Source organism: Molothrus aeneus, chromosome 1 (genome assembly GCF_037042795.1).
Source record: "Molothrus aeneus isolate 106 chromosome 1, BPBGC_Maene_1.0, whole genome shotgun sequence".
In the NCBI taxonomy this organism is placed as follows: domain Eukaryota; kingdom Metazoa; phylum Chordata; class Aves; order Passeriformes; family Icteridae; genus Molothrus; species Molothrus aeneus.
In genome coordinates, this window is record NC_089646.1 from 12,039,557 (window position 1) to 12,183,735 (window position 144,179).

The 144,179-nt window shown below is 38.4% G+C and overlaps 2 protein-coding genes across 5 annotated transcripts; one reads left to right on the plus strand and one right to left on the minus strand.

The window, feature by feature from the left end:
• The first annotated feature begins 40,888 nt into the window (after positions 1 to 40,888).
• PFKP (phosphofructokinase, platelet) lies at positions 40,889 to 83,679 on the plus strand. Of its 4 annotated transcripts, none has more exons than XM_066551361.1 (23): positions 40,889 to 41,250; positions 49,074 to 49,147; positions 55,988 to 56,065; positions 58,314 to 58,503; positions 60,991 to 61,156; positions 61,798 to 61,842; positions 61,937 to 62,045; positions 62,494 to 62,589; positions 63,317 to 63,409; positions 63,775 to 63,900; positions 64,475 to 64,539; positions 65,237 to 65,306; positions 67,594 to 67,740; positions 68,671 to 68,741; positions 69,193 to 69,280; positions 70,211 to 70,363; positions 75,492 to 75,644; positions 79,259 to 79,423; positions 80,431 to 80,492; positions 80,993 to 81,104; positions 81,870 to 81,969; positions 82,597 to 82,702; positions 83,146 to 83,679. In XM_066551361.1, exons 1-23 carry the CDS (start codon positions 41,166 to 41,168, stop codon positions 83,294 to 83,296), a joined length of 2,505 nt encoding a protein of 834 aa, XP_066407458.1. In that variant the 5' UTR covers positions 40,889 to 41,165; the 3' UTR covers positions 83,297 to 83,679. The 4 variants fall into 4 exon arrangements, with proteins under 4 accessions (XP_066407458.1, XP_066407476.1, XP_066407467.1 ...); XM_066551370.1 differs by lacking the exon at positions 75,492 to 75,644 and adding an exon at positions 82,292 to 82,297 and having other exon boundaries at positions 40,890 to 41,250; XM_066551379.1 differs by lacking the exon at positions 70,211 to 70,363.
• Positions 83,680 to 84,320: 641 nt separating this feature from the next.
• Positions 84,321 to 111,168, minus strand: PITRM1 (pitrilysin metallopeptidase 1). The gene is made up of 27 exons (XM_066551350.1): positions 111,078 to 111,168; positions 110,762 to 110,864; positions 109,811 to 109,917; positions 109,110 to 109,261; positions 108,560 to 108,674; positions 108,337 to 108,433; positions 107,795 to 107,955; positions 106,428 to 106,554; positions 105,660 to 105,748; positions 105,003 to 105,131; positions 103,658 to 103,771; positions 103,154 to 103,250; positions 99,115 to 99,249; positions 97,058 to 97,196; positions 95,529 to 95,645; positions 94,309 to 94,441; positions 93,475 to 93,595; positions 92,647 to 92,723; positions 92,195 to 92,360; positions 91,971 to 92,071; positions 90,904 to 91,024; positions 90,067 to 90,138; positions 88,898 to 89,010; positions 88,309 to 88,434; positions 86,915 to 87,060; positions 85,277 to 85,379; positions 84,321 to 84,780 (listed from the first exon to the last, which is right to left on the minus strand). Exons 1-27 carry the CDS (start codon positions 111,113 to 111,115, stop codon positions 84,687 to 84,689), a joined length of 3,093 nt encoding a protein of 1,030 aa, XP_066407447.1. The 5' UTR covers positions 111,116 to 111,168; the 3' UTR covers positions 84,321 to 84,686.
• Positions 111,169 to 144,179: the final 33,011 nt, after the last annotated feature.

The following is a 144,179-nucleotide window of genomic DNA, read 5'->3' on the forward strand; positions in this document are numbered from 1 at the left end:
GCAGCGGTGTAGAGGCAAGCAACAAAGACCTGTGAAAGACATTCTCTGCAGAAACTTACTCCTAAAGCTACTGTCGGTGTCCTCAGGCAGGAGGTTACCTGGGTCTCAGTCTCACACAACATATACTTGCAAAGAGAGTTGTGGTGCTTTTGGGGTCCCCAGGATGAAGGAGGAATTGATGAATCTGACTCCATGTTCTTAGAAGGCTAATTTATTATTATATTATATTATGCTATACTAAAACTATACTAAAGAATACAGAAAGGATACAGACAGAAGGCTACAAAGAATGATAATGAAAACTACTACTGCTTCCAGAGTCCCGACACAGCTGGACGGTAATTGGTCTTTAAGTTAAAACAATTCACATGTTGGATAAACAATCTCCAACCCACATTCCAAAGCAGCAAACACAGGAGAAGCAATCAGATAATTATTATTTTCATTTTTCTCTGAGGCTTCTCAGTTTCTCAGGAGAAGAATCCTGGGCAAGGAGATTTTTCTGAAAATATGACAGTGACAGAGAGCCACCATAGCCCAGTGTTCTCTTAGTAAGTGTCTGATTTTCTATGACCCCTTTTTGCTTCAGAAGTCCAAGTAGCCAAACTCCAGCTCTGCTGAGCTGTACTGCCACCTCCACAAAGCTTCTTTTTGTGTCCCACTGCTGGCTATGCAGCCAGAGGCTGGCTCAGAGCTGAGCACACAGAGTGCCTGGCAAGCTCCTGGGGCTGGGGTCACCTGGCAGGCTAAGGAGGATACAGATTTTGTGCCTCCCATACAACCTGTTTCTCACTGAATATCACTGATACTCTCTTGTCATGTTTCTGGATTTTTAACCTTCAAGCTGAAAGTCCCAAGGAAGTAAGGGAAGGTCCCTATAGCTCAGCAGCCCCAAAAACATATCACTGCCACTGCCATTAGCAGGCTACAGGCTTGAGCTGGATTTTCAAGGTCTTGGGATTGAGGCTTGGTAGGTTTGGTTTGAACTTGGCCTGCCTAGACTTTTCTACCAGCTTGTTTAGATATAACACCAATTACTCTATGTGGAAGGGTTGCTATGCCTAATTAGTTTTATCTTCACTTATCTTTCAATGGGAAACCATAGCTTTCCTACAGAGAGAGTGAAAAATTATTCCTCTGTGTAGAGGGAAATATTTCCCTTTTCAGCATGATGCTGTGGTGTTAGGACAGCACAGGGATGGTATGATACAGGATGCAAGAGAGAGAACAGGCATGGAGGTGGTTAAAAAGGGTAGCACTGAAGGTGTCAGGGACACAGGTAATTCTTCAGTAGTTAGTTAACAAATGGGGCTGGACAAAATTGGTTTTTAACAAAAAAAAAAAAAACAAAGAAAAAGCATCTAATATTTGTAAAGCAGTTTACATACAAAATTTAGATGCAGGATGATGTTGTAGACTTTAACTATGGCATCAATCTGTGTCAGAAAACAAAAACAGCTTAAAGTGAAGAAGAAACTATCAATGTGATACTTGCCTGACAAAGGGGAAGAAACACCATCATCACCATCATTCCTCCCAGGACAGAATGTGGGGGCAATGAACCTTTATGAAACACCCTGCTCCCTGCATTCTTTGTGGGAAAAAAATGGACCTTTTCCTTTTCTCTGTCCTCATTAATTAGACATAGCAACTCCTTTGATCATTCTGTTGAGATTGAAATTATTGTATCAACAATAAATTCTTGGCTTTATTCAAAAGGTGTGTTTCTTTTTTTGCATTATAAAATTTTGAATTTAGCAGACAGACAAACAAGTACAATGATGACATAAACTCTCTTTCTTTGGATGCCAGGCTTAGAATTGAGATCCAATTGCAACAACAGAGTAGAGTCCACTCTCTTCTCTCCTCCTTTTTTTTCTTTTTATTTTTTTTGGTCATGACACAACTCTGCTACAAAAGTCTTTTGTCAAAAACTACAAGAGCTAAGCCTTCCTTTCACAGCATCAGTGTGGATACTTTCACATCAATAATCTAAATAGCAGCACTAATTCAGCACCAGACTAAGAGACTGCTGGGTTATTCTAATTTATTTAAAACTGAATTAAGGGAGATTTACTTCAGAACATAAGAGAAACCTTTATACAAAAAGAATAGTTAAGATTGGAAGAGATTAGATGTGGAAGGCGAAGAAAAGCTTTGTAATTTGAGCTTTTTAATTACCACTTAGCCAGGCTACTATGAATGAATAGTTTAAATGTAGTCAGGCCTGAGCTGGGATGGAACAGATGGCCTCTTCAATCCACTTCCTGCTGTATTTCCTAAGATAATTCTATACTTCCTGCATTAATTTTTCCTAGTTCACTTCTTTTCCTTTGTTGTTGTGCCTTGGACTAAGGCTAGAAATTTGTTTTTTCCTTTTGTGGCACAGAATCCAGAAGAACATGCACACAGTGATGCACAGAGAAACCATCTCACCCAGAGAAAAGCAGCAGCTAATGTTAATGCCTAAATCAGCCAACTACTCCTGGATGTAAAATTTCTTCATTTCATTTCATAGGACCTGATGGACTGTAGAGTTTTTATTATTTCCTTGAGACTCTCAGCATCCTTGTAATGATGACACAGAGGAAGAATTTAGTTAGGAAATTTCTTCTGCAGTGCATGTATGGTTGACATTAGCAGGGCAAGGTTATCTGGATTGTAAGGACAGCTTACAAAATAGAAATGTGTTTATTTAATGAGTGTTCAATGCAGGAGACACAGTGAAGGGACAGAAAAGGTTATCAGTAAAAAAGAGGGCACAAACTGTGACCAGCAGCAGATAACTGAGACAACAGCAGGGGTCAGAATTCCCACTGCCATTCAGGACCCACCTGTTCAGCCTGTGAAAGGGTCAGCCAGCACTTAGCAATGCACGGGAGAGCAAACACCATGATCAGGGTCTCACAGGAAAGACCAAGTACCTTAGACAATATTAGAAGAGGCTTGTGGCACTGCATGAGACTTAGTAAGGGGTATTTTGAAGGAATTGTAGGAATGTGAAGGCCTTACTTGGGATACTTAGGCAAAAGGGCAAAGGCAGTGGCAGGGATCAAGGTGGATTGGGGAAGAGCAGGCATGGAAATTGAAGAGGACAGACTAAAAGAGGGCAAGTCACAGGTAAGCAGGTGGCAGGCCAGGGTACTTGCCCTGTGCATTGAGATCTCCATTCTACCTATTTTCTGTGCAAGCAGGCTCTCCTGCTCTCTCTGCTCTGCTCTCTGGACTGAGAGTTTGACAGCATGAATGGAAGAATTCTAGAGACAGATCAAGCACATTTAGGATTTAACTCTACTGGTGAAACTGCAAAAAACCATCACAAAATGTCTGCACATCCAATAGGCCTCACATTAGTCTTTTTCTGCTCTGAATATAAGCACCAATGTAGTCCAAATACAGAATACAAAGCAGGATTGAGGCAGCTAGGGCTAGTACACCTCCTAGTTTGTTTGGGATGGATCGGAGGATGGCGTGTGCAAATAGGGAGTATCACTCGGGTTTGATGGGAGGAGGAGTGACCAGTGGGTTGGCTGGGGTAAAGTCTTCTGGGTCACCTAGGAGGCTGGGGAAGAATAGGGTTAATGAGACGAGTAGGGAAAGTATTAGTGTGAACCCTAGGATGTCTTTGATGGTACAGTAAGGGTGGAAGGGGATCTCATCACAGTCTGAGGGAATGCCTAGTGGGTTGTTTGAGCCTGCTTCGTGGAGGAAGGACGAGATGTAGAATATTACTAAAATCACACATAAATCAATAGAAAAATGTGATATGGCTCAGGTTTATGGTAATAACTTCAGTGTCTCCAAAGACTCCACAGTGATCTGATTAAAAAAGATTTGAATTATATAAGAAAATACTTAAAATAAGCTCAGTAAAGGCAGCAGATTGTTACCTAGACAACTTGACTCATCTGTGGTGCTAAAACCAAACATTCAGTCTATCACAGCTGGGAGAGGTGTGACCAGCATAAATTCTTAGGTACTTCTTTTAAAATTGACAGTTAAAATGTAGGTTCTAGGTTTCAAAAATGAAAACATGCAAGATAAGACAGGTCTAGCCAGTGGATAAATAATGAAGTACTTTTAAAATTTTATTTATAGACTGTTGAATTCATATTTAAGATTTATTTTTAATTCTATAAACTGTATTTCCCTACTACAACACCCTTGATTCCTATTATTTACAATTTTTTCCTAGGATAAGGAGAAACCCTAAGCACCTTTTTTACAAGTTATATGCTATTTTGAAATCTACTGTGTTAAAGTTTCGTTTTCATGTAGATTAAAAAAGCCAAAAATTTGTGTGAGAACAAAATACTCATGCAGGAACAAAAGACTCTTGCAAACACAACATGTACATTATAAGGTATGAGGGGTCCCTCTGCTGGGTTTTTATATTATTCCAGTCCTGAGATACAATGCACACAATGCACACAGCATAGTTCAAATTAGTTTTGAAGGAAGTGGCAAAGAAATTAACACTCCTGATAATTCAATTGTAATAATGCTTCAACTGTGCACTGATAGGTAAGAAAATAAACAGTGTCACAGACATTTCTAAGGAAAATGTATCAACCAGAGTCATGTACATTTAAACTGTTGCAGAGGAAAAGTTGTACAAGCTGTAATACTCCTAAGATCCATTTTGAAGAAATACATGCTAGTTGAGCACTGAGGATACACCAGTCAGAGATTCAGCATATAGTTCTTCAGAATGTTATAAAAACCTACAGAGAAAAACAGGCAGGTTGCAAAGTCTCCTATCAAAATACTTAACATCTTAATTCCAGGTGTAATTTTCAGCATTACAATGTGAAAGAATATGCAATTTTGAAAATAAAAGAAATATAAGATAAGCAAAGTGCAATAACATGGGTGTAGCAGGCTGCTCTGCCTACATGGAGGTAAAATAGCTTCAAAAATACCCTATTTGCAAAGGTGATAGATGGAGAATGGGGATCACACTACTGTTGGTGTTGAAGAATGCTGAGCCCAGCCTAGGTCATTAATCCCAAAGTTAGACATTCTCAGAAGCTGCACTGAGCAGGATGTGGCAAAGTTCCTGATAAAGGAACCAACTTGTGAAAGCACTGATAAGTTATTTAAAGCCCCTGAGCTGACACAGCTGGCCCAGCAATGTATGACAGATAAATAAATAACTTTATCCTAGAAAAACCCAGCCCCACTTTTTCATGGCAGGGCCTTCTAACAAACCCTTTCTTGGAGTGGATGTGGAATTTACTTTCTTGAGTGAGGATGTCCCTCAAGGCTTGTCCTTGAATCTGAGTGACAGAGATTTGCCCACATTCATTGGTATGAGTTACATGGGTTTGGGTGACATCAATCTCTATTTGATAATTTTTTGTAGATTTAACATCACTGCTTCAATACTGCCTCAATACTTAGCAATTATAGTTATTTTTAGCTACCTATATTGTGTAGTAAATTATGCTGATTAAGATCTTTCAGTCTAATCATTATCACCATCCTTTAAAATCAATAATTTATGTTATTGATACAAATATATTTGGTTTGCCATTCTTAATCCTGCAAGATTAAACAGTATAAATGTTCAGTTCCACCTGTACAATACTTTAGACCTAAACCTTTGATTAAGAATGTGGCAAAGATTGAATTCAGCTGCACCTAGGAATTCACTCCTTTACCTGTTTGTGAAGGAATTCAGAAAGCAAGGAGGTCCTTTCTGCACCCTGAAAATCAATGGATGAATTTCTCTAACTATGTCTGAAGATCCTGTTCTGGCCATGACAATGGGTAAAGGCAATCCGCACCCAAATTATTTTCTAAGTAGATTTGTAAAGGATTCTCCCGGCATAGTGCTACTCACAGGCTTGAAAATAGAAACAGAGATAATAGTCCATAATGCTATCAAATAGCCCATAATGGTATCAAACAGAGCCATTCTTCTGGAATTGTGTCATAATGGGAGGCAAAGAAACATAACAGAAAGAATAAATAAAAGCAGTCAAGTACAAAGGATTATTTACAAACAATAATTCAAGGAATTAGCCAAACTAAGGAGTCCAGAGGCCTGAGGGTGGAGGTTTCTCATCTCAGTTAATGGTGATGCTGTGTGGTGTCTAAGAGACACAAGTGCAGCACAGAACCAACTGCCTCCCTGCACTGCTGGCATTGACAGCACCCAAAGCACACTTTGAAAAGGAAAAACAAAGGAACACAAAGAGTTCTTTTCTGTGTATATCTGAGCTCTTCCAGAGAGTGACAGCAGCTGAAGTGCTCCTCCACAAAACCTGCCTGACCTAGGGCAGGTCATGTATTCCCAGTGACCTTTCCCTGCAGTGGGAACAACAGATTTCATCTGCACTTTTCAACATACTAGGCTGAGGTTTTCCCTTTGTACATCAGCTTGAGTTTAATTTTCCTCATTTTATTGTGTCATTTCAGGGGTAATGTGTTCTCTTTTAGAAATAATTGCTGGGTTTTTTTGTGCTGCAACAAACATGATGAAATATCTCACAAGGTCTCATTTCCTGTTGGGTGTTGAATGCTTTATTAATCTCAGCTTGCAAAATTTTTTGCAAGAGGGAAAAAGTGGAAAGAAGAGATGAACAGAAAACCTGGTGGATGCAAATGAAAAGCCCTCACTTAAGATCTGGACTTCAGACTTTTAATGCCTTTTTATGGGGTTAATATGCCATGGTTCATGTGGGGAATAGGGTGATGAAGTCCTTGAGAAAACATCATTTAAGCATAGTCTGTTGTTTACAATTAACATCTTGCCTGGTTCATACTAGCGAGAAAATGTTCTCTATTCTGATTTTCCTTTTCAGTCTAGGGCAGCTAGATAGAAAAAATGTATTTAATTTAGATTCTTTGTAGCAAAAGCATAGCTTGGAGAATTCTTCAGGCCAGTACATATTACACACAGGGTGTGCAGTACAGGACTAGTTTAGAGACTATGACACCCTATTTCCAGGAGCATTTCACAAAAAATGCCAAAGGGAACATCCTGCAGAAACTGTCTTGGATGTTTTCTGGGCAGTTTCCCCTATTATCAGTGTACCTGCTGAGGTTTACTGTGAGTTACTTCTTCACCCACATATGTATAATCTGAGTTTTGCAATATTCAGAAAGAACATTCCATATCTGCTCAAATTTATGTCAGAATATATTCTTCATTATATCCATTTGTAAGTATTTCTTTCTTTATTTTAAAAAAGCCTCCAACAATTAAATCAACCCATATAAGAGAGAAAAATAAGTTTTAAATACTGCTTTAGGGAAAAATAGATTTGATCATTCTTGAAGGTTATTGGATACATATGGAATTTACAGCTATGTAGGACAGGGTGTTGGTATATCGTCCTGGACAGAGAAAGAAAATGTTCAGATCTTTCCCTTTTAGGGTTAAAGATGTCAAGTAAGAGCAGGAGACTCTCTTTGCCATAATAAACCATCCCCTGACATGGGGCTTGCTTATTGTTACTGCACCCCCATGGCAAACAAATGCAGCTTTGGGGCAGGCTGGGTCCTCAGCTGGCCTGTGACACCTTTCTGGCTCCTGTGAACACACTTTCTTCAAATAGGAACAAGAGTACAGAAACAGGAAGGGAAATGGTGTTGCCTCATCCCAACACAGATCCACTTCTTGTCCCAACATGGTCAGGGCATGCACTAAGAGATAATTAACAAATAATTACTCTGACATGTCTGAACACAGCCTAAGAGAAACAAGAGTACAAGTTCCATGGAAAATGTATTCACTTGAAGTATAAAATAGGCTTTGGAAATATTAAAGCATTAATTCATTTGTGTAAATTCAGTCTTGTAGTCCTAGTTAATCTGAGGACATTTATTGAAATACATGGGACATTATAAACTTTTTAATTCAATATAGGAATTATTCAGCATGGTGAGATTCAAACTGTAATTCACTAGATCCAAATATAAAAGAAAATTATTTCCCGACTGAAATTATTGTGGACTCACCTGGAATGCACATTCCACATTTACCATATTCAGAGAAGGGAAAACAGCTGTTACACAAAAGGACATAACACTCAGAGTAAATATTGGGAGTTGCAAGATGAAACAAGTGTGAAGATGAATCATCAGGAATGTTTTGCTGAGCCTTTGAAGTTGTATTCCCATTTATCTAGAGCACTCAAATGACAAAAAGCACAATGACCATGTGATAGTTTCAGACTGGCAAGTTGCATTCAAAGATAAATGTTTGATTTTATATTTTGTAGCTCTCTCTGGTTACACTGTTGGGCTTGTAGGTTTCCTTTTTTTTTTTTTTAACTAAAATCTCTTTCTCATTGTAACTCATTCAACTATCTTAGCAAGGCTTTTGACATGGTCTTCCAATGTAGCCTTTAATCAAACTGGTGAAATACAGTTTCAATTCATGGGCTATGAGCGGAAAATTGACTGGGCAGGGAACAGGCTGCAATCAACAGCATAGAGGGCAGTGAACTCCCAACACTGATCCTCAGGAGTCACGGGATCAAAGGATTGTGGAATCATTTAGTTTGGAAAAGACACACACAACCAGTCACTGATCCAGAGCATTCCTTGCTTCCTGAGCCCCAGCCTGGTGCCTGTGGGGCAGCAGCCTTTGCTGGGGTCAGTGCTTCCAGTGCCATTTTTAATGACCCAAACAATGCAAGTGAATATACTCACAGCAGGTCTGTAGAGAATATCAAAGTGGAGGGAAGGGCCCAGTACACTGGAAGGTGACAGAATTCCATTCAGAGGAATTCCAAAGGTATAGACTGATATCAAGCTTAACAAAGGGAAATGGAAAGTCTTTGTACTTGGGATGGAATAACCACACTCAACTGCCCATGCTGAGTGCTAGCAGCTAGAAAGGAGTTGTGCAAAAAGCACCTGTGGTCCTGTGGGGCATGAAAATGAGTCAAAACTTTCTCCTTCCAGTGGAAAACATCCTGGCCTCTATTAGCAAGGGCTGGCAAGCAGGGCCAATGAAATAATTATTCTCTTCCATTCGGCACTTGTGAGAACTCACCTGGAGTTCTGTGTCCAGCACAATAAAGGACATTGTCATATCAGATCAAGTTCAGCACAAGGGTCACCCAGAGGATTAGGGGGCTGGAGCACAAGATGAGTAGAGGCTGAGAAAGCTGGCTTGTAAACCTGAAAAAATGAAAATCTAAAGGGAGGTCTGCAGCTGCTTAAAGAGAGGGTACAGAGAAAAGAGATACAGACTCCTCCTGGAAGTGCAAGAGATGAAACAACGGCCAATGGACACATAGGGCAATAAAGGAAACTCTGACTAGTGTGGAAAAAACATTCACAATGAGGGTAAGCAAAATAATGTCCAGAGAGACTCAATCTCTTCATACTGGACATATTAAAATCTCAGTTGGACACACCCTTGTGAAACCTGCCCTTAGTCTGGCCCCACTTTGAGCAGGGAGTTGGGCCAGAAAAGACCTGCAGAGGTCTTTTCTCATCTATTTTATTAAGAAGACAGACTCCTCAATATGCAAATTTATTTCATCCATTCTAGAATGAAGTGACTTATCCTAAGTCCCTCTTTCTTCATGGCCTACCATTATAAAAAATATGTAATTATATAACTGCTATCTTGTAGATGGCTAGTATTACATGAAATAAATTCAAGCTTTACTATTTTTTATCCAGGAAATTTCTCATTTAAAAAAAGAATACCCTACACAATTAGTGTTTGATTATTTAACACCCAGAACAAAAATTAATTTAAACCAAAAATTTTAGAGAAAAACAAACTAAACCTTATATGAGAATATTGAGGATTAAAAAAATGAAGTAGAAATAATTCTATAGAAATATATTTTCTTGTATACAAATTCCATTTCAGATATTCAAATACATAGGCCAATAAAATCACAAAGCTACACTCCTTAGTTTATATACCAGAAATTACAAGTATACTACAGAACTACTCAATGATTTCTTTAAACACCTAAGCTTTTGAATAGATCCATTATGAGTTGGCTTTGGCTAAAAAAACTCAAAGATTTGTCAGCTGAGATAGATCAAAGAAAATGATGCTGATCTATTTGAGAATAATAGATTTATTTTGAGTGTTCAGGTGATTATTTTTTAGCAACTATATAAGATACTTTAAGCAGACTGATATAATTTATACATTACTGACGTTGGATCCTAGCCCAAAGCTACAATTTTAGTTGTTAGACATCTAAGCCTGAGCTATTCATTTTAGATTCCTTTTATATTGATAAACAACTAGAAATTTCTAGACAATTACTCTGAGAGAGTGTCTAAGTGCCAATAAATCACATTCTGGAGTTGCCTATTTACCTCCATTGATTGTTAAAAAATCCCAGATGGCTAACTCAGAGTAAGGGCATATGGATGTTTTGGGTCAGGAGTGTGTTTCCAAGGCAAATCTCAGATCGTGAGTGGGGGCAATGCTTTCATCTGCAACCAGAAGATGCATTCCAGGATCACAACTGAATACTTTGCTGAGACTAGAGTTAATTACAAATAACCATTACAAACTCAGATAGTTTATCAGAGTTAATCACGAATAACCACTACAAAACTCAGTTTATCAGAGTTAATCACAAATAACCACTACAAAACTCGGATAGTTTATCAGAACTCCACTCCTCAGAATCAACTGTTTGAATCTAGAGATTCATTCCTATTGCTTGCATCATTTTCTAGTGATTACACAGTGCATAACTGAAATTTAGACCTGCATGTTTAACAAAGACAAATTTCATTTTAGATACCGAGTCACTAACAACTCATTCATGTTAGAGACTACTCATTTATGCCACCATGAGGTTATAGCTTATGAGGTTACTTACCAGGAGGTTACAGTTTTCAGTATGAGGTGTCACTGAAGCTATCAATTGATATAGTGATTTAGATGTCTTCACTTATTGACTTCTTGTATTTATTTAAAAGAAGAACGATGACATTGGAAGTTTGATCTGTAAATATTTAAACCTTCACAGTGGCCTTCTACTGGCATTTGGAAGGTCCCCCTGAATGCCAGGTTAATGTGAGGTTTAAGAGATGGTTGCTTCCTTGAGGGCCCTTGGGATAGGAGCACTTTTTGGTTTTTTTCCTCTCAACAATTCTTAGTTGTCTTATCGCCTGCTTTACAATGAATTTGAAAAGTAACCCTCCTATGATAGTGCAGAAGCCTATGATCTTCTCTAGCTCCCCATGTTCTTCTGTGAGACTGTGTCTTGTAGGCATGATAATAAATTGAATGAACTATTTGACTGGTGATTAAGCTTCACTTCAGGAAGAACCAGTCACATCTACCAGACTTGAAACAGTTTCAAAAGTCACAGATTACAGCTATACAAGATTAAATTGAATGGTGAGTGAAATGATCAAATTAAAAAAATATATATATCCTCTGGAAATCTCATTGACAAATCACTAGGAACAGATGGGGCATAACTCACTGGTAATGGACTTAATAATTTGTTTTCAGATTATTTTGTTGTATTTTTATATTTAATTATTTCCTATATTTTTTTGCTGTTTTTTGCTTCATTATTTCCAAGGTTTGTTTAGTTTTTAGTGTTCCTTTTACCTTTACTGTATCAAATTTGTACAATAAAACAAAATAACTCCACTTAACAAAGACATATCAAGTTTTGCCAGGCAACATTATCATTTTAACATGGCATGACATAATTTAAAAATTTACTTTTTGCTACTTTTAGTATCTAGTGGCAAGTATAGGCAGCAATGGTACTAGACATTGCAAGAGCTTTTCTGTCAAGCTACACAGGCCAGTGAGACGGCTGTGGAAAATTCTTTGCCTTCCACTGAAGTAAAGCCCAAATTACTTACATTTTCAACTCAGTTATATACCAGGAATATGAAGAGTAGCCATCAATTCCAACTTGCCAGATCTCCCAATCCACAAGTGACAAACACATCAGTCCTACATGAAAGATAGCATTTTGGACGGCAGCCTTGAAATTAGGTTTGAGATGAGTACTTTGTAAAGTCACTCCTTGACACTATTCAAAATACAGTCTCTGGCATCTTGAATCTCTCAAAGACAAAATGAGGCAGCTGGCCTAAGGCTTACAAGGCTTTTTCTCAGGATATGAAGCCCAGTGCTACCTACTGAACTTAGCATATAGCAAGGAAATTGAAAATTAGTAGGAATTTTAGACATTAGAAGGAATTTCTTCATAGAAAAGGTAACTAGACATTGGAATGAGCTGCCCGGGGAAGTGGTGAAGTCACCATCACTGGAAGTATTTATTAAGGAAAGACTGGACATGGCAATCAGTGCCATGGTCTGATTGACATGGTGGTGTTGGGTCACAGGTTGGACTCAATGAGCTCAGAGGTCTTTTCCAGCCTGGTTGATTCTGTGAAATGGGCAAGGGAGCACTAGAAGGAAAGGAAAGTAAATGCATCAGAGTTTTTCCAAATGTAGAGTCATGAAGTGTGGAGAAGCATGAAATTCCCCAAGTCTCGCTGTTGCGTCATCATCAGAGATGCTCCATTTATTGCCAGGAAGCCCATTAATGAAATTCTGTGAATTCAAAAACAAAAAAACCCACAACTCAACCTGGAACTGGCAGGAATGTACTGTACAAACAAACAATTGTCCATTTCATCAAGTGGAACTATAAAACAAAACAAAAACTGACTTGGTCATTAAAAAGACCCTGCAAATTATTGTAAAGAGAGATGTTTAACTTATGGGAAGGGTGGAGACTATTTTCCAGCTGCTGGTCAGAGTAAAGTGAAACAATTCAGTGCTACTCTGACCAAGAAAAATGAAAGCTAGGAATTGAACATTCTGATTTTGCACAATAAAAAATTAGGTCTGTTAGGCAACTGGAAGAATCTAAACCATAAGAAATTTGATTTTTTTCTATATAAAATTTCTCAGTTACATACATATAGGAAGATTGTATATACATGTCCATGTCACACTACTGGCATTGCTTTCAAAGCCCATGGTAAAGAGAACTAAGTATTTATTACAGACATAAGTTTTTCTAGTCAGAAATAAGTGTTTAAAAAAGAATAACCTTTCAAGTTCATTTACTGGTTTTTTTTCATCAGCAATCAACTTAACAATCTTTATGGTCTCATTTACCTCTGCAGTTAAAAAAAAGCCAGTCACTATAAAAGTTAGGTTTAAAAAATTTCAACAACTGTTGTTTTCAGATCTTGTGGCAAATTACTTATTTTTTCTATATAGAAAATCAACATTGAAAATAATATTTTTATGTATGGATAAATATCCATATATATACACATTGGTTTAGAATATCTTGCAATTATATGTTCACCATTTAAAATATCTTCCTGAGTTCTGATAACAGCAAGAATGAAAATAAACTTATCATATTTTAGTTTGGATTATGAGATGGATAAATCTGTAAGTTTTTGCTGTGAAATATTCTAGGATTTGGGGAAAATTGTATCTTTTGATAACTATGAATCACAAAGTTTTAAAAATACTTAATAACTAAATGTTATTTCAAATAACTCCTCTAAAAAACATGAAAAAAAAAGTGCTAGAAATTTAAATTCATTGAAAGCACTATTCAGAAATACATGTTTCATACTTTTCAGGTTGCATGAAAATCCAGATATAGCTTTATAAGACCAGACTTTATAAAATGCCTATGGCATGATGATGCATTTTCCTATAATACCCTGCTTAAAAAAAAAAAGAAAATACTTTAATTGTTACTGCAAGTCAGGACAGATTTCCTTATGACTGACAAATCTAGAAGATTGAGTGGCTTGTACAAATCTTCTAAATGTCCATTTCTGGGAACTGAAAATAAACTGGCTTCATTCTCTCCACATGTATTACCTCCTCTTCCCATTCATTTTGCACTGAAGTTAAGTTTTCCTAAAGTAAATTGCAGACTGCTTACCACATGTAGCAATTAAAAAAATTACCTTCTATAATTTTGTCACCTAAAATGGTTAAAAACATTCATGTTTATAAAAATTCTCATTAATTTAATTCAGTCTTTTTATGCTATCAGTAGATGGAGTTAGTCCAAAACCCTGTTATCAACAATTCCAAAACTACCGTGATCCTCTTAGCACAGTGTCAAAAATCTGTTTTATTATAGAAATGTATGTACCTTGTGTACATCACTCCTCAATTTAAGCATACCTGCACAAGTGCCATAAGCCTAAAATATTTTATTACAAATGAGGCTGACAGCACCTGGTTTATGAGGTTGCTCTTTATTTAGCAGAGGAGAGTTTTGACATTAGGTCTCCTACATCAGGTTGCAGGTTTATTTGCCAGGCTTCACATAAATGTGGGTGACTTGCTATGAATTTTTAAAGAAATGAGTAATCCTAAGTTTTCCCAAATACCAAAATGAAGGTGCTTAGTCTCTGGAGACTTCCAATTACACTGTACAGCAGCATCTGTTTTTTACCACCCACTCAGCTACTTTATCAAAGCTGCAGATACGAATGGAAAATTGAAGCCAAAGTCACTGTAGCAGAAACCATCTCAGATGTTTCCATAGTCATCTTTTATATCTTTATAGATTTAAAAATCCTCATTTCTGGAGTAGTGCTTCATAAACAAGGACATTAAATTTTCACTGGAAAAAATCTTTTCATTTTGGATGGTATTATCCATTCTTCATTGTTCCCCCCCTCCTTTTTTTTTAATCCTGAAACTTTTCCATGCAGTAATTAATAATAAAAAACAGCTGTTGAAAGGCTGAAAGTGCCCTGTATATTTCTAATTTCATCGACTTTTTAAATGCCAGAAGTTTTTTAATGACATTTTCTTGCAAGTAGTTGGTGGAATCTGGTGAATTATTCAAGATAGAGGTTAATGCATACTGGCCAGCTATTACATTGCACATTACATATATATTTGAATGGAAAAGAGAAGTAGCTATAACATTAGGCAGTAATGTCTGCTCTATAATAAGGATTTCTTTGGAACAGTTCCAAAAGGGACTGAATTAATATTGGAGTACATCATACACTTTTGTTCAAGCCTTCAGTTCTGGAAGCCTTTGAGATGCTTGAATTTATCAGAACTTCAGCTCTTTGAATTCGTTTACTCAAGCCATGTAACATTCTTCCCCTGTACACTACTGAGCCTGACCAACATCCATCTCAAATTTAAGCACAGCACAGATCCTGTGTCTGAAACTCTCAAGGGAGACAGTCTGGTAGCTTAACACAAAATGACACAACTCTACTTTAGTGGGAAGACAAAATAGATCAGCTCGAGAGAGAAGTCAATGAAGTTTAGTTTTAAGGCATATCTGGGGAAGAGCAGCAGTGCCTCTTCATCTTTGTGTAACAAATGAAACACATATTGCACTGGAAGGCTGTGCAGCTCTCACACTGCCTGCACTGCCTCAGCAGGAAGTCTGGGCAGGCACAAGATTTAACTAAAATGTTAACACCAGTAGGATGGCTATAATATTCATCTCAAGTTGGTGCAGCCTTCCTTAAATCTCCAGGTTATAATCTTCCCAAAGTGAAGGATGCCACCTATGTTTCTGACTGGTTTTATCCTACACTGTAGCAAAGCAAAATAATTGGGTTTTTTTTTTCCAAAAATATCGCCCTTGTATTCGATCACAGACTGATAGTCCAGATTGGAAGGGAATCTCTGGATATCACCTGGTCCACTGCCCATGGCCAGAAGCACCACACATGGCAGCAGATACTACCCATGGCAAGGACAAGGAACAAATTCCCTTTTTAGCTCAGTCTCTCACTGTATCTGGTGCTCCAGATCTGTTTTATAGCAGCTGACTTTTCCAAGTACACTTTCCAGAACCTTTGTACCTAGCACAGGAGCTGAGTCCACATTAGGAAATATGTAAAGATAAAGAATATGATGAGGCTTAAGAATATTCTAGAGAGTTGAAATTTGGTAGAGTTTTGCTATAATTAGGTTTCCTTTTTGTTGAACTCTTGTTTCTGTTATTGGCTTTTCTACTTCTTCATTAATTCTTTCCCAAAACAGGAATTTCATCTGCCAATCAAAAAGTATACATTTTTCTGATAAGAATTTAATGAGTTTCCATCCTTTTATACTTATTACATCACTACAGGTTTTTGTGCATCTTTTCATAAATATACTTCTGTATTAAAAGCATAAATGACTGCTTTTAATTTATGCTTTTAACACAGAAATACATTTTTTTTTTAAATTGCAATGACCTTTAAATAAGTGAGAAATCCTATGGAATTAAATTAAACAGTGAATTTTGAGGTTTTCCATTTTAAATTTTGAATGAAAAACTGTCACACTTTAGGGAACAGCTGGACTATATAGCTAATTAACAGACTTTCCATAAACATTTTTGTATTTTTTTCTGATAGAATTAATTAATAAAAATTAAATGCTAGCAAGGCCTATATTCATTCACACAGAAACAAGGTAAATTCAGAGAAAGTTATCTAAACAAAGGATAACCTTTAAAAGGGCAATGCAAAGTTAAAAGATGTGTGGCAATGATTTTGAAAATATTGATGATTTTTTATGTCATAATTATTTAAAGTATTATTTTCAGGGACTGGATGATCAGTACTTCCAGGAAGCCAGGCCTTTTGACGGGTGCCTTGGTCTGGATGCCAGAAAAATGACATCTATAATGCTTCATATTACAATATTGGTGAAAGAGATTATATAAACCACAAAGCACTTCCAAACACGAGCTCAGGAATATCTGACACAGAGCTCAGTTGTTGCATGAAAAGTTGTACACAGAAAGAAATTAATGAGAATTTTAAAACAGATGTATAAAGCTCAGGAATAGAAAGCAGGGATTATTAAATCCTATGGAAGGAAATGATACCAAAAGTAGTAAGGATTAATAATTTTCAAATGAGTTCAGTCCTCACCACAATGTTTAAGCAATCTGATCATTTGTGCAATTATTTTAATTAGGCAGTGAAGCGGTTGTGAGAACTGAAAATGAGGCAGCTCCTGAAATTTTCTGGCTTTTAAATTAGAATTCAATCTGGTTGAGTTAAAACTTTCTGAAGAATGTTTACACAAGCTCACAAAAGTATGGAAAAAAATATGCAGGAACCTCTAAAATCACCAAATCCAGCTTCCAGCTCTGGCACACACTAGATTTCATTATACTTTTCATGAATTTATAAAGGTCATATGTTAATGCAAAATACAATTTTTCACTACTCCAATTAGAAAATTGTCCCAGAATCCAAGAGGCTGTAAAATTCCAATTAAATATTGTTATGTTTAAAATGGTCCCTGTAGAGTAGAGTGTTTCCCAAAACAGCTGTGCTAAGTACTCTGGAGGGCCTGGCCCAAATGAAATCAAGAAGCCACCAAATACAAAGGCACAAGATCTCTGGAGTGCTGTGTTGTCATGGCTGTCGCTCTCTACAACCTACTCCTGCCACTCAGTTATGCCACATACTCAGAGCTTCAGTACTCAAACAATACCTTCCTTTTGAAGCAAATTAAACATTGGTATGCAATCACAATTTAATCACATTTGCCTTTTCTTCGAAAATGTAGTGAAATGTGCTGAAACAAGACAATACTGACAGTAAAGTAAAATATTAGTAAAACATCATAATGATAAATTATTATGGTCGTTAAATCACCATTGGTCTTCTACATTCACCCTCTGGATTCTTGTGTGCCTCATGTCCTAATAGTCATAACTGATAACTTCATAATAATCAATAATATAATGTAATCAATAGTCATAACTGATAACTTCACTTTCACTGAATTTAAAAAATGACACAATTTTATAGAGTTGTTTGGGTTTTGTTTAAAGCAACCTGAATTTCTTATCCATCAATCTCAGGTACCTATAGCAGCGACAAAATACTAGTATTCTCTCCCCTTCCTGGTAAATACTTTAGTTTTAGGATTTGTCATTCTAAGTTATGATGAATTTGCAAGACAACTTCCTTGTGAAGACTGAAAACTGAAATGAATTATGTGTGAACATTGTTTAGATCATGCTGCAGCCTTCTCCACTAGGAATGGTAGGAATGATTACAGGCTGATATGACAGGAAAGATATGATTATAGTAGGAAAGATATGATTATCAGAGGAAAGAGTCTGTCCATGCTCGCATTGTTGAGTCTCTGGAGACTTTGCTGTTCCTGGCTCTTCTACTAACACAAGCTCTCACTTAGGCTTTTCTGTTTTACTCTGTAATAATATTTGGCTTGCTTTCTGCAGACAGAAAGCCTTCTGTTAAATTTCCCAATGGACACTCTTCTAGAGATAAGAATTAAAGTAATAAAGAAAAAGTGATTGCTCAAAGGTCACCAGAATACAAAGTCTGAAGGTCCAGATCTTCCAAGTTCCATTTTGGTGCCTTAAAGACAATTTATAACCTCTATCTTTACGAGGCCTAACAAAAGTTAATTATTTCCTCACTATCAATCTCGTTGAACTAGTGAAAGCAAATTTTTTTCTTGAGAGCTATGATGCTATCATTTCAGTTCAGGTCTTTACTTTGAAATTCCAAGTGGTAAAGTCAGATGCTTAATTACCAAACTTGGGTTCCTTTTTCTGAAGAGCAGGAAATTGCCTTCTTTCAGATCTCACTTTCACTTTCTGCAGTCACGTTTCACACAGCAAGGTGTGCCTTTTCAAAAAAAAGCTAAAAAAAAATAGGTGGGGCAGAGTAGGAACAGCCCTCCCACACACATTAATCCCAAACAGAATGGGATCTCCTAGCAGAAGGAATTTCTATAGTTCCATAGTGAAACTGACACTATTCCATTACCTCATTTTTAGAAAATGAGCCATGGTTTCCTCTGTCAAACCAGCTGTAAAAGGCCAAAACACAATAAAGACTGTGGTTCTTATGATCAATAAATTTACTGTGAAATATTTTTCATTATTTAATTATTTTAAAAGTCTTTTGTTTCTTTGCAAATTCTTTAAAGAGAAACATAGCAGAGCAAAATTTTACCACATCAGTGCTGAGAACCTTATAAGAGGAAAACCACAATACAGGAACAAAATATTCAAGTAAAAAAGCTAAAAGTAGTTCAGGTGCCAGCATCTGCCACTAATGGTGTTGCAGTGCAAAAAAGAAAATTATATTATCCTGAAATGTGAAGCCTAATGTTGAAAGTCAAGCTGGGTGGAAAAAATGACGTGGCAAATTTTCAAACACAGACATTTGTCAGTCATCTTTCAGGACAAGAAAAGAAGTCTATCATTTTAACAGCACACAAGTAGCATTTATGCTGTTAAGATAGTCTAATTTTAAAGGTAAATAAATTTTTAAAAAAATCTGTAACTGAAAGATTTGTAGATTCAAATAAGGTTATTTACATCACTACAAATTTTATTGTCTCCTCTTTTCATTTTTTCTGAGTTTTTCTTCAAGAGAACATATTTGAATCCTGACATTAACAGATGATTGCAGACCCTCACAAAGGTGAACTGGAGGCTCACAAGATGGTTATTTCATCAGTCATCTGGAAAAGGGCCTCTACTAGCACACACAACATAAAGATAAACCTTTTGAAAGCTGATATGCTTTAGCTGCAGCCCCACCACACTCCTTCCCTGAATACACTCACCAAAGCAGTCAAACCCAATTTTATTTGAGGTACAATAAAATTCTAAAAAGAACAGATATGACTTTGTCACAGAATACTACACAATAATCCTGGCTCTAAATGAATCCCTAAGATTTAGGTCCACATCTGCAGCACCAAGGTAGTCAGGGGTCTCACACTGAAAGGTGTGATCACATTGAAATGGCAATCAAGTCTGAAAATGTTCCAGGCTCCAGCACTGATGCCCACTTAGCCCTGCTCTCTATTCAATCCTGACGTGGCACTATGCTAAGACAGGACAATCCTCAATTTTACCCTTCCCCAGTGGCTGCAGGTATCTTATAGTAAATATTCAAGTCCCGTATCCAGAGTCTACTGCTGAAAAGATGCCCATGAGACAGCTCCAAGACAAGATAAAATGAGGCCTGTTTTACCACACACATATAGTTATTCTCAGACAAGTGGCAGAAGTTGCCCTTAATTCCAGCTGTTAGGTTCATTACAGTTCCATTGATGATTTATGAATAGCACATAATGAATCGACATCCACTAGAATTATTAAAGTAAAATTATTGAAGATGGGCAGATATTCTGTAAAGGGGCAAACTGACAAAATACTACAGATGAAAGTTACAAATATAATCTTTATGTAATTTCCAGAAGCTGGATGTTAGGTACCTAAGGACTTCTAAAATTACAAGCAAACCCACACAGAAAGAGCATCAAAAACCTGGTGCAATCCCCTTTCTTTCAGCAAGGGATGCAGTGCTTAACATTTGGCCAAACTATCACAGAGAAACTTCAGGCAGTAAGATAAAGGAGCTCAGATAGGTATAAAATAACAAGAACAATACAGTTGGATGTTCAGCAGGCCTGCTTTGAGTTTTAATGGGATTTAAAACTCCCAGAGAGAAAATGTAATGAAATTTTATTGTTCTTACTATTATTCTTATTACTACTACTACCACTACCACTGCATTTTCTGATTTTGTAGGGGTTAGTTCTCCTGGAAGTTAATTCTCTTCAATACCTCAAACCTTCAGTAAAATAAAAATTTCTGCAGATTACTTCATAGTACTTGGTGCAGCTTCTGGAATGAACATGTTTATATATGTGACATGTAATATGTGTGTGCATATGAGTTTGTGTTTTATATTCTGAAATAAATATAATAGTTATAGAATTATAAACTAAGAAGTTCACACAGGAAGAGTACAGTTAAGCTTTTTTAAGGTTCAATTACTAAAGTACATACAAACCACATGGAGTAAGTTATATGAAATTCTACATTCATACTGTAAATACAGAAGACAATACTATTCATATAAAAGAACAGTGTGCCCTGTATTTTAACACCTGCATGTGAATATTTACAAACTGTTAGTAATAAAGTTATTTTAAAATCAAGGAAGATAAAAATGAACATTTTGTTCTACAGACTTTAGGGGTTTTTTCTGTTTAAATAAAACCTTCAAAACATGACACCCATATACAGCCTCTCTGTTGCCTGGAAATCAACACACCTGAAGGGATGGAATACTGAAAGAAGATAGTTTCACTCTGCATCATCTACTGAGGCATGAGTGATGAGTAGGTGGTCAGAAATTAATAGAGGTGGAAGACTATTTAAAAGGGACTCAGCTGACAGAATGGTAGCCCAGGAGCCCTACAGAAGTGCACAACCAGGAGCTGAGTATTATCCACAAGGTAGGCTTCTTTGATTCTTTTACTGCTTTTTCTAGATGAAATTTATTTACTCATTTCATTTCTTCCTTTTTACTTCACTACTGTAACCCAAAATGAGTTTATGAAAAAAAGTCCAATTAAAATACAACCTAATATTTAGAAGAAACTGCTCTAAATCATGTTATGAATTAGAGGTAGCAAAGTTGCAGGTTAATATGAATTACAGCAAACCACTGGAAAACTGGAAAAACTCATTTTTAATTCATTAATTAGTACGAAATAATTTATATTTAGTCAAATTTACTACAGTAAATAATGCCAGTTTTCTAGATACACTATGTATTTATGAAAATAAGTATTTTAAAAAAACAGAAATTAATTAAAAAAAAACCTCCACATATGCAACCCTTAATATATTATATAAATATAATTATATATAATATATATAATTATATATATATATATATTCTTTAAAAAAGGGTTCCCTTATACAATTTTTTTCTATTTATACCTTTCAAATGTCCCACCATAAGAGCTGAACTTGTTAGGACTATCACAGAACATCTGTAAATACAGAGCACAGTGAACAAGCAACAGCTAACAATCACCTACACTTGTGTTACTCAAAACTGTAAAACCTTCCTGATTGTATTAAGCCTCCTGTCTTTTCCTGCTAGTTCCAGAACTTGACAATGTATTGCCCTGGGAGCTGCTTCTTCCTCTTAACTGCCTGCCTCATTGCTACATCCCTTGGTAACCCCCAACACAGCAGCCACCAGTGTTTCCAAAGTGTGCCGTGGAGTGAGGTTTTACAGAAGATTGAGCAACTGGTAAGTCAAAGAAGAAAACACTGCCACAATCTATAGATGTCATTTTCCATCTGTCTTCAGTTTAGGTGTAAAGAATTCTCAGTTGTGTAACTGCCAGATTATGATTTTTGCCCTCACATAATTAAGAAGTTATGAGTCAGATGTTCCTTCTCTCCAAAACCAAAAATAACCAAAAATCTTAAATTTAGATCTTAATTCACACTCATCCTGTTGAATATATGACATTTGTGTACCTTCCCAAGAAGAGTGCAGAGTCATCTGGCAGTCCTTCTAATTGGCCTCAGGGGAAACTGTAACTCCATAATGTACTTTACCACAACATAATCTCACTGAAAGAAAAAGACATCCACAGTCACAAAGTTTTTTGTACAAATACTCTATGCAGCTGGTTTTGAAATTAGCTCTATGGAAAGATTCCTTACCCACTTTTGTCGCCTGCCCTTTCCTCAACTCTGTACATATTGACATCCCTGGAAAATTTGAAAAAAGTTGAAACAAGCAGCTATTCTTCCCATTTCAGACAGCCTTGGGAAGCAAATTAATCCTCTTCAAACTCATGAGATATAATGTCAGTGTGGTCAGTTTTACACTTCATTGTAAAGAAACCAACTGAGAAGTGACTTCTATGAATTTTTTACATTATAAACCTGGTTTAGCACATGCTTATAGTTTCTTTATGTTTTCTTTAAGAACAAAAGAGGCTTTTCCTTGGAGTGTGAGGAAGTGAGCAATGAAGATTTGTGTTTCCCTGAGCAGATGCTGAAAGCAGTAAGTAGAAAAGCACATGTACTTGACATTATCTCATTGTAGTAGCTCTACCTCACACAGCCTATTCATCTTGTCATGAGATTTCTATACTAGAATTGTGCCACCTTGTATTACAGGCTTAAATGATAACTCTGACTGTTGACTTTTCAGCCTAAATTATTTCCTGAAGAGGCTATTTATGGAAATAACTGTTTTCTTACTTCTCCTACTATTTAAGTCACAATGCCACTTTTATAAGGAAAGGGTTAGATTTTTCTTGTTAGTCCTGCTGTTTAAGGGGGAAAAATTAGTTAGAATCAGTCTGGTAGAATAGAAACCACCAGAACAGCATGCTGGCATCAGTTTCAGTCAGAAGCAGATCCCATAAAGGCAGTGCAGGGGTAATTCTATGTACTACTCAGCACATACATCACTTTATGTGCCCAGCTCACTTTGCATCCAGATCTGCAATGCCACAAAATAAGATACTGGCTGAGAATGTGGCACTGCACCCCAGCAACTCATTTTGAATGTTTCCAGCTCATCTCTTCAATGGATCTGCTAAAATGCACCCAGGGAACAAAAGGACAAAGGATGAAATATTGGCCTCTCCTCTGTATTTCATCTTCTCCGAGGTAGAGGGAGCTGCCCTTCATCAGACAGGGACTGTGCCTGGGAGGAAAGCCCTGCACAGTCTGATGTCTTGGGCCTGAATTCAAAAGATCTGCTTCTTCCTCTTGGCTTTTTATTGACTATTGTGTATGCATTGTAAATATAAAAGTATATAAATGCAGCCCAAAAATGCGAGATAGATTAATTTTACAAAATAGGGGTCCTCCTTATGAAAGCAACTTGAATTGAAGCAACTCATGAACTGCAACTGCAAGTTTAACCTACAATTTCCAATTTTCAAATAAATGCCATCTTTGCAATGCATGTTACTTACTAGATTTTTTGTACTGAAAAATTTAGAAAAGCACAGGAAAGTGGTGAAAATTGTTTAACAAGTTATGATAATTGGACTCAGGTAGTTGCAAAATTAGCTGATGTTTAAGTGCAGACTTTGGAAACTGAATTTGTTTATACTCTTTTTTTGTCATCACAGGTTAAATATGATAATGCTGCCGTTGTTCATATATTGCATGAAATTGCAGAGTTTTTCAAGAGAGCAGACACTCCTTTTCAAAATAAGGACACTTTTCTAAGAGAAATGTATGAGACTCATGCTCAGCTCAAGACATGTGTAAGTACAATTTATTCATTTATATGGCATGATATTCAAGTCAGGTATTCATGGTGAAGAAAACTGACAATATGTATGTTGAAAATGCAATAGAAAACTTTAAATACTACATTTTAAAATAATGATACCTAAATTTTATGTCTGAAAGTAAAGAGAGGCATCTTTCAACTCTTTTACTGACCTGTATGATACAGGCAATTTTAAATTCACACATTTTATTTGTGGGTTTATTTAAAGATGTGATGCTAAAAACCAGTATTTCACTTTCTTCTCCTTAAAGACTGCACTAGTTCTAAAGAGAATTACTTACTATTTTAACAAAATATCAGTTTCATGCGTTTTTCTTCAAGTATGTATGACTTCTGACAAGACAAGCTAACATAAAAATTACATGCAAGTTGTAGGCAAATAAATCTTAGCTCTGCATTCAGCCTATTTCAGCTGAGTGAACTACTTAAACATATGTGCAAATAGTTAACTCAGTTGGGGTCAGCTTAAGAACTATTTACAGAGGACAAAGCCTCAGATTTACTGTAGCTTCCCTTGGAACCAATGCCTGTGCCAGGCACCAGATTTGCCAACAAACCTGCAGGAGACCACAACTGGGCATACAAAGAGTGGTGCAGGGGAGGGAACCCCTGGTCAGCTCTACAGGCAGGGAGCTTTCCATGGCTGGACAGTGGCCTGAGCAGGAGCACAGGGGCACTGACCTCCAAACCCACTCTGCTGCTCCTGCCAGGCCAGACCCCAGGACTTAGTGAGTACAGCCATGGACAATAACTACTGCTTAATATATATATATATACACATACACATCAGTAATTATTTTGTGTTACTAATTGAACATAATCACCTCTGTACATCTGGAACACTGAACGTCAGCGACCACCGGTTACTCTGAAATCTGTTTCCTTCAGACAGCACACACTGACAAAACCAGTATTGCTACAAAACAAAAAGATCCATAGACCCTTGCCTTGCCCTGAACATTGGTATATTTATTTCCTGATCTCTCTGCAGACAGTGTGTGCTGCACTACCTTTAGCATTAACCCATTCACCAGGCTTGCATATGGCAGCAGAATTACAGTGCTCCCAGTTGATAACCATGTCCATCAGAGGGCACTGTTTGAACTTTTATATACTAGTCATCGTGCAAAATAACAGTTTTCTCTTCTCTTCTCTTCTCTTCTCTTCTCTTCTCTTCTCTTCTCTTCTCTTCTCTTCTCTTCTCTTCTCTTCTCTTCTCTTCTCTTCTCTTCTCTTCTCTTCTCTTCTCTTCTCTTTTCTCTTCTCTTCTCTTCTCTTCTCTTCTCTTCTCTTCCCCTTCCCTTCCCTTCAGCTGAAACCCAGACGTAACATTAGCCATGAATCTCTGGTGAAAGACTGCTTCAAGAAAATGGAGGAATTTGTGGCCAAGGTAAGTTTCTTCGGCTGTTTCTTCCTGGACTGTTTTAATTTAAGGAAGTCTAAAGATAAAAAGCAGCTTCTTACACCAGAATTCCCACTGCTGATCAAAGCTGCACATATCTGTGAAATTGTGCCCCAATTCCATGCACTAGAGATTATCACTCACTGAAAATCTTCTGGTGCACACTCATGCCAAGGTCAATGTATCACCATGGGCTTTTAAAAAACATTTCATTTTAATTCAGCACCAAAACCTATGACAGTCTGTGCCTATTTAGAAAAACTTTGCATCACATTGGTCAGGATTAGGCATGTGTCTGTTGGTGGAAAAGAAATGATCATCATATATACTAAAGAACATTTCTACTTTAGATAGACTTCCTAAAATTAATATTATTTTTGTTCTTAAATTTCTTTTAAATAATTATATGCTTCTTCTCAACTCACATTTTGCTTGCCATAATATTGGATGTAATTTTTTACAAACCAGTTAATAGACACTTCTTAATAACCCTTTTTTTCCCAGTCAAATGACCACTGCGTTTGGCAAGAGATCCATGCATATTCCAGAGAGATACTCCAAAGAATTGAAAACTACTCTTTCAAGAGAAGAGCAAAGCATTAACAAAGTCAGTTTCCATCACATACTTCAAGGATCTTCTATCAAGTCAAGATGTAAAAATTAAAGAAAGAAGCAAATACACTGCTTGCCTTTAAGACTATAAACAGATTAACTTATTTTTGTCAAGATATTTTTCTACACTAATATAAAAACTTAAGCCTTAATAAAAAGGATGCAAAACCCCCTATGTGAATATATTTGTATTTATTTGTTTTACAAAAACAAAGGTGATATTTTTCATAAAATAGGTATCATAGATAAGGCCCTCAAAAACTGTTTTCGAGCTAAAAAGTCAGCATATCCGTTACACTATTTGATTTCACATCCATCAAGCTATGGAAATACAAACCTCTGACAGCCTAATGCTTTTCCAATGCACATCTCACATTTGCACTCTTGCACTTTTACCACTGCAGTCACAAGGCTCCCGAACCATTCATGTGTGAAAAGATCAGCCTCTTTCCACAACACTGTGCTGCCAGGCTTCCACAGCCATTCAGGAATTCTGAGATTGCAGTTTGATCATCCAGATACAAATTTTATATATTTACAGATATTAAAAAAAAAAAAAACCACAAAAAACCAAACAAACAAAAAAATCTCTACTATCTTTTTCAAAGACTAGGCCCCTCAACAGCCAAACACCTTTAAATGCTCACATGGTATCTAATAGGCACTGGCAGCACTGCATACTGGCACATTTTTCCAAGCAGCTCACTGATTATTTCAGAGCCTGTACAAGAAGATAACATCTATGAAGCTGACAGTTTTGAAGGAGAGAAGGGAGGGGTACAGTGAATGAACAGTGTTTCATAACATCTTTTAGCAGTGTGATACGCCTTATTCCTGTGGTTCCTGATTTCTAGGCACTGGTTTTCAAGCTGTCTCTTCAGACAAAGATGTTAAATCAGGAGACTGCAAAAGATTCTAATATTTACACTTAGATTGCACAAAGATGAAAAGAGTAAAAATATTTGTAATACCCTTTGTTTTAATACCCTATGTGTATAATTTTTCTTACCATTTTTGGACATTGGTTGGTTGGTTTTAAATCTGGTTTGAGTCTTTACAGGTAGCTTAGCCCCTCACTTCAGTGTGACTTTCCCAAAGTCACAAGATCCTTTCATCTCTCCTTTCAAAAATGGCATCAGAAAAAAACCCAAACTTTTATCTTTTACAAAGAAATATTAGAGTAACCAGTTAATCAATATTAACCCCTTTGGACCATCACTTTGTCACCAAGTTTAACACAAAACATAGTTGTATTCTTTCATGACATATTCATTATACTGTCCTGTTCATGCATCATCTGAATTGGAAAGTGTTCACTCAGCTGAGACCTGATCAGTGTGCAGACACTGTTTCAGCTGAAAAAAATAACCCCCTGAAGTCACACAGAAATCAGTACAAGAATCCATATTCTTCAATGAATAAATTCCACTAAGCAAAATACTACAATAAAATAATGAACAGACTTTCCACATCTTTGAACTGAGGGAGTGTTTTGTATTCATTACTTTCTATGGCAGATATTATTAGACATTAGTGTTATTTTTATTTAAATCTGACCTTTCCATCATAAATGGTAATGTGCCCGTGTAAGCATATTATATATACTTATAGCATTAAATACTTAAAAATATAGTAATAATAATAATAATAATAAAGTCTTATTGCCACTTTCTAATGTGTTCCCTTGATTATAATTCAATTCAAAACATACATATATTTATTCTGTAACATGTAGATATTCGTAAACTGAGTCTGAGTATGATTATTTTTCTAAAGCATATGTCTGAATATTTATTTTAATAGTGGTCATAACCTGTTTTAATCAGATTGGAAAGTACAAAAGGCATTTAATTTATTTAATGAAGAAAGTATAAGGAGACAAAAACAACTTTGGAAAAATAAAGGAGTGAAGAGATGCACTGGGCTTTCAAGTTTCAGATAATGATGAATGCATCATTTTTACAATATATATCCCAATCTTCTACCGTAGAGGAAGATTGACTAGTATTAGGAAATTTTTAGGCATCTAGCAGTGACACTGTGCATTTCAAGTAGCCAAGGACAGACACTTTAGTTTCTGATGGAATAGTTGGCAATTTCTAACTTTGTTTGGTCTTCAATGAATAAACCAACCTGTGCTCTCTTCATAAGAGCACACACATTTTTCTGTGTATTCACAGATTTGCAGACAAGTTAGAGCAATATATGAAACTAAGATATCTGTTATATTCTGCCTGGGCACATCAATCACAAGTCATGGCCACAATCCACTCTGTGTGCCAGACAGTGACAGAAAGTTTGGACCAGAAGGTATAAATATATTTTTTTAAAAATTATATATATATATATATATATACACATCTATCTATCTATCTATCTATACATACATAAATACATACATACACATATAAAAATTTATATATATTATTTTTTTTCCTCCATTCTCAGGAAAACTCTGTACAGCTCAGGGTAGTCCAAAAATACCTGAGCTAACTTTAAAACACTTGGCCATAGCATGATCAAAAAACAGCCTAGAGATCAATACTTCACTTGGGTCTGAAGAGCAGAATAACAGCAATCTTGGTTTTATACAACAAAAATTTAACATGACTCAAAAATACCAATGCATAACTCACTATTCATGAGTGGTTTATTCAAATTTTTATTTTTCCTGACAAACAGCATTAGAATTGCAAAAGTTCTTTATGCTTTGGGGAAAAAGAGAGAGAAGCTATTTAGCATCTTCTAAAACACTAATTTTGCAGTGAGAGAGAAAAGAAAAGGCTGGAGGAAAAAGATTTTTAAAAGGAAGAGAAATAAAAATATGAAAGAATTATCATGTTAAACAGCCTACACTTTTTCTTGGAAAGCTGTAGATACAGTATTAAATATATGTTATCTTATTTAGCATACGTTTATGAAGTATTTCAACATGAAAGTATTTCAGAATATAAATAAAGCAAGCAGACTGTACATACTATGAAACAACATCTTTGGAATAGACTAAATTTATTAATTTTTCTTCCATTTGAAGTCACTAGCATGCACAAATTCAAAACTGCTCTTTTCTAGTACTCTTTTCAACTACTTATGTCCAGCAAATATGATTTTATCTGCCTAGAAGAATTTTTAACATCAAAATATAAGCATAGTTTATTTTACCAGTTGAGTATTCACACTCAAAATTTCATCTTAAAAGTGTCTTTGTAAAACCTTATTCCTCAGTAGCAGCCTTGATAATTACAAGAAGCGTGTACATCCTCAGATGCAGCAAGCAAAATCTTTTAAGTAAAGAACACATTTTTAAGGTACAGTACTGGAAATTGACTGGCAATACTGTATTATATTAAACATCATTTTTACTGATACCAGATTAATGAGTCTCTAATTCCAACCTATGAAAGAGATGAGCGTGGTCACTCTTTCCAAAACATGTGTAGATCCATGATGACATTGAAGCTTTTCACACCTGCATGCTTATTTCCATAGGCTTTTCCCAATATCATGTGATGTAATTTGATTTTAAACTCTTCCCTAGTCTGTATTGGATAACCAGCATCATTAAAAGTCTAAAAGTACCCTTGTTATAGTCAGAACTGATAAATTTAACGAAGCACATAGCACAGTTTGGTTTGTCACTCAGATTCAGCATGAACATTTTAGTGTACCTGATATAGTAAGAGCTTGTAGCTGCCCTTGACCCAGCTATCTCTCAGCAGACATGCACCTGGTGGCATACAGGAATGGCAAGAATGGCAGGAGCAAGTTTAAATGGACATATTTATGCTAGTAGCATATGACAACCAAAATATACACTAGTTATTTGATGTTTGGAGTTTTAATCCACTCCATTTGCACAGAGGCATCTCAAGAGGGACAGGGAAAAGCAGCATGAGGCAAAGGCACAAATGGGAAAATTCTGCTTACCACTGATTTTACTCAGCTATAGCAATTGAGCTGTTTAGCTGACAACAGTTGTTGTTCAGCTTTTAACATGAACTCACAGCTGAAAACAAGAAGAAATGAGTGCCACAAACCAGCTTCTAGACCTTAATGAGAATACACGGCTTTCAGTTTAATCTGAGCTAACCACAGCATTGGAAGAAAGCAGCCCCACATTGCCTTTTTATGTGATCTTCACTCAGACATACCAGAGGAAAAAACCTTGCTACAGCATGGCCTGTTACAGGCTGGGGGAGCTATTTGTAGCTCATAAGAAAAAAATAGCTGCTCTGAATTATTCTCCAGAGAACTTTTCTTCGTTCCTGATCATAACAGAGAGCTTCCATTTAGCTTAAGCTCATATGAGTCAGTCCTCACTGCATATCAAAACACTAATAGTTTATGGTGCTTTGATGAAGGGATAATTTTATACTGTTTTGTTGGACTTTGTTAACAACACACTCTTCACGTGAAAGTCTTATTGCTATAATCATCCTAAGTCTAATTTGCTTTAGATAATTTCGAAATGCTTAGAGAAAAGTGGTAAGGATTTTATAACAACCATGTTGCTCTTTACAAGTTACTTTTAATACTTGATCCACTGTGATACAACATTATTGAATTCCACTTCTTGAAACCACTCAAGTCCAGTACAATTTAATAGTCTCATTGTCTTCAGGTAGCTTGGAATACCAAAATGTTTTTTCTAATGGGAACTGTTCACAGACAACGCTCTTTCTGACAAACAGAACAGCAGTTCTGCAATAAAGAAGCTTTATAGCTAAAGCTTTTTCCTTTCCATGTTTTTTTATTCTCACCCCATCCTTTTTCCTTCCTGACTTGCATTTTACCTGGATATACCACAACTGCATATCAGAAAAACCTAGCAAAGTCTAGCTGAGTTACCAAGTTGTTTTCCAAGTAAGACTTTTTTGCAGCATAGAGTCCTGAAAATAATTCCATCATCAACAATCTGAGTTCATAAGACAGTCTCACTAAAATACAGAATTTTTCTGGAACCACAGGTTCTCCTCTAGAAGGGCAGGTGTAGCACAGAGGAACATGCCTGGCCTGTGTCCAGCTCAGCAGATTCACGATTCTTTCTAGACTCAGCCTTGAAACTTCAATGGACACATGGCTCCAATGTCTCTACTGTTAAACTCGCATAGGGTAAATTTCAAAAACCATGTAGATGCAAAATCCTGTGCAACATTTTCTAGGGTGACCCTGCTTGAGCAGACAGTTTGGACCAGATAACCTTCCAGCCTTAGCCATTCTGTGATCTGTGACTTTCCTCTCTTTTGTCACAGAACTGTTAATGCTGCTGGTTAGAGTGAATTTTTGCTCCTGTTGATGAGAATGAACATTCTGCTCCTGCTATTTAAACACTGTCCATCTTTTTGTTTTGTGGATAACTTCTGCCTCTTAAGAAATATAGATAATATAGGTAAAATTGCTAGTGAATATTAAACATTACAGATGAAAATACTATTGCCATATGGTACTCTCTTATATCTGAATTCTTTATTTCTGGTCAAAGAAATTTTCTTATTAAACTCTTACATCCTGAAAGATATAACTAGATGCAATGTTCATTTTTAGTACAGTATCTAGATGGCAAAATTATTTAAAGCTAATTTGGAAGCTACTTCAAATTGTTATCTCATGTTATTTCATAAGGTTTAACTTTGAATGCCTAACCCAGAGCAGAGGTGAAACTGTGCTGCAAACCTGGTGATGTGAACTGATTACAAGGCTGAAAAGGCTGTAAAACTGAATTGTCGCAGACATCTTTTGTGAAAATCCTTTCCTTTAGGATTTTTTCCCTTCTGAGAAGCTGAGGCCTCAGAAACAAAATGTAAACAATGGTTGTCTGCTGCTGTGGAATGCAACAGGTGGATCCGTGATTGGTCTCCTGTGGATGTTTGGATTTAGTGACCACTCACGGCAGAGCTGGCCCTTGCTCTCTGTCTGAGACACAGATCTTTGTTATTGATTCCATTCTATTCTTGGCTAGCCTTCTGAGAGGAAACCTTTCCTTCTATTTCTTTTACTATAGTTTTAATATAATATATATATATATCATAAAATAATAAATCAAACCTTCTGAAATATGGAGTCAAATCCTCGTCTCTCCCTTCATCCTGAAAACCCCTGTGACCGCTGTCCCGCTGAATCAGCTCCACGATAAAGGAACAGAGTACAAATCTCCCATTTGCCCTCCCCGTGTGATCCATGTGCTGGATCCGTGCTCAGCAGCCTCTCCCTCCAACACCCACACTACACCTTTCCTCCTAAGGATAGTTATTGCCCTTTTCCACGTGTTTGCTGACTGACATTGCCTGAAGGTGCCATGGAAGCGATTGCTGCTCCATACTTGGCTGTGCGCTGCCAGACCTACTCCACAAGTCATATTCACTTTCTTTTTCAGGACTGGCCTAACTCTGCAGCAAAATCCCCTCCTTTAGTGACATCATCTACAGCAGCAGGCACTGTGACCTCTTCTCAGGGTGCGTGGCTTTTGGGAAATTGTGGCTCTAACACCTGCAAAGAAAATGCCTGTAATTTCAATAATTTTGGCCTCTTCATGCTTCTAACAATTCTCTTCCCTGGACAAGGAGGTACCCCTTGGGTCTGAAACTGTTAGCTATGAAATGTTTCCTCTTTTCTCATTAATCACAATCCTGCACTGACTCATGCTGTTCACCCACACAACTGCACAGTAAGAATTTCCTCACAGGAGCCCAAGTTTCTAAAACTACACTGGTTCTTTCTTAAACAAAATTATTTTCAGGCTGGCTGCAACTCGCTTGGCAGTGGAACCACGTGTGTAAGCCACACCTGATGATTTTAGCCTGCAACTGACATTCTTCCCTTCCATGGAAGATGCTATACCATACTCCAAAGTACATCCTACACTGGGACACAGGGGAGGAGATAAGTCACATGGACGCTCTGATTCCCTGGATGAAAAAGGTTGAAGAGAACTACACCAAAACACTTGTGAATGCAATGGGACACCTGTGCCAATCTTCCTCCAACACTGAGATTCTAAAGACAAGATGCTGTGTGAGGAATTTGGCCTCAGCAGCAAATGGAGGCACTCAAGGTCAAAGAAACATCGCCTTCCTGGAAAGGAAATGAGCAGCCTAAGAAAATTGACTGTAAACATTAAACATTAAACGTGCTCCATCTATGCCTGATCCAAACAATCACCATTCAATTTACTCACAATATGCCATCTATTTTCACATAATGATCCTAATGGTATTACTCAAATGTATTTTAAAAGGACTTTGGTCACTTGCAAAAATAGTCAGGTAAATCAATTTTTCTTCATTTGAATTCTAAGGGGATTCAAGGAACTATTATGCGAGTAAAGAAAAAAGAAAAACAAAAAGGCAAGAAACCAGATATTTAATATGTTTGAATATAGATATTTAATATATTTGAGCATTGGCTCAAACTCTTAAATTCTTCAATTCTATGCTACACAGAAGTTTACAACATTATTAATTCTGTAAATAAAAGCAAAACCAATCTGGTTTGGGCTTTTTACTCAGCTCTGTTCCATGGTTTAAATATGCCACTTAAATTCTCAGTTAAGCCTGTCAAACTATTCCCAAACTGTAGGTTCTGGCATAAGCAATATATTTGGGCTTTTTTTGGGGGGGGGGCTTTTTGTGCTTGACTTTTTTTTCGGGGGAAGGGTGGGGGTTGTGCTACAGAATCTGAGATTAGACTTCTTCTGGTGTTGTTCTGTGCGAGGGATGCATAGAAATGCATTTTCCAAGGAATTCAATATTAAATACATCTTTGCTAACTTATTAAATTTCAGAGACAAGGAGAAATGAGATGTTATTAATTCCCCTCACAGGAAGAAAACAGATCACATTGCATAAGGCGTCCAGACTGGCTTCTTGCAAATGAAAATGGCTCTGCCAGTTATTACAGGCTATATTTTTAATTCTGTAAAGGAAACATTACATATTTTTCATCCTCTGTAATGGTACTGAATCAATGCCATAAAAATATTTAGAAGAAAGAGCATGAAAATTTTAGAAGTTAACTACTATACTGAAATGATAGTATGGGAGTGAAAAAAAAAACTCCTGTTATTCTTATCTTCAATTTAAGAAGAAAGGAGGACAGAGGTGGGAAGAAAGTGGAAAGTGGTGAAAGCAAGGAGAAAAAGAAAATGGATAATAAGAAAATACATAAAAGGAAGTAAAGGAAGGCAAAGACTGCTCTTGAAATGCTAATTATTTGGATGGAATACCTTACTTCATTGCAATCTCTAGGTACTTGTAATCTCTCTCAGAACCTACAGGCTGCTAACACACGTGTAATGTTGATCTCACTCTCAGCTCTGGTACCAGAATTGTTTTTCTAGTCTCCTCAGTCGTGCAAACACAACCCTGTGGCACTGTACTCCCCAGAGAGTTTTCAAAAGAGACAAAAACGTCCTGTACACTCTGGAACACATTCCATTTAGAGCAGCTATGCTCTCCCTCCACCTCACTGCCCCCCAAATCAATGTCTCCGTTAGGCTTAGGCAATTTTTACTCCTCTTTAATTCAAAGACACCATGCTGAACAAGAGCCTTTGGAGGACTAGGGTCACAGCAAGTACAATAAAATCTGCAGTCATGTATCACTCTGTCCATCTGAGCAGTCTATCACTAATGGCTGCCTGAGGTCTCCACAGCCACCTAAGTTATTTTAAGCATTGCTGGAGCTGCCATTTTCAGGCAAGGCACAAAACTGCAAAGAAAACATGCACAATCTCTATTGCAAAGAGTGAAATCTATCCTCAAAGGTAAAGTAAACCAACAAGAAATATATATCAAATCCATCATTTAACAGCACAAATAAAAGCAATATAAATTCTTACACTTCAGCAAAAGCATTTGGTAAGCAGGAAGTTGGGATTTACACTGCAATGGACAACAATGTCATCTATTTAACTTTCATGTATTACAAAACATAAAGATTGCAAACTATAAACCACAATCAGTTTTTTTTTAAATAAACTAAAATTCTCCAGTATTACAAGAACTGTTGAATATTTGGGGGAACTGCTGCACAAACAAGTATTTGGGAGGACTGCGTTCTTAATTCATCATATCAGTAACCATGTAACTACATTTATAATACTTCAACTATACTGCCATGATAACTCTGTAAAATTCTATTCTTTGTGGAAGGGAACAACCCTTGTGATGCTTGTAAAACATCAGAGCTTACATTTAGGAATGAAGTTACACTAACCAATCAAATTATTGAGATCAGATCATTACTAATGGTAGCATTTTTTGAAATATAGTTATGAGCACATAATTTTAAGTAGAAAAACATTCCTGTGATTTTTTGGTTGTTTTTCTTTATACATAAAAATGATTCCCATTGTCATAAAAAAGGGGAAGAGACTACTGTCTCCTTGAGCAGCCCTAAGTTGCACAAATCATCTACATTCTTTATCTCTCCTAGTTCTTTCAGACTTTTCCCCTTGCAGGTATTTCCATCAATCCTGCTAAGGGAAGGAACAGAGAAAGCTTCAAGCCAAATTATCCATTTGGCCCCAATCCACACAAGCACTTAGTTGATGTGCTCTGTATTCATGTCTTTTCAGAAACAAGTGGCTAAACATTATTCTAACCAAACTCTGTCAAGGAATATGGTATAACAAATCTTCAGAGAACTCCTTAATATCATTCACTCTTTAACAGTAGTGACCTCCATGTAAAATTCCATAGTGCACACCTTTACATAGAGATATATATATATATATATATATATATATATATATATATATGTATGTATGTATGTATATATATGTAGCCTAACAATTCAGCACATGACTAGGAAGCAATACTCACTGAGATAAGTCTTGTCCAAATACATTGAAGCCTTCCTCCACAATCTGCCCACCAATCAGGAGGACATTTTCTGGATGGGGACACTCCAACACTCCTGGTGAAGCTTTTCCAAGGATTCAGTAATTTAGAAGTACTGTACAAAAGGATAATACCATGGATAATCAATTAGGGCATTCATCTAAAAGAAAGTTCTGCATTTTAGACAATGTTCTAAGTTGATTGTTCACATTTTTACACTGAGCATCAAACTAAACAAACATAATTTGAGAATTATCCCATGAATAGTAAGAATTCTCCTTTGTATCTCAAATCCTTTCGCACTACTTAAGAGAAAACTGCAGAACTCCCACATTCTGAGAACACATGAGTAGTCCATATCCTTTTAATGCAGACTATGAACAGGTATACATGGCCCTACCCATTTCCCAATGAGACATTTACCTTTTGTGGCTCATAGTACAGCCAGTTTGCAAATTATCCTGTGGTGCCAAATGATGGCTCACTGTGGAAGTTTTCTAGGTGAGAAAGGCTTTCATTTTCTTCACCCCTAAACCTGGAGAAATAGCTTGGTCAATTGTATGATTGATTAATTGACTAATTAGCACAATGTAGTGTTCAGCAGGGTTTTTTTCCTGTTTCTGAGGGTTTTTTAAACCTCTGAGCAATTATCATACATGTATGACTATCATGGCTCAATTTTTCCAAAAAGAGTGTATCTTACACTATGTATCTTTCACAGTAACACAGATCCTCTTTGGTCTGCAATAATTTTGGGTGGCATTTAGTTCAGTTGTGAATTTTCCTACCCAATAAAACACAAAGAAGAATTCGCTTTTCAATTAAGAAGTTAACTCCAGGTCACATCAAACCACAGAAAGAGGAGGTTTTAGGGATTTAGAACTTGGTTGGATTTTTTTAAATAATCAAAGTTTGAAAGTTAGATAACCCAGACATGTATAGCATGTTGTCTGAAGGTAACACTAAGTAGTAAATTTAGGAGCCGGCAGCAGGAGGAAGGAAAAACAATGACACATAATGAACCTGTTGGGCACAAATTAAAAATGTGTGTGTCATTTAAGAAATCATACATGAATTTACCAGAGAACAAATAATATCAAGCCTAAAGACCACACTGACATATTTTCCATATAACTACTTATAGAATATTTTCCATAAAACCCTGGAGGCTTCAAAACTACTATAAGCTGAACAATAGCTTTTGGTTTTAAAGCTATGTAACAACATTCCCATTCAAAATGTTTTGGCTAGGAATTAATTTGCTACTGATTTATCATGTTTTACATTTAGATTCCAAGATAAAAATGGAGTGGAAGGAACTACTTCTTCAAAATGCTGTTCAATCATTGTCTTTTTTATTTTAATTTAGAACAGTTATAATTAAGTAAACATAGGAATTAAATTTGTGCTTTTCATTTACAGAAGGCCAGATTAAAGTGCCATTAAAATCTCTTGTACTTTTATTTCAATGGTAATTTACTCAATGCCTTACATTTGTACCTAATCTTTCAACTGAAGAATCAGTTACAGCAAATTCAAAGCAACAGCCATTTGACATTCAAGGAAAGGTTGTAGCTCATATTCAATACGTGATTTTCCTTCATGTTGAATATATGGTGATGTTTTGTCATTCCTCACTGAAAACAATAAAAAATCCTCTATAGTTGACATGTAGGACCAGGAAATATTGTCATATGGGAAGTAGGGGAGTATTATGAAAAAAAGACAGTCAGTTCTCTTAAAGAAATCACTGTCTCCATCTGCTCAGAAATGATATCTAAATGACTTATTAGTTCTTTCTTTTCATGCTTATCTGCGCCTTCCATGACTAGCTGGCATAATTTTAAAATGCCAGAAATTCTTCCATCTCATTTTCTGTTCTCTGCCTGGTTTTTAATAATACTAAAAGGTTGAATATTCAGAATTTATTTGTCTTTATGATTCCAAAGTGTCATGAAAGAAAGACAGCTGAGCAGAAGAAACAACTCCTTCAAGCACCTCAGACAAACTTGGAAGTGTGGGCTCAGGTATCATAGATGCCAGAAAATCCACACCCAAGAAAGGTCTAGCTGTAGAAAACTGTTTCAGTTGGCTGGAAATCCATTCATTCAGTTCTGGAATCCATGCTGTAATCTCATTCTCTTTGGGCATAACTTGTTCTTCCCAGGTGAACCTGATTTCAATGGAAAATGCTGTGCTGAATGTGGTACTGGGTGCACCTGTGGTACCACACCCAAAAGATGAACTGCTGTTTAAAGCAGCACCTGTAATGATGCTGGTGTAGCAAGGGCAGGTGGGTAGCAAGCCAAAGTATGTTAAAGGGTCAATCAGGATTTTTTAGATCATGATAAGATTCAAAGATGGGCAGATATGATTGACCTATATGGCACAGGGAACAAACAGGCAATGTGAAAAGGATGCACTGGACCGCCTGCAATGGTCAGTATCAGAGAACAGTCAAACTCACCTGTCCTCTCCCTGTTCCAGCTAAACTGCTTCCATTTAGCATTACAGTAACAGGACAATTATAGCACCTAATGTAGTGTGCAAATGACCTGCTGAGGCTTTATTCAGATACACAGTTTATCTGACAAGAGCCTATTCTCTTAGTGTCAGTATGATTTATACATGTGTACCTAGCTGCATTAACAATATCTCACAAGGCTAACGCTGTTTTCCCCAACAATCTTCAACACTTAAGCCAGGCAGCCACTCACTCTTAAGATTATAGGCAATTGTATTGCTGGAAGATATATAAGTGTATCAAGACAGCCTCAGGAACAAACAGTTCCAAATCCTTTCCTCTCCTCCCACCTCTAAAAACCCGACACAGCCAAAACACAATTCTTCCCTGACAGCTCTCCTGAAGAACAAGGAGTAGCTATAATAAATGATGAAAATATTAGCAGATTCCTTGTTACACGAGGTGGAAAAAAATTAATCACAAGTTTATATGGACAACAGAGCAATTGAAGAAAAAAATAATTTCAGAAAATACAAGCTCCTTAGCATCGAGGTTATATTGGGAAGCAAGAGGGATATGTCTACTTCCAGACAAAGTGTGAATGCTTTAGCTACAGTGAATAGCCATTTTTTAGAAATAGCTGCACCAAGCAAACACAAGCAACAAGAAGTTGTTGTCTTTGTCAAAGTGGTCCTGAAATGATAATGCTCCTTGGTACATGGTGCTAAAAGTCATAATATTTTCTACCAGCAAAAGATCTTCTTGATTTTACAGGTTTTGGATCAAGCCCTGAATCACTCAAAGACCTTAATTCAGCTTTTGCAGAGCTATTCTCAAATAAAATAATGTGATTTCAATTCAAAATCTTTTGAACATGGCGTGACTTTGTGGATGTTTACATATTTCTGTAACAGGAGTTCACTTTCATTATAATCTGTGACTCAAGACTTCAGATTCAGGAAAGAATATAGTAAATTCCCTACAGAGATATTAATGTTCATGGTATGCAATCTATTTGTCAATAGATCGTTTCTGTTGTCAAATCACACTCATTATAGTCTCAGTGTAGATTTGCAAATCTGAGCTGCCCACACGCTAGGAATAAATATCCATTTTCAGGTATGGCTTCAAACACTTATCTATGAGTAATTTTGACTGAACTACTCAAATGACTGTACTTCCACATGTGCCTGTGTGAAAGCCGACAGGATGAGCACGTGTACTTTTACGATGTGAGTTGTCTGTGATGTGATGAAGACATTGAATAAAACCAGTAATTAACACAGCAATTAAAATATAAAACTCGAGTCAGCATTTTGATGCTGTTCCTGGCTCTCTCCCTGGCTTGCTTTATTATTTCGTGCAAATAAACTGGCCCGATTTCGCAAATACTTTTACTTATGCAAAGTACCACAAACAACTGTATAGAGGGTAATACAGCTTTATTTGCTTAAATTACCAAAACTCGGCGCTTTTAATGTTTCTGTGACTACACACGCTGCTATGATCAAGAGAATTACTCTGCTAGCGTGGTGTTACAATACAGGGAGTTTAAGAGCGTACTTAAGTAGTAGTACTTAGCACTAACCACTCCCCAGGCAAAAGCATCAGTGCATAACAGGAGAACGAAAAGAAAGGCAGGAAGATTGCGATTCCCACCCAGAGCAATTCCTCCCAATGGCTTTGCCTCTGTTGCTCCCTTTGACTCAAACTCTGTCTCAGCCGCCAATACTCACAGAACCTCCTGTTCCCACCGGCGCCTGAACGCCCACTGCGGGGCTGAGGAGCCTCAGCGGAACACACACCTGAGCATGAGAGCCAGAGGAGCAGAGCTCGGGGCCTCAGGGTGTCCCTGCCCACCCCCGTGACACGGACCCTGCCAGAGGCGGCCAGGAGCCGTCTGTCCGTCCGTCTGTCCCGCATTCCCAGCGGGAATGAGCCGCGCTCTCCGCTCCCTGCCGGAGCCTTCCGAGCAGCAGCCGGGCGGGCCAGCGAGCCCGAGCCGCCCCGGAGGCATCGGGCTGCGAGGAACCGACACGCTGGAGGCTCGAGCCTCCGGCAGAGCCGTGAGGGCGGCGGGAAGCCGCCGGAGAGCCTCCGCTGAAGGGGCTGCCCAGGGGAGCCGCAGGCGCGACGGAGACACGCGGCGCTCCTCAGCCGCTACAGCGGGGAGGATGAGCCAGCTCTAGCCAACACAACTCCCTCCCCCGCGCTGCCGCCGTGCCAAGGCGCCAGCCATGTTCCCGCATCGCCCCCACCCCGGGCGCTGGGAAGGAGAGGGGGAAGGGGAAAGAAGGCGGGGAGGCGGTGCCGGGACTCCCGCCCCGCTGGGGCCACCCCCGCCCACCTGCCCGCGCCCCGCCGGCGCCCCCGCCCCGCCTGCCGCGCTCGCGGCGCCAGCTCGGCCGCTGATTGGCCGCGTCGCCCGCCCGTCAGCGCCGCTCCCGCAGGGCTGAGGGGGCGGGGCCGCGCCGCGCTGTCAGCGGCGCGCGGGGAGGGCGCGGCGGCGGGGCAGAGCGGGGGGCGGCGGGTGAGAGGAGCTTAAAGAGCTGCTGCTCGGCTCGCTTTTTTTCCCGGGCTTTTGCACACAGTCTTGCTCCTTCCCTCAGGTTTTCTGCAAAGATTTACCTGTCGGTAACTACACGCCCACACCGGGCTGCTCGGGCTCTTTTCCCGCAGAGGCCGAACGCTCGGTCCAGCGGAGCGGGGGCAGACCCCGGCGGCCAGGGGCTCCCTCAGCGACCGCGCTCCGCCTCGCCCGCCGGTGCCGCTCCCTCAGCGCCATGGATCACCAGCCCAAGTTCTTCGAGAACCTCTCGGGCGCCGGGAAGGCCATCGCGGTGCTGACCAGCGGCGGCGATGCCCAAGGTAGCGGCTCACGCCGTTTGCTCCGGGAGCACAGGGAGGACGAGGGGAAGGAGGCGAGGGGGAAGGAGAACGCGGGGGAGTTGCGGGCACCATGGGGAGTGGGGCAGCAGCAGGAGAGGGCGAGGAGCCCCTCGAGGGCGGTGTGAGGGGCAGGAAGGAAGGGCCTCCGGCTGGCAGGACTCCATGCGGGAGGCCGGGGAAACAGCGTGGGCTGCTTTAGGGCTGATGTCGGCAAGCCACGGTGCGGCACATGGAGGGTGTGGAGAGAGGGCTCTGGGAGCGGTTCACATGGGATTGCAGTGGTGCTCGGGCTCCTCTTTCCGTGCTGGCCTTCGACCCGGCTTTCCTACTAAGCGCATTTAAAAGATAAATAATTTTGCACGGCTTGGGCTCTTAAGGCTCAAACATCCCTTCCCTTCTCACCCCTTCTTTCCCTCTCCCTTCCTCTCCACGTTTCTTCTGCCCCAGGCTGGGCAAGGGAGAGGGTAGAAACGCTGCTGCAGTAACTTTTACTACCGAGATGTCTCGTTCCCTGGAGAGATGGTGGGGTGAGGAGGGATGGCTGATGCGAGCGGGGGAGGAGGAGGTCGTGCTGCCCTGCACGGCGGGTGGGAAGCTTGGCTGCGCTGCTGGGGCTCTGCCAGCCCTCGCCTCATCTGCTTTTCACTTCGTTTTGGCACCAGCAACACGTTTATGCTCCTACCCGTGGTTTAGAACGCTCAGATGGTGGTTTACTCTCCCACCCCGTAGGAGTATGTTAGAAACGTGTCTCGCCTTCTTAAATCTCTTCAGTGTAGAGGAAGTCGTAGCTACTACAGGACAGGGCGAACAAAAGACCTGCAGACATTAAGAGGGATGGCAAAGAAAAGAGGCTCGATCACAATATACCTAGTCAAGAATCCATTCTCTTTTACACTTTAGTTTCCCCTTTCCTACCAGAATGGGTCCTTTCCAACTCGGCATATTCTGTGATTCTATGGTAATAGTTTGAAGTTTCAGTTAATTAAGATTTCAAACACGCAATGCTCCGTGCTGTTCGAGAGGACTCTTGCTTTGCTTATACGAGGAGAGTTGTTCAATCAAAGATAATTGCTTTTAGCACCTTCTCTTAATTTACGGTTGTTTTACTTTTTTTTTTTTTTTTCGCCGGGACTGCCTCGAGAGTACTTTCACTTAAAGAAGCAGCGGCACTCTTTCGCGTTCGTGAAGAGAATGAGGGGTGGGAGCCTCTCCTTTCGTTCTGCGTGAGCTCTCTGGTTTAGGGACCGGTCTCCCCCCGGATTTTACACGGGGAGGTGCCGGGACGAGCCCGCGGCCGGGGCAGCCTCCCCTCTCCCCTTGCCCGGGTTTCCCGGCGTGTCCATGGTGGTGCCTTGCATGGACCAGTGTCTCCCTCCCTCTCCGCTCCCTCCCTCCCTCCCTCCGCCGGTGTGTACGTGATCCGCTGCGAGTCGCTGCAGATTCCGCCTCTTTGCGTCATCTGGGCTGGGAGAAGCATCCTCCCTCCCCCTGCCCGCAGGAATAACGGGGAGCCCCCGGGTTTACCTAGGATTAGCCGAAACTCTAATCGGGATGAAAGGGATTTGTTGCCATCGAAGAGGAAAATGTTGCAGTTCTGGAGGAAAAAACAAATCGATGCGGTTAAATGGCTTCTCTTACCCCTCGGTGGGGCTGCACTTGTTCAAGTTTTATCCAGTTTGCCCTCCGTGACATCAGTTCCACTGCTAAATGATTCTCGGAGGAACTGAGAATCAGAGCATCCCTGTCTTAATGGTCTGGTGGCCAAATCGCCATTTTAATTTAAAAGTGTGGCAGGGCACTGCCTGAAGCAGCAGTAGCGTGCTCAGCAAGAGGCTGAGCCCTGCAACTTGCTTCCGCGTGGCTGGAGATTATATAATGCAGCAGCAGATGCATCTCCTTTTATAAAGTACTAATCTTCACTGGCCACTGTGTGAATTAAGGCATTTGAAGGACTTGCAGAATCCACGGGTAACATCTAGACTTTACATCTGGCAGATTGCCACAGAAGCACGGAGAGTTCCAAAGTAACAGCCTATGAAAGTTACTGTCTAAGGAGTGAGGCTGTCACAAAGACCAAAAAAAGTAAACTGGATGCCTTCCAAGCTGTTTCACTGGCAGCATTGTTGTCCTAACTTTGAAGAACAAGGAAATAACCTTACCAGCAATTTAGAACTTGATTATTTCACCTGAATCACACAACACAGTGTGTGACCATAACCCCTTAGTATCTTGGTGGCAGCAGAGATGTGTAAAATAAGCAGCCTCAAGTCAGTTTGAAGGTTAGGAGTTAAACAAGGGACAGAATGAGTCATGCCCTGTCAAGGTCGTTTGCCCTTTGGAGGACAGAGTGTAAATGTGTGAGAGAAGTGAAGTCCCAAAGTACACGAAGAAGGAAGTATGTTGCTGTTACTACTATTTGAAAATAATCTGTTCAAGCAAAGTGTAGGTGAGGCAAAGCTACTGACTCAGAAGTAGGCAAAAATGTTCCAGTATTAGGAATAAAGTTCCATTCTTCTGTTTTATTTTAGATTCGTCAGACACTAAAAGTTTTCAAAATATCTGTAATCCAAACTAAACTCACAAACAATTGAGTAGAAAAAACACCTGTTAAACACAAAATCTTTATATGTGCTAGTATTTAGATTGGACTGTAAGTCTGAGCACAGACTAAAATATACACGAAATTATTTTAAGGTGAAAGTAATCCCTTAGCTGTTCTTTGTACTTCTAATAATTTAAAAGTAGAGTTATGTAAATTACACAAGGCTTTCTATTTATAGGGCATGTAAAGTTTTCAGTTAGTTCCCCACATTAGTGCTACTTCCTTAAAAGTTTCATTTTTCTTTTTTGTTTTTCTACCTGTAGAATTTTAAAGACTAGAGAATATATATGTGTCATACTGGACTTTTTTTCTTTGTGGAGTTAGAGAATTTATCAGTGATCTGTTTCACAGGAAAAAAAGATCTCTATTTAGTACACTTGTAATATGTATAAGTACTAAACTTGATAGTCTATCACTTCAGCTAACCAGCTGTTAAATTGTGAGCTAAAAATATACTTTCCACTGTAATCACAAGTACCTTGAGAGGCAAAAGAAGTTCTGACAATCAATTCTCAATATTTGTGGGTTGGTTCAGTTTCTGGAGTATTTCTAAATTGTACTGGTTGCAGCTCAGGAAGGTGGTTAAATAAATGGGGTTTAATAAGTCACGCTTCTCACTTTGTTGGATTCTCTGGCCGTTGTGCTTCAGGTCATGAAGTGCATGGGTTGAATTTTCTGTGGGTTGAGTTTTCTGTGGGTTCCCAGTGGCTGCCACAGACAGTTTTGACCACCGTAGGTGACTGACGTTCACACAGAGCCTATTCCGGGACCGCGGTGGGTACAGGAAGCGTTGTGGGGAAGCTGCTGACAGAAGGTGATTGTGCACTCCTGGGGAAGGATGTGCTTGTGGCTCTGGAGCTGCTGCCCAGCCAACTGACTCAAGGTCATTGTCTGAATAGGACCATGTTGTTTTTCAGACAAACTCCCAAGATTCAGTGTTGAGGAGGACAGCATAAGTAAGGAGTGTAATGGTGTGGAATATCATAGCCCATCCTGCTGAAATAAAGAGCTTTGTATCTCTATGTTCAAAGCATTCCAGGCTTCCCAAAAACCAAACCAAAGCCAAACCAAGGTTCCAAGGTTTTGTTCGTAGTGTAGATATACAAGTCTTGTCCTGGTGACATAGATTGGAAGAAGAAATCTTGGCACTGAACAAATGAAAAAGCTCAGCTCCTTCAGCAAATACTGGGTTTAAAAGCAGCCTAAAAAGAACCCTAAAGAAGCCTTTTGGATTCCAGAACTTTGGAATACCACCGACCATGACTGTGGAAGTAGATTTACATATTTCTGCTCGTGAAGCATTACAGGCTGAGGATGTATTTAATATAGTAGTGTACATGTATTGATCTTGTCTGGGTGGCAAAATTTCTTTTTCCACCATAAGTTTCTCAACTAATACAGTAAAATAAAAAAATATATTTTTTAAGAAAGTCACAAACTAAAACAACCCATACTCTCCTTATGTCATCCAAATTAGAGTTTATTTGTTACCACTTAGGTGATTTGAACATAGTCACAAGGAATTTTTCAATTCTAGCTCCCCACAAAAGGCACCTTTTCCAGCTAAGAATAGTGCATGCAAATAGACATTTATATGAAATTCATATATATGTGTCTATAGATAAGATATTATAAGTACTATTTGTATGTAAAATTAGGGAATGTAGTTATTAATGGGTGAGTGTAACTATTTCAATGCATTTAGTATTTTTGAGAAGCTGCTTCTGTAATTAGTGGATTCAATGGTTGGAACTGGTCTCTTAAGATTTTTATTTTAATTTTAAGAAGGAGATATGTTTGCCATCTAGATGTTCTGCATTTGTATATATTTGTGCAATAGAATGTTCTGATCTAATACAGTTGGTGTTCAGGAAAACTGTGTAATGTTTTCTTCATGTATCTAGAATAATTGCTGTGATATTATGCAATAAAATCTGTATTGTAATTAAAAGTAAATGAAACAAATTCAAGTTGTGTTTTTATTGATTTGTTCAGTTCTTGACTCCTTCTCTTTTGATGATTATAGGCTCTTACTGACATAACCATTTACATATTTGAATAAAGTCTTCCTGTTTGGTAATGTTTAGATATTTTCCTTAGTGATTTTTGCTATATAGTCTTTTAAGTCTGAATCTTTATTCAGGGTAGCACTGAAACATATGTGCTAAGTCATTAAGCCTGCGTTAAAGCCAATGTTTATCTTTCAAATTGGTGATACTTAAGTATTCCTTGATGCTTGTCCAAGATGCATAGTTTTGATTTTGCTTTTGAATAGTTTATGTTACAGTTATTTAAAGGCATGTCTAGCTGACTAAAGTAAGGCAAACTTGGCTTAAACACAAACTCACGTAGAACCTCCTCTGTTGTAGTGGTGCATATGCACATGGACCAGGATGTAGGCACAAGAGAGGGATACTCTTTAAAAGCCTCTGAAATAATGTAAAGATTTCTGCAGTCTTGTTTGTAACCCTGTTATGAAAACCAAGTGCTCCTTTTAAGGACAATTGAATAAACAAGATCAAGGACAATAAATTATCAACTTTTAAATTAATTCAGATGTTATGTAAAGCCCTGAAAGTAGCTGCATTTCACTTAATCTTTGCTGAGTCCAAAAGAGCAAAATAAATATTTCCCTTTTTCCAAGGCTTTAATGCAAAAGCCAGTAGTAAGTCAGAAACATTTAAAGTAATTCTTATATTATTAAAAAAATACTGGTTTTACTCGTGGCTTTCTTTTGGAGCTGCTGTTTTAATCCTATATGTTTATCAAACTGCATTTATTATTCAGGACTAAATCCACAGTTAACCTGCTAAATCTCTTATAAAATAATAATAAGCATAAATATAAGCATCTCTTATAAAATTAATAAGCATAAATAATAACATTTCATGGTTATTTCAGTAATTCACAAATACTTTTGTAAGACTCCACAAATAATGAAATTTTATTAAACAGTTCTACAGAGGCTTCAGGAATTTTTTTTTGTTTTTTCTTGAATTACTGTAGTTAAGACAGCCAAATTGTAGAAGTCTAAAGCTGCAATGTGTTAACTGTATTTTATAGGTAACAAATGTAAGCCAGGAGCTTGTCAGTAGACAACCAAGTCCTTTTTCTCTATAAGGAGATAAAATATACAGCATGAAATAACAATAAAATGTAGGTTACCTAAACTTGTAAAACTGCAGTGGTAGTACTGGGAAGATTCTGTTTGTGATCTGTGGGATTACAGATTTTTTTTCCTGGGTTTTTTTCCTTTTCACAGAGCAGGCAAACTGTGATTTTTACCTATTTTTCGTGCAAGAAACATGGAAACTGAAAGGTATTCACTAAGAAATTATATAGCTGTATTAAGGATTTATATACAAACTTTCCACAAACAAACTAAACCACAACTATCCCCCTCCAAAAAAAAAACCCAAAAGCCAAAACACAACTGCCAAAAAACCTCAGTACCAAGCAGCAACAACAAAAAAGCCTCCCACACAAAATGTGCTTTAATAGAATCAAGCTGTGGGCTTTGGTGAAAGGAGTACCTTGTGCTGAGTGTTCCTGTTTGTGGAAAATGGCAGTGCTGTGATGAGCTGTCAGTTTGTTAAAATTAAAGGTCTTTGTCTCTCAGGGGTGTTAATTTTGTTATGAAAACTGTTTCACTGAGGAGATAACTTTGCTCTGTTTGATCTGAGATTTATCACGCTAACTTCCCTTTCATTACAGACTGTCAGATGAGATTCTCTGTTTTTCTTTGGCATCATCCAGTTCTTTGTCTAAAGCTGTGCTTTTAGCTGTCTTGGCATTTGAAAGCTTTTTCCAGCTATGCCACAAGGCCAACTCTGGCTGAAAGAGTTCTTGCTACAATTTCCTAAAACAGAACTTATGTGAAAACATTGTTACTTCTGATTTTTGTTAAGTGTAAGTGGCATCTACACAAACAGCAAAATCAACTTTTTGGTTGTGACCAACTTAATTTTTTTGTTTCACTTCGAGCAACTTCAGGGACTTTCTAGTGTGCTCATAAGTAATGCATCTTTGAGAAAAACTTGGTCTGATTCTTTAGACAGGTTGACTTGTACAGCTCAATATTTTTTGCAGTAAAGGTAGATACTGTAAGATTAGATCTTTGGGACTTGCTGTGTTGTTTATATATTCTAATTACAAGCTTTTTATATCTGCAGAGAGGTGAACACTTAACACCTGTATTGAGCAGCAGAGCTTACCTGCTACTTGGCTGTTTTGATATTAAATGCAGCAGATTGGGGAATTGGTGCCCAGTACTTTGGGCTGTCATCCTTCTTGCATCCATTTTTTACTGGTGTGCTAAGACACACAGTATAGTCTAACTATTTCTCTCTTCATGCTTTGTGTGATCTCTTATGTCTGTTTTAGTGGTATGGAAGCAATTTGTTGGTTAGTTCTGGAAAGTTCCTGAATAATGGGTAAGGTAATGCAGTATCTGAAGGAATGAATGATAAGAGAAATTCATTTGGCCTGTGTAGAGGGACCAGTGGAACTTCCACTGTTGCTCAGGAGGTTAAGTGTTTGACCATGGGACATAAATGGAAGATTTTCCAGGACTATCGTTTGTCAGATGTCTTGTGAGCAGGGAATTCCAATCAGAGCTTGCATTTTTGGGACCAAAGTGGTGTTCAGACACTTTTCTGTCAAATGAGTCAATGTAGTATTATTTATGTTAATTCACTGCTACTTTTGTCTTTTTAAATGAGCATCTGTCCAGGTCAACTTTGGCTCTGCTCCCCACAAAATGCTGTATATACACCTGTGTTGTTTTGGAAATCCCAGAAAAACTGTTCAAATGTAATTTCTCATCCAAAGAAGCTAAATTTTAGCTTGCTGAATGTTTTGCATTTAAGACTGGAAACTAACCATTATTGCAAAATTAATTTACTTCGTTGTTCAGTAGCTGTAACTTCTACAATGCTATTTTGCAGTCAGCAGCAATTTAATCTCTGATTAACACACACACTGGCATTCACATAATTATTGTAACAAAGAATAGTTCTGAACCCTTCATACTCATGGGCTGCTTGCACTGTCATTAAGCAAATTTCTGATTTAATGGACGCTGGTCATTGTCTTTTTTTAGGAATGAATTAATGCTCCCTTTCTTTTCAAGACACAATACTTTTGCTATACAGAAAGTGCTGGATGACTATAACAATGTGATTTTGCTTTTTCTTCCCAGGTATGAATGCTGCTGTGCGGGCAGTAGTGCGCATGGGAATCTATGTAAATGCCAAAGTCTATTTTATTTATGAGGTTAGTTTTGTTTCATTCATTCTGTATTTTGTCTTCTCACTAAACTTGAGTTTTTGTAAAAATACCATGGAGACTAAATAGGATAAATTAAAAAATGTTGTAGGTACCATTCCTTTTTACTGTGTGTTTTATTTTGTACTTTTTTTAAATGGAAATTTACATCTCACAAGGTATATTATTAAACTATTTAATTTAAAGTAATTTCTTAAATGTATGGAATTCTTTGTGTGCCACCAAAGACTTGAAAGCAGTTGTCACCCTGCAGTGAGCTACATACCTGTGCACTTGTTGGATGTTTGGCCCCACTTATAGTACTTCATAAATATTTTTCTAAACCTCTTTAAAGTAGTGATTGTTAATCCTTTGACTCCATTTTCCTAGGGTATGATAAGATGTATCCTCCCCCTCACTTCACAGCTTGGTTTTGATCAAGAGTACTATGGCACTGGTGCCATCTTGCCTGGCTTATAGGTTGCAACTGAAGAAACTCAACCAACAAACGAAAGAAAAGCCACATCAAAAACTTGACCCTCCTTGGTCTGTCCTGACATTAGAATTTTGTTGTTGAAATTTGTAACTCTATGTGCAGAAATATTGTAAATTGCTCTAGCAATCATGCAATAAGAAAAAAAGATGGGACAAGTTTAATGTCAGTACCAAGGTGATGCTCCACGTATTTGTCTTCCTAGTAAACTTTTGCAGTTAGACTTCCTTGTAAAGGACACTTCCAGTTTTTATACAACTTTTGTAGATTAAACAATACAGTAAATAGGTACAATAGATAAGTACAATAAATATAATGCAGTCAATAGATTCTGTTCCCACTGGAATTCCTGTACAGGTCATTAGTAGTCTGAGGTTATTACAAATCATAAGAAAAAATTTATATGAGACAAAGCTTGGTAAGTCCCCAGTAAAGTCTAACTTTAATATAAAAATATAAAGTACTAGAATTCATAAAAGTGCTTAGAAAATGCTTTCATTTTAGTTTTGTGCATGGTAAATACAGAATTTATCTTTAAAAAGTAGCTGTTAATCCATTTTTTCCCTGTCTGCTTATTCCTATAGCTCATTTACTAATGAGATGCAAAATATATTGAAATGCAAATAAGCAGAGGACTGTGCTCCAAAATTCTTTCCTACTACTGTGCTAGGGCAAGTTGCTCTGAATACTTAGTGTGTGCTAATTACATGGCCAATCTCTGGAATTCCTTCAGTGTTCAGCTCTTGTGCAGGCTCACTGAAATGGGTCAGATACTTCTCTGGAAGTAAGGAGGATGGTTTGGTCATCTTTAAGGCCAGAACTTAGATTTGAATTTATTTTTTAATTAATCTTAAGTCAAGAATTGCCATATTTTTTCCACCTTTTAAACATATTTGGTATCACAGAGTGATAAATGTCAAGAGAACTGTGAATATTTGTTTTTTCTGAACTGGACTTATCAAAATGGCACTATTTAATTTAGGATGTTCCTGTGTTTGGTAGAGTTGGCCAGTGTGAAGTCACAGATAATTCAGAATGAAAAGTGATTGTAAAAGAAGTAGTCAATGTTGGGAATTTTCAGTTTCCCGTATATATTATCCTACTGTCTTCAGTGTGACAGCAGGTTCTGTGAGGAAATGCACATTTCATTGCAAGTATGGGCTCTGAAAAAGATCTTGCTTCTACATTAGTCCATTCAGTTCTGTGTTTCATAAAGTACTGAACATTAAGCTTTGTTCTTCTCCCACTGGTGATAATTGAAATATGAAGTCAGTTTTCCTTCACAATGCTTGCAAGTACTTCAGAGAAACAGAGTTGCAAGCATTGAAATTAAACAGCTGTTTAATTTTACCCCTTTGAAATGGGAAACAGATGAAGGTGACAAGTGTAATAGAAGGTAAAAATCTTCTGATACTTGTCACTAATATTCCCTGTTCTAAGCCTTTGCGTGATGTATAAAGGGGGGATGTATTTTTGGGTATAGTTTGAGTTATTTAATGCTTTTAATAAGGTGTTCCCTCTGAGTTACAGTTAATTGAGTGTGACTTGAGTGTGTTAAGCAAAGAGAATAGTGTATCTTAAGCCTACGTTTTGAGCATTTTAACACCCTAGGTCAGGATAAAATGATGTTTGTATTGAAGCTGCTCTGAATTAATGAAGGAAAAACCTGAAGTGATCATATCCAAAAGAAGAAAAAAAGTATTCTTATTTGGATCCAAAACTAGAGTTAAAGGTCTCAGTCTTTTCAAGCTTACTTTGCTGTAGTCATCACATGCTTTATTTCTCCTGTAGCTGTGTCTGTCAAATGAACTTTTTTTGCACTGCAAAACCATCTGTCTTCTACAGCTGTGGCCAGCACTAGTTCCATATTCTAAGTAAAAAAGTAACTCTGTTTTCCTAAATCCATTTTTCTTCATCATGTTATGAGAGATTACTAAGGTAATTGAATTAAAATTGGTAATTAATAAGATCTAAGTAATTTTCTAGCCTTTTTAAAATTAGTTTTATGAAAGCCCAAAGAAAGAAACAGTTATATACTGGACTTCATGGCCTATTTGGACTTCAAGTCCCAAAAGAAAAAAAGAATCAACTCATGTGAAAATAAAAACTAGAAGATAAATAATATAAAAGCTATATTACCTGTTATATATATTTTTTATAGTTTATATAAAACCTGTGAATTTTTAGCTATAAAATTTAAAAACCCCTTGTGTTTCTTAATTCACTGAAATTAGCACATTTCAAATTTTTGGTATTAATTGCAAATCTATACAATTCTGCTAGCTTCACAGTTTTGTATTGTTTAATATTGTATTTTAGTCTGTAGTTATCCTTCTTGACTATCATCTCATTATTCCTCAAATCTACTCCAGTCTGAATTAAAATTTGAAAACCTATGGATTAATTTCACACTGATGGTGTGGAAATCTAGGAGCTGGAAGTATGTGTAGAGTATCAGGCTGTTCTAGGGAGCTAGTTGTTTAGTTTTTTTTTCACTAATCAGAAACTATTAAACTCAGATTAATTTTTGTTTTGTCTTGTTTTTCCTTTTTAATTGAGAATGGGAAGAAAAAGTGATGCCTCTCATTTATGGCAGCTCAGTTTTAGAAACTTGAGGTCTTAAATATTTATACAAATAACCTGCCCTTTTTCCAGGATTGAAGGACATAGTTCCCAGTGGATGTGTGCTCTTGCTACTAAGCTATGGAGCTTTTAGATTCTGCATCTTGATTAAGAGTCTTTTTCTCAAGAGGCCAGCACTGGGAGTGCAATGGTACAGCAGTCATGGATTTCTGTGAGGCAAACTTCATGTCCTTCCTCTGGGGGTTTGTGCACTCAGTGGCAATATTATTTTATGTTGTTGAGCAATGGCTAAGAATCCTCAGTGAGTAAATTCACATAACTGTTAAAGCCCCAAATGTCTCACATGTAACACATCAGAAGATGATTGTTCTTTTTCAAAAGCTTTTGTCTTCAGAGTTCAGGCTGGAAGCCATGTTTGCTCCTGCCATGCTCTCCTGGAGTTGCAGTGTGTGTGAATGTACCCTGTGAGCCCTGGACCCACAGAGATTTCTTCTTCTTCTTTGAATATTTAGATTTTGGGTATGTGAAGGATTAAACACAAAATGGAGCTGATCTTCACACACACACTTTTTGACAGTTCATTTTTTCCGTTCTTGCTACACAGTTTCAGTATCCCAGTACACAAGCTCCTATATTTTTAGGATCTAAGTAAGAATTTACTTTTTTAATATAAATTCCCACCCTCATATTAAGGTCTGTAGTCACATCTGCCAGGGTTTTTTGGTAACCATACAATTAGAGCAGTGGTAAACATTCAAACATACATTGTCCAGTCCTCATCAGTGTTTATCTAACTAAAACAATAAATGGAAATCATCATCATTTATACTCAATTGTATTTAGTAATTCGTTTTTTTTCCCAATAGCTTTTTTAGAAAGCTGTTCTAATTCTATAGCTTGTATCTTTTAATGGTGTGGAAAACAATGTGACAGTTCTATCTAACTTATTCAGAGATAGCATACACATACTTGGCAGACAACTGAATTAGGAGAAGTTCATATAACAGTTCAAACAGATCATGATTCCAAAGCTTCCCTGCCCTTACCTTGTATTGGGAGGAATTGTTAATACATCCCCAGTTCTCACTTGTCTGCACAGATATGAACTCCTGACCAAAATGCACAAATTCCTTCTATTTCAAAGAAACATGGTGTAGGAATGGGTCATAGCTCATCCTTAGCCTAGCTATGAGGTGTTTCATGTCTTACAGACAACTTAATCTACTATTTTATCTCTTTGCTTTTTTCTGTGTTTAGATTTGTTAATCTGAAAATTGGGAATTTTATTCCATCAGTCTTATTTATGTATAAATTTCTTATATGTAATATTTCTTTGGATGCACTTTTGTTTTTCCTCTCGAGTTAAAATGGAAGGTGAATGACTTGAGCACACATGTACTGTACATATTTTTGTCAGCTCTCAGTGCAACTTACTGTAGTCAGTGTTACACACTGAATTAAGATGCAACATTATACTATTTTCTACCAGTGGATCTCTTGAGTTATTGTAGCTGTCAGTAGAAATACTTAGAGTAAAAGCTTTCACTCCATTACTGAGTGATATAAGGAACATAAAATTCTATGTTTTTAAAACAAGCAAAGCAAAGCTGGTGATGAATGAACTTAGTAACTTATTAGTCATCATCAAGCTTAGTTGTATCTACTGTGATGTTTCTTTCTGAGGATCTTTGCACTTTATCTGAGGGAGAATTGTTTTAAAGTTGCTATGTAGATTAAGCATTATTCTTTTTCCACTTTGCTCTAATTTTAACAAATTGTGTAAATAATGGCTTAGCTCTTCAAGTCTGTGTGTGTGTACGTTAACATAGAAATAGTGTGTCCTGTATGTAGGGGCCCACAAGGGAACTGGGAAGAATGTTCACCAGGAACTGTAATGATGGGACAAGGAGTAATGGGGGCAAAGTGAAGGAGTGGAAATGTAGGTTAGCTATTTGGAGGGAATTCTTTACTGTGAGAGTGGTGAGTCACTGAGCAGGCTTCCCAGAGATGTGGATGCCCCAAGCCTGGTGGTGCTCCAGGCCAGGTGGGATGGGGCATTGAGCAGCCTGGTCTAGGGGGAGATGTCCCTGCTGATGGCTGGGGAACAGGAAGCTGATGGTCTTTTAAGGTCCTCTTCAGCCCACGCCATTCTGTGTGTAGACATTAGATACATCTCATACACATGAGACCATACAAGATATTGAAAAGGTCTATTGGATGGCAGGAGTTAGAGATATAAGTAGTTTTCCATCTGGACATTTTTTGCTATTGCTTGGTCATATTGTCTCTAAATTATTCAGTCAAGTCTCACTGAGCAGAAACTTTCATGCTTTCCCCTTGGAATCTGTACTGAAATTCTGAAATGTCTAAATGAGTAACTGGTACTTCTGCTGTGTTCAGGTTATCTTTACATTCTAATTTTCTTGTGACGGTGAGGACTCAAAGTTTGATATAAAAAATCATATATATTATATGAATACTAAGCCACTTTAGGCTTAGTATGTTTCCAAGTTACTGCTTATTGAGTAAATTCTGCATATACCCTGAATTGTGCCAAATTAAATTTTTCCAGGTTATGATGTCAATTTTGCTGTTTTCTGAACTTCTTCTTTTTCTAGTTCCTGACTTACTGAAAAAAAAAAAACTGCACAGAGAAAAACTGTTAACTAATTGTTCCTTGGTATGGGGATTATGTACACATAATCTAAAAATGGAGACCTAAACATTGCCATGGTTATTTTTCTTTAGTAGTTTTTGTTTATTTTCTTTAACATGTTATGATTTTCCCTGTGGATTTAAATAAATGTCAAAAAGTTGAATGGGAATTCCAGTTTTATTCTGGTGTCTGTCAGTTAGGGTTTTCTAAACTTAGGACTTGGCTTTTCTTTTTCTTTTTCTCTTTTCTCTTTTCTCTTTTTTCTTTTTTTTCTTTTTCTTTTTTTCTTTTTCTTTTCTTCGTATTATTTTTTTTTTAATCAATGTTCACTATATCACCTAATGGAAAATAATCTGCAATTGCCATCCTGCTAGTATTTTTGTAGAGAGGAAATAAAGCAAAGCCAGAGAAAACCCTTGGTGGATAGTTTTCCTTCTTCCAGATAAATGTAGTTCTTCTCATATTACAGCATGCTGTGGTTTCAGAAGACCATTTAAGTTAAGGTATTAGGAATTTCTTAAATGCATAACTAAAAATTTTATTTCTTTCCTGTTAAATGTCTTTTATGTATTGTGTGACTGCCTAAAAAAAAAAAGAAAAAAGGTTGTGTAATCTGATTTCTTGTTCTTTCAAGAAAAAAATTGGGTTATTGCTCTTTAGCATATTTTGGTTATTACCAGCACTGGGGGGAAAAATGTACAATGTGTTACAAAGATTTCCTAAGTTCATGGCCCCAGGCTGAGGTTGTGTTTTTAAGGAACATATTTTATAATGCATTTTAAAGTTCTTTGTCAATTTTTGAAAATATATTTGAATATTTATTCTTAAAGAAGAAGCACATTACCAGTCTAGTTTTATAGCTGTGTAATCTCTGTAAAGTATTGCCTTATCTTGATGTTGTTTTTGGAACTTATCCTTTAGGAAGAGGGTTTGTTTTGCTTTTTCCCCCCATAAAAGAAGCACTGATACCTTCTTGAATACTGGTTCATTTAAATTGAGTATTTTTTTATTCAGTGTTTTTAATTAAAGTTGTATAAAGTGCACAGTGAGTACTACTGTAGTGGAAATTTGATGTAGTTCTTAAAATTAGACTTATGAAATACTTTCCTTTTTACAGGGTTACCAGGGAATGGTTGACGGAGGTGATAATATTGTAGAAGTTTCATGGGAAAGTGTTTCGAGTATCCTGCAAGTGGTAAGTGCTAAGGGGTGAGAGTGGGACCCAAAACCTCTTTATTCAAACAGAAGAGCCAAAATTCTAGATGCAGGCACCTGCTGGAGTTATGTATTTGGGCTGTGTGTGATGAGTCACCAGCACGTGCCACTTCCAGGAGAGCCTGGTTTCTGCAGTGACACTTGCTGGAGATCTTGGTGTGGTCTTGAATTTGGAGCCCAGAAATAATCTTGAAAACCTTTGTTCTAGATTTGCAATGTCACCTGTCATTAGCCTCCTAAAGCCATACTGGCAAGTCTATATTTAATAGAAAAGACATTATAGGGCCAAACCATGAAACAGCTGTGTTTTGTAAGGCAATTAATTTCTTACGAAACCCTGTTGTCTTTCTGTGTAAGTGGATTTAGAATTATAGTAATGGATGTAATTACAGTGCAGTTCTGCAGAGCTCAGATACTGCCAGTGACTTTGTACATTTTTGTTACAACATTCTGCAGTGTGGCCATTTGGATCTCCTCAGCTTTTGCTCAGCATGGTAATGTTGTTGCCTCTTCCAGAGCAGGTGCTATGTTTGGTGAAGAGGCCTTACTGCTTGCCAAGCTTTCTGAAAACTGCCTCCAGGTGAAGCGTGGGTTTCTTTAGAGTTTTTTGTAAAGTTTAAGAACATAAAACAGTTAGCAGAGACAATTTTTTTTTTTAATCAATGCCCTGGAGTATTGTGAGGTATTTTGTCCCCTGTGTTTGGTTGTTTTTCTTTTCTTCTTTTTTTCCCCCATGTCTATCTTGCAGAATCTTTAAGTAGAATCATGGAATATATCAAGTTGACAGGGACCCATAAGGATTGTTGAGTCCTAAAACTAAATATGACTAGGAGCATCATCCAAATGTATCTTATGATGACAGGAAATTGAGTTTTCTTGGCCAAGCCACACAGAGCATAGGCAGGAGCAGGATGTAGGCTCCTGTACGTGTGTAGGGTAAAAGAAAAACATCTTTCTGAGCTTTATTGCTGGTAAGTCAACAGACCAACAATGAACCTCAGCATGTATCTTACAGAATAGAATGTGTTTCGTTGTTTTGATGAGACAGATTTTACAGCCCATTGTGTATTTGTTTATCCAGAACAAGTAGCACTTTGTTTCAAGTACAGTTTCTTTTCCTCTTGCAGCTGTTTTCTTCTAAGTATGAAAATACCTGGTTTTAGAGACATTTTTAGTTCTGATTTTTTTTCAGCATCTCCATGGGTACACATCTACCTTTTTTTCTGGAGACAGCTGAATTCTGTTCCACTTAATTTTTTCTTTCCACTAGCAGCTATGCAATAGAGATGGCAAACTGGCCTGAGAGCTGAAACATCTATTGATAGGGTAAATTGTGTCAGTACAGCCACTGCAGATTTGAAGTTCAAATCTAGATGGGTGTGACAGATTTACTATAAGTTAAAGTAAAGGGAATGTTTATGCAAAAGGGATGTAATCATCTCCAGATTTGCTTACAGGAAAAAAAAATAGTTTTTTCAGTCTTAATTGATACTACTTTTTACTGTGACAATAAACAAGGCAAAAATTAAAGTTCTTGAGTGACTGAACAACATAAACACAGAAGATGTGTAAATGATGTGTGTCCAGCAAAGCACCCAGCAGTTTTCAGTAGCAGGGCAGTTCAGTTATTTTTAAAATACCACTGTTTCCAAAAGAAGCTTTTAAATTCATATTAATTAATGCAACAGATAATCAATAAAACAGAAAATGTTGCATTAGTCTGATCTATAAGGAATTATAGGCATTTATTTCCATAATTCTGTGGAATGACAATGGGTGCTAATTTTGAATTTCAGGAATACATTTTTTCTCTTATTGTCTATGTATCTTGTGATATTAGGGGGAAAAATACCACACTGAAGCAAATTAATGTAAATACTTAACTAGTTAATATATCACTTTTACTCTTGAATGTAAGTAGCAACCTATTTATTTTAATACTGCTAAAATTAATCTGATGTAATTTAACATTTTCCTTCCAGAGTAGCTCTTTATCAGTCATTTCTGAGTGTTTTTTTTTTTGTTTTTGTGTGTGTATATATCTGTGTGTGTATGTATCTGTTCTTGAACATAAAACCACAGGTTTGATAATTTGTATGTCACTACTTTACCTCACTGTAAAATTAAAAGACGGAGGTTATGCTACAAAACTCATCGCGAATCCATCTTAGAAATGCACAGCGATATACCGGATCTCTAACTAAAAGTGCTGTTCTCCCCTGTCCTAGGGGGGCACCGTCATCGGCAGCGCGCGCTGCAAGTCGTTCCGCACGCGCGAGGGCCGCCTGCAGGCTGCCTGCAACCTGGTGCAGAGGGGCATCACCAACCTCTGCGTGATTGGCGGCGACGGCAGCCTGACCGGCGCCAACCTCTTCCGCGAGGAGTGGAGCGGGCTGCTGGAAGAGCTGGCACAGAAAGGTCAGTGTGCCTTCAGGCCCCCCCAGACTTCCCCTCCGGTCTGCAGGGGAGTTATGAACCCTAACTGCAGGTGTGCAGACCGTATCCAGAAGGTAGATCTAAAGTTTAAAAATTAAAGACATTCATTCTAGGAAATCGCATGGTTCTTCATAAAAGAATAGCTCTTGGTTTCTGTAGATCCACTCATGTGAATCATAAAGGTCCAAAAAAGGCCAAATAAGTTACTGGGCAGCAATCTGTGTGACTTTTGTCCTCTACTATGAATAATTTTCAGGATCTGAACTTCATACCTTTTGCTTGAAAAGCCCTATGCCCTCATATCCAATCTGAGGTAGTAATTCCTTTCCTACAAAAAGCTGCACATTTGTATGTTATTTAATTATAATGCTTTCCTTTCTGTATGTCATTATTTCTTTAAGATCAGAATATTAAGAGGCTGTTGATAGAAATACAGCCAGCCCCTAGCATCCAGGAGATAGCATGCAGGAGAATGTATAGGGAAGAGTAAAGACCAAAATAATGCTGTGTTGGTGCTATGTGTTACTCATAATACATAAAAACTCTGATAGGTTCCATCCATTTCTATCTTCAGAGCTTCCTGAACCAGATGCTGTTAGCAGTCCTTAATGAATTTCTCTTTCATGAATGTATAGAGTCTACTTGAAAGCTTACGGAATTTTGCTGAAAACATTGTGTAGTAAGGAGTTCTGCAGCTTCACTGAATAATGAAGATTGTGAAGAATCTTCTTCTGTTTATTTTGATCCTGCTGGCTTCTAGATCATTTGATATCCATAGTTTCTGTGTTAGAGTAAACCATGAATGATCAATCCTGCTTCCTCTCTGCATGCCACTTGAGATTTTACAGCTATCTTATTTTCCCTTCATCATCTCTTTTTCTAGATGGAAGAATCCTAGTTTGCTTAGTTGTTCCTTATATGTAAGTTCTATATCTTTGATCATCTTTGTTGCCCTTCTCTGAACCTTTTCCAGTTCTACCCTGTTTTGAGGTGGGGAGGACCACAACTGCACCCAGTATTCAAGATGAGGGCAAACCATGGATCTACACAGTAGTATAATGATCTTTGTTTTGTTCTCTATTATTTTCTTAATATTTTCTAATATTTTGATTTTTTTTACTGCTATTGAGCATTGAAGCTGATTTATTAATGAAAACAGCATTTTTATATTATGCTGGAAATAGTGTAATTTCGTTTGTGATGTTAGGGTACATTTTTTTCATGTGTCTTAGTTTACATTGATCTGCAATGAATTCCATCTGATACTTTACTGCTCACTGTGTCTTGCTAGTCTTCATTTCTTCTCAAACACTCCATATATTTAGATCCCAAGTAATTCAGTTTGATCAGTAAACTTTGGCACTTTGCTGCTCATTCCCTTTTCCAGGTTATTGCTGAGTGAACAGCGCAGATCCCTGTAGAGCTCCATTGGTTACCTTCCTAAGATACAAGAATTTGTGTCTACCACTGCCTCGTATTTTTGACCCTCTGTTTCACATTATTTACTCTATGAAAAGCCTTCTGTCTTGTACAGTGACTGCTTAGTTTCCTCAAAATCCTTTGGCAAAAGACTTTGTCAATGGCTTTTTAGAAATCTAAGTAGAATATGTCAGCCAGATATTAAGTCACATTTGGAACTCTAGAAGAGGTTTGTAATGCATGGTATACCTTCATAGAAAACATTTTGATTCTTCTTCACAATGTTATATTTATCTTCGTGGACATTAGTTATATTTTTTCATTATGGTTTCTGCTATTTTTCTGTAATGTAGACATTAAACACACTGATACATAGTTCTTAAATCTCATATTAAAAATTTGGCATTATATTTACTACCATCCCATCCACAGATACTAAGGTAGTTTTAAGTGCTTAAGCAGCTAAGGTGTTTCATCCTTGAGATCCTTTAGAGCTCCTGGATGATGCAGCATTTTCATTGCTGTCTTGGGAGACATCGCTAAGACATAGAATAGGAGCTTTTCTGTTCTGTTTGCTTATTAATCATGAAATCAGAGCCTTTCAGTGTTGCAAAAGAGAAGTCTTCAGAAGTTGGATGCTGGTTTCTAACTGTTTAGATATGCCCATAATCATATCCAGTTTGCATCCTTCTGCTTCTTCGTTGCATGTTCTACACTGAGAATGTTCTACAGTTTGAATGATACTGTTTTAGTTTGAAACCATCAATTTCAAGGTTGGTTACAAAACTTGATAATTATTTGACACTTTGAGATGGACTGAAAAGCTCTTATTTCCTTCCTTACTGTAAGGAGTTCTGTGCAGGATTCTTTTGTTTGGATGTTTGATTGGCTTTTGTTTGTAGTTTTGACTAACCTTGTTACCTAAAATATCTAAACATAATTTAATGTTTGGATATGTTTAGTTTATAAAAGTAGAGCACCCAAGCAATACTTCTAATTTTTTTTTTTAGTAGTAGTCTTACAGCTCTTTCTCTGAATACTTCTTTACAGGAAAGATTGATGCAGAGGCTGTTAAGAAATATGCTTACCTTAACATTGTGGGAATGGTTGGATCCATAGACAATGACTTCTGTGGCACTGATATGACCATAGGTACTGACTCAGCTCTGCACAGAATAATTGAAGTTGTGGATGCCATCATGACCACTGCTCAGAGGTAAATTGAGCATATTATAGAGACTGATAACAAATACACGCATGTTTATGCTTTTGTTTAAGTTCATTTTAAATAGAGGTTAGGTAGGTGGGGAAATAAAATTTCTTTTTGACTGCATGTTTCAAATGTCTTGGTTTCTTTTTTTCTTAGTAACTGCTTTTTCATCATTCCTGTCATGGCAGCATTTCAAGTACGCAGTCATAGACACTGCATCAGCCTTAGGGGCAGACTTGGTTTCACTGTTTTTAGTCTTTTTCAGACATAGTCTGTTAGAGAAGATCCAGACATACCATGAATAATACAAAAATAGCATCTTTGTTATATAAGCTTTGTTTCAGTGAGAGTGAAGCAATTATTTTTTTTTAAATACAGCTATACCATTATAGTTCTTAACTATGGGTCTGCATCATTTACATTTCCAGAAAGGTTCATATCTTCTCTCATAGTATGTTTTGCAAGAAAGTGAAAATGAATTATGCATTGGAAGATACTTAATTTTAAATATATTATTTAGTATGACAATGATTTTGTTTTCGTAATGTTTTTCTGTTTTGCTAAAGAATTCTGAGTTCAGTAATTATAGTAAACACAAGCTGTTTCATGATACTAGATTCAGTTAATTTGTTTTCTTATTTTGACAGCCATCAGAGGACATTTGTTCTGGAGGTTATGGGGAGACACTGTGGGTATGTATTGTCTTCAGCATTTTGTGTCTTGTATAGGTACAATTATGAAAGAAATCTGAACCATAAAAGTCTAATAATTTGTTCTATTTTTTAGCTATCTAGCTCTGGTTAGTGCCTTAGCCTGTGGTGCAGATTGGGTGTTTATTCCTGAATACCCACCAGAAGAAGGCTGGGAAGATACAATGTGTGTTAAGCTTTCAGAGGTAATTTGTTAATGTGTTTGAGATTCCCTGATGTCTTTGTTGATGTTTATTTGAAAACAGTGATTAAAAAGTGTGATCAGGACTTTAGGCAAGTCTTTGGTTTTGGTGTCACATAAAGTTCTCTGTGATCTTGAACGTTTCTTTTCTTGTACTCTCTGATGGTTTTGAGGAATCATATGACCTGCCCTGGGAATTGCATAAAATTAAATCTATATAAGCCATATGTGTGCATTTCCTCAGCAACTTGATGTTAGACATTTTACTTCATCAGTGAAAAGATGTGTATGAAAATAAAAGGTGTGAGAACACATCGCAGATGAGTGATCAAATACAAGGAATGTTTCCTCAAATCCTAGCAGCTTAATGTATAGCAAATGATTATAAAATTATGTTGTAAATTACTCTTGCTTTTTTTAACTACAGGAATGTGCTTTTATTTTTATTACAGAACCGTGCACGAAAGAAAAGGCTGAATATTATTATTGTAGCTGAAGGAGCTATTGATTGCCACAACAAACCTATAACATCAGAGAAGGTTAAGGATGTAAGTGTCAACATCCCTGTAATACGAGATTTCTGTTGATAAGATGGGGCTTATTGTTAACAATAACGTTTTTGTAGAGTAAATCTGTTCCCATTAGGTAGCTTATCACACAATTGTATTTTATCCTTGGGCTTTATCATCTAAAATTCCATAGTCAAATTAAAGGGCAATGTTTTCAGTGGCAATTAATTGGAACCTTTTCTCCTTGTAATGCAACAGAGCAGTTCAAAAGCATCTGCTTCATGTGTGCCTTAATTGATAGTTTGAAATCAGCTCAAACCTATATTTATAATCCTATTTTACTTCGTATGTCTTGTAAAATTTTTACTATCGGTCTGTCTCACAGTGAACTAATACTGTGTGCTTTGGACAAAGTCTTGTCCAAATGGTTGCTTTGATAAAAATTTCATTGGTGTTTAAGATTAAAAACACTTTTAAGCTGCATTTTTCTGCCTTTTTTTTTAAGGGCTCATTAAGAAATAAATTAGGAAATAGTCACTGCTGGAAAGGAGCTATGATACTTTGGCTTTACCTGGGGTTTATCTGTCCTGTGACTGTGAAGCTCTGTTTTCCGTAGCTGTCAGTTTTAGAGAAACCTTTGACTTCATTCAGAATTACGGTTTTGTGAAGTACCATTTAGCACTAAGTGGTGTTAAGTGTACATGATGCTAACATCCATATAAATAATGATAACGGTAAGCCCACTGTATTTTGAAATTCTTTGCAGCTTGTGGTGCAGCGGCTTGGTTTTGACACCCGAGTAACCATCCTGGGCCATGTGCAAAGAGGTGGAACCCCTTCAGCTTTTGACAGAATTCTGGTGAGTATCCCCAAATAACTGCTCATGGCACCACATAGGACAACTGCATTTTATTACTTATTTGGGGGTGGGATGGTTCTCTAACCTGATTAACTTGACAAATCGAACTGTTACCTCACACCAACTGTCTGAATAGCTCAAATTCAGAGTGATGAAGCACTTGGTGTGAAGGAATCTTTGTTTAGGATCAAAATGCAAAGCTTAATCGTCCATACCTATGGTTGTAAACAGCCCACAACTTTTTCACCTTACCAAGGAGTGATTTGTGTCAGCTTGACTTACAGAGAAATCAAGACCATTTCTGTGATTGGAGGCCTTGTGCATTTCAGTGCTTGCTTGAACACTCCAGCGTTCTCTCCTTGCAGGCGAGTCGTATGGGTGTGGAAGCCGTGCTTGCCCTTTTAGAAGCTACTCCAGATACCCCTGCCTGTGTTGTGTCCCTGTCTGGAAACCAGGCTGTCCGTCTGCCTCTGATGGAGTGTGTGCAGATGGTGAGGCTCTGGCAAAAAGCCAGTTTATGTTACTTATTTACTACAACAGACTACTGTGTACAATAATTGCCTGTTCTCATTAGGACACTGATGGAATGTGTCTTTTCCATATTTGGGAATGAATAATGAAGTTCATATATGTTCTCTATGTGTTACTATTCACTATTTATTTGCAAACTATCAAGGAATAAGAAATACATAGCTTCTTAATTTTTTCTAAAATTTCATCTCAGATCTTCTGTTTTTATTGTTACAACAAATTCTCCAGATGCTTGCATCCATTTACATGTCATACACAAGTCAGGTTTCTTCACTAAAACTGCACAGTTTAAACTGAAAGAAGAAAATGCACAATAGATACGTTGATTTCTTTGTCACATTAAGGCTTTAGATATTTGTTTCTACTTTCTTCTTCTCTACCCTAATCTATGCTATGAGAGGAGGTAGCTCATAAATTGAAGAATTGTCAGTATTTCTTTTTTCACTGTAGAAATATATTAACACGTGGAATATATTAAATAATCAAACTCCTGCGTTTTTTAAACATACTGAGTAATCAACTTGTTTTCTCAAGACTCAAGAAGTCCAGAAAGCCATGGATGAAGGAAGATTTCTTGAGGCTGTGAGGCTTCGTGGAAGGTATGGCCAATAGCTTATATCAGTTTATTTGCTGTAGAAAAGCATAGTTGCTTTGCTGTAATGCTGGCACGTGACATTTTATTTTAAATATTTTACTAACTGTATGTTTTTATGAGTTTGAGAATGAGAGGAGATAGAAGAGTTGCCTAAATAGAATAATTGAAATTCTTACTTGCACCCAAACAAAGCAATCTGTAATTCTCTGCTGTGTCAGACTGGGAGCTGTTCCTAGGCTAACTGGTCACAAAGCAAAAAGCTGCTGTGCTGTATGACCTGACTGGTAGCTACCATAAGTTTGTTTATTCATGAATTTGAGGCCAGTCCTGTGAGCTTGTTTTTAAGTAGTTGGTAGTTTTCCAGCAGTAATGTTGGAGGAGGTATTCTTCAGTCCTGTCAGGAGAGTGATTTCTGTTTCAAGTCATCTGATAATAAAATGCTTTCTCCCCAGTCTAGAAAACTTAATTTGTTAGCTGCATAGTTGTTTTACATTTTGTGACTCTTATCTTAAAGAATTGAATATTTTTCATTGTTCTCTCATTTCCAATTTTTGCCATGTTTTGCATTTGCAATAACAATGGTGTTAATATTTCATACCAGTTTTTTAATATTTCTGAAAAATTCAAATGTTTCTTTAAAATAACTGCGAATTTAAAATTTTACTATTTAATTTGCTTATCGTATTTGCTCATTTGTTTAGGAGCTTTGAAAACAACCTTAACACGTACAAATTACTGTCGCACAAAAAGCCAGATGCTGAGCTTCCAAAGGTAAGGGGGTTTGTTAAATGTGCAATGCATGTCTCCTTTTGGGATCCATTAATAACTCCCTTCAAACCTCTATTATAGCATAAGTTACAAATTAAATATTATGAAGATACTTGAAGCACACTAGTTTATTCTAATAATAGGCAATAGGTTTTTAAAGTTAAATACAATTGTAACTAGAAAATTGCTGTAGACAGTTTCCTTCTGTTTTGGATGTACAGCTGGTCCCAATTGTTAAAATGTCTGATCCTCATAGTTACTGTTTTGCCCTCCGTTTCTTACCATGGAGAGAAGGAGGGGTGATGTTTAAGGTCATGATTAAGACTCTGAAAATCTTAAGATAAAGGAGAGTTCTATATTAAAATAATTCTAAGCCTTCCTTTTGAGGGGTAGAACCACTCAAGGGCAAGGGCAAATACAGGAATTCATGGGAAGCAGTACTGAGGACAGATCCATCACCTTTATTTGAAATAAGTCACTCTGCATAATAGAGTAATGGACATTTAGTTTCTTTATAGTTCCTAGTATTTGTATAAGAGGAAATTTGGGTTTATTTAGGAAGCAGACACTAAATTTTGTGTGCAAACAAATCATAGAAGGGATTTATTTTAGGTTTTATTAGAAATTTACTGAATAATTCTGTTTGATCATAGTTGGTGACTATGTCATCTCACTCATTAATTCCTCTTTTAATTGTGGTTTGTGACCATTTGTTACCTTAGTTGCAGAATGATTTGCTGTTATACTTTCTAGAAATCTTTTTCCCAACTAAATATTTGAGTAATGATTACTGGTGGTAGCTTCTCAATATTATTAAGGAGCAAAATTGTATTGATAATACAGTAAGGACCTAAGACTGACCTTCAAGAGATCAAAGAATTCAGGATATTTTAGGTGGATATTTAACATTTTCTTTGGCAGATCAGGTGTTTGGTTGGTGGGGTTTTTTTTGTTTTTAATACAGCAATGCAAGTCCAGGACTGTTAGCACTGGGCTTTTGTATTTTTTTAGATACTTCTGTCATACCTTCTGTGATAAATGACATTAGAAGGAAATGTAGGCCATGTGTAATTACTAACTACTCAGATTTGACCATACTAACAAAATCTGTGTGTATTCAGTAAAAGAGGTTGAATAGGAATTAAAAAGTAGATGAAATGTGCATGTCACAGGAATTGAGGAAAGAGCAAAGCTGATCGGATCAGAAGAGCCAGCTGAATGCTCTGCTTCAGCAGTGCTTCTGCACATATTATATTTTGCTGTTTGTGTTTGCATTGCATTTTTATACAATCCCTCAACTGTACAAGAACAAAAAAAAACCAAAAAAGCCCCCTACATACACTCCATACACTCTGGGTTGTGTCTCTTTTATTGTGGTGGGGCGGGGGGAGGGCTGTTGTTGGTTTGGGTTTTTTTTTGTTTGTTTTTGTTTGCTTGCTTTGGTTTTTAATCAGATGAGATTCCAAAATAGTTACTTAACAACTGTTCTATTTTTTTTTGTTTTGGTTTTTTTTTTGTTCTCATCTTCCAGAATAAAGCTAAATACCTTCTACCTCTTCTGCACGACCAAATTGTTATAATTGTCATTCAAAAATGTTTTAAAAACTTTCATAATCTGAAAATGTGTGGTGTTGGGAAAGATGCTGAGTGCTTGTGTTCGCTAATGTATTGTCATCTGCTTGAAAAACCTGGCCAATAGCTTAATTTTGAAACTTGTCTGTTCCTCTCTGCATTGTACTGATGATACACACATAAATGCTGTGGTGCTAGAGTCAGTTCCTACCTGTTTTTTCTTTTGCTATTGTTGGTGTGTTTGCAAAAAAAATTCCTGCTTTAGTAACATGAATCTGGTTGAATAACAATGGCCAGGTTGGGTGGAGCTCTGAGCAGCCTGGTCTAGTGAATGGGGTCCCTGGCCATGTTAGGGTGTTGGGATGAGATGATCTTTATGATCCTTCCAACCCAAACTATTCTGTGATTCTATTTTAAGTTTCTTGAACCTGGGCTAGAATATAAAAACCTGAATAATTTAACTTGTAAACCAAATGGAATTATGATAAAGTCTTATTTAAGAACAAACATTCTTTTTTTTTAAATTGTTTGTCTCTTTGATATTCTGCAAGTGGGGAAATGTTTCTGCACCTTGCAGTTAACTTCAAATTTTCACCATGTTTAGGGGCTTTGAAATTTTGTTTCCGGCATTCCAGTATTTAGCAACTGCATATGATGTACAAATTAACTATGGTGTAGAAATCAAAGTCCTTACTAAATATAATTTTTTCTCTTCCAGAGTAATTTTAATGTGGCAGTTTTAAATGTGGGTGCCCCTGCAGCTGGGATGAACGCCGCCGTGAGGGCTGCAGTGAGAGTTGGCATGACTGAAGGTCACAAAATATTTGCTGTCATTGATGGTTTTGAAGGGTTCGCTAGAGGGAAGGTCAGTGTCACGTGTGTGCGTTACCAAGTGCTAGGTACCCCCTCCCACAGCACCACCTTTGTTCATGTTCTTGGAAGGTATGTTCTGTCATAACTGCTGAGGGAACTGCCTCTCTAAGTGCTTTTATTTTATTTTAAAGATCTCTAAAACCTAGATTGTAATTGTATTTCTCAACTATTCAAGTCTGTAAATTCATTTATGCTGAGTGTTACTAATCACATGGTGCCGAGCTACAAAATCAGTTCAGATGAATCCTGCCTTTGAGTTTTGGTCTATGTTGAACATATTGAAGTTTTTTCAGAGTAGCAGAATAATCTCTGATTCTGAACAATGAGCTATTGCACATGTATTCCTTTGCTGTAAGAAACTTTTTAATGGTGCTTATTGAGGGAGGAAGCTTTTTTTTCCTTAGGTAAGTTAGATTCTTCTAATCACCTGTTTTTAAATGTTACGCATTGGTTGGTGTACTGAAAAGAAACTGAATGCAAGACTAATAATTTTGGTGCCTGGCTGGAGCCACAGATCCCAAAACTTACATCAAGAACCTAACTTTAGATTTTTTTTGCTTCACATTCAGTAGGAGAGGATAGCTGAAAATAGGATTGAGATATGAAACACAGAGACAAGGTTCATCCTGGTCTGGAAGAAGAAAGAACAAATGGAATGGAAAGGACTTGCAGCCTAATGCAAGGCAACAAAACAATTAGGGTATCCAGGGGTAACACCAAAAGGGATTATAGTAATTTTAGACAAATAGAGTTAAACTCTTGATGCTGTTTTCTTCCTTGGCTTCATGTAGTTTTAGTGATGTCAATGCCCACAACTTCTTCCAACAGATTTTCATGAAGTAGTACCTGTTGTTTGCTGCAGCTCAAGAGAATTAATTGGATAATCACTTAACAAACTCTCCATTTTTACTTTTATTCAAAGATTAAGGAAATTTCCTGGGGAGATGTTGGAGGCTGGACTGGTCAAGGAGGATCAATTCTTGGTACAAAACGGTAACATCAATATTTTTGTCAATTGATATGATGAACTGTAGTGCTTTATATACCCACTGTATGATTCCATGTTCTTTTCTTCCCACTTAGTATTTTTAAGTCCTCAATTTTTGTACATTGGGGTTTTTTGAGTTTATCTTTTGTTCAAATCCTTGTGTTCCAACTTGGGTATCTTTATAGTACTGAACCAGCTCTGAAAAGTGGGAATTGGGACCTCAACTTAAAAATTTCCTGGGGTTCTTACATTTTAAAGGATTTCAAACCTGCAGTTTCTTTACACTTGACATGAGTCCTTATTGTTTATCTGGAGGAGCTACTTGCATGGATAAATATGTAAAACAAAAACCATTGTGTTGCCTGCTGACTTTATGGTTTCAGCTTAGTAATAAATTCTTAGTGCTTCAGAGTCTGTAAACTGTTTTTATTTTTCTTTTGGTTTAATGATTTTTAGTACTCTTCCTGCAAAATATTTGGAGAAGATTGCTGACCAGATGCGCACTAACAACATTAACGCCCTTATGGTTATTGGTGGATTTGAGGTACACTGAAATATCTAATTATGTCTAAGTAGACTAGAATTCCTAACAAAATTAATAGTTTGGTTTGATTTTTACCCAATCTTCATGTAAGATGCATTTGGTTCTATGTGTATTTGATACATGACATAGATAGTGTTTGGAATCATAAGTGTTGTCAATCAGTGGTTCTCTGGAAAGCTGGCATTCAATACAGTGCCTAGAACTGCTAAACAGATGTGCTAAATGGATAAATGAGATGAGATAGTGTTATGGTATTTTGTATTAAAATGAATTAATGACTTCTGCTGTGCAAGTTTCAGTCTGTACTGTATCAACAATTAGAACATCCTTGCAGAAGTTCTTGACTCTTAGTAGAAGTTGCACTATGGTTCCTTATTTAAGCCACTCCTCTCACATAGTGCATGTCAAAATCTGTAATGGATCTAGAGAAGTATTTTTTTCCTGTATTTCATGGTTTTTTTTTTTTCTAAAAAAAGACAATTAATTTTGGAAATTTTGATTGAGGAAAGTATTTTGCCTACTCCTTGCAGAGAAGAATGTGTTCATTGCTTTTTGATAAAGAACATATCTTCCTTTTTTGTCCAAGTTGTTAGCTATGATCCTAACTCAGGAATATCAAGATTTTTAAATCAGGAGTAACAGTACCTGAAGATTGGGGAACGAGTTTGTTTTGTTGAAAACCAACTTTCTGTGCCTAAATTGTTCATTTTCAAGAGAACATATGCTCTGTTTATTGTTTTCAAATATATGCCTGTTTCTAATGCTTTCTTTTTTGTCTGTGTTAGATTTTAGTGGTTCCTTAGTGCTCTGACTTGCTGAAGTGTGCTGTGGTAGAAATGGCTCCCCCTGTGGCCCTTCTCATTTTGTCACTCCCAACTCTGCCCTTCCTTTATTCATCCTAATTTTTCACCTGATGCCTGTGCCCAACAGGCTTACCTTGGACTTCTGGAATTGTCAGCAGCTCGGGAGAAATATGACGAATTCTGTGTTCCAATGGTTATGGTTCCTGCAACTGTATCCAACAATGTACCGGGTTCAGATTTCAGCATTGGTGCAGATACTGCTCTGAACACTATAACTGATGTAAGTCTGCTCTGGTGTGCATATACTAACAAAGCAGTTGTTTAAACTTACTCAATTGGCTACTACTGGATATTTTTGTAGACCAGAACTTCAGAAATGTGATCTGGGAAATTATAATTACTTCATATAAACACAGTCATGGCACCACTGCAGAAAAGAGAAAGTCTAGGATCCCAAATGCTTCCATTTAGTTTCTGCTGAAACTGCAATGACCTCTGAATTTTTTAAGTTCAAGATAAGATGGCATCTCTTGTTGAATAAGAAAGAAAGAAACCTAAAGCTGAGACTTGGATGATCATTTGCAGTGTAGAGGGGAAAAAAATCCGTGTTCATAATATAGAGTTGTAGTATACCCAGCTGCAACACTGAGGAAAGTTGCTCTGTTGAGAAGGAGATTCTTAGTTATGTAACATCTTTACTCCTCTAAGACAATAGATAAAATCCTTATTTTTCAGTAATAGGCATTACATTTATTCTCCTAATAGCAGATTTAATAAAAAGAGTTGAGACATGTGAGGTAATTTTTTAAAAAAATCAAATCCAGTAATACAACATAAAGTAAAAAATTGAATGTTTAATCTCTTATGAGGAAAAAGCTTTTCTACTTTGAGTGTGATAGAGCAGTGGAGAAAGCTGCCCAGGGAGGTTGTGCAGTCTCCTGTGGAGATAATCCAAACCCTCCTGGATTGTTCCAGTGTCCCTTGCTCAGGTGTTCCTGCATTGGCAGGGGTTTGGACCACATGACCTCCAGAGGTCCCTTCCAACCCCAGCCATTCCTCAGTTCTCTAATACTAATTTCAGTTGAACAGGAAGCTTAGTCAGTTGGACAAAAAGAGTTTCAAGTTGCTTTTGAAAATTAAATGACAGTTCTCTTATCACTTAAATGTATTTGAAAATTTTAATCATGATAGCTTTTTAATGTCAAGGATTCTTCAGATTCCACCAACTCTGAATGCACTACCATATTTTTTTTCCAACCATTCTAACATAAATAATTTTAACTTCATCAAAGGAAACCCTTCAGTTAGGAAATATCAGTTTCCTGAAGTATTGCCTTGAATAAGACTGTAAGCTAACTAAAATTCACTGAATTAATTGTATATTGACAACTTGGGTTATATATCAAACAAGTTGATGTTGTTTCCAGTTCTGGTAAATAAAAATATCTGTCCAAAATGACTGATCATGAACTAAGGTGAGTAAAATGATTGTGCATAACATCTGCTTTCCCTCTCTTCTTATCTTCATAAACTTTGTTAACCATACTGACTTCTTTTTATAGGTTATTTCATGCAAAGGAGATATGTAGTAGTCAGTCAGTCTGTGTTGTTGTGGTTTGCTTTTCTATTTAGGCTTCTAGGTGTCATTTGCCTTCATTAGATAAAACATTTGTATTTTCAATGTGAGAGTTGAAAACTTCAAAAGCTTTAATTTTTCTTGCTAATGGTTTTCTTCTGGTTGTTTTGCATTTAATTTTGCCTAGATTTTTCTCTGGATTATATATGAAAAGTAATGGCTTTGCAAGATTTATATTCAGTTGAGTGGAAAATTAAATTTGGTGGGGTTTTTTTGTTTTGTTTTGGTTTTGGTTTTTTTTTTTTCCTTTTGGAGGGAGCAGACTTTTCAGACTTTTGCATTCGGAAGACGTTTTTTTCAGTTTTTTGCTCTGATTGTTTGAATGTGATTCACAAAAACTCCAGTGAAAAATGCATCCTTTCATTCTTGTGCCATGCTCAGATCAGGTGCAGTAGCAACTGTGCCCCTGTTAAATGTGACCAGATAGGCTCAGTACATGTCATACAATCACAGTGGTAAACAAAAGTAGGAGGTGGACATGAATATCCATTTTATCAAGTTTATAGATAGGTTTTATTCCTGTTACCACAGTTAGGTCAATAAATGCATCATAGTTTGCAGTGCTGTCAGAGCACCAAAACTTCTCAGTTTTTCAGTGTTGTCTGAACACCAAAGTGTCATCACACTTAGTTTTTCTGTGGTATGGTTCTTACTTGTGTGCTCTTGCCTACCTCTAGTCAGGTAAGTACAATTGTGCTGGTAATCAGGGATTGTTGCTCTTTGGCATCATTAGACACTTGGCAGTTGTTTTAACTTGTCAAGTGTAAGTTGTATGCTGAAACATTGGCTGATAAAATGTGTTAAAATTCCGCATTTAAAAAGAAAAACAAAAATCAGACTTAACAGATACATAACTTCTGAATGAGAGATTAGTAAAGAGTGTGCTCCTCACAAAGGCATGAATGTTGCTCAATAACTACTCCAGATTCTATAACTGATCATGGGGACCCTTCTGAAATGTTCCATTTTTTCTATTTCTGTTTTAAAATCTTGGCTTCAAATTTGATTTATCTTTTGAATAGTGTTTTAAATTTGTGATAAACTGTATTTTTCACTTCACTTTTCAGAATGTTAGAAAAACTGCTAATGACAACATAAAGTACCTGGGAAAAGCTGGATTTTTCTACCTGAGGAAAATATGCTTAAGGCTGATCTATATAGACATAAAAAAGTTATCCTTGTAGGATTGCAGGATAAGAACATGAACTTCAAATTTTCTATTAAATGAAGCATCACTAAAATAACTACCATAATAAAAATATCTATATTTTCAAGTATGTTGCTAATTCTATGAAATGAATAGGATATTATTTTAGATGTCAGACCTCAGGAATGTGACAGCCATGAAATGAAAGGAAAGGTATCAGCTAGATGAGAATAATGGAACCTGAAAAAGGGAGAGGCTAAAACTTTCCACTGTGTTTCTTTGACAATCTTACCTTTCTTTTCACCAAGGGAAAAGGGGGTACAGACTGATGATTTGGTTTTGTGGGGCAAAAAAAAAAATAAAACCTTCCCTGAGGAACAAAGAAAGCTACAGTCAGATGCCTTTAGGCAGTCTCCACACATTTCCCATGGAAAACAGACACCTGTACCCTCCCAGTAGCATGTGTGGCTCCACATTACTCTGAGCTAGGAAGCTGAAAATTAGCCAGGCCACTAGCTAACCTGTTACTTTTTCATCTCCTTCAGTCCTAGTAACAGCTGATGTGGAGTAAGGGCAGTAACTCCATTCCCTTCAGTGGGCATTTGTATTTAGATCATCTTAAAGTCAACAAACAGTAGTCTTTTTTTGACTGCAGAATTTTTATAAAGTATCCTTGGTTATGTTGGTTATGGCAACAACCTTTTCAGTAAAACAAACCCAATGAAAGGGTAGGAAATTATTAAACCATTTTATTAACATAGTGCAGTATCCCTCTATGGCCTTACTGTAGTACTTAAAAAAAAAAAAATTCATAGCAGTTGCTAAAACCATTGATTACTTATTTACCCTTTATAATTAAGTGACCATATATTAAAAGCATTTTCATGTTTTGCCACAGTGATGCAAAGATGTTGCATATAATCATCTAATGCTCGTGCGTGGTGAAGGTACAGTCATTGGATATGTTGGCTGAATCACTTGCATCAAATAAAATGGCAATATTTAATGCAAGTACAACATATCATAACTGCATCTTAACATATCATAAATGCAGACTAACCAGTTATGTTAGTTATTGCTCTACATCTCCCTTTGACTTGTTTTTCCAGAAGTCTTAACCTTTTAGAGAAACTCATGTTCTGCAGATCTCCAGGAAGCTGTGAGGTTTTACTAAACTGCTGTTACTTTGTATGTCTTTATTCTTTTAATAGAAATAAGTTCAAAGCAGCCTGACTGAGCCAGGCACTTACTGAAATTTCCTAAGTGAAGTCTCAGCCACTCAAAAAATCAAATCCCAAATAAACCCCTCCTATTTGTTGCTCCTGGCTGTAGTTCTTCTGAGCTCTTTGGGTCTGAAAGTGCCATCTTTCAGACTATGTTTCAACCTCAAACTGAAAGTATAGCACTGAGCTGTTCCATTTAGAAAACAGTGAGAAGAGAGAGCTTTTTTAGAAAGTCAGTTTGCATTATGCACCTACAGCCATAAATATCCTGTCTTCTCACTGAACAGGATCTGCTCTGTCTAGGACAAAAGCTCAGAAGAACTCTCACAGGTAGGGGATTTACCCATAATTTTCTTCTATGTTTTTCCTTAAACACATCACTGTGCAGATGTGCCTGGATATACCTCAATAGGTATCTAATTTTGATCTGCAGTAATTGGCTTCTCTGAACCAATTTGAGAAATCAAGAAAATGAGACTTCTGTGAACATCAGTTTCTGGGAGAAAGAGATGAAAACATCGTGTACTATGTAATCAGGCTTTCTGGTAGAGAGCCATAACACAGGCAGTTTGAAAAATTGCCACACTTCATGAGAGATGCTGATGAGTTTAGATTAGAAATAATTGGAATAATGTAATGCATGTTTACTTAAAACAGCTGCAAAATCTCAACATTTATTTTGACATCCACTAGGAGCACCTAATCCTTTTGACATGATAATATATTCTGTAGAATTTGGAGTCATTCCAAGGACCTAAAACTGCTTTTCAAAGAAACCTTGAACTATACTTGCAAACTTTATTAACTCATCCATGTGCATATGTTCCTGGATTTTTCTAGGCCTACATCCAGTCTGTGTTCACAGAGGCAGATGTGTGATGTTGATAGAAACTTTGAAGGCATGGGTGAACTTTTTTTTCCTTTCTCTTGGTGGAAATAGATGCGTGTCTTGACTTTCTAGGATAACATAGTTTTTTTAAAAAGTGTCTTTCTTTAAGCATTTTCTTCAAGTTGCAAGGGTTTTACTAGTTAACTTTCTAAGCTCCTTAGCATGTATCAAACTCTGTTCTTTAAGTTCTTTCTTGTGGAATGATTTCCAGTCTAGCTTTTTGCTATCCTTTCCTACCCAGCTGCGTCAGACCTCTCTGCTGTGTACACTTCACCTTCAGTCTGTACTAACCTGTACTAATCCTCTGCATTTCTTCAAAGAGCATTGTGCCAATGCAACCCCAGTGCACTGTTGTGGTATGTACAGGATATTTCCACCCCTCCCCAAATAATCTCACCAATTGTATTTACTTGGGCCAATGGACAGCCACATTTACCATCACATGCCAGGAGTCATTAGCAGAGCAGTCCAAAGACAAGGAATGTTTCACTCACACTTGTACCACTGCTTCAGGCCTTTGAAAGTTGTCTGCAGCTCTACGAGGCGCGTGCCAGCTTTGAGGAGTTTAAAGTTCCTATGTGTGTTTTGCCTGCTACTATTAGCAACAATGTGCCAGGCACAGACTATAGCCTTGGTACTGACACTGCCTTGAATGCTATTGTGGAGGTAAGACTGCATATCTTTTAAAAGTTAAGATGACAAAATGCATAAGATGAGGTTACTTAAAGACTTTGAAATGTCTGGTTTTCTTAAAGAACTCAGTTACTTGTGTTTTTTAATGGTTAATACTTCAGTTTTCCAAGACTGATTAAAGATTAACCTTAGAAAAAATATTATTTTAAATGCTTAATTTTTGGGTACTATCTTTAGTTCTTCAAGACTCCTGCATTAGTACTTAGGGTATTTGCTTTTACTGAGAATCAAATATTTTGCTTTCTTCAATTTAATTTTTTATCTAATTTTTACTTATTACTTAGGTAAAAGAAGAAAGCACATATTTTATAAATAAATGCCCCATTTGTTGGATGAACTATTGACTGAGCTCAGTGCAGTTGAGCATTTTAAGTACATGATTAACGCTAAACACATGAATAATCCCGTAGACTCCATTAGGCTTAACATACATTAAGTGCATATAAATGCATGGATAGTATAAGCAGTTAACTCTGTCACTGATGTTCAGCTAAACAATGCAGGGTCAGAACAATCAGTGTCTTAGTTTTAGTCTACCATAGTTTTTCCCTTGGGTACAACTGCTTCATGAGCTCTTTCAGTCCTATTTGCTCTGCGTAAGACACAGCAAAGGGAACTGAGCTGAGGTGTAATGCAAACAAATGAGTAAATCTTACCAGCTCTGAGTTTCATCAAACCCATCATTAGCAAGCCGTGTAACTAACCATGAAGTAATTTGCCAAGGAAGTAAAACCAAGACTACAGATCCAGGGGGTTGGGAAAAGCAGGTTTGTTTTCCTGCTTTATACAGTGTTCTTACACAGTGAGTGAAAAAGCTCAGTAGATAACTGGAAGAGCTGTGGCAGAAAACAGGGTGGCCTTTGGGAGCTGCATGCAGCATCCCTGGGCTGAGATGTCCTAAGGTGTTGTGTTGGTGTCATCATGTAACAATGTTCTTAGGCAGGAAATGGGTACTTCACCACTCCTCTAGCTTTTTCCCCCCTTGTCCTGACATTTATTCAAGTAGCTAAATCTGGTAATTGTGAATGATGCCCCTTCAAAAGTGATAACTTTGGAAACACAATGGGGTAACAAATGATTTTCTATAGTGCTGCTTGCTCTTACATAATTGTTTTTGGTACTAATTTAATTACAGTTTGTATCGATATCAGTGATGCTTTCTGTAAAAAAAAATGGTTGCATCATTTGAATTTTGTTGTCATTAGGATGTTGAGTTAATGCTAATAGCAGCACACTTGATTTGGTGTTTCAAACATTAGGATTTCTCATTAAGCTGGGTCAGTTCATATAAAAACTGAACTAGCAACAGAATACCAAAACAAGTCATCAGACCTTGCTTATGATGTCTGAAACCTGCACCAGGCATTTGAGGTTTGGCTTTTCCAGCCTGTAGTGTAGTGTATGAATTAATAATTCATTTAAGTCTGCCTGTGCCAATTTCATATTTGGGTATTTCTGTCACAGTAATTCCGAGAAAGCAAGAGTAGTAGGAAGTTTGTACTCCATCTCTTGTATGGTCAAGGACAGAAACCCTTCTAAGTAGATTTCAAGTGATTAGTCCCATTGGCAATGACTGATTTACCTCCTTGCTTAGTACTTGGAGATTCTCAAAAGGCAGAAAATTCCACTCTCCTGCCAGCAGATGGGAAATCTTTTTAGAAATCTTGGGATTTACAAATACTAGAAGTCTCTCAAAATGGTGGAAACCTTCACATGTATCTCTATTGTCTAAAGACAAGATTATTTTATAACGTAAGTTCAACACATAGTACCTATCCAGTTTCAGGCAGCTCTTTAAAAAATGAGTTAAATTTCTCCAGTGCTACAGTATTCTGCAAAAATTTTCATGAAATAATGTCTGCAAGGAGAAAGTAAAGTGCTTGGTGACACGGTAAAACCCAAGACAAGTAAGTAAAAGTGTCATTTTGAAAAACTGACAGAAAGTCAACATAGACTTTTGTGACATAGTATGTTATGGAGATAATTCTCTGCTTGGGATAACAGAATATCCATATTCTGAATAAATTCATGTGAATGCTGCACTTTTGTGTGTAAGCACATAATATGCATATATGCAAATACATAAATAAAATATGTATAAATTAAATTGCATGTATCTTTTGCTAGCTTGACCTAAATACATGCATGTACTGGTCTTAGTCTTTAAATGCATTAAACTTTCTTATGTTAGAAGTTCTAGAGTTTTTATATTAAGTTTTCTCATATATCAAGTAATGATTTGTTCTGTGATGTGTTGGGTATGGTTTTAAGGGCCATATTGCTCACACTCTGAATTTCAGAAGTAGTATTTTCAGTTAGCTGAATGAAGTTCTGGTTTTGAAAAACCGTGAACTAGAAATACCTCAAATATTACAGCACCTACAGTTACTCATTCAAAAAATCAGAAAGTTGGGGGATTTTTTAATGTTACCATAATTCAGGTTGCAAGTTGACAAACTTTCCAGGTACTTCCATTTCCAATTTTATTAAACAGAACTGGTGTTGGGACACTACATCAGTTTCACAAAATTCTTCCTGTCACAAAATGTGGTATATCCTATTTATTTATTTGTTTCTAAGACAAAGAAGAAAATAGGGCCTCTTTATTTCTCTGACTTGCTTTCTGAAAGGAAAATACATTAATGAGCAACTTTAAAATAACTTCAAATGGTAGAAAAATTCATTCCAGGAGGTGAGTTTGTCAAATAGATTCTTGAGTATTACTAAAACCTAAACGTGGATAGTAAACTAGTTCCTAAGTTTCTGCATTTTCCTTAGTTACAATATTTTCCTAAGATTCCTAGGTCTTGCCACACTGGAGATTGCCTCTGTCTTTGTTACTTTCCTCTTCTCTTAGAAATATTCCTCTTCTCTAAGAAATATTGGTGTTAACTGGTTACACATAAGTAACAGATCTCCCTGTAGAGAACATTGCTTATGCTGGTCAGAGTAAGGTGCAAGTGGAGATTTCAGTCTTGTTACAGTAACTATGCACCTGTTAGTAAAAAACCAAAAACATTTTAAAACATGCACCAGTAGTGCTTGAAAGAATTATATTTATCTGGAAATCATTACTGGAAAGTAATTGGGCAGTACATGCTCAGGACTTAAAAAGTTCAGTATAGATAGGAATGCAGTGAATTTTAATATCAATGCTAAGAAGAAGTAATGAATAGAGTTAAAGAAGAGAAGTTTATTCATCCCACAATTCCTTGAAAAGCTTCATTATATCTACTTGTATCTGTGTTAGAAAATGCAGATACATAACTGGTTAATGTCACTACAAACCAAAACGAACTCTTGTTTCAGTATTTGCAGGAAGCAAGTATATGTTAAGAATTACTAGTAGAAAAACATTTTATTTCTACCCTGGTGTTCAGTATATGATTTATAAGAAATCCTTTCTTGGATAATTATTGCAGTTACACGGGCTATAACATTTTGGAATTCTTTAAAGATTCATTCTTTACAAATGCTTTATTTTTAACTTTTTTGTTACCAGTAGGTGACACAAAGTTGCATGACATACAAAAACGTAAGCAGTGAGGGGTTGTAGTGCATACTCAGGCTGTGGTGTCTCTGAGCAGACGTGTGACCGCATCAAGCAGTCGGCCAGCGGCACCAAGCGCCGCGTGTTCATCATCGAGACCATGGGCGGCTACTGCGGCTACCTGGCCAACATGGGGGCCCTGGCAGCAGGAGCTGATGCTGCTTACATCTTCGAGGAGCAGTTTGATATCAGGGAGCTCCAGGTACTCAGCACCTTTTTTGCTCATTCTTAAGTAGATCTAAAGCTGTTGTACGTGTGTATCGTAATGTGTGTACTTGAAGCAGATGGCTCATGAAAGAAAGAAACAGCTGAGGTTGGGCCTAAAATCTGGCTTGTCATGCCAGTTCCATAACATCATATAAAGGAATGCAGACACAATCACTCTTGACAACCAAGTTCAGTAAAATGACAAAAATAATTGTATTGGCCATTAAGCACTACTAGATTAATTGTTTCATTTTTAGTCTTCTGATTGAAATTCAAATTAAATGAACAGACCTGGGTTGTTTTAAAATAAAGCCAAAAAGAAGATAACAGTATTTTCTTATTACAATAGAGTTGTATTTAAAGGCTGTTCAGGACAAGAACTGACCAGTATGTCAGGTTTATTTAGATACTGACTCTATTACCACAGCTATTCAGAGCATGTCTGGAAGTGTTACTAAAATAAAGCCCTCAGGCTTTAAGGATTACGGATTATGGTGTAGTACATTCACAAGCTGATATGGAACTTGTCTGTTGTGAGGACTTTACACTTCTGAGATGGTTAGTGCTAGCTGCAGTCATGGACAAACACAAAGCTAAAAGGATTGAACTTTCCTGAGAAGCACAGAGATGTGAAATGAATCAGAACTTATCCCCGTGCAGTTGTTGGCAGGACTGGAAGTAAGGGCAGGCTGTAAACTTCAGTGGCAATTTGTGTATTTTTATGTGTATCAAGCTGGATGCTGTACCAGTATAGAATATAAAACCTCCTTTGATTTAATAAAATCTGTTACTTCTGATATAGAGAAAGATGTTAGTTTTAACTCAAGATGAATTGTCATACACAGCATGTTATCCTATATCTCCAGAAATCTTGATAATTTCAATTTGCACATAATGCTTTATGTGGAATATTTGACAGAAGTTCTCAGGAAATGTAGGCTCGTTAAAGTTGTTTCAGATACAGAGTTCTGTATGGATCTTTAAAAATACTTTTGTTCCTAGGCTAATGTGGAACACTTGACTGAAAAAATGAAAACCAGTATCCAGCGTGGTCTAGTGCTGAGGTAAGTAAAAGTACTTGTAATAGATGGCATCAGTGATACTGAGCATTCCCAGCCAGGTAGGCTGCTTGGCCACTTGGAATGACACTCCAAGTCTATATTCCTTGATTATTCCTTTAACTTGAGATTTTTAGAAAAGCTGTGCTCCAAAAGGCAATTCTGTGACCTGTCTGGAAGTGCAAGTCTAAAAATTCTTTCTATGTAAATATATTTGCTCTGTAATCTAATACTTCATCCTATTTTCAGTCTGTTTTCTCATTGGGTTTGTCTTTTATTCCAGACTCCTTCTTACTAAAGGTAGTGTGCCACACTGTAGCCTTTACTGTAAAACCCCTAAAAATCATGAGCCTGTTACATGAAAGTGAGTGTATGTGATCAGATGAAAATGTCCCAGCCAGAATTACTGCTATCAAGAAAAGGAAAAAGACTTGTCATTCAGTAGCTGCAAAGACATCCAGTGCTTTAGAGTAAAATTGCTAACTGTCTGGCCTTAATTGTTACAGAAATGAGAACTGCAATGAGAACTACACAACTGATTTCATTTATCAGCTGTATTCTGAAGAAGGAAAAGGAGTGTTTGACTGTAGAAAAAATGTATTGGGCCATATGCAGCAGGTAAATACAACCCTACAGTTACAGACAGCACTAACTCTGTGTGCACAAAGTATATACACTACACTATTCAAGCATTTGAAACACGTCTGACTCAAGATTAAGGGAAAAAAATTTGAATTTTTGTTTGTAGGCAACTCAGAAGTATTTTTTAGCATCAGGTTTTATTGCAAACCCTTTTTAAAAATCTAGGAAAAATGCATTAGATTCTTTATGAATTTCATTTTTATTCCTCTTCTGTCTATATTAATAAATAATTCCACTTTTTGTCTTATATTTAATTGTAATACTTTCTTCATAATACTATTATCTGCCCATCCATAATGTCTCTGCCTCTTGAACCATCTTGAAGAGCAGAGATTTCATTAAGAAAATCTATGCAGATGGGTGTTTTTGTGGAAGAGACAGAAGTGAGCTACTCCTTTGGCCTGTGTTGTCTGCATGGCTTTATCTCACTGTGCAGCTGGTGGGTGGGCAAAGGGAGTTCCTGATTTGGCTACACTTATCACTGAGGCTGACCTAGAGGAAAATGCACAGTCCCCTCCATTCTTCTAAATGAGAATTAGAATTGATTCTGGGGGAATTCCACAGGTGCTGAACACAAATTTTAAACACCTTAGACTGACTAATGGAGTGGGGCTTTTGGTTTGTTTTACTAAGTGGGGGAAATGGAAATCAGAGGTAGAGCAAGCCATTAACAGAGATAACTGCTAGAACAAACACCAATCCTGCTTTGATAAGCTAACCCAGAATTCAATTTTTGCACAGGGTGGAGCACCTTCACCATTTGATAGAAATTTCGGGACAAAAATTTCAGCAAAAGCTATGCAGTGGATCTCCAAAAAACTGAAGGAAACCTACCGGAAAGGTGCAGAAAAATTTGGTGCAGTCTCTTGTTACTGTCTTTGATTGTCTGTCAGTATGTAAGATTCCTCCACTTTGCAAACATATGACAATTTGTTAGTCAACATACTTCTTCCCATCTTGGTGGTTTTTATTATTCAGTAGTGCCTTTCTGTAGTTCTTGCTGTATGAGCATTTCCACTTCAGTGAGGTCAATAATTCAGATAGCTGCTTCATCATCCTCTTAAAATAGCCAGTGTGATGGAAGGTTTACATGCTTGCAGGAATTGATGTTTGTATAGTTACATTTGTTCTTTTTTGTTTCATGCTGCCTTCATGGGAGACAGAAGGAGGTAATACTTAGTCTTTGAGAATTATTGTAAACCACTACTTCCTAAAATCTGATCTAAAACTGGATGCTAAAATTCAATCATTTTGTTGTTTAACTGCACTGTAATTTCATTGCTAATCACTGAAGTTAAGCTAAAAAGATCTAATCCTATTAAAGTACTAATCTGATGTTATATCAATCTATTAAATAATCAGTAGCTGAAATTAGGCTACTGTAAGTTTTTGTTCAGTTTAATTACAGAAAAGTGGTATTTGCTCTTATACTTGTAAGAAGGATGCTGAATTACTTCATTCTTTTTAGGAAAAGTATTTGCCAATACCGATGACTCCGTTTGTTTGCTGGGAATGCGGAGGCGCAACCTTGTTTTCCAACCTGTGGCTGAGCTGAAGAGTGAAACAGACTTTGTGTACGTATGCACTGCCTGGTGGTAAACACCTCACCACAGCCTGCCTTGCACCACTTCAAACAAACGCTTCCCAACGCCTTACTGCTTTTGCCTGAGGCCTGAATTCTCCCAGATCCACTTGGATTGTTTGCTTCTCTCTTGCTTTTGTGCTTTTACTTCATCCTCCTTACACCTGAAAGTCTCATGGTGAAGTCTGGAACTGCTGTCCCGTTAAGTAACCTCAATGTGATTGCTTAATGCCTAGAATTACTTTACTTCTGTTTCAGTTCACTGGGGCAGCATTTTTGTGCCAGATTTGGTATTAACACTGTTCATTTCTTTGGGATTCTGTCCCTGATTCTTCTCGTTTGTGTCAGTGTTTTACATCCCATGATGGTCAATGCCATTCCTAATGAAGGTGTTTGCCTTACCCCATGTGTTTCACCTCCCTGTTTCCCCCCCAGACACAGGATTCCCAAGGAGCAGTGGTGGCTGAAGCTGCGACCGCTGATGAAGATCCTGGCCAAGTACAAGACCAGCTATGACGTGTCAGACTCAGGCCAGCTGGAACATGTGGCCATGCTCCCAAAGGAAGCTGAGACGGGAGCCATCTAAACACACCACATTTAGATTGTTGTCATAGATGCACATTGTGAGTAACAATGCTTTAGAATCGTTAAAGCTTTGTTTTGTAACATTTAAATTATTGTTCCAGCACTTTATGTGAAACATGACGTTCAGCTGTCACACAGATTTTGTCCTGTTTGTGTGTTCTATTTGAAACAAACCCTTGCATCTAATGGAAAACACCAGTACTGATACTGCCCTTTAACAAGCAAGTGCAACACCGTTCTATGCACTCCGTAAGTTACTCATCTACTGCACTTTGTTTCAGAGTACTTACACCCAAAAATAAGTGTAGATGGCTAGTTCTTGTGTTGAGTTACAGGATGTGCTTAATGTTTCCAAAATGAAATAAAATACTGTTGCAAACATCACATGTGTGTTCACTTGCTTTTAAACAGCTGGCGAAATAATACTCGAAGGATTCTCTATAGACTCCAGTGAAGGAAAAAGAAATTCCCCTTTTCATTCCTCAGCGCTGCAGGAAGTAGTCACACCAGAGCAAGTGGTTTTTCATTGCTGCTTCAGGATCAGGCTAGGAGTTGGAATAATTTCCCCTTGTACAGGAAAGATAAAACTAGTTCTTGGGGTTGGGAGTGGGGAAGAACAGCTTTAGCAAGGTGAGATTCATAAGGGTGTAACCTGGCCCTTGCTTCATGTTTTTTTTTTTTTTCTCAGAGCTTCTTTAAGATTAACACCCCCAATACTGATCAGAAAGGGTAACGAGGCTGAAAAACAGCCAAAAATGTTTTCTCATGCTAGTTTATGTTAACTGGACCATCACAAGGTAAATACTAAATCATGGTGTACCAAAACCTTGCCCTAACTGTCAAGCACAACCAAACTTTATACTCCCCTGATTGATTAGGGATTTTTTTTTAGACTCCCCTGATTGATTAGGGATTTTCCCACTGCACTGCACACTCAGCTTGGTGGAATGTACTGTCACAGACTGCTCAGGGTGGAGGTGGCTTATGCAAAGGCAGCTGGAATTACCACACCACAGAATGAAATCTGTCAGTATGAGAGACAGCTCTTTATATACCCAACAGGAGACATGATTTCAAACAAAACACTATTTAAAACTAGAGTTTTACATATACAAAAATATTTCATTTATATAGTATTCATATGTGATAGAAGGAGTGAGGCTTCAGTAAAAGATTAAGGTCTGTCTTTGCCATGCAGAGCATGTAATTCTTGCTCTCAAATATTGTATGGTTAGAAAATTTTTCACATTGTTATTTTGAGAAGGGGAGCTTCTAACTGATTTGGTGAACACTGTTAAAAACCAGCAATGAATATTTCAGTTGGACCATAGCACTGCTAAAAGTTATTAAAACCCCCTAATGTTGTAATCACACCCAGAGAAAAGCCAAAGTCATCGTATGACCCATGAGGGATCTTTGGTGATATCTGCATTTTCTGGGCCAAGTACAGCTTGACCACGAGTGCTCTTCCCAGCTGCAAGGTACCTGGAAATAAAAAAAAACCCCATAAACAAGTGACAAACTGCTACATTTGGTTAACCACAGCTCTGCTGTGGAAGTTAAAAATACTCCCATCTCAGGAAGAGTGTCCTTTGCTGCAAACAACTTGTGTTGTGCCCACTCATCACAACAGTCTCTCCTTAACCCTGTACTTGGCTGTAGTGGAATTCTTGCATCTACAGTGGAATTCAGAAGTCACACACAAAATGCTGAAAGTGGAGTAGATACCAGCTCCTATAGTGCACTCATACCTACTCATGTAGTCATATACCAGACAGTTCCTGGGCCTTTCAAAAGTAAATCAAACCCAATCTCCCACAAACTCAGAGCGTAGGAGGGAATTGCATCTGCTAAACGTGCAATAAACAGGATATAATTAACATATCCTTTTCTAGGTTACAGAAGAAAATAGTGAAAGTCGTACGAAAGACAAAGGGAAGAAAACCAGTAACTTAATTATGACAACTGAGCAGAGGCTTACTTGTTTGATACATCAACCAAGTTATCACGGTTGACAGCAAAAAGTTGTTCTCTGTGTGACTGCTTCATTTCATCTGAAATGCCATACAAGAAATGACCCATTCCTAGGGAAAAGAAAACAAAACCACACACTGCTCTGGTGCACTGGAATCTGTCACAGCCACAAGCAAGGAATGACTTCCATCAAACCATCATGCTGAGAGAATATTGAACTGAATCAAGCACAGTTAAGTTAAAACCAGGGTGAGGTAGTAACAGTTTCCTATTTAGGAAAAAAGCAATTCTATTTTGGCATATGATTTAGTTTGTCAAAAATCTGCATGTAACAGTGGTCCAGGAAACTTAGACATAATTCATTCTGAAGAGAGTCAGCTCTAACAACTTTTTAAACAAACTGCATTTCATGAGGCTTCTGTTTTTGGAACTATTTTATTTCCAATCAGTTGTGATGTATCTGCAATGTGAAGGTTTACTCACAGTTTTGTACTACACAGAAATCTGCACACAAATGCTTTAATGTTTTGTTGGAGTATTTGCCCACAGCATTTTAATTGCTCCTTGAACAACCAGAAAACTCCAAAATAATCACAGAAAAGTTTTTTGTCAGGCAAATAACCATAGGGAAATAAAGGTAGCTGGAAGGATTTGAGTCAACTTATTCCAACCTCCTACCCAAGGCAGGGCTGACTTCCCAGCCAGGTAAGGTTTTCACATCCATCTGCAGTGCCCAGTGACTCAAAAGCATGAAGGGACAGGCGCTCCTTGCACCAGTTCCCAGGCCTCTGGAACAGAGCTCTCCTATTCAGTGCTCTGTTAAGATCTGTGTTCAAATGCCAAAGAATGTTCATCATCCCTCACTGACACCAACACCCAAAGTGTAGGCACTGCACTCATGTGCACCTGGCACCGATTGCTTTTTAACTGCCCACACCAAAACCAGATCCTGACAGGTAAAAGCTTAATTGGAAGTGTTCTTGTTTAAAAAGTTAGTGCTAGTACAAGCACATTTTAAAATAATGCTGATCTTAACCTTGCAATTCCTTTTTGTATCGGAAGGAAATGTGTTTTAACTGGGCAAATTTCAGACTGAAATTCAGCAGAAGAACAAGGGAGGGAAGTGAGCACAGCAAAGCTACATGTCAGTAAACTGCAAAGATACTACCAATGCATCATGAATGTGCAGATCTGCAAAGAAGCTAAAAACACCCTCCACCCCAGCAGACAGACTTCAGTGCTCTAACTTCAGAGAACATATGCACAAAGGGCAGGTGACATTCACAGTCAGTATGCCTGCTTGAGTCAGGAAAGTAATCCCTCAGCTCTTTTTGCATCAGAGGACCAGTATTTCTTTTCATTTGTCTGCATATAATGCTCTCCAAACCTAAAATAATTTCCTCAATCTACCTCCATGTGACACAGAGGACCAGTAACACAAAACTTCAGCAGAACCTGAGTGGATGAGGTGTTTCTGAAAAGGAGCAACAGGAACCAATAGATTCATCAAAACTGCCATTATCTCTCATCTTCCAAACACAAATTTTATCATCTAACACTGTTTAGCAAACTATTTTCTTCCCTTTATACTGAAATTAAAAAGCAAATAAACACTGACAGCCCTGGGAGGATGATGAGAATGTACCTTTGTCTGAAGGAGCTATTGGTGCATCCACAGCAGCAAACACTGCTAGTTTAGCTTCATCAATATCTTGCTGGGTGAATTCTCCAGATTTGGCCCATTCGACTGCTTTTTCAAATGTTTTCAAGGTGGCTAATGAATTTGGGTCTCTTAGAAGAGAAAAAGAACATAAAAATTTATTACTTCAGTCTTAAAAAATGAAAAACCAAAATTCCTTTATTCTCACTTCATTCACAATTTACTATGCATCACACATGGGGGAAAACAAATTATAATATTATATATCTTTTTTTTTTTTCGTACAAAAAGAGGTTCTGGGGTTTGGTTCTGCATTTCTTTTCCAGAAGAAAAGTATGGTTACAAACCAAGCAGATTCACAATCTTAGATACACAGGTACAGAATCCAGCTGCCTAAAAGTAGTTCCAAGATGGTGTAGAGTGAAGTGGTGTAATAAAAGCAGGTCAGGTAAGCCAGTGCTGTTCACAGTGGGCTCAAAAAGCACCACTGCCATTACTGCCCACACCAGGAATATTTATGATATGCCCTATCTTCTCTCAGTTGCTTTTCTTGCCACACCTGTTTTTACTCTCTGTAAAACAGGTGCCACAGGTTAGCTACTACTGGCAAGTTGAGGACTACTGCCAGGACAAGTCCTACCATGTTAAAACTTTACAGAAAGGCCAGACTACTCAAACCTCAGCCAGGAACCCTGACCAAGCCAGCCTGCCTCTGGGCTAGGAAAACAACTGAAGCCAGGACTCCATCCACACAACACTGCTAGTGGGGATTACAACTATAATACCTCCAGTTGTAATTTCATCAGAAAGTGCCTTGGTGAGCTAAATACAGGGTAACTGTTCTGGACTGGCAAAAGAGAAGAATAGAAAAGAAGGAGCAAGTAGTTCTAGCTTATCACCAGCAATGCTTTCTGCTGAATCTCTGATGATTTCAGCCAGTTGCTTTAAGGAAGATGCATATTTTCAAACTCAGGACCTTAGGGAACATCCCCATTCTACTTCATGGTCTCAAATTTAGAGCAGTCTTGAATTTCCTTTCTTAGGGCTTCCTTAACCAAGAAATACACAAGTGCAAGCCAGTTATACATAAATCTGAGACTGAGACAGTAAACACCGAAGTGCAGAGGTGCAGCAGTGGTTGCTACCAGCAGAGATAAATTAAGCTTTCCCAAGGATACAAACAAGATAAAGCAAGGATGGTTTTATTAGGCAATCTAACTTCATCAGCACTGACTGAATCACTCACTTAATTTCATCCCTTTTGTTTCACTTCTTCTTGAAAGACTGCTACAAGGAAGTCAAAGATAAGACACAGCAAAATGCAGTCAGTGGTCCCCTCAAGAGGACCAATCATCAAGAGGAAAGAAATGCACTGTTACCTGTAGGAGTAGAATGTGAATATGCCATTTTGACTAAGTTTAGCACCTCCACCATAAGCCCCTCCTTTCTCTCTGATTTCCGTATGTAGGAATTTAGCTGTCATCAACCGTGCTAGAATTCGAAGGCTGAAATGAGAGAAACAGAATCAGTGAAGATGTGAAGTGAACTGGGCAACAGTGATAGTCTCAACTGCCTCTAAAGGTCCCCCAGATCCCCATCTGCCATGCACTGCTGCTTGTAATCTATGACAGTTTCAACAGCACTGCTCACTATTTAATAACAGCTGAATAATGTCACATCACTGTAAGAGGGGCTCTGAACTTTGTTACATGCATCAGGACTGTAAACTCAGGACATGTCTGAGTAGGTGGGGCTGTTTATTCCAAGGTAGGGGACAGCAGCCCCTCATTACTTAATCTCAGCATTTACAGGGTTGCTCTGGGCCCAGCTGCTTCATAAAGATTTTGTGACAAATGCACTATGAATCATTTTCTATCAACACTCCATTTTCTGCAGTCAGCCCAACCCTTTCCATTTTGCTTTGTGCTGTGCAGAGCACAGAGAGCTCCCTGATGTTCTGCTTCCCACCTGGCATAGTCTGCAGCTGTGTAGGGAACTGTTCGAATGCATTCCCCAATATAGTTCACTGGGAAGGGAAGTACAAAATGGGTCTTCATCTGGCATGGCTTGAAAGTAGGATCCTAGGAGAAGAACACATTATTGTCACAGCAGCAGAGATAATGTACCCATCTGAGAACTCTCAACTTTTTGAGAACTAGGAAGTTCTGCCAAACATACACACAAATAAATGCTAAAGCTGCCACTTATCCTACCCTGCAACCAGTGACATTTCCCTTGTGCATGTATCAGCAATCCAGTACAAAGAATTGCCCTGGAAAACTAAAGGAGAGGGTACCACGCATCAGCTACCCATCCTTTGCACCCTCCCCCCTTTCCGTTCTGCAGATTTTGAATCACTACCCAGGAGTTTGGATTTAGCCACGGATTTACTTTGATTGAAACGTGTTCACAACTCTCCACTTGTGTCACACATGTACATGTCACCACATTGTATCCCAACCCATCCATTCTAGACATTGAAAACAGCCAGGAACTGTGTACCCACAAAAACAGTAAACTATTTATGATAGCAGCTGTAGTATAAATTCCTGCTCAAACATCCCCTGCAACAGACTGAACTCTTCCTTACAACCTCACTTCCAAACTTCCAGTCCCCTTCATGTCTCTGGGCCTTGGCAGAGCTTGCTCCTTTGCCTCTTTCACACATACATCTGCTTGTGTGCTCACTTAGGCACAAGCAGATCCTTACACACCTCCAGTGTAACTATTTCAGAACTCTCCATCCTTTCTTAAATTCAAAAACCCCATTCCCAGATCCTCATACAACTCTGGCTGGGCCAAGCAGAGCAGTGCATTTGCAGCACTGGGCTGAGCTCTCCCTGCCCCTCTCTTCTAAAAGGAGAGTTCAGGGTATGCTCTTCATCCCTGTAGCCAAATCCAGATCTTCCTTTTTCACTAATGCTCTTCTGTCAGGTGTCAGTCACATCCAGAATCATTCAGGGAGGAGACCAAGGAAAGGAAGGGACTAACTAACTGGAAGTGATTGAGTTTGATGGTTAGTTATGGAACTGAAGGGCATGAATCATGTTTCAGTGCTTCTGTAACAGTTTAAGATGGACCATTACCATCAGTAACAGCCCTGTAATACCAATATCCCTCATCAATAATGTACTTACATTGACTAATTTCCTTGTGATCTGCACACCAGTACCCATTTCACTTCCCATAGGTTTCACTTCTGAAGATTTCTAGAAGAGAGTCAGTTCTCATATTAAAAGATGATTTAACAATTTAGACCAAGACTACTACAAATGCAACCCCTCCACTCAAACCTCTCTAAGGCAATCATCAAACCATGCTTTCACAAACATAAGCAAGGTACTCAATTGCTTCTTTATATTTCCTAAACAAATGCCAAATTATTTTCTTCCAAGAGTAATCTGGCACTGAGAGACACCAAGACCCAGATTAAATGAGACCCATAAAGCTACAAACTATCATTTCACTCATGGGTAAGGAACTGGGAGCTTATTCCAGTTTCATCAGAAATTAAGACAGATCTGCATAGTGACAGAGCAGATCCTTTGTCAACTCCACTGAATCGAGCATATTTTGTGCCAAATGTCCTGAACACCCTGATAACAAAACAAACTCACATGCAACTGAGGAACTGCACATCATGCCCTATTTGCTTTTGGCCACCATTTCAAGTAAAGCTCAGTTAAAAGTTTTATGCAACAAGGAAAGGAAGAAATTCTTTTTCCACATCCCACACTGAAGCAGTAACCCCAGGGTAAGGCTTAACAGCTAATCTCCTGCATTTCTATTGTCCTCTGTGCTGCAGTGAAGACACTCCATGGCAAAAGACAGAGCAGCTGATCACAGAGATGTCTGCCAGATTTCTTCAGACATGGACACAATATCTGAGTTCAAACTTTTCTGATTGCACAATGGTACTGACATGATCAAGTCAACTGTATTTGATGCCCTAATGACGAATGACATTTTCTCACCTCAATCACATGTGGACGAACAGGTTTTCTCTCTTTTTTACTTCTGGCTATGCCCTTTAGAAATTTCTCTACTTCTTTAGATGCTTCTGGTATCTGCTGAGGTGCTGCATTCACAGAACATCTGTCAAAAATACATATCAGAATTTTAAGTATGGTTTTATGTTTTCAGAGAGTCTTTTATAATTTGTACCACTTTGTCTTTCTAAACATTTTCTATTAAATCATCAGAATGTTAGGTCAGTGATCTCAGGTAATCACTAACAGAGAGAGTGATTTTTTTCCTGATGTGGAAAAAAAAATTACAATCCAATTGCTGTTCTTTTGCTCATCCTAGAACACTTTCAGACCAAAAGTTGAGCAGTAGCTGTCAAACCCCTTCACTGCACAAGACAGGACTAGCTCAGTTTTGCAAACAAAAAGGTCTCTCAAGGAAAATAATGCCCTCTGTATCCTCTGTTTACAGGCAGGCCTAACATGGTTTTGAACACTACAGACATTTACATCACTTCATTTATCATTTCATGCTTTAAAAAACAAAACTTTGCAACTTATGTCACTTCAAACAGACCCATTTGGGAACTAATGCACCTGACATTAAACTCCTTAATGGGCTCTCTTTACTTTTCCCAATACATGCATAAAGCAAGTTTCAGAATGTCATTGCTTTCCTTTTAGGAGTGAAACAAAAATCCAAACCAAATTATATTTAACTGTTACAAAACAATATAACAGTATTTGTCTAAGTGGCACCTTGGAAGGAAAAACAAAAGGCAGATTTTTGACTATTTCTGTAAAATGGCATAGGTCACTTACAAGCTTTGGGTACAACTGTTACCTATAAAATTTGCTGTAAGTTTCTCAAATCATTTAAAAATTGAACAAAATGAGCTACCATAACACCATAGCTACTGCTCCGTAAGCACAGGGGATGTAAATTAACATTTCTGTAGTTTTGCCACAGATGTCCCATTTCATAAACCCCAGTACACCATGAGGTGCACTGAGAAAAACATATTCACAGGCCATGGCCTCTCTTTAACCAAAATTCCCCTTTCTTTTTAGCTCACCTGATGTTGTCACTGTTTAATAAATACTTCTTAATGCGTGGTAGTTTGCGTAGTACAGGTTTAATATCAGGCATTTCTGCTATTCTCTTCATCAACTTCACCTGTGCAAGAAGGGAAGGCAGAAAGACCACAGATTGGATCAACAGGAAGAATTAACAAAAACCAGCCTGTAACTCCACAGTCGAGGATTTGGGCCTTGCTGAAGGGCATTATTAACCTCTCACCTGATCCATCCCACTGAACATCTCCTGCAGCTCTCCAGAAGGTGTAAGGTTTTTGCTGGCTCTAATAGAGGCATATAAATGCCCACAATCTGGAATGCCATTTGACAGCTCCTGGGCAGTCTTCTTAACCAGCACTCTGAAATGTTCTTCTTCCTCGAATCTTGGGCTGAAAAGGAACACAAGCAGGTCTCATGCAAAAGGACACCAATGAAATTTATTTTTCATCATCCCAAGTTCAACAGAGTGCATTTAAACTGTTGGTTGTCCATTTAATCCACTATATAGTCATGCTTTTGATGCAATATGTAAATTTAGAAAGACAGAGACAGAATTATGAAAATAAATCCCTAAGGAGGATCTCTAAGAAACGGAGAATGGTTGGGAGAAGAGTGAAAAAGAGAACCCCAAAACACATGCAAACCCACAAACAAACAAAACCCAATGTACTGTACTTGTTAAATATTTCACTCCATAAATTCATCATGTCTGGCAGATTTCTATCCAAGCACAGAGATGAAAAGAGCACACCCTGAAGGAAAAAAATAAACAAAACACAAAAAACCCTTCACGCAAGACAACCACAGCAATGGCCCAAGAAATGCACAGTAACTTTTCATGGATGTGATAAAATGATGCCAACCTAATGCTGCACATTACAAAATCACTCTAATGCAGGCTGTGCTACTGAAAAGAGAGCAGACATGAAATGTGATTGCTCTTCTCACAAAGCAAGCCTGGTAATTCCTCAATTTCTTCTTCTCAACACCAAGCAGCAGTTCAGACACAAAATTTTGTATTTTTTCCCACGAAGTGTAAGTTCTGTTCCGGGGTGCACCTTTCTCCAAGGGAATTCCTTTAATTTAACTCCAGGATCCATACAGAGCAGACCCCCAGCAAATTTGCAAAAATCTCAAGAAATATTGCAGAACTCTTATGCCTAACACATAGATCTAATGATGCTGCCGACAGTGACATAACACATTAACAGCAAACTCTGTCTGTAACACCACACCTTTCTGTTCCCTCCCTCTGCTTCCAAAATATTTTGGAGCACTCAAAAATATGGTGACAGATGCTAGTGAAGCACTGCTCTAGACACAACACCCACATCAGGCACTCCCCTTAACACAAAACACTAAGTTACTGTAATTATCTAATTTATATCTTACAAGGACTTTCACTGCAAATTAGTTTGACCCTCTGCCTGGAAGCCCTGACTGACCCTGAACTACAGAACTGTTACTGCAATTGTAACATCTTCAAGGTTATGATTAATTTACCTGTTCATAAACATCCAGGTGTGAATCATCTGGAATGATATGTGGGCTGACAGACATACCACCTGTTTTTAGTTCTATTTTCTGGGCTTGTTCCCTGTAATCAAGGGCTCCACATCCCATCCTGTGAAAAATAAGAGATTTGTTTCCATTTTCAGTGTAGGCCAAAACCAAAATCCATGTAGCATTAGTAAATCAGCCTGCTTAGGACAATACTAATTTAGCAACTAAACAATCTGGGGCATTATTAAGCAAACATAATACTTCATGTCTTATAAAAGCTTCCCACCAAGCCTTTCAATTAAAGCATCCTGCTAATTTAAAATGCTGTATTAAAAAGCATGTGCTTTTTAATGCACTTTATGTGCAGGCTTGCTACCAACATCCTTAAGAACTACATTAATAACATAAGTTGCTCTCATCAATAAAACCATACTCCTCCCAGCCCAGGTCACTTGTTCTGCTCTGTGCTCCTCTTTTCCCTGTGATGGGGTCACTCTTTCTGTCCTCACATGGCAAAATTGCACCAGAAGTCTATTCAAGCAAAAACTTTAATCTCTGCTAGGCTATTTCTCATTTACAGAAATTTTCCAATCTGTTGAGAGAACACTTGTGTTGACACTGGGCAAAAAGGCAATGCAGAGACTGGTGGAGAAGAGGAAACAATTTAGCAACATTGGGGAATAAAGAATTTTTTTTTGCAAGAAACCAACTTACCAGCCTTGCTTTCCCTTTTATAGTAAGAACAGATGCTGGAATTATTCAAGTCAGTGTTAGTATTTTGGCAAGCTGTGTTACAGCCTGTTGCCTCAGCTTCTAAGAAAGCCAACCTCTCACCTGGTAATGACATTGCAGAAGAGTGGCACATATGGCTTGAGCTCCTCAGGAAGGGTGTTCAGGCTGGACACAGCTCGGAAATAAACCACCCCATTGGTTGGCTGAGCACAGTACTGGACAGGAATGTCATCACCTAGGATAAAAAAACAAAAGCAAACAATAACCAGCAGTTTCCTACTACAAACACACAAAAGCAAAATGATTTCTTACAAGAACATCTCATTAAGAATAATTTTCTGTTGGTGTTTCAGAGCCACTTCTTGTTTAAATTTTGCACATTATACTCAACACTGGACCAAAGGAGTTTTTCTGTTTCTGTCCATAGTAAGGTAACATCTGGACAATTTGAAAAGAGAATTCTTCTAAGAGAGGTCATATTTTAGAAATAACAATCAAGTAGCAACTTGTTCCTGAACGAGTCAGAAAGTTTTTCTTCCTTATTTTTGCCTTCATCTGTACAAAAATTGAGGAAAGCAGTTTCTTGTACTGTACACTCTTCCTGAACCAGGCCACCAGAATACAGACATTAGAATTTTCCCAAAACCAGGTCATTTTTTGCATCAAACAGTCTTGACACTTGCTGATAATTTTTGAAGAAAAATGTCTGTTAGAAATATACTAAAGAACAGTATTTACCTGCAAAATTTTGACAGAACTGTAACAAAATTCAGAACTACCATCTCCTATCAGTCCCTGGGGAAACCACTAGCAAAATGGAAAAACTTGCACTGAAGTTATGAGGAATTACTGTAACTTATTTTTTTTCTGTGGCTCCTTTATGTCATATTCTGTAAAAACAGGTAGGGAGGGACTGCAGTAAGGAAGGCTTACTGCCCCAGCTGCCAAGATTCTGCATCCTGGGTAAGCCTTTGGAAAGTGAGGGGATTGCTCAAGTGCACTGCACGTGCCAGTCAGAGGAGTCTCTGGCTGGCACATGCAGTGCCCTTGAGCAGGGCAAGGTGGAGCATGCCTGCAGCAGGGAGCTGCCAGCAGGAGCTCCTGCCAGCCCTGGGAAGGCCAGGAGGATGTTCCATGCCCCTCTGAGGCGATGGCTCTGCAGATCCACTGCCATGTCTGCCCAGAGGTGCTGGGCTGGAGTGGAGGAAAAAGAGCACAACTATGGGCCACAAAGCCAGTCCATGTGCTGGGCAAGGGGCCAGCAGCCAGGGAACAACCCAACAGTGCTGCTCCTTGGGACACGAGACAGTGGGGACACCAACCTGTGAGTGCTGTCTCCAGCACAGTGAAGGGGATTTTGGGCTCGATGTCAGACACTTTTAAAGCTGGGAGACAAGAGGTATCCTGAGGTTTGCTTTGAAGAGCAATTAATTCCAAACCTAGTAGGAAGAGAATACCAAATTGTCATTTTCAGCTTGTAGTGAAAGTGCTGTCAAGACCTAAAACCTACTGAGGTGATACAGACCAGAAAAACTCAAGAGTCAAGTTTGGAGTCTTCTAACAGCAATTTTGCAAATATTTTCCTAAAGCAAATTCTGCAGATTATCATGTAACAACAGCAAAGAAAACACTCTTGTTAGATTCTCTTTCCAATCCACTCTTCACAACCTGTTTACAGTAACATGTAATTTAATCTTTAAGTGACACCTGCCAGTCTGTCCTGTCACTCAGCAAGCATCAACCCAGACCTGGCAGATAAGGAGCTTCTTTCTAACCCAATCCGTTCCAGTTCTTACTCAAGTGCTCTGTCAGAACACTGATGCAGCTAAATTGTTGTGATTACTTTCACATTTCAGACTTTCAGATACTAGCTGGTCACCTCTGAGTATTCTCCAATTTATCTCTGTAAGTAGAAAGCCTCCTCTGATTTCGTGCTCCCCTATCTCCTGTCACACACCAAAGCTTCAGAAGATTAATCCCACATTTTTGGAGGATTTCTGTGACTAGACACTGCTTTAACAAAATTAGATGACTGCCCACAGTTTTCAAGCATAAGTTATTCTCCAGAGTAAGTTAAACGCAGCATTACTTTTATAGTTGGCTTTTTAACCGGAAAATATAAGAAATATAATTACAAAATATAAGTTTTACAGGAGCATGGAGCAGACCTGAGGCTCATAAATAAACAGCTTCAAGGTGCATGGTATGTAAGTATTTGAAGAGAGGGTGCCAAGAGGATGGAGCCAGGCTCTGCTCAGTGGTGCTGAGCAAAAGGACAGGAGGCAATGGGCACAAACTGATGCACAAAAATGTTCCAGCTGAACACAAGGAAGAACTTCTTTACTGTGCAGTGTCCAAGCATGGAATAGATTGCCCACAGAGGGTGTGGAGTCTCCCTCACTGGAGATATTCCAGAACCCCTGGATGCAATCCTGTGCCATGTGCTCTAGGATGCCCCTGCCTGAGCAAGGAGTTTGGCCCAGATGACCCACTGTGGTCCCTTCCAACCTGACCCATTCTGGGATTCTGTGAATTCATCTTCCACTCAGTGCAATTTAACATGGGAAAGAATAAACAGATTGGTGTTTTAAAACAATTTCCTTTCTTCTGCCCTAATGAAGACGTTGATCATCCTATTTTTGACTGTTAAAACTAATGAAATATACCAACCATACAATGTAGTGGAAGCACTGCCCTGCATAGCCTTGTAACACATACACACAAATTTGCAACAAAAAAACCCCATCCCTTTCAGAGCAAATACTGGAGAGTGCCTGAGAATTTAAAATAGTCTACAGGATAACAGCTCAAAAACTGTTATACAAATAAAAATGTGAAAAAGCAAGTTAACCTTTTTCAAAGATTTGTGTTTTTTCTTCTTCAGAAAGTGCATTGACCTTTTTTTCCAGCTTTTCTGCTTCCATTTTAGCTTGTTTATCATGGTAGTCTTCCTCTGGACTCATTGACAGAGTCAATTTGTGTGGATTATCCTGCAGAAATAAACCCCAAAACAAAGCATTAATTCTGAGGGCAACTTCCTTGCCTCAGGTTATTGCTCCATCAGCAGCAGATGAACAGCCTGTGCATCATTTGGCTCGCACCTTATCACAAGTATCACAACCACACAGACTGATGAGCCCTTGGTTTCATACAGAACAAGCTGCTGCGGGGAAGAGGCAGCTCACCACTGGAACAAGCACCAACAGCCTTCTGCTAAGTTTCACTCTAGAGTCAGAATCCCTCAACAGCATACAGTAGTCATTAGTTTAATTAAACCCATGTTAAACAACTGTACATAACACTACATGCCATAAGTTTTATCTGGAGGGTGTAAGATGGGGAAATTCTATTAAATGCAGGAGGGTTTGAATAAACACCTCTTTCAACCTGCCCAAGCTTGAGTGCAAAGAGATCCCAAATGATGTAGAATGTGCATGCTTCATCCTGCTCAGAAATGCTTTACACATCAGCCTCACTGCCACAGAACTGCAGGCATTACTCAAGTGTCATAACTGCTGCTGAATTCTTCTTTGTTTACACCAGACTGTGGAATTTTAATATCAAAATTACTCAAGCAGCTCCCATTTTCCATAATAGGAAAGGGAGGCCAGCCAAAAGACAGTGACCTCAAAAAATGTCCATTTCAATGTAGGAGTCAAATAGCAACATCTGGCACTGACAGACACCAATAATTTGGGACAATGTAATCAGATTCTGTTTTATGAGTTTATCTCCCCCGTGCCTGTGTGAAAATACTACAGAAACCTGAATACAGAGTTAAAGAGAGAAATGTGAGATTAACCAGTAAAATGGACAGGATTAATAGCATTCTCCCCCTTGCTCCCTGCCTGCCTGCTTTAATAATTTCCCAGCACAAAGTACAACAGTGCATAACCTTATGATGTAATAACATCCAACCATTCTCATCATTTCCTACCGAGATGTGCCTTTGCCTCAGCCCCCTCACAGAACTGTACAGTAAAGGACATTCACAAAAACACTGCACCTGTATTTCTTCCCTACAGAAGCCAAAACTTTAACAGCTCCCTACTACCTCCAGACACTAGTAAATGTTCTTAGAAAAACTGATTTCAACTGATGCTACTGACTCTTGGGGTTTTTGGAGTACATTAGAATCTAGCTTTACTCCACTCAGGTGACAGTTACTTTAAATAAAACTGCCTTTCAAAACAAACAAGTTGACTACAGAAAAAAAACCCCAAACAAAAAACCTACCAAGAAAAGCAAACAAAACAAAGCCAACAAACAAAGCCTACAAAAAATCTACACCATTTTTGCATTGCTATCAGTGGATTTTTTTTTTCTGGAATTATCTAATTCAGGGCTCCAGAACTATTCAGCATTATAATGCCTGTACTGGCTATTTTTTATTTCTGCAAAAACTCCAGAAGACCATATGGAGAGGAAGAGAAAGAGCAGAAAGTAACTGGCACTGACAGCAAGATTCAGACAGCAGCTCAATGAACGTGAGGAACACCAAGACAATCTTACTTGAAACCAAATCCTTTGCAAGGAAAATGAGATACACCTTGCTATGTCAATACTAAGGAACACACTAGGTCCAAAATTCTCTGTTCACATCCGAACTTCTCATCAGGAAAAAGATGTGCCCTTCTACAGCAATCACAGTTTGGTAAAACATTAGCATTTTATCAGTGTTCTATTGAATGTGGTTCCAAATGACCAGCCAGATAAATTTTTTTTCCCCTTTGAAATTGTGGAAACTTAAACCATTAAAACTAACATGTTTCATTTGAACATGCTGCTGCTCAAGCCACACCTGGAAACAGGCACTATGGTGATAAAAAAATAGCCTTCAGTTTAACTTCAAATACAAAATTGTGTTTTAAAAATTAATACAAGATAACTTTCTGTAAGTTTGCCTACCTTGAAGTATGTTTTAACTTTTTCCTGAAGAAATCTGGGATTTTCTTTAAGACACTGCTTGAACTGAGAGACTTTATCTGCAATCTTCAGAAGCTCCACTGGATCCCCATCTTGATTCCAGCATGAGGCTATGTACTGAATGGAAAAGAATAATTAGGCAAGCAGGACAATCCATCTGCATTTCTCTAACTGACAGCATCAGTGTTCCAAAACCACCTTAACATTTGAATAGCAGACACAGAGTGAGTAATCCTAACGTAGCTGTAGGGGGAAAAATATTGTTCTATTCCATCATCACCCATCCCCTGTTCTCTCCATTCTTGCCTCTAATTTCACCATACCAAACCACCATTTTTAAAGTTATTACCCTTTTTTTTGCATAGCTGTGCACATTTGAAAATATACTGTAATATTATTTAGTCCCTCACATTAAAATTAATTTTTCAGCTCAAGAAAGAAGGAAAAGAGAAACAGGTGGTAGAAACAAAGTAGTACATGCATACTACAGCTTTGTATCAGCTAGATGAAATTATTTATAGGAAGGTGACTCAAACACATAAAGTATGCAAATTAGATGGGACTTAGGAGAAAGAAAATACTGAACAAAAAAAAAATATCCTGGGGATATTTCTGGTTATTTTCTAATTTGAGTATGCTCAAGTTGCTATTGAAAGTTCTCCAAAACAACTCAAGTGCAAGATAGCAAAAGTTTCTCCATTTCTACTCTGTGTGAATGGGGAAAAACCAAAAACAAGACAAAATATAAAATCCCTGTCAAATCCACCTTCTCTTTTCTTACCTCTTTAATTACAGGCAGGTTCATAAGCCTTCACCATTTAAAAATAATAACTATTTTTATCTATTCTGTGGAAATTCCCTAATATGATACAAAGCAGAGTATTACTTTAGAACGTGCTTGAGCTAATTCTCCTGGAATAGAAGCAGCCACTCCTTATTTGAGGTTGCTGTGGGGTCATTACAAGTTCAGTCCTGGTTCTCAGGAGGCAGCCTGAAAGTTTAACCATGTATCTAAGAGCATTGTCCAAGCAGTTTTTGAGCACTGACAGGCTTGGGGCCATGACCACTTCTTCAGTGTCACAGTTCACCCCTGGCAGCTCAGCTCCACACAGCCACTAACTCTGCCCCTCACAGCAGGATGTGGGGAGAGGATCAGAGGGGTGAAAGTGAAGGAACTCATGTTCCTTCACTTAAATTAATGCAGTTTAACAGGTAAAGCAAAAGCTGTGTGTGAGCAGAGCAAGCCAAGGAATTCATTCCCTGCTTTCCAGGGACAGGCAGATGTTCATTCACCATGCCCAGGACAGCAGAGCTCCATCACATCTACTGGTGACTTGGGAAGACAAACACCACCACTCCAAACATCCCCTCCTTTCCTCTTCCCTCAGCTCTTAGTGCTGAGCAAGGTGTGGACAACCCTTGGGTCATTTGGGGTTGGCTGTCCCCTGGTGTCTCCTCCCAGCTCCTTGCCCATCACCACCTTCCTGGCTGGTGGGGTAAGAAGGACAAGCAGAGAAGGCCCTGACTGTGCCAACAGTGAGCAATAATGAAAACACCCCTGGGTTAGCAGCACAAACCCAGAACACAGCCCCTTCCAGCCACTGGGAGGAGATTTAATTCTATCCCAGTCACCTGGGAGAGCTTGTTCCAACAACTGACCACCCTCTTGTGAACAGCTTTTTCCCAATATCAAAACTGATGCCACTTATCTTGACTTTCACAGGATCTGTGACAGTCCCACACAACATCCTCCATTGTTAGATTGGAGAGACATGGATTTAATGGATGGACAAGGAATTGCCTGGATGGTGACATGCAAGCACTTGCACTCCAATGGCCAGCATCCAAAGGGAGATCAGTGACAAGCACTGCCTGTCCCTCAGGGGGCTGTAATGGGTACAATACTATTGAACACCTTTATTTATAACACAGCCAGTGGCACTGAGGGCACTCACAGCAGGCTTGCAAGATGACACCAAGCTGAGAGGTGTGGTGCACACCCTGGAGGGAAGGGATGCCATCCAGAGGGACCTGGACAGGCTTGAGGAGTGCACCTACATGAACCTCATGAAATTCAAACAAGGCCAAGTGCAAGGTCCTGCACTGGGGCTGAGGCAATGACCAATACTGAGTACAAGTTTAGTGATTTAAGGTTTGAAAGCAGACCTGCAGAGAAGGGCTTGAGGATATTGGTAGATGAGAAATTGGAAATGAGCCCACAATGAGTGCTCCCAGCCCAGAGAGCCAATTGTATCCTTGGATGCACCAGAAGAATCAGGCTGAGGGAGGTGATGCTGCCCCTCGACCCCACTCCCATTAGAGCCCACCTGAGGTCCTACATCCAGCTCTGGGGCCTGCAGTGCAAGACAGACATTCACCTGTCAGAGGAGGACCACAAAAATGATCAAAGTGCTGGAACACCTCTCCTACAAAGGCTGAGAGACTTGAGGTTGTTCAGCCTGGAGAGGGAAAGGGCTTTGGAGAGACCTTACTGTGGACTTTCAATATATGGGGGGGCTTATAAAGGGACTTTTTACACATCCTGTAGAGACAGGACAATCAGCAATGGTTTTAGACTGAAAGATGGCAGATTTACACTGGACATAAAGACGAAATTCTTTACTATGAGGGTGGTGAGACAGTGGAACAGGTTGCTGACAGAAGCTGTGGGTGCTCCATTCCCTGGAAGTGTTTGAAGACATGTCAAAAGTGCTCTGAGTAACTGGATTTAGTGAATGATGGCCCTGGTTATGGCAGGGAGGTTGGACCTAGATGATCTTCAAAGGTCCCTGCCAAAACGAACCATTCTGTGCTATCTGTGATCACTTTAGTTATAACCTAGGTCCCTGTAACTAGGTCCTCTTCAAAGCCAACTTCTCAAATATGACTTCAGGGAAACAAACAGAAACATAACTCTCCTCTCTGGGAGTATTAACACTGAATGCTGCAAGACTGGTTTTTAAAAGCAAGAAATATTAAAGAGGTTTCTTTTCTACAATGAAGACGTAGCAGTTGAATCAATTTCAAGACTTAAAAATGTTGAGGGATAAAGTTATCTGCATTAATATTTCATCAGATAGAATTCCTCGCAACACCTGAAGACATGCCAGAAAGTACTGACTATTAAAGTCAGGCATATTTGGCCAGATTTACCATGAAACATGACAGGCACTTAAATATCCACAATTTGCCTATTTGGCTGTATGGCAATCTGTTTTGAAACAGCTTTTGTTTGTGCTCACCCATTTACAAATCTCCTGTTAATCCAGGGTTCTGCTTCTCTGCCTAACTGTATATATCTAGGAATGAGACCCTGCTGATGCAAAGAATATACATCACCTGAAAGACAGAAAGCAAAGAGCCACTGAGGAGCTGAAGTTGCTGCAGAGCAGAAAGGAACAGAGGAGATTAAAGAATGAGTGGCTACAGGAGACCCTGATTTCCACAGTGACTGCAAATGCTGCACCTCACTCATTCCAAATTAAGGATGACTTGCAGACTTAATTTGGAATCAGTGAGGTGCAGCATTTGACACAACATTCTGCTGTGGAATGGATTTTCTCTAACAGGTTGGTATTAAAATTTGAGGCCAAGAATTGCATTACTGTACATTTTCCCTTGTGAATCTAGAAATTAACTTGCAGCAGTACAATCCTGGAGTCCACAGAAAAATACAGTCCTTCTATTTGGCTTTTAGAAAATACACAGGCATCTAGCCAAAACACACAGTTCCCAGAGCCAGAATGATATGCCCCTCACAGAATAACCAGTGCTACTGCAATCAAAGCTGCTATTCAGGCAAAGACAACAGGCTCACTGCCTGATTAACTCATACACTGGGAAGGCCACAGACAGTCTGACAGCTACTGAAAAGAAAGATGTACACAATATGACAAAGGAAGAGCCATTAAGGGGAAAGTTTTACATATCAGGAGCCAACAAAATGACCCTGTATTTTATAAAGACATAGGTGGTAGATTTTTTGTAACTATTCTTAAAAGAAACACACACACAGACTTACAGATGTCAGGGCAAGTCCAAAACTCGTAGACTGATGCTTCAACTGTATTTCAATTTTGTGAAGGAGAGCTTCAATCCTATCTTCCTCAAATCCTTTCCTTTGGGAAGGGGTGATGAGAGAAGGAAATCATATCCATTAACACTGATCACTTTAAGTGAAGTTATGAAAATTAATTATTAGATTGAAAAAGGAAGCATTACAATATAATGTCTTTCACACTGAATTAAAATTGATATGAAATAATGTAATCATGTTGTATCATTTAGAGAAACTGAACTAACATCATTAAACTCCTGAAGGTTACACTGATGAGAACAAACTACAATAAAGGAAGTAGCAGACACAAATTGTAAGAGTATTGGACAATATTACTTTTGCTTTGGGGCCTTTATTGCAATATAACCCAATTTTTAAGGCATGTTATTATATACAAGTCTGAATTATTACATGCCTACGTATTATTATATTAACCATGAGTATTCTGAAAAATTCAGCATTACTCACGCAATAACTTCATCGACTGTTCTGTCAATGATCTGTTTCACAGTATCAATGTCTCTTTCAGCAATACCCTGTAGACCCACACTGAAATAAGCTTCTCTTGTAGAGCCATTAAACCTAGAGTAAAACAAAATCAACTCAGTGGTAAGTACTAGAACTTAAGCATTAAACTGCCAACAGAGGAAAGAGAAGGAAAAAAACACCCATTGTTTTCACATATACAAACACACAAGATTTAAAAGCTAGATAGAAAGTAAAGTAATTACCAAAGAGGCAAGAAATGGAGCTTAAAAGCATGTTTTGTTCAATTTCAGTAGTAGTAGCCACTGTTAAGAAAACCCACAGCATATGATTTTAGAGAAAGAAAAACAGCTACAGAAGTAAAGCTGGAATTTTCTGTTCATCTTCCCATTCATCTGTAATTTCTTTCAGGTACAGAAGTCTTTCTAAGGTGGAAATTTTAGCTGTGTGTAACACCAAACATGTACATTCTACTTAAGCAGGTGAGTGGAACAGTATTTCTGAAGCAGTATTTGTAAAGTAAGTGGTTAAGGTCAAGTTTTCCATGTTTACTGCAATTGTTATCATATGTATTAAAAAGAAAAAAAAATATAACAGTAAAGACAATTCTGTCCAAGCTGTCAGGCTCATCTTTATAGAGACAAAATTGCACTTGCAGAAATACAGAACACCCAGCAGTTCAAAGCCAACAAACAAGCAATAGGTGCTCATACACTAGTAAAAACCACTATTACATGTGGTCTAAAAACCACAGAAGGAATTCAATGGCAGGCTCAGGCCCTGTATTTTGCAATACTCATCTCTGGGCTCAAACTTATGCTTGTAGATTCATCACCACAGTCACTAAGACAAATTAAAGCCAACTTACTGAACAGTTCAACTCTCTATCAATCCGGCCAACCTGGAAAAAGACCAGCTGACAAAAAATACAACATAATCTCTACTTCAGTGTCTAAAGAAGGATTTCTACTGCCATGCTCTGGAATATTAAGATGTCTACATGGCACTGGCATGCATGACACAGGACTTGCACAAAGCCCACTACTTCATGTAGAGACAGGTCAAGCCAGGCAGAGTAAGTAAGACACTAAAATTATGGATGAGCATAATAAGGTTTTCCATTCAAAACACCTGAGAGAGCCACTGAAGAAAAAATCTGAGAATACTTTACAGTTCACCAGCAGAAACCCTTAAAATGTTTTAACATTAAAATAAGATTACTCTGGTGTAAATTGCCAGTATAAGAGATGAGTTCTTCCAACTCAGAAGTGCTTTTTAGTATTTATAACATTGCTTATAGTGATGAAATGTGAATTGCAACACTTACCCAACATCAGGAGAAAAATCTGTACCAACACCAGACTCAATTAAGGCTTTGTAAAAAGGAGAATTCGGCCCATCAACCAACAGTGAAGACAACAGGCTCAGGGTGAATGTTTCAAAAGTGTCTGTAATACTGAACAAAAACAATCAGTTCTTAAAAACTGTTTGTGACACCCAGTATCACTGAGTCCATTTCAAAAGAACTAGAAAACAAAGGCAAAGGGAGCAAGGAGAAATTATTGTCAGCTGTGAAGCCCACATCAGACCTTAGGGAAATAAGAGGGCTCTGTATCTTTCACTTGTTATAACTACCAGGAAAGCAATTTAAATTGGGCTGCAAGGGGAGATAAGTTAGCAGCAGGGTCATACAGAAGAGCTTGCACATGGTAGGAAACTGAAAGGAAGACAGTGTTTTCAAATGTCTCATCCACTGAACAGTTCTGTAAAGTAACACCTGATTTTTCTTGTGTCTATCCACTAAAGCAAATTATTCAGCAAGTAAACTTTTATTTACTAAAGCAGGACTGAGCTATCTTCCCATGGCATTATTTTCTTTAGAGATGACATTTATCAAGAGAGACTGGGGACAAGAAACATGCCTGCAACTTGCTTCAAGATCTAAATGAACCTTTTATTCAGAATTTCATTTTGATATACTTACTCTGTCAACAAGTAGCTGACACTGACAGTGGTCTGCTTGGAAGGATCAGCAGCAAAGGAGTCTAAGCCACATGTTACCCTGTGTTCTCTCTATAAAGTACAATAAATGATACACAATAAACTCACAGCAGAAGTTAGAAACAAAATGTAACTTGCACCTTCACAGCATCATCTTTCCAATTATTTAAAATAATTTCACAGATGCTCATGAATAAATTCAAGATCCATGAGCAAATACACAAACACACACTATCTTGAAAAATAATCTCAATGTTTAGAAGTGGACAATATAGGAGAGGTTGAAGAAAGTCTGGCCATAAATAAAATTCTGAGCTATTTTTGAAAGAAATGTTTACACTTCTGGACAAGCCAGGGAGGAAAATGAGGAGCAGGGAGGAAGAGAACATGAAAATTATTTTTGACACTCATGTTTGGAAGATTAGATACCATTAGAAAGCATATTTCCTGACACTAAGAACCACTTTTCTTTCATTAGCCCTAAATGCTTTCCATTAATAAGTGCTTCAGTGTTTCAAATGACAAGGGACTTGAAAATTTGAAATAAGAAAAACAAACAACTGCAAGCAATCATTACATTACTGAAACTCAAAAGGAACTGTAGTTTGTCCCCCATGTAACCAAAAATAAAAATACTTAGCTCATTTACACAATTTTAAACAAATTAGTAACTCCAGCAGGTTAAATTAAAATATTAATCCAGGGGGTTTTTGGGTTTAGTGGGTTTTGTTTGTTTGTTGGTTTTACTTACAGGCTTATCCCAGAGTTTCTGTTTAGGGATGTCAGTATTTGATTCAATTCTTTCAAATTTTGCCAATGCTTCCTCATGTATTTGCTTCAGATGTTGCTCCAGTGGAAAATTACCATAAGTGAAAAATCTGCATTTCAAATGAAATATTGGGATTAAGCACTTGATTTAATATGAAATTTACAGTAGCTACCTGTATTATACTCTGAATTTCATATGCTTTCCAGTAATTCTGTTACATCTGGAGTGGAAAATAGTTTGGTGTGTCTTCAACCTATACAACATATATAAAACTCACAATCTCTTGATAAAAATCCACATTTCTCATCTTGTGGGCCACAAAACACCTTATTATTTTCATTATGTTCAGTTTTATTATGTTCAAATTTGTTCAGTTGCAGAAAAATACGATGTTCCAGAAAAAAAAAATAGTAATTGAAGCCAGAAACCCAGTGCTCCTAAGTTTCAGAAGACAAAATTCTTATGGTCTTCACACTTTAAGTATAAAATACAATGATCCATGTCCTGGGTTTTGTCTGTCTATAAAACATGGCTGGGTTCCATGGGTCACTCCACCAAACACATACTCACAGCTAAAAGACTTCCACTGGACCAAATATGAGCACAAGGTTTGCCACAGGTAAATCTCATCCCCTGACTAAAATCTCAACACCAGTACAGGAGAATACTTAGGATGATGAGAAAAATCAACAGATTGTAAATGCACTGTCATGACACAAGCTGCTGATGTTCCACAAGTGAATGAATCAGAATAACAGATTGGCCACAAAATTAGTACAGGACAAAGATTTATTTCCCTGCATGTAACTTTCAAATTGACTTCCAGTTTAAATACCTTATTAGTATCAACCAAATCAGTACCTGAATCAAATGACTATCCATTATTTAGAACTCAGTACAGTAATATGTGATGCAGGAGGAAATGAAATCATTCATTTGTAAATTCTAACTCAATCTGTGTTACTTCAAAGAGGACAGGAACCCTTAGATTAATCTCTGCTACTTACATCTTAACCCCTTAATATTACTGCTAAGTAATTATTAGTACGTTCCCTTTCCCCCCAGCTCATATGAGTTCAGGTCAATTGATATCCAAAACACATCTGCATGATCAGGGAGACATACCTGAGAAAATCAGCCACCTTTCCCTCCTGTTTTCAATTCACTCTTCACTGCTCTTTCTAGAAAAAATTCCTTGCTTCCATGCTGTTTTAACTGCTGTAGGGCACAGGTTATCTTTGTTGCTGGCCGTGTGGATAAGAACACTGTGCTTCTGGTTTTCTCCTCATGAAAGTACAAAGAAAGCACTAACCCAGTAACCTAGGAAGTTAGTCACCAATCTCACATACCTGGAATTGCTTGGATGATAATGTGTGGCATGGAACTGCTTAAGCTGCTCCCATGTAAGGTCAGGAATACATAATGGATCTCCACCAGAAATTACACCGTAAGTGTGATCAGGAAGGATTTTGTTCTGCAGGTGCTGTGCAAATATCCTCTCATTATCTGTCTTAATAGGAAAACACCACATTTCAGTGAAAGCCATCAAAACACATATAAAAGATAAAAGGTGCTCAATAATAAGACCTCAGAGCTCTAACTTACACAACCTCCTCACATATACTTTAATAAAATAAGCTATGGTTCCATACTGATCTAAGAGAGTATTTTACAATAAAATCCATTAACAAAGTGCCTTTCTATATGTAAACAAACTTTTGACAGGCTAACTTCAAAAAATAAAATCTATGCAACAGTGTTGACTCTACTGAGGATCTAAATTTTCAAAGGGAGGAATGGGAATCTCTGGTGCAATAATGCCATTGATAACCTACAGCTGAAACTACTTCACCATCTTCAAGAACTCAAACCAAGCATCCACAAAACTTACAAATGCCCCTTTCATTTCATTAAAAACAACTCCTTTGAAGACTAGAGGTGTCTGAGGATCAGCTGGGTTCTCATGTTCTAATCTCCAACCTTCTTGCCTGAAAAATTAATAACAGAAAGTGTTGAGAGTTTGAAGAGTTTGAAGGTTTTTTTGATGTGGGAGCTGGGGGGGAGAGCTTTTTTTTTAATTTAATAAGGTTTGCATACATCTCAAACTGTCTTACCAGAAATCTAGCTGACGTAAACATGGAAAGAAAGCTGCATCCAAGTACACCGACAGGAGGTTCTGAAAGTCCTTGGGATTTTGTGTTGAAAATGGATAGAGTGTGTAATCACTAGCTGCATACAAATAAACATAAAAATAATCAGAACTTTTGAAAGTCTAAGACATGTTTTGCCCTTGTTGATTTTTAATTTCTCATCCATATAAATAACTGGAAGAGAAGAAATGTACTAAATGAACTGTATTTTTGCTGAGGAATCACATTTAACACTGCAGCTATTTTACCATGAAAACTTTGCTTTATCCCTATATCCATATAAATAATTAAATGTATTTTTTGATACTATAAAGCTCCAGCTCTACTGGGATTTTGTGATGGACAAATGAACAAGACTTATTTTGCTGTCTTGCCTTGTTAGCTTTTTAATATCTCACAACATTTCCACCCAACAATAATGGCTCTCCAAAGCCAAATCAAGGAGAGCCAACAGACAGCTCTACTGCAATAAAACCTCATGCACTTGAAGTGGCATTATTTCCTTTGGACTTACCTGTGAATGCATTCATAAAAGTGGACAGTGACCTGTTTAACATTTTAAAGAAGGGGTCTCTGCAGGGATACTTTTGGGAACCACAGAGCACTGTGTGCTCCAGAATATGAGGGACGCCGGTGCTGTCCATCGGAGTGGTTCGGAACTGGATACTGCAGGAGAGAGCATGGAGAGGAATGCAGTCACTGGGAGGAAAAGTGCCCCCACTCCTGCCTGCACCTGTGATTTATGGCAGCGTTATCACTGCCTAACAGCTAGCATGGCACACACCAGATGCAAAGTTTGACTTCTTAGGACTCCTGAGTGCTCAGCCATCTTGTTCAGATGGAGTACAGCCTCTGCACTTCTATTTCTGGAGTTAGTACAGAAGTTTTCAGCACATGAGTAAACACATTTATTTTTATCCAAAAGGCTCAAATAAAAAATCTTCATGGAAGGTTATGATTGCATAATCTCTGTCTCTGAAAGTTTTCAAGGCAGGAACTGGATCTGAATTTAACATTGATCCTGTTTTGAGCAGCAGACTGAACAACAGACTTCATAATATCTATTCCAATCTGAAAAATTCTAAGAAGCCCCACAAAAGAAGTACTGTCCTCCCTGTTATCACAGAATAATCCAGCCATGATGTCAGATTACAACTGAAAAAACAGAGGGTGATGTGGAGATTGAATGTGCAATACCTATGCTAAATGTCTTACCTGAACAGATTATTGGAGTCCTCCCGAGCCACATGCAAATACCTGGCTCCTGTACCATCGTGACTAAGCTTCACTGCAGTCAGGAACAGCTCAGGAACAGCTGTCACCTGCATTGGAAGAAACATCTGTATTGCAGTGTGACTTCAACTAGGTCAAATAAATCGTGCATGATATAGGAATTACAATTTGTTGGTCTTATACATAATATATGTTGGTCATAGACATAATTTTTTTATACTGGCTTACACAGTATAAAAAGAATTTTTGCTCCTGTGGTTTGAGGGGAAAGAATAATTATGTGAATGGAAAATAAAATTTAAATGAAATTTTTAACCCAATGAAAGTATACTATCACTGAAGAACCATACCCCTATGGTACAGATAAAAATTCAATCTGAAATACAAATATATTCAAATGTCAGTAGCCTAGGGCAGGTACAGAAAAAGGACACTGTTATACGACTAGCTCTGTCACTAGCAATCACTTCTCACAAATAACCTTTACTCTCCACTCCCGCTTTTTTCCTTTGAAAAAGCAGAAAGAAATGCAACATATTTCCATGGTAGCTTTCCAACACAGGTATTAAAAGCATCTTAGAAAATAACACTGTTACTTGAATACGTTTATCAAAACACATTCACACAGTGAAGTCCTGTTATCTGTCAGGACTTTTAGAAGGCCACACCGACTGGTCACATCTGCAGCAGACACATCTGCAGCTCGTGGGGTGCAGTATTTTCTCTAGAATTAGCTCTCTATAAGAATATGTATTAATGGCATCTACAGTATTTATCTGCAGAGAAGTAACTACAAGGAACTCTTGAATCATTTTTATGACTGATTACCCAAAGCAAGTATTTAATGCGCAGACGCCGGGCCTCACCCAGTGCCTTGTAAGCCCGGGGAAGTTTATGTAGACAAATAGAGCAAATGCCGGCGGCGGCGCTCACCTGCTTCACGGTGAAGCCGTGGATCTGCTCTCCCACCCGGTACTGCAGCGCTCTCTCGTTCGCGGCGATGCTCTTCCACCTCCACGCCCTGCGGCTCAGCGACCTGAAACGACACAAAATTCCCTCTGAACAAACGCGCCCCGGCCGGCGGTGCCGCAGCCGCGACCGACACCGGCCCCGGCGCTCCAGCGAGGGCTCCCCCGGCGAGCAGGGCCCCGTGCCCGGGCAGGGGCTCGGGGCTCCGCGCCCCTCGGCCGAGCGCCAGGGGCTGGGGCCGCGCAGGGTGAGGGTCCCCGCCCGCTCCGCGCTCGCTCACCGGCCGCGGCCCAGCAGCCCCCGGTAGCGGCTCCACATGGCTGAGCGGGGCCGGCGGGCCGGGCCGCACGGCGGAGAGCAGCACAGCACAGCACAGCGGGAACCGGCGCAGGCGCCGCCGCCGCCGCCCCGCCCGCATTGGCCTCGGCTCCGCAGCTCCGCCCCGACCCGCCCCAAGCCCGAGCGGCGGGGCCGCGGCGGGGCCTGCCCGGCTGGCCATGGGGCGGTGTTTGTCCGTGCTCCGTGTCTGTCCTGGGGAGCGGGGCCTGGGATGGAAGGGCAAGCTCTGGGAAATGCCTTTGTGTTGTTCACGAAGTTCTCAGGAAAATCGAAAGCTCCGTTTGTTATGAAAGGAGCGACCTTTGAGCAGAGCTTGTTGCTTGCTTTTTCAGATTAAAGAAAACAGCAAAACAAAACACCCGAGATCAGCGTGTTCCGAGGGCTGCCTCGCTGCTCGCCCACGCCTTGCCGGTGTATCGATGTACTGATGCAAAGGCTTGGTGAGGAAAATGGGCAAGGTCAGCAGCAGTAGGTGAGGTTAAATGACTTAAATGTCCGCTTTAATGACTGTCGGAACTCAGCACATCCCTCTGGGTGTCCAGACTTGCCGGGGACCCTGTCAGGGGGCTCGGAGACCCTGGCACGCAGCCCAGAACACTTGGGGATTTGACTATGACCCGTGGAGTAAATTTCCAGCTTTGTATGAGAAGTTTAAGTAGTATAATAATAAAATTATCACAGTGTGAAAAGTTAGATTTTAGGATTTTTGGAATGGGGGTTTTGGGGACAAGATGGAGGGACTTGGGCGTGTCTAGCCTTTCTTCTTCTTGGTCTCCATCTTCTGCTGTGATGCTGGCGCTTTGGGACTGGTTTAGAATAGAAGTTCACTGTCTAACATAGGTGATAGGTATTGGAAAATAATTGTAAATATGTTATGCATAGCTTGTAGTATAAAAAGACAACACCGCCCCGAGCACGGTCAGAGTGCCACTGGCTGCCCTGCTGAGCAGACCTCAGCTGGGCAGAAAGAAAATTTTATAGATAGGATTTAATAAACAACTTCAAGACCGAAAAACTGAAGAGCTTTGACTCGTTCTTCGGATGCACGGGCCAAAACAGAGACTTTGCACATATCTCAGGGCTGCAATTAACAACTAAACTCCGAGAAATGACGTGCGGCTGTGCCTGGGCGTGCGGAGCCCCTGCAGCCGCACAGAGCCTCTGCACGGTCCAGATAAGCTTGGAAACATCCGTGTCACTGTCATGGTGGGACCTCACTGCTGCTGCACAGGGTGCCGTGTCCACTGGGAAAGTGCTTGTACGTGCCTGGGCTTTTATTCCTTCTGTTTTGTAAATAAATAGGATTTTGAGATAGTAACTTGAAATTTGATTTCATACTGCACGTTGATGAGGTTGCCCAGAAGGACAGCACCTGTGAAGTATGGCCACCAAATTGCCAATCCCTTGTTCTGGGATATACGAGCCTCATTACATCATTTAGATGTGAGATGCCTGCCTGGTGCCAAATGAGAGTACATGGATCTTACATATGTAGTAAAGGGCAGGTGCTCAGCAGATCTCACCTCTTGTCCTCAATTCTTTGGCTATGATGTTAACAAAAAAAACCAAAAAAAAAAATCAAAAACCAACCAACAAAAAAAGAAAACCAAACCTCCCCCCCCAAAAAAGCCAAACCCACAAAAAAAAAAAAAAAAAAAGAATTTAAAGTATGCTGGGAATTTTTTGTGTCCGTCTCTCTGATCTCTTCTTCCTCCTCTTTTCTGGCAGCAGTTGCCTGCCTCCAGCTACTGCTGCAGTCAGTCACTGTTGAGATTTTTATCACCCTCTTGTGACTCTGGATGCACATTAGGCCTCCTGCCCGTGCGCAGTCCTTCCCAGTGGCCGCATGGCTCCTGATTGCTCCAAGACCCTTCATTTTCTCTGGTTGCCTCATTTGTGTTTTCCATGTAATTTTCCCATTTCATCAATTTTTAAATTAAATTAAAAAGCCAATAGCTTGCCATAGTTAAAGTCTGGGTGTTGTGCATTAACCTACATAACCTATCATCTATCTTAATTCTTACCTTCCTCATTCTTTTTTAAAGTTAGTGAAATGATCTAATACCTCTTGTAAAGCTTAGATCCTGGATACTAGCAAATGCAATTTGTTTGCTACCTGTTTTTATTATACCAGATTTCATCATTACCTCCTCTCAATTCACCTCCTCTCTTTGTCTTATTTTTATGTATTTGTTTCTGATTAGGTTCAAATAACAAAAGGAACCTGATTAGGTTCCTTTTCATAGGACCTGCTTCCAGTATATGTTTATTTTCCGTATATGCTTATGTTTTCAGAAGTTATGTCTAACACTGTGAAGAACCAGTCATGATAGCAACTTCAACATTTTTTCAAATTAAAATGAGACAATGATGTAAACATATAATGAACAATGTTCTCAAAATAATGAGCATATTTTAAAAAGTATTTTTGAGCCTTGTGTAGAATTATGAGATTACACTGCATGGTTCAGTTTTCAAATAATTCTAAATGTTTTCATATACTTATGGTTTGTTATTGGTTGCAACAAGGTCAATTTGTCACAATTTTTGTATTCAAGGATATACTGTTGTTTCTGTTGACTGTTCAGTTCCTTCATTTTACTAACAGTTTGCTAATCTGACCATAAGCTGCTGTCTCTCTTTACAGATTTCTTGTCATCAATATTTAGTTTTCTTCATGGCTTATAACATTCATCTTAATGGAACATCAGGCTGGCATTCTGCTGCAGACATTTATTTACTTTTAGTTGATGTGTATATTGGAAGGATGATTTTCTGGCTGTCTGTTTTCATATCACTGACATAGCGTTTGACAGGCAACCTTTCACAAACTTCACCAGTCTGAGCAAGCAGAGTTTCAAAATACATCAAACATCATTCCTAAACTTAATCACAAGATGGAAGTCTTTTATATGATCCTTTAGACAACTTTAAAATATTTTTTCTTTCTTCTGCTATTGTCCCTGATATGCTTTGTACATCAAAGCTTTTCTTCTGTGAGACAAAACAAACTGGTGTGTTATGGTACTATTTTTTTTCCATTTTCTTACTGTGTAAGATCTCTGGTGATAATGTAGGAGTAGTACATTATATTCTTTGTAAAATATAGGCATATCATATATATGCAACATGACTTCTGCATCTTAAGAAAAGAGTAATTCAGAAAAACCACTAGTATGGGGAAATATAACATTTAACATTAGTTTTGTTGACTTATCTTGATAAATGGCATAAAATCATTTTGATTACCATGACCAGATTTTGCTTTCAGTTATTTGGTGACAAATTCTATGTAACTGTAATTGCATCAAATGAGCTTTTCCAATGATGAGAATCAGATGATAGTTTAATTCTCAGTGTTTACTCAAACACTGAGATACTTTTGCTTAGTATTATTTTCCTTCAAAAGATTTAATTTTCAATCACATGTTTGTTGTTGTTCTATTTCTAGAGTCCCATACTGTTGTCATCAGATTTCTTAAGTCTATACCTCCTCAGCATGTTCTTATGGCTACAGATCTTCACAGCACAGACTCCTTCTTCTGCATGTTATTCTCTCTCAGTTCAGGGCTCCTCCAAGGCTCTCCCTCACAGGCTAACCCACCCCCTTTTATCCCAGTTATCTTCACTGGTCACAGCTGCAGCCCAATTAAGGGCATCACAGCTGCAGCCCATCAAGGACAACCAGGACCTCCCAGGGCAAAGCCCCTATACAGATATTCAAGTACAATACATTTCCTCTACTATATTTCCCCCTTTTACTTACAGAACCAGGTTTTACATACAATACTTCAAGTACAATACACACATATTTCCCCATGACTCACAGGCCATGTACAACCCACACAGCTCCTTGCTCTAAGGCCATACTCTTTCACAGCTCCTTGACCCAAAGGCTATGTTCTCTCACACCTCTTGCCTGTCTTATCTTCTACCAAATATCCGCAGCTCTTGGCCATCTTCTCTTCTACCAACTACCCCAGCTCTTGGCTATCTTCTCTTCTACCAACTATCATGTTGGGGGCACCAATTGTTCTTGTTCTATTTCTAAAGTCCCATACCGCCTTGCTGCATTCTTATGGCTACAGATCTTCACAGCACAGACTCCTTCTTCTTCTGCATGTTGTTCCCTCTCAGTTCAGAGCTCCTCCAAGGCTCTCCCTGACTGGCTAACCCGCCCCCTTTTATCCCAGTTATCTTCATTGGTCACAGCTGCAGCATAATTAAGGACATTGCAGCTGCAGCCCATCAAGGACAACCGGGACCTCTGGGGCAAAGCCTCTATACAGATATTCAAGTACAATTCATTTCCTCTACTATACATGTTTATCTAAGTTAGATATTTGGTCTAAAAAGTCCCATGCCTACACAAGCTGTTTCTTTCAAAAAAATTCAACATAATTTGTTCAGGAATGGAAATGCTATTTTGTGTTTACCAAGAAGTTCCATTCTTTATCCTTTGCAGCAGAGGTTGGTCCCTCCCACTTGACAAATGCATCTTATATTCATAAACAATGAGGCCCAAAGTTTGCCAAGTTAAAATACCTGAAAAAGAGGGAGAGTCTGCCTACCAGCCCTTTCCTGAAGGCCATGAGTAAAGGCTTTCTTTATGAGTGAAGGGGGTTCATGACAATGGTGTTAGCTGGTGGGTTGAGAATGACCTTTAGCATCCCAGATGCCAGCCCTGCTCTACCCCAGTTCCCTGCAATCACCACCCATCACCTTCCTGAGAGAGGTTCTGCTAATAATAAGTCTTTGAGAGGAGAGGAACATGATCCCAGCTTCAGCTGTACTTTGAGCATCACAGAACCCTACTGGTACCCTTTGCTTTTGTACCAATTTTGTTTCTGGAATTTATCATAGAATCATACAACAGTTTGTGTTGGAAGAGACTTTAATGATCATTTAATTCCAACACCCCCTGCCAAGGGCAGGCACACCTTCCACTATGCCCAAAGCCCCATCCAACCTAGCCTTGAACAGTTCCAGGGATGGGGCTTCCACAGCTGCACTGGGCAATCCACATCAGTGCCTCACCACCCTCACAGCAACAAACTTTTTCCTAAAATCTAATCTAAACTTCCCTCTTTCAGTTTATGGCCATTACGCCTTGTCCTACCCCTTCAGGCCTTTACAAAAAGCACCCCTCTAGATTTCTTGTAGACTCCCTTTAGGAATGTTCATTTCTATCTTTAAGTGTATTTTCTTCAATAACAAAACCTCAGCAAGCCAAGGATCTTGTATTATTGTTGTCAGACAACATCTGGTGGGGCACTGAAATCAGTATTTTACAAAGCCACATGGAGAGGAACCCCATGTCTCAGCACACCTTCTCCTTTACCCTGTCTGTACTTTTTTCCAGACAGGTTTGCAAGAGGCAGACAGAAGCTGATGGTTGTACTGCTGATGCTTTTCTTCTTCCTTCCTTATTTTACAAGTGTCTATTTAGCCTGAAACTTAGGATTTGGGGCTTTCCCAGGGATTGTCTGCCCACTAGCAGCTTCCCGTCTGTAGCATTTGGAAGATTATGAAACAAATATTTCTTAAAGAGGGGGTAACATTCCCCACAAAGATTTTGCCGTAGAAATCAGAATTAAAACAAAGCCCAATGTTTAGGGCGGTGATTTTGGTACAATTTATTTCAAGAGATCCCATAAGGTGGAAATAGGCTTTGCACTGGGCTTGGTGACCCCCTGCAGGACTGCAGCTGGCACATGCAGACCCTGCTTTGTACTGTCTGTCAGAGAACAGGATACTCCTATTGCTGCAGTGCCAGAAGTAGGTTTGTTCCCAAACAATCATTTGAAAGAAGGAAAAAAGGAAACTCATGTGCCTTGCTAAAAGCCTGGATAAGGTAGTATATCAGAAGTGCATCTGTGTTTTAGGGTTGTTGTAAGCAGACCAGAATATCTGGTTGGGGCGTCAAAACAAAAACCTTACTTAATAGTTTACATTTAAAATAATTTTACTACCCTCTTTAAAAATCTCAAAATATAACATTTTGATCACTTCTTCTCCTAACAAATAGTGTGACAGTGAGGAATTCAGGGACAGGAAGGTAAAGAGGAAATAAGGGTTTGGGTCAAGATTGGCAAAAAGTACCTGGTCCTGTAATTTTATGCATACCTATAAGTGAGGGCACGTATCAATGTTATTAGCACAAAACAGGATATTATGAGGAAATAAATGAAAAACATTGCTACAGAATATCACAAATGTAGAAGTGGAAGTTTGCTCAACACCTCAGTTTCTCAGGAGTTAAGCAGAACTTTGTGCATAACTTGAATGCTGCCTCCAAATTACAATTTAGTGTTGTGTACCAACTCTGTATGAGTCACTTGTTAACAATAGCAGCTGAAGAAATATTTTTCTGTTTGGAAGGACCTTCCTTGGCTGGTTGCTTATAATACCCAGAAATATTCTGCTATGTGGCTTACCTATTCTTACCAGACTTTTCATTTATCCTTTTACAAACATTTTGGGAATATCTCCACTTAGCATTAGTAATGTTACTTGCTGTAGGGAGGTAGCTCTAACATAGGTTATCATGAGTTACTTTGAAGTCCATTTTTCTCAACAGAAAAAAAAAAATGAAAGTCTCACTGATAAGAAATTTCAGTGTTGTTGTCACAGACCTGTTCATAAACTATAGTCCACAGCACCAAGAAGAGGATAAACATATTCTCAATACTGCAGAGTGATCTAGATTTTATGAATTTTCTTTTAAACTTTGTTGGCCAACCTTAGTTGGATTATATTTAATTTCTCAACTTCTTTGTTGAACCACAGTGAGACAAGCCAGGGTAGAGATTAATGCTGTGCAGATGTGGTCTCTCACATAACTCTAACAAGGTTCATCAGTCTTGCTCCTGTCACCCTCCTGACAGAGAACTTTTATTAAGTCCTTAGCAGTGCAGATACACAAATAGCACAGCTACAGGCCAAAGCAAACTCTTTGTGTGTGGGAATAACAATGTCTGCATAAAGGAGTTGTGGAGTTCATGCTAGAATTTTCATTTTCAAAGGGAGCTCATTGCCTATATCTGCAGAACCACATTCTAGATCCTGTGGAGATGTAATAATGGAAAAAAAAGTGAATATTTGCCTGCACTATAAATGAAGCATATATTGAGGAGAGGTGAGATCTAGTCCATATCTGATGCTGTCCAGAATAGATGGAAAATTGCTCTGCATCTGTTTATGTTTCAACTACCACTCTGGAAATAATATTTTCACATTATCTCTTACCTTTCATTTTGGGAGGAGGACTAAAATGAGAGAAAAAGTATTTAACCCTTCCATTTCTAGCAATTTTTACATATTTAAGTGTCACAGCATAAATTGCAGTCAAGACAGCCATGATACACAGAGTGACACCATACAATTTCAGAAAGCTTCAACCCATACACAGCAACACCTTAGCACTTCAGAAAGCTTTCATGTGCCTGCCCATACAAAGTCACATCAGAAGACTGCAGGTGTAGGCTCTTCTTGTTCTTTATCCCAATCTTTAATCTCCTCCTGTTGATGCCTTGCACCTCTGTGCCCTCTGTTCATTTGGTGGTTGCTCAGTGCCCCTGGGCATTCCATGGCTCCTTGCTGTCAATGCTGCTCACCTGCTGCTGCTGCTCACAGCTGTGCCTATTGGGGATGGGGCTCAGCCACAGCCCCACTCCCAGTCACCACAAACTGTGTACCTGCACTTAAGTGTCAAAGTTACAGGGTGTCCCCATGATGAAAAGCATCTTCAATTGCAAAGCCAGAGAGAGAAGATTGTATAAATTAAGACACTTGGCCCATGGTCTCCTCAGGTCACTATGTGGCCCTACAATATAACTGAGGAGAGGGAATTTTAGTTTAAATTACCTGAAATAGTGAGAGCTGTAATACAGCTTACTGGGGCAGTGCTTTTATAATATGAAACTGTTCTTCATCCCTCTTTGTGTGGAAAAAGGGCCTTGAAGGAATCTGAAGTGCAAAGCCCTGGCATTAAGTTATTAGTTGTATAAGGTGATGGCAGCCTAACTCTGTAAAGTCCTTTTCTAGTTGCCTTTTAGAAAAGGTTTTTGAGCAACTTATCTCCATAATTTTACCAGGTTTCATTTCAAGACTAGGTTATTCACTTCAAAAGCCTGAGAGTGAATTAATGTTTATATGATCTGAACCACCAGGGGATGGTATTGCCAGAGTCTGTACTCCAACAGCCAGAGGAGCAATTCCTTACTGATCTTCAGCTTTCTTTATTATATTTGAATGCATAGTGTACTCAGCTGGGTGAATTCAGACATGCTGAAGTAGCAGTGACAGTAAAAATGCCGTATTTTCAACTATGACTACCTAAGGTGTCAGAAGTTTGTTATGTGAAGAGACAGGTGCTTACATAAGTTGTGTACATTACATTGAAGTGAAGACATTCCCCATTATCTGTCCCCATATTGCAGTGTTGTCAAAGCTTCTCATTCCTGCTCTGATTTTTCATTTTCTGTGCTAGCAGTGTAAAATCATAGAACCATTTAGTTTGAAAAAGACTTTTAAGATTATCAAGTCCAACCATTACTGTCACATTGCCAAGTCCACCACTAAACCATGTCCCAAAGCAGCACATCTACATGTCTTCTAAATTCCTCCAGGACTAGTGACTCAACCACTTCTCTGTCCCAGTGATTGACAACCGTTTCCATTAAGATATTTTTCCTAATACCCAATCTATACTTCCCCTGATGCAGGTTAAGGCAATTTCCTCTCATCTCTTGTCACTGGGAGAAGACGCTGATCCCCACCTGGCTGCACCCTCCTTTCATGGAGCTGTAGAGAGCAATGAGGTCTCCTCTGAGCCTCCTTTTCTCCAGGCTGAGCCCCCCAGGTTCCTCAGCTGCTCCTCATGGAACTTGTGCTGCAGACCCTTCCCCAGCTCTGTTCCCTTCTCTGGACACAATCCAGCACCTCAGCTCTTCCTTGTCAGGAGAGGCCCAAACTGAGCACAGGATTCGAGGTGTGGAGTGCAGGGGAACCATACCTTCCTCAGTCTTGCTGGCCACACAAATTGTGCTGGGTTGGACTGAGGTAGAATTAATTGTCTTCACAGGGGCAGGTATGGGGTTGTATTTTGGATTTTGCTGAACACAGGGTTGATAATTTAGCAATGTTGAGCTGTGCTTACATTAAGCCGAGGCCTTCTCTGCATTTCATTTGCCCACAGTGGCCAAGGAGGCTGGGGGGAGCCTGGGAGGGTGGGAGGAGACAAAGCCAGGACAGGTGGCCACAGCCAATTGACCAAAGGGACATTCCAGACCGTGTGACATCATGCTCAGTATATAAAGTGGGGGAAGAAGGAGAAAAGGGGCATATTTGGAGTGATGGGGTCTTCACAAGTCACCGTTATGTGTGATGGGGCCCGGGTCTCCTGGAGATGGCTGAATACCTGCCTGCCATGGGAACCACCAAATTAACTCCTTGCTTTTCTTTCCTTTGTTTTTGCTTTCACTGGGTCTTTATCTCAGTCCCACTGGTGGGACGGTGAGGGAGCAGATGTCTTGGGTTTGGTTGTTGGCTGGGGTAAAACCACAACACAAACCGTGATGCCATGGCCATCTTGGCTACCTGAGCACCATGTAGGCCACCTGGGCAGTCACATGCTGTAGCTGATTTGGGGTGATGCATGGGCTGATTGCTCAGCAAACAGCATGTAAGGGATAGGCTCTTCCTGCTTTTCCCTCATCTGAGCACTCAGCTTTTCTGTTGCTCATCTTGTCTCTTTAAACAAAACATGGAATCTAATATCCCTGGGACTTCTGCTCTCATCAGGTTCCATTGCAATTAGTTGGCAGAGGAGAGGGGAACTCAGTGATAGGCAGGAAAAGCATGAGCTGCATATCTAATTTTCTTAGCAAACCAAGATGTACAAAGGATATCCAGTTAAAGTAATCAAAACATTCTCCAGTTCACTGACTCTTTCTGAAAAACAAGGCATGTTATATTCTAAGTCGTCCTTGGTTTTAGATTTTGTACTGAGTCTTAAACAGCTGTTTAAAATGCAGCACAAAATGCAACTTGACTTACACTTTATTATTGTAAACAAATGCTAAGCAGAAACCATCTGTATCTTCTACTGTTAATGTCTACATGGTGCTGCAGTTGGCCAGCTCTTATAAACACATTGTAGACATGAGACACAATTTCAAGTCCTGTTAAATGTCTTTTTTGTGTCATCATTTTGTACCATTGAAATTAAACTTTAAAATGCGGGTCATTTTTCTGAAGATTTGGAGTCAAAACACTTCAGAAATGTTGAAGATTATGCTTTTTTTTTTTAACTTTCTCGAAACCCTTGTTTTCAGTTAATTCTCAAGTCTCACGGGTCAAACAATTTTTGCTAACTTACATATGCCATAGTAAGTCATATACTGAAATAAACAGCATTTCATGAAGTACAAACCAGTGCAATATTGTCCCATGGTTTTTGTTCTTTATGGTGCTTTCTCCATAGCTGCTGTTACAGTGGCAGCTGACTGGAAGGAGAGATGCACAAGTACTGCTACCACCAGAAAAGCATCCTTCTGACAGAGCTGCAGCTTCTGCAATCCTTGAGTTTCAGGCAGGGTACAGGAATTCCTGTAAATCTCCTGGGAGCTACACCTAGGTAAGGTTGCAGAACTGAGGCAGGGTTTTTATCCTGCACATTTCACTTCTACTCACAGTTTTCAGGATATGTAAGTCTCTCTCCTTTGAATAATCCATAAAGTCTTCAAATAGGCAGCATGACCTAATCTGCTGAATGATCTCATGCTTTGTCAGATGTAAAATATTATCTAAAGTGAATGAAATGAGATGATTTGAAGTTTTGAAAAAATGTCTCTGAAATGTATGAACATATTTGTTTCATCTTCCACATGTAACCCAAATAAAGAGCCTATTATGATGTACTCCACACAGTATACAGTTCATTATGTTCAGCAACATGTCTCTCCCTTCGTGTATTAAAGCAAAGTATTCTCTTTCATCTCTGTTCCTGATAAAGACCTGCCACCTTTTACTGCTTAATAATTGAAGGCAACCTACTACAGAAGCTTAGTGTTGGATGACTGCCTGCAACAATAACATGAAAATTGAGTTAGTATTTTTGATGGCTTTAGTAGTTATTAAAATCGAAGACTGTATGTCATGACTCCAGGAATCTTAACTTTGCCACTGACTTACAAAAAGAAGCCCTGACCTTGTTAAGGTTAATGGACACTTCTGCATCACTATAATCTCTACTTCAGTCACCAAGTCTCTCAGTCTCATTATTTCTCAAAGGATTCGTGAGTTAAAGTTGCTATTCTTACCTGTTTTATATATAATAGGATTACATTAATTGATCAGTAGAACTCAGGAACACTATTCATTTCTTTGTCAGAAACCTATTTGTTGACATATATGGGTGGAACTTATGGTGTTCCCGGAAAGTTGGCACTTTTTACAGAAATGCAAATTTATTTGTATACATTTGAAATTCAAATATATGTTGCTCTTATTCCTTCATTATGACTTTCAAAACAAGGCAATTTTCTGAAATATTTATTTTGCGTAAATGGACTTCCTACACAAATGGATCTGGTTTGAACACATACTTCTAAGTAATCTCTGTGGTGAATTTATACATTTTGAAAACTTTAGGGGTTTTTTTTTGTGTTAGTTTTCTTGGCAACATGAAAAGTAATTCAGCAGTAAATCTTTCTCAAGAGCAGCAAATTCTCTAAAGCTTGCTTTTTGCTCATTTTAACCAAAACCATAGCAAAAGCAGTGTTAAAAGAACTCATGATGTTAGCTTGTAGCTACAGCCTCCTGCATTGTTAAAACAAACAAACGAGGAACATTTCAGTGTGGATTTCATCCATATGTATGGGGAATGTCACACAGCTTTCTATCCCTTTGCAATGTCACCTCCCATGTCTTTCACAAACAAATGGAGAATGAAGAGGATGTGAAAAAATGCTGATCAAATCAAGGACCACTCTGCAGATAGGGTCAGCACAGCAAGGTTTCAGTTACAGGTTTGTCCTTCCATTTTATCAGGAGAAACTGGACTGAACTCTGACTAATGGGGTATGAAGTTACAAACAGAAAAATTTCAGCCTGAAGTTGTGAGGCTATGACAAAAGGGAACTAAAAAGAGATTGGAAGACTCTAATTAAAATATGTGCAGCTGGAAATATGGAGTCCTTGGAGCCTCCAAATCTTACTGACAATAAAGTGTATATAATATTTTTCACTTTACCCATTCTATATGCTTCATATTTCTGTGCTTAGCAAGTCAGAAAAAGGCACTCTGTTTCTGGAGCATCAAATATTGTTTTTTAATTTTCCCTGTAAGATGAATACCCAATAAAAACATCAAGGCCAGGCATCATGTGTCAGTACACTCTGTCTCTAGAGTGACAACTGAGCACAAAAGTGAACATGATAATAACTTTGACTTATTCAACTCTTAAACATAACTTAGGGTGCAATTGCATCCAGATGAGGCAATGTCTCATACAGTGCTGCTCTGGGCCAAGGCTTTTGCCCTCTTGCAGTTTGTGTGCCATTATTATGATAAGCTCTTCTATTGTGCTTAACTCAAGCACATACAGTTTGCCATTCAAAACAGAACCAACAGAGCTTTCAATAAATGCAGTAATGTACATCCTGAATGTCAGATGCAACATCAACCATTAGAAAAATCACCATACGTGGAAAAATCATTGAAAATATATGCCCCAGGCCTGGTCACAGATACACTTCTTTCAGTAATTTATCTATTAAAAGTAGAGCTCACCAAACTTACATTTTGCCTTCAGATAATTGTGTTTGGCTAAAATAAACTATTTAACTGTGTGCTGTGTAATGTATCAAGCACCTATGTATGTTGTACATGTGCAGACTATTTAAATAAATTACCAAACATGCCAAGAATACATCAAGTTTGAGATTATAGATTATAGAATATCAATTATAGATTATAGATTCTGCTGTCTTAATGTTGTCCCTAAACCTTCTTCTGGTACATCAGCAATTTCCAGAGGAAGGTTTGATGCAATTAAATTACAAGAAGGGCTGCATTTATTTGCAAAACTGAACAGTTAAATTTTCTGCTTAACACATTGTTCAAAAATAGAAGATATAAAGTCAAGCTAGGAATTCAAATACATATTCATTTTCAAAAATAACAATTTTGCACAAATAGGCTTTGAAATAATATCTCATGGGTAAGCTTGTTTTGAGAGAAGATTAATTGGAGAATTACATAATGTTGTTAGTAAGCAATTAAAATTCAACAGAGCCTTAAAATTTACACCTTAGGGAACGCTGGTCAAATTTACCCATCTTTCAAAAATAAAAGTACAAACTGCTTCCGAAATGCTATTACATGCCATGCATATTTAAGAGTTTTCTGCTAAATGATCCGTTTAGCATTGCTTAAATTATCTTGGGAATACTCCTCTAGTTTGGTGACTTTGGAACTGTCAAAAAATTATTTGTCCTCCACAACCGAACAGGTATTGTTACACGCAATCCATTCCTTCGATGACAATTTTGCTTTCTTCACACATATTAATGGTTGATTTTTTTAAGGAACCAATACTGACAGTGGGGAATTTTAGATTGGTCTGATAGTAGGTGTTGGTTTAGTGAAAAGTTATATAACTCCCCCATCTTCCACACCTTTGGAGACTCTGGAGAAGGTAGAAGGAAAACTAATAGAATGCAAGACAAAGCTGGTGGGTATTTGTGCTACACATAGGGTAATTAAAGCTGGCCGGAGAACAGGGCAGGAGAGGAAAGCTAAACTGAGGCTATGCCATGGGAAGGGGTGATATTAGTTTTAGGTGAGATCGAGGATCATGGCAGATTTAATGATCCAGAAATGGTTTTGGAAACCATCAGAGCAGGCACCTGCTCTGATTTGTTCCAGGAAAGTCACAATTTGCAGCCTCAGGAGCTCCTGAATCATCTTACAGATAGCTTTAGTGTTCAGACTGATAGCTTTAGTGTTCAGTTTTTGCAGTGGGTTTCATGGTTTAACCTCAGACTGCTAAGCCCCACACATCTTCCCCCAGTGGGATTGAAGAGAGAATTGGGAGAGTAAAAGTGAGGAAACTCATGGGTTAAGATAAAGACAGTTTAATAGGAGGGGAAAAAAGCTGCATGTGCAAGCAGAGGAAAACAAGGAATTAGTTCCCTGTTCCCCATGTGCAGGCAGGTGTTCAGCCATGCCCAGGAAAGCAGGGTTCCATCATGTGTCATGGTGACTTGGCATGACAAACTCCACCACTGTGAATGTCCCCCACCACCTTCCTCCCACAGCTTTGTACCCTGAGCATGGTGTCCCACGGTGTGGGACATCCCTTGGGTCAGCTGGGATCAGCTGTCCCCTCCAGCTGTCCCCCTTCTCTTGCCCCCCAGCCCCCTTGCTGGTGGGGCAGGGTGAGAAGCAGAAAAGGCTTTGACTGTCAGCACTGCTGAGCCATAGCTGGAACACCCGTGTGCTAGCAACAGTTTCCAGCTCAAATGCAAAGCGCAGACCCATACTAGCTATTGGGAAGGAAATTAACTCTGTCCCATCCAAAGCCAGCATGGACAGCTCCCAGGCCTGCTCACAGCCCTGTCCTGCCAGCACCCCTGCAGCCCAGGAATTTCCATGACCTGAGTCTTTTCACACCTGAGCTGCAGTGAAGGATTTGTGAGCCCAAGAGAGCCAGGTTGGCTGTTGGTCACCAAGCCTCTGGAGAATGAGGGCTCTCCTGGATATAGGATTGAGTTCTGTTTTGCAGCATTACTTCTACCCCAGTCTTATTTAAAGCTGATGCCATCACTCTTTTTTATGACAAAGCCTTGGCTTAACTTCCACTTTCTTGTCAGTCACCCTGCTGGTTTTAGCTTCCCTCCTTTTGCTGCTCCAATTGCACTATCGATTGGGCTGCCTCCAGGAGGAGCTTTTGTTTGACACAGTTGGCAGTGAGACAAGCCGAGCACTTAGAGCTCATTAGGTGGGTGGGATTAGATTCTTAAGCTAAAATCTGACACTGCAGCAAAGTGATAAAACTCCTCCAACGCTATTCACAACCTTCTCTGAAAATTGAAGGCAGTTATTGCATGTGCAATTTATGATTTGCCGTCTTAAATGATCTCAGTGGAGATGTGGTTCTCCACTGAAATCATGCAAATTTTTTAATATGTGGTCTAGGCTGAATTTTTGTTGTTTATCTTTCTAGAAATCTGTCCATGCCATGACAGAATTTTGCAATGTGATTATTTTAAGCTGAAACTGAAAGCAAAATCTAGGTTTGCAAATGGAGCAAAATGTGTATTTTAAAATGCCATTAAACCACTCCCATCACTGCAAAACCAAGCTGAAGGTATTCTGTAATAGGATCAAAAACAGATAGTATTTTTCCTAAACCAAGAACAATATCTTCTTTTATACAGCATAGTGAAGATAAGGCCATGTTTGTGTGATACAAGACAACACCCTGTTCCAGATCCCTCTGCCAGCTTCAAGTTGTTTGGTGTGGCTGAAGGGCCCATGCCCATACTCATCTGAGTTACAGAAACAGCGTGGTTCTCATTCCATGGCAGAAACATCTCCTTAAGACAAGGTGCAATGGGACATTGGTACATTTGTAATTCTTTTAGTTTTGTGGCTGGCCTGCCCATCCCTCCGCTGCTTGGTGCACACATACCTGGAATTTATGAATACTTGTGAAGAATGGAGCTATGATATAGCATGAAAAGGCCACAAAGAGATGGAACATCCTATGTGCACATTTGGCTCTAAACAGCACATAGTAAATAAGAGCCCAGTGTTGAGTGTCCTGAGAGTTACCAGGAGTATTAGTTTATGGTGTACTAGCTACTATCACCACTAAATAACATTGTGGGAAAAAACAGTGTGTGATCAAAGACAGTATTCATTAATTAACACTTAGTTAACTATCTTCAGCCTTATATTTTCTGTGTGCTGGGTTTTTTATACTAAGTTCCTAAACTTAGTTTTGTGAAATAAAATGCAAAGATTGGTATCTAATGAGTATTTCTCTAACAGAGACAGGACATATGAGAAATATCCCACTCAGCAGCCTGGGCAGGAGTAATCTAGAAGGAAAATAACTGAATTATGAAGAAACAACATGAAGAGTCAAAGCCAAGACTGCAGAGTCTCTGTAAAACTTCCTGGCTGTTACAGCTCCAAAGGGAACCACAAACAAGAAAAGAGTGGAGACCTCTCAGCTTCAGATGTAAGAAAACAAAGTTAGAGCACTCACTGATCAGTGAATACTGCCCTGTGCAAAACATCATTCTTTAATTAAAACTCTTCCTGTCTGCCAAGGGAGAGGACGCCATGCAGTTTTCCTGGCAGCTAACTTTAACCAATAGATTGTAGCATTCTCTATGTACAATATTTTCTTAAAGAACCGGAAGGTTGTGGTTGAAAGGAATGAATGTTTCTGCCCTTTGCACCCTTGAACATAGGGAAACACTAATTGTCCATGAGGAAACAGCCAGCTCAGTTTTCCCATGGCCACTCAAGCTGTTGCACATCTGCACAGAATTAAAAGTTATAATTTCCAACTAAATATGCATACATGTGTAAACTGTGCATTTATTAGTTGTGGTTGTGTTTAAAGGCCATGATTAAAGATCGCAATCTTCTTGCCTAAAGGACTTCACATGAAAATGAAAGGACAGTTTTTGTCCCCAGCCTGGCTGAGGGAAATCCAGTTGGAATATTTCCCCATTATGAACTACGATTAAGCAATGCCTTGAAAAAAAATGTAATGAAAACATTTTTCATCATTTTCAATTGCGGTTTTCCAATTAAATCAGAGCATAACCTATGACAATTAGCACGCAATGATGTCTGTCCCTACTGGTAAAAAAATATCAGTTTGACTCTGCTATGATGAAAGCTTTTACTTTTCAAGGGTTGATGCACTCACGTGTTTGGAAGTAGGCTGATATCAGATATGTCCAGCTGGAATATACATCCCACTCACTGATGGAATCTAGTGAGGGGTGTTTTCCGTGGGCGAAGTTCACCAGAAAGGAAATGGAAAAGGGGCCAATATCAAAAGGCATTTCGAGATGCACAGACAATACTCCATATGTTAGATTCTGAAATCAGCAGGCAGAGTGCTGAATGACACAGGGTGGCAGCACAGATCAACAATACTGCCTTCTGCCCACAGAAAGCATAATAAATCTCCGTGTCCTTGCAGAAATTTGTGGTTTTTATTGGGGCTATTTTGTTCATGGTTTATTGTCACTATGTGATAGTTTTCCTTAAAAGATTGTTCACCTCAAGTTGGATTGAAGTCAAGGTAATTACTCTGGCTTGTTCTAGCACTAAATTAAGTCAATACTGGGAAAAGAAACAAGTTCCTAGGGTGGACAAAGTTAGACATTCCAGGTGAAATCCTGGAACATTGTTGAAATCAAATAAGTGGGTTTTTATGGACTTTAATGGGACCTGGATTTCAATGCTAGTCTAGGAGTTTCAGCAGATCAAAGGAAAGGGCAGTAAGATTCAGACAGTTAAGTCATTTAAGTCACTTAGGTTTGAGGACAGTATTGCAGAGGAGGGTTCTAACTTGTTTGAAAATTCTAATCCCAAATCCACATTCAGCCACTTGCCTCACTGACCTGATTCCTAGGAGTTTTTCATGTCAGCACACCCTGTTGTCAGAATGCAAATATGTAGAGAAAGTGTGTGATGTTACCTTTAGGCAGCGCTGTTCCTGGAATTTCTGTCCTTTAAAGGGTTCCGTTTGAAAATGTAATATATTGTTTTAATTTCCACATATTCCTGTTGCGTAATGACATCCAAAAGGCAAAATTAACTTGTAACTTTCAGCAGAACTAAACTTAAGATTTATTTCTCCCTGTCTGGGATGCAGAAATTTGGGTTAATTTTTGTACTCATAGCAGCTGCTTTGTCCATCTGGGTTTCCAGCCCACAAAGACATATGCAGCTTCTTAATTTTAAGCATACTAGTTTTGCCATTGCAATCACATGAAATTACTCCCTTTTTTTAAGTGCATTTTAGCAGAATCAAGGACCTTAAGTACACTGTGAGGTAGTGATCATTCTCTAAATTCTGTGACTCAGTGGGAAGTAATAAATGTGTAATGCCCTTGCATTTTCCAGCCACAATGTCAGCATTGCTTTAATTTAATCCATTGTATTTATTGTCTCAGGAACAAAAGTCTCATTTATTAGTAAGTTTGAAAAAGAAAAAAAAAAGAAAGGGTTTTCTTCCATTTGCTTAGTCATTTATTATTCTTTAATGTGCTTTCAGCTCTTGTCCATTGTGAAAAACACTATAGTAACTGGAGATACAATGAAATTATGACATCTCAGGAGAAAAGAGACTGAAATCTGTGCAAATGAGAGAAGAAAGGATTTTTAGCCACTGTTCATAACTCTTTTAATTCATTTTGAATGATATCTACTGAGAAGCTCTGTCTACTAAGCATTATATGAGAAAATAGGTTTTGCTTTTTTGTATAGCTAACACTGAAAATAGGTGCTTTTTTCAGATTTGATTTCTTGTCTTCTGAATTAAAAACCAAAACACTTCACCCATCCTTTAAATGCTGCAGTGAAGATAAAGGTCAAGTGCTTTATCTTCATATAAAGATGATTACAATAATCTCCTTACTCATTCCCTTCAAAAAGCTGACTTTTCAGTGCCCTCCATATCTTTCATGCAGTCCTTTGCTTCTGGACATCCTTGTTTTATTCCCATTTACTGGGTATGAATGCAAGAACACTGCTTTGGTCCAAGTGACTGCACATTGCACCCACTATCATTAGATACAAGGAAGATAATAAATGGAAAAGAAGTTAGCTATAAGAGGGAAGAATTCTGCCATGAGTTGAGGCAATCTGTGTCAATGTCAAAAGGAGGAAGGACGTTTTCATGGCATATATTATGCAGCTCTAAACACTTCCTTGAATGTACATTCTGAGCACATAGTCTCTATGATAGAGGTTGTAAGGGGATTTTTAACTTTTATTCCTCAGGGCTTCATTGTGCAATGTGGTGTTTAAAGGCTGTAACTCCTTCTGAAATCATGAAAGTAGTGGCAAAACATTAGCTGATTTAAATACTTGTAGATCCATTCAAGTCTTTCTCCTTCTTTCAGTAACAGTTTACCCCAGCAAAAATCCTAGTCCTTAGAAAAAGGAATTTAACAGTTCCAGAAGCTGTTCATTTGTTACAGGATCAGATCAGCAGGCATCAACAGCACCATGAAGCATATTCCCAAGAGACAGCTGGGATTTCATACATCTTGGGTATCTGTCAGAATTCTGGTGCTAAGAAAGTAAGCCCAATTCAGAGAGGCAGAAAAACCTGAGCAGTAACTACTTTGTTGCTAATATTGAGGTGGCATCTGATATTTGAATCTCTAATCCTGTTATATTATGATACACTCAGATTAGGCAATAAATGAATTTTTAAAATAGCCAAAATGGCTAGGGATAATTGCAACCAAATTGTCCTCAGTACTGTTTAAAGAATCATTAAGATAATAAAGATCATTAAAAAATTGCCCAAAATAGCCCCAGTTATATTGTCTCACCTCCAAGTAAAAGTACCCAAGATGATTCCATCAGCACATCAGAGCATTGAGAATTTCTATGGAGATGTGAGGTGTAATGGATAATCTGACAAATGTAACTATTATGGTTTGAGCACATCACCAAAATAGCTCCCTGCCTTCTGGAAAGTAACAGTACGTTTTAGAATAGCTCAGACTCAATTCATATTGATCCACATAAAGAATAATGACCAACCACACTGTTTCAGTAGAATTAATCCAATCTCTTTCCCTACTTCTCTTGTTGAAGCCTCAAGAGAGAATTATTGATTTCTTATACTGTTATGCTCATTCACTTACTGTGTGGCAATGACCTACTTTCTGTTTAACACAGCAAACGCAGAACTCTGACTGCACCAACATACAGCATTAGGCTTATGCATATAGAGCTGTGATTGTCAGAGATAAAATCTGACATCCAATAAGTCTTTGATCTTGAAAGGAAATGGTGCTTATTTGCATCTAAGTGCTTGCAAGCAATTGCAGGTAATCCAAATGGAGAATCAAAGCCAGAGGAGCTTTTTGTGAGTAATTCACATTTTAAAATTCTAGGCAAAAAGCGGCTTGGTTTTGATTTGCTCAGAGAAGCATGGGCACTAAATTTGTGGAAGTTTATAAGAGCAGCTCCTTTCCAAGTCCCTGTGACCTTGCCTTTGGCCATTGCAAAAAAAATGCTGATTAATGGAGCAAAAAGTTATATTTATTTGTTCCTTGGAAGTCTCTTACTTGAGAAGGATGCAACCTGGAGGGGATGTTGATATTGATTATTATAAAAAGAAAATAGCATGTTTCCTCCCATGTTACAATCTTGCACGTGTCCTGGGGAGAATGGAAAGCCAGGTAATGAATAACAGAAAGGTTTGGCTCAAAGGCTTGTGGAGGGCACATCAGCATACCTCAGGATTGTGGGCAATGAGCAGTGTGAGTGACACAAGGCTCTATGGCAGGACTGCTTTGGTACTGGGCAAAACTGTCATAATCCTCCATGCTTGTGCCAAGAAAATTGATGTACTTGAAATGTGGAAAATTGGATGATCCCACTGTCAATTAGTGATGTCCTTCATGTGAAGGTAGGAAAAAGGCTCCAAAACTAAATAAAAAAAATTGGAAGATTTGAAAATTTGGGTTGAGAGGAACAAAATTTCCACTGCAAAAATTCTCTGTAAATGGAATTTTCATTGGTGATTTTTATTTTGTCTTGTTTTGTTTTGTTGGTGTTTTAGGTTGGGGTGTTTATTTGGTTTTGTTTTTTGAAGAAAGGTCATTTAAAAACAAAATGCAGCATTTTGCCCAGAGGTACCGGGCAATACTTTGTGACACAAATAAGACTTTCAGTTTTTGTCTAACTTAGATTTTTCAAAATTAATGCAGGCTGTGGAACATACAAGTTTTGATTGAATTCATATTGCAAGGCAGATTTTCATATTTTTCTTTTCAGTCAGCATTCCTCCAGTGTCTTCATAAAATTCCTGGTGAAGCTGGGCATTGCTCAGTCTAGATAAAGTTATCAAGCAATCTCTGAATATGTAGGACTTACCTAGGTGAGAACCTTTAGCCAAAATCAGAGTTTAGCGCCTCATCCTGGTGTGCATGTCCTAGTTTTCTACTGTTATAAGCTTGTGAATGATGGCTACATGGATAATATATAAATGTATGTGTCAAATGTATGTGTCAAAAGTTTCTTTATTTTTCTACTGCATTTGTTTGAGAAAAGTAGCATTTGCATCTACTCAAAAGTAAAGGAACTATGAAAAATGAAAAAAAGCGGTTTTTATAGTCTAGTGAAAAAATATCAGCAAAAAATTATATTTTTTCTGTTTCTAGAATCTCTTAAAAATTAGTTTTATTTCTTTTAAAATATTCTCTTTCTTATGTTTAACAAAAATGAAGCCATCTCCTGAAAATGAAAAAAACCTCCATAATAAATGAAAAGCAGTATTGCTACAAGACATTTCCAGTGACAGATCCTTAGATTTACTTTTAATGTGCATATATGACAACATATTTTTAGAATTTCAGAGCTGTGCCTCTGTAGCTGCTAGTTGCCCTGTGTTACTTGACAACCAAGTCTTTTACAGTGCATCAAAGAACAGGATCACTAGCCATTTTTCACATGCCAAGTTTCAAATACAAGTTTATCTGGTTTTTGAATGATCTTTCTGGGGGCAAAAGTGCTCATATCACTTTTTTTTTCACAGTTCAGAAGCAGCAAGGCTTTTCACCTTCTCATAATTCAAAATACTTTACCAACTTTACTCACGCTGTAAAAGTTAATTAGCAGCTATTATAACATTCCTTTCACTTTCTGACAAGACATATAGGTGTGTGTGTGTATATATACATATATAATTATAGTTTTACATCCTTTCATTCAGTGCATTGCATCATCTGAACCTGCATGGTAAATGACAATTATTGTCTCAGTGTTTTCTAGCAGTATTAATGTTCAAAGTCACAGCAAACTGTCCTTCATGTAAAGAAGTTTAATCCTAGAGTAATTAGGTTCTTCTTTCATCTTCTCTCACAAGACAGAAAAGGGGGAAAATAAAATCCAAACCACTAAAAACAGGCAGGCATTGAGTCAGTCTTTCTAGGATGATGTAAGTGAACAAATAGACCACAAACTTTCTGGAACAGTCAGGAGAAATCCTTTCATGTGGGGTGGATCTCAGAAACCCTGTTTGCAAATGTCATGTATGAAATTAAATGGATCACGTTGGAAGTCAGGCTGCTCCCCTGCAGCAGCTTCACCAAAATCTGTCTTGGTTTGGAAAGACAGATGTCTGCTAAGGAAGGCAGGAAATGGAAAAATATAAATCCCCTCCCTCCAAATTGTTCTGAATTTGAAATTAAGGGGCTCTCAGGCAAAAATATGGGAGCAGGAATAGCAGTTATTTACTAGGGAAGAAAATAAAAAGATGAAATAAACAATGCAGTAATACAAAACAACACTGACAGAGTCAGAATGCAAACTGACAGCCTGTGGGTCAGGGTGTGGGTGGCAGTCCAATTGGAACTGTGGCTGCAGCCCTCCTGCAGTGTCAGGGGTGGTTCTGTTGGTGCAGGGATCCTGTAGAAGGGTGTAGTCTTCCTCTGAGATCCAGGGGAAGAGGCAGCTTCTCCTCTGTTCACTGGTGCTTTCCAGGTTGATTGAAAACAATCAGCTGGAAGGACCTGCCTACACAGGGAAATGGCACAAGTGGCCCTTGCTAAGATGTGTAATTTCCCTCTTATTATGCTAATTAAAGAAAATTGCCCTCAATAGTACAAAATGATATATCTATATTGGTTCAATTTAACTAGTTTTCCATAGCTGCAAAGGCAGTCCACAAAAGCAAATAAAAAGATATTCAGGTAGAATTTGTGGAGAGTGTTCAAGCAGCTCTCCAAAAGAAGGGTTGAGGTTTAGTGTTTCCACACTACAGATCCTGCTTTATGCTGTCCAAGGGATTTTCTACACTGTTTTTCTGATTTTGTAATATAACACTTGCTGACTCTCCTGATAAATCTGATTCAATGAAGACAGTATTACAAAGTGAAAAATGCTGTCTCCTTTCACAAAGAGAAAGCACATATTTTTTGTCAGAATTATGTAATTTCACTTTCCAAGAACAAGAACAAATAAAATAAAAATCTTTTTTAGGTTTGTCCCAGGCTACTGAAGATTCAGTGGGCATCTTTTAAGTTAACATTAATAAAACTTCAATCTAAACTGCCTTAACTCTGATGTAAAGGGGGTAAAACAAGTTGTGCAGCAACTATATTATACAATGTGGAAAATATAATGGCTGTTGTCAGAACCATAGTTTTGTATTCCGTGATTAATTTCCAAACTATCATTGTTTGGGATACACTTTCACGTAATTTCCATTTGTTTTAGGTGACTAGAAAGCAGAGCAAAATTTATGGCTATAGAATTGTTCTTATTTATTTTGAGAAAAAAAATCATTGTGAAAATAAAATGTAACGTGATTGACTGCAATAATCACAGTTTATATTCCAGCAGCAGCCATGAAAAATCAACCTTTTCTGGATGCTGCTGTAAAACACAATCCTTTTTTCTATGAATGTGGGAGATCATGAACTTACATAAAAAGGGGTGCAGCACTTTATTGTAGCTCTGTGGTGACTTGGTAACTATTGGGGTGCACTTTTTCCATGGGTGTGTTAAGTATAGGGGTTAGCTTTGGCAACCATAAAGTTTATGGCATTTGTGGGAGGATCCATTTCTTCCCATTGTGTTAGTGTTTTCCTAGTACTGTGGGCAGGAGCCTAAAAACACACCCACCACCAGCAAATGAGCTAGAGTGATAAAATAATGACACTGTCATTGCTGACAGTCCTAGAGAAAGTGCCAAGACAAGTTAAAGTTGGGCTGTAACCTGTGAACTTAAGCCCATGTGGGAAGTGTAAGGAATCCCAGCAATTCCAGCTTGGGAGCACACCCTGTCGCCTACAGCAGCAGAAGGACCCTGCACTCTTCTTCAACTCTTGGAAGAAGATTCCATTTTGAAATCTCTTAAAATTGTTCTGCTTGGATGGCCAACAAGTCATCCAGTTACAAAGTGGTTTCCTGTTCAAAGAAGGAGGTGCAAGGTGCAATGAATTTCATAACCAGCCCCTGAGAGGTTACACTTTGATTAGGCTTTAATTGGTAATCAAAGTAGAAAGATTCTGTCCAGTTGCTGGTTTCTGAAATCATTAAAACTCCCACCTCTGGTCAAAACTTATCATCTTCAGCTCATGTTTTAAGTTAAATGAATATTTGGAAACCTCAATTAAAGCAAAGTGACAGCAGGATGAATGAATTAATTTATTTTGTAGCATTGGCAGGAAAAAAAGAAAAGCGCAAAGTAAAATATTTCAGCTTTGCTGGCAAGAGATGCATAAGGGAAGACCTGTAGTTTGGCTTTTAAATAATGCATGTAAACTCTACACTGGGCTTCCAGTCAGATCACCTGGTTTTTCAAGTAACAGGGTTTTTTTTAAGGTCATCTCTTTCTCAGAAGTAGCTGGAATTCACACTTTGTTTTCTCTCTGTGCTCTCATTGAAGTTTTATCTGTCTGCACCTTTTGTGGATTTTTTTTTAAATTTGTGTTTTGCTGGTTTTCTTTTTTATTTTATATTGTTTCTTTGGGTTTTTTTGTGGCTGTACTATCTAAGCACTTGACAGGATTCTTTTTTTTACACTTAGAGCACTCCTGTTAGGATTTTTTGGAGTAATTTTGCAAATAAATTATCACAATAAAAAATGGAAATCCTCCAAGGTTCCCCTTCAAGAGCTATAAATTCAGAAAAGATTATATCACCTGCCACTTCCTGCCTACATTGTTCCTATGCCAAATCATTTATATATTGTGGTTAATTTTTTCTGCACAAATGGCAGCCACTGAGCTGCTGTGTCCTCTCTTGGAGACCAAGCTAAGCACTGGGGACAGGTGGAACATGCACAGTTCTGCAAAGGGAGTGGTTTTGGATGTGTATTTGGCTGGGGCAGGTCTTGGTCTCTGCACATGGTCACCACCATAAGGCACAAACAGACCTGGGGATCCAAACCACACCGTGAATGGGCAGCATTCCCTGCTACAAACTGGAGGGAATCTGTTAGGAAAAAAAGGAGATATATCATAGCAATATCATTTATCCATTAGCTGTCCAGTTGATTCTTCCCCTCATATTGTAAATTTTGGCAAAAATCAAACTGCTCTGATCAGAGAAAAAAAAATGAGGTGCATGGGAACTAAAAGCAAAGCATCACATATTTACAAGAGGTTGTTTTGTGCTGAGAGGAGTAAATGATCTTAGAGTGACTTCTAGGTAAAATTATGCAAACTTACAGATGTTTCTCTTGGAAGAGACCTACCTAATCTCTTACAAAATCTATTTTTAAGATTTCCTATGTTACCTTTCTTGAACTTTATTTGGTGTAAAAACTAGTTCTAATAATACCATGAAGACAAAGAGATATCAAGAGAGACAAACCTGAGCTGTTTAGTGAGATGATAGAAATTTATTATTCACAGCTGCATACACACGATTTTGAGTTCTAACAGCCAGCAATTAGTTTAAACAGTAATACCACCAAGGGAAGCATAACTTAGTTAAAATTTACATTTAAATGAGATCATTTGGAGAAATCAAATGCAGAACAATCTGTTATTTTTATATAACATTTCATAGTAGATTTTCTTAGCAAGGTATTCCTCACAATATAGTTTTATTGCTTGCTGGTTGGAAATTGCTGTGATTCATTTGTATGTGTAGTGGAAAAAAAAGTCTCACTAACCATTTGTTCATTAACAACCTGATGCAGAAAATTATCTCTGTTCAGGAAAGCATATTAACCACGTTTAACTTTACTTTATTTAGCTTGGCCCTGCTGAAAGCTAAGCATGTACTTAAGTGTTTTTCTGAATATGAATTGAAATTCCAAATGCATTTTGTTGCTCTCTTCAATCATCTTCTCAACTTACAGAGATAGAAACTGTTTCTGTTATGAAGCTTTTTGAATTTGTCAGCTATTTTGAATGCTTGTAACCAGTTAAAAACAGTGATACATCATCTTTCACTAAGACTTGGTGGGGATTTTTATGTCAGATAGGAATCTCTTGGGATTTAATTGTGAATTTTAGAATTAGAACAAAATGTATATTGGATCTTCCATATTCTGGGAAGCCCTTTCATTTCAGTCCTTTTTTAAAAATCTGAATTTTTGGCCATTATTAGAATTAAAACGATCCACAGAATAAAAATTTTCTAAATAAAGAATATTGGCATTCCCAAGGGAAAATAAGTCCATTTAGTTTTATCTTGATGTTAAGCATTAAACTGCATCTTCCAATGAAGGAAGAGTATTTATAGGGTTCCAGGAATCTTTTTTCCAATTTCCCCACACAGCTGGACCTTCTGTCTGGATTCGTAACATAGAATATGTAATTTTTAAGGACTCTGGAGAGTAACTGTCTTTCCTCTGTCACAAAACAAATGTCCAGCTATTAGCTTAGCAGGACCCAGGCAAGGAACAGGGGAAAGCTTTTGGGGCATAGCACTCTGGAAAAACACCTTGCAAAGAGATTGGCAGAGTAGGACCCTTAACCCCGAACTCCCTGGGGAGCCAGGAGACATCTAGCCAGCCTGGGGAAATACAGAGGATTCTGCTCTGGGAGCTGATTCCTGGAGTGCCTTTGCTTGAGCTGGCAGGTGGCAGGCCTGCAGGCAGCATGCAAAGGCACTGACAGGAATGTGGCTTGTGGAGTTTATCAACAAAAACACTGTCAGCCAGGACTGTATCTCCTGCTGGAAGGACTGCAAGAGCGTGCCTGTATCCATGAGACACCTCTCTGCTGAATAAACTGGGTATGACAGAGTAGACCAGAGCCTGTAATGGATGGCTTCATTATCCATTCTGCACCTAGAATGAGCAAATGTTTCCTAGAGGACAGAGTGAGATGGGTTCATGACAGAAAGCATTTATATAAAGACTTGATGGGACAGCTAATAATGAAAAACAGTTACATACACAGAATAAGGAGGTCCAGGACACAAAGGTAGCTGAATTGAATTTATATTAATAGTGAAGAGCTCTGTGATCTATTAATTATGGAAGAATCTACTCTTTCATTTCTTATTTTTATCACTATTATTTCTTATTTTTCTCCCTTTTTTCTTCCTCTGACTTACTGCAGTGGTATTTAATACATCAGTGGCATGGCATTTTCTGACTAAAAGCTAAACTGGGCTCCTTGAGCTTTCCTCTCACCACTAGACAATGCTAATAAAACCTCTCTTGAAAAGCATGAGGTAAACCTATTTTGAGATGGGTAATTGGATGGGGATCAAAAAGGCCTGTGCCAGCAAAAAAGTTTAAAAACATAAAAGCGAATGGTCAAGGCCAAAAATGATGTAACTTAATGAAAACTTGGCCATCCTCAAACCCGAAACCCAGACTCATCAGTCATTCCTGATCACTGCTGCAAGCTCCAGCGTAATAAAACAGAGTTTTAAACAGTCTCGTTTTGACATGTTTATGCATTTGTGATGCACTCTTGTCTCTATCTGAAAACGACCCTCTGGCAATGTCAGCAGACAGAGAGACCAGGATGGGACAGCCTTGGAGGCACTCATTTCTAATGGTCAGCTGTGTGCCTGGTCAAGAGGGAGCAGGGCACGAGAGGCAGCCAGCTCCCATATCCCATGTGCTGGCCTCGTGCCTTGGTGTACCCAGCTGCCACTTACAGAAACACTAAAATTCATGGTTAAAAATGTCTCTCTGAGGAATTTTAATAGCTGGCAACTAAGCTCTAAGTGGTATCATTTGTTCAGTTGAAAAGTTTCTTTTAATTATCAAGTCAGTTTTCATTGCGACCTCTTAAATGTGTAGTTTCAATGTTTGTTTTCTTTCAATTGGACAGGTCCTTGTGTAAAACCACAGCTTTTCTCTCTTTGCTGTAGGCAGAGTGACAGCTTGTCAGGTTTTATTACAACAGTTGCCAGCAGTTTTCCTTCAGAGTTAGCGGAAACCTGAATTGGAATAACTTCTCAGGCTTTAGCATTTCCTTTGTGCAGCAGAAACACGTTGTGCAACCAGGCAGTCAGGCTGGAGTGGGGTGTGATAAATATTTGGCCACCCGACTTGATCAGCTGATACCAACTGGGCAAACCCACAAGTGTGAAAATGCTGCAGGATGGATGATTCATTCTGGTTTGGGGCAGCAGCCTCCTGGCTTTGTTGGGCTTTGGCTCAGACCCTGAGCTCCCAGCAGACTTTCAGATATCCCTTCTGCTGAGCATCTGGAGAAGGGAGTGGGTGACTTAAATTAGGGTTATCTCCTTGCTATGAGGGAATTTTACTGCAGGTTGTTCACATGAAAGAAAAAATTATCTGCAATGGCTACACCAGTAATGGCTCTTTAGAGTCAAGATTTCTTCCTTAATTCATATGTGCAAGGAAAGGCTTTCTGCTTGCTGCTGCTGCTGGCAAGCCCCTTGCCAGTGGATCCAAACAGGACTTGAATTTGCATTTGCCATCCCCAAATCATCAAGCAAGGGACACATCTGCCTGTCTTCAACTTTTCCTGTCCTGAAGTACATTGATAGAATGTGGCTTTGAGTGAAAACTGATCTTTGTAGCCTGTAATGGATGGCTTCATTATCCATTCTGCACCTAGATTGAATGGAAACATGCGCTGTTTCCTTGCACAGGGTTTCCTTGCCTGTGTGAGTGAGACAAACCTGTCTCACTCACACAAGCAGAAATAGTTGTTCTTATAAGAACTGTGGCTGAGGTAAATATACACTAGACCTGTAATTTCAAGAATTCGTACCCATAAAAGTTGATGTGGTACAAAGGTGTATTTGAAACACTGAACTTGATTTCAATAGCATGGCCATTGTTGTCTGTAAGGAATAAGTCAGTCTGCATACCTCCAGAACTGGGCTTGAATTTTTCAGTATTAAAAGAAAATTAAAACTGACTCATTCTTAGGGTATATGTCATTTTAAAGAACTTTCAAAAATAAAAACATCCTGCTGTGAATATTTATAAACCAAAATGAAAATTGTATTTTAACTAGAATGTAGAACTGAATAGAAATACTAAATAGAACTAAATAGAACTAAAATGTATTTTAACCAGAATTCTGTCATATTAATGTCTCTTCTATTAAAACAGTCTGGCAAATAAATTTCAGTTGTTTCAGTGGAGAATGAAAATTGTGCAGCTGCTTGACTCTTAAAAATTGCCAACATTTTGCTTTCTGCTCTGTAATAGAAAAAAAAATTTCAGGTCTCATTTGGAAATTTTTAGATTTCATATAGTATTGACTTATTATTTTACTTTCAGCATTCTCACTTCTTAGATATTCTATACTCATGGAGTGAAACTCAGCATGCATTACATTAAACCAGCTGAAAACAGAAAAATCTGTGTCAAGGAGGTGCCTCTGCAGTACAGAAAGGGATCAGTTTTCCACTGTCCTTTGTTTGCACTTTTAAGGAATTGGTCCTATCTGCACTGCATGAAAAGACTGTGTTTTTCTTTTCTCAAAGTTACAAAGATACTGTACTGCAGATGCTGGATAGACACTGCTGACTAATCCAACTGTGCTGACTGTAGTGCAGGTGAACACGGCAGGACAGAAAAGATTTTTCCTTCTCTGGCAAATCATGCCTTGACTTCAGCAGATTCCACAAATACTGATGCCCAGGTGAAGGTGGGGATGCCCAATGACTCATAAGTGAGCAGGGACAGTGGAAGCCATTGATCTGTCCTTTGGTTTAGGATGGTGAATAAATGCAAATATGGTCCTCACTTGTGTTCTTTAAGGGAGCTTTGCTCCTGAGCTCTCCCAGGGCTGTGTGGAAGAGCCAGAATCGATGCCAGGCTGTGTGCTCACTCTGGTTCCTGAGCTCATTTCTGCTTCAGCAAATAAGAACCAGGTGCACAGACTGACACAGGGCATGGTTCTGAATGGTGATGGGAACAGAGATTAAATCACATGAGATTGTGTTCCTCACTCCTGGTTTTGCCTCTGTCTATTTGAAGTGCAAAATAAACTGGACATGTTCATAAAAAGTTTCAGCGAATGCTTGTTATATCTTGGCTCTTATTTTCTGTGTGTGTTGATCAAATAGAGACAGATGGAATCTGGTGGTGATTTAAGACATTAATGTGGCCACAGATTGTGCTGTAAACCATATTATAATCCATGTTTCATATGGAAGCTGAAATTCTAGACTGAATAACGGTTTTACTGTTCAAATACAGTACATTCACTGTCATTTATAACATAAAAGGACAACTGCAGTGTAAGAAAATAAATAAATATATGGGGTTACTTGTAGGAAAGCAGAATATTTATCTATTTGAGCTTGAAAAGGTGTCCCAGGCTGTGATTTAAGAGGGTAATGATTGCAATAAATCAAATGAAGCAGGGGCCTAGATTAAAGATGGGAAAGCTAACATGGCCAAGATAAATGCATTTGAGTAAAGTTACTTATTTGTGATGATTGCAAGATTGGGTTCTGCAGCTGTTGTAAGACCCATCCTTAATTTTCCTGCTAACAAAACAGGTTTATAAGCACCGTGTTACTTGCTCTATAACTCCATGAATCTTGTATTTTAACTAGAATTCTGTCATATTAATGTCTGTTCTATTAAAACAGTCTGGCAAATAAATTTCAGTGTCTGGAACATGCTGAGGTGTATCATGAACTGTCAAATCTTTGTACCCACAATTCTAGTTCAACCATTTAATTGCCTGTGGCCATAGGACTCACAATACCTGGAGGTAAATGAAACATATTGTATGGATGTGTGTCCATTTATGTATTTAAATATCTGTATATGAATAAGTTGGTTTGTACATTTATCAGTATTTTTATGCATAATAACAACAAGATTCATTTCCTTATTGAGTCCATTGTCTGAAAGTACTTTGTTGCTAATATTTTCCATCCTTGGTATCATTGGAGACTTTAAAAAAAAAAAACACAAGAACACAAATGTTGATAACTTTATTATTTTGTATGCTTCAGCCATTTTATCTGATGTAAGTATTTTAAAATTATTTCACTTTTAATCTTATTTTATACAATGAATAGAGCAGTGGAGAAACTCATAACAGAAATTGAAAGCACTGGGATAAAAAAGACGAATAAGGGAATGTGATAAAAAATGCAAAATAATAAAAAGTATAGAAGAAATAGATCAGGAGCATCTGTTCTCCCTGTCTCATAACACAAGAATATGGGGGCTTTGATGAAATTAAAAGGTGGCAAATTCAAAACAGATAAAAAGAAATATATTGTTGCACAGAGCTGGTAAATATTAAAGCTTCTTAGAAAGAATGCTTTTAAGGCTAAAGACTTAGTAAGATTAAAAGGTAGCTGGATGTTCATGTAGTTCCCAGGAATGTCCCTATCAACAATAGTGAATGATAATATAAATTCTGAAAGATTTAATAAGCTTCATGCCGCAGGTTTGTTGCAATCTTTATCTGTCACAGCTCTGGGCTCTGTCTGGCAGGCATTGTGTTTCTTGGGTTATGTGATCACCTGCTTCTGGTGATTCCCTGGGAAAGGGCTGCAAGTGAGACTGATGTTCCTATGAGAAAATATGGTCTTTTTGGATAATGCTGATATTCAAGGAGCTTCCTTTTATTCCTTAGAGGCTCTTACTATAAAAATGTTATGTTTTATACAGAGTTATATAAAGAGCTCACTGGCTGAGACGACAGGCAGGTTCAGGGTCTGAGGTACCTCTGTGCCCTGTGTTTGTTCCTCACCACTGAGGAGATGGGGGGCAATGAACCAGAGCTTCCAGGGGCTGAACCTTCACTCATCCCTCTTCCCAGGGAGGTGATTGTAGTTTATATCAACCCAACTCATGAGTCTTGTGGTACAGGTGACATCATGGGGACTTGGGGACTGCAGCATTGATTTACTTGGGCATCTTTGAGGGAGAAAGACTGAAATATAGAGTAATTTGGGGTAAGACATAGAAATATTCTGAAATACACAAATTAGGAATCATGCATTTTCAAGGATATGAGCAAATTTTAAAAATCCAGCCCCTGTGGATTTAAATTAAAGATATATAAATATATAAATATATATTCAAGGAACATGGTTTATAGATTTATAAAATTGTGAACATTTGAAAGTGGGAGGAATTGGGGGGTTGGATTTACAAATAAGTACAGAGGGATTAGTCAGGTCCTCTTTATTTTAATTAACAGGTGAATTATTTCACTCTCTCAAGAGCAGTAAAAATTAGATGACATTTTAAATGGACAGTCTACAGTTAAAATGTCTTAGATGAAATTTTAATCCCAGTCTATATTATTCCAGCCCTGGCAGTGTTCCCTGTGTCTCTGGGCACTTGACTGACTGCTGTGCTTGGGCCTTACATGCTTGGCTCACGTGCAGCAAGTGCCTTGGATGGGATTCATCTGAGTAGATGTAAGCATCTACCTTGGACACGAACAGTCTGGATACTGACAAGCAGAGGGCATGAGGCATAACTCCTCAGAGTCTGCTCCTGTACTCACTGGCCTTTTTGACAGACAGCTTTGACAAGTGCGCATTGTCTTCTAATTCTCCACTAGGAAGAAGCACCATTCCCAAACCATTCATTCATAACTTTTGCTCAGAGCAAAGAAACACTTCAAATCATTTTCTTGACTTATTACTCTGAATTTTCTTTAAGCTGTTGAACAATTGATAGAGACCTTCAGGAGCTCAGGAATTACTTGAAAGTATGCATCCTCTTCAAAATTTTGTCTCTCCTTCTTTGTCTCTTCCTCTTTACTAAAAACTGAACTGCAAACTTCCATTCCACAATGTTTCACTCACTTTGCTCCAGTGAATTCCTAAGCAGCTCTTACTACCAGTTGTTCATCTTAGCCAAGTCTTCAGACT

What these genes read in the sequence shown, in the direction of transcription:
- PFKP (XM_066551361.1), top strand. Translation starts at nt 41,166, where the DNA reads ATGGATCACCAGCCCAAGTTCTTCGAGAACCTCTCGGGCGCCGGGAAG. An exon ending in TGATGGAGTGTGTGCAGATG is followed by an intron (nt 63,901 to 64,474) that starts GTGAGGCTCTGG and finishes TGTTTTCTCAAG; the next exon opens with ACTCAAGAAGTCCAGAAAGC. An exon ending in TGGTTATTGGTGGATTTGAG is followed by an intron (nt 69,281 to 70,210) that starts GTACACTGAAAT and finishes TGTGCCCAACAG; the next exon opens with GCTTACCTTGGACTTCTGGA.
- PITRM1 (XM_066551350.1), bottom strand. Translation starts at nt 111,115, where the DNA reads ATGTGGAGCCGCTACCGGGGGCTGCTGGGCCGCGGCCG. An exon ending in GACTCCAATAATCTGTTCAG is followed by an intron (nt 109,262 to 109,810) that starts GTAAGACATTTA and finishes TCTCTCCTGCAG; the next exon opens with TATCCAGTTCCGAACCACTC. An exon ending in TTGGACTTGCCCTGACATCT is followed by an intron (nt 99,250 to 103,153) that starts GTAAGTCTGTGT and finishes TTTTCCATTCAG; the next exon opens with TACATAGCCTCATGCTGGAA.